The sequence below is a fragment of the Bubalus kerabau genome, chromosome 2 (genome assembly GCF_029407905.1).
Source record: "Bubalus kerabau isolate K-KA32 ecotype Philippines breed swamp buffalo chromosome 2, PCC_UOA_SB_1v2, whole genome shotgun sequence".
NCBI classification, from domain to species: Eukaryota; Metazoa; Chordata; class Mammalia; order Artiodactyla; family Bovidae; genus Bubalus; species Bubalus kerabau.
In genome coordinates, this window is record NC_073625.1 from 155,085,967 (window position 1) to 155,201,310 (window position 115,344).

General features: G+C 41.9%; 3 protein-coding genes and 1 long non-coding RNA gene across 6 annotated transcripts; 2 read left to right on the forward strand and 2 right to left on the reverse strand.

Moving 5' to 3' along the window:
- Positions 1–10,204: 10,204 nt before the first annotated feature.
- Positions 10,205–14,779, reverse strand: LOC129644951 (uncharacterized). 2 transcript variants are annotated; one of them, XR_008711076.1, is made up of 3 exons: positions 14,544–14,779; positions 13,326–13,537; positions 10,205–10,688 (listed from the first exon to the last, which is right to left on the reverse strand). It is a non-coding gene; the product is annotated as an uncharacterized LOC129644951 (long non-coding RNA). The 2 variants fall into 2 exon arrangements; XR_008711075.1 differs by having other exon boundaries at positions 14,450–14,779.
- Positions 14,780–15,062: 283 nt separating this feature from the next.
- Positions 15,063–56,968, forward strand: RARRES1 (retinoic acid receptor responder 1). The gene is made up of 6 exons (XM_055569233.1): positions 15,063–15,389; positions 40,896–40,958; positions 43,293–43,476; positions 46,412–46,548; positions 56,521–56,583; positions 56,663–56,968. Exons 1-6 carry the CDS (start codon positions 15,117–15,119, stop codon positions 56,810–56,812), a joined length of 870 nt encoding a protein of 289 aa, XP_055425208.1. The 5' UTR covers positions 15,063–15,116; the 3' UTR covers positions 56,813–56,968.
- GFM1 (G elongation factor mitochondrial 1) lies at positions 51,788–112,500 on the reverse strand. Of its 2 annotated transcripts, none has more exons than XM_055569232.1 (18): positions 112,270–112,500; positions 109,981–110,133; positions 108,299–108,431; positions 107,653–107,857; positions 105,648–105,764; positions 102,733–102,883; positions 94,119–94,273; positions 93,478–93,562; positions 89,182–89,319; positions 87,639–87,740; positions 86,281–86,337; positions 83,581–83,718; positions 82,433–82,515; positions 70,201–70,363; positions 68,514–68,658; positions 62,085–62,245; positions 61,264–61,317; positions 51,788–51,926 (listed from the first exon to the last, which is right to left on the reverse strand). In XM_055569232.1, the coding sequence occupies exons 1-18, from the start codon at positions 112,357–112,359 to the stop codon at positions 51,918–51,920; spliced, it is 2,139 nt and encodes a 712-aa protein (XP_055425207.1). In that variant the 5' UTR covers positions 112,360–112,500; the 3' UTR covers positions 51,788–51,917. The 2 variants fall into 2 exon arrangements, with proteins under 2 accessions (XP_055425207.1, XP_055425206.1); XM_055569231.1 differs by lacking the exon at positions 51,788–51,926 and adding an exon at positions 59,872–61,105 and having other exon boundaries at positions 112,270–112,497.
- LXN (latexin) lies at positions 74,763–82,403 on the forward strand. Its single transcript, XM_055569235.1, has 6 exons — positions 74,763–75,161; positions 76,395–76,457; positions 77,769–77,946; positions 78,240–78,376; positions 81,733–81,795; positions 82,061–82,403. The coding sequence occupies exons 1-6, from the start codon at positions 75,033–75,035 to the stop codon at positions 82,157–82,159; spliced, it is 669 nt and encodes a 222-aa protein (XP_055425210.1). The 5' UTR covers positions 74,763–75,032; the 3' UTR covers positions 82,160–82,403.
- Positions 112,501–115,344: the final 2,844 nt, after the last annotated feature.

Below are 115,344 nucleotides of genomic sequence, written 5' to 3' on the forward strand. Positions count from 1 at the left end.
AGGTCTGCATGAGGGGGGTTTCATAACCCTGGGGTATGAAAACCCTTTAAACACACACACACACCCCCCCAAGAAAATTCATCACGGCCACAACCTCTGCATTTAGCAATGCTTTTATTATATCAATATATATTATTATATATGTTAACATATACATATACATATATGTATATGTTATAGATAATATATGACATGTTAATATACATTATTTTACATATTAATATATATTATTCTGTTGTCTATGTTGTTTCTTATTATCTATCTATTGGCTGTGCTGGGTCCTCGCTGCTGTGCACAGGCTTTTCTCTAGTTGCAGCAAGCAGGGGCCACTCTTCGTTGCGGTGCCTGTCATGGCTGTGGCTTCTCGTTGTGGAGCAGGGGCTCTGGGGCACACAGACTTCAGTAGTTGTGGCACACAGGCTTTGTTGCTCCACAGCACATGGGATCTTCCTGGCCCAGGGCTCAAACCCATGTCCCCTCATTGGCAGGCAAATTCTCAACCACTGGACCACCAGGGAAGTCCCTATACTATTATATTAATCACAACAGTGTCTTGATACATTTGGAAAGTGGGAGACATGATTTTTCTTTATATACAGAATGCTCGGCTCCAGGCTCCCATGTAAGTTGTCCAACCCCACCCTCCTTCCAAGTCTGGCATCTTCAGGGGAAAGGGTGAGGCTGGATAAAGCTCAAGATTCCTTTCGACTGCATGGTACTCTGTGTCCAGGGCTTGGCATCATGCTTGAGCTATAGTTAGTGCTCAGGAAATGGTGGTCACCACTTCTCATAACTGTGACAGCAGCAGGAGCACACTCCTGTCCTCCTTCAACCACTTCTTTTCCTTCCCAGATACCACACTGCCTGAAGCAGAGCCCTTGTGGGTAACTGAGTAACCAGAAACCTGACGGAGGCCCTGCTGAGCAAGGGGTTTGTTTTCTCACAGAAGAGGAAGTCTGGAGATCAGCAGCTGCACGGAAGTCATTAAAGAGGCAGGTCCCTTCTTTCTTCCTGCTCCAGCTTCCTCATTGTGCAGCTCTTGTAGCAAAGTGGCTGCTACAACTCCAAGTCTTGCATCTGCATTCTAGGAAGGAAAAAAAGGAAGTGGAAAGGGGTAAGAGCACCCCAGCTGAGCCAGACCCATTTAAAAAGCCATTCCCTGGAAGTCCCACACAGAAGCTCCTTGGATGTCATTGGTCAGTACTGGATCACACAGCCACTGTTGGCTTCAAGGGCATTGACATGGTATTTAGGGGACACATTGCCACCCCGAACAATACTGGGGTCCAGTTACTAAGGAAGAAAAGGACAATGGATATTGGGTAGGCAGAGAACAGGCCTGCTTCAGCCACCTGCTCTGGGCATGTACACTTGTCACCTCCCCGGCCGTCACCACTCCTTGGGGAACTAAAACATCACCATTCCTAATGGCAGGGCTGGAGTCTGCAGCCCAACAGAGGGCAAGGATGTCAAGAAGAGAGTGAGTGTCATGTCTTAGCAGGAAGTTCCATGATCCCCCAAAGCAGAACTGGTCACAGTTAACCCTGGGCCCAGGGAATTTTGTTTATGAAAACAGCACCGGTTGGAAATGGAAAAAGGACTGGGTAAGTCTTTCTTTCTTTTTCAAAACTGGTGGAATTAGCATAACTGTTACAAAGAATGTTCTACTAGAACCCTCTGTTCTAAAAACAAAAATAAAGTGACTGAAAAGTGAGCCAAGAGGAGGCAGGCCTGGTGCAGAGTGAGTAATAATAGTACATGGTTTATACAGAGACTAAGAATACAAAAGAGCTTGTCCTGGTCAGATGATTCACAATTCTGACTCGCTTGCCTGCTTGTGCCTAGAAGGTGCCAGCGTGTGTACCTGCATGAACCATACAGGTACCCAGATGAGGAAGCATGTGAAGATGGTGTTTACCATCCCAGCTGCAGATTTCTACACTAGCCTTCCTTGCAGTCTAGTCCCCGGACCTGGAACAGCACCACCTGGGCACTTGTTAGAAATGCAAACCCTCAGGTACATCCCAGACCTCCTGGGATTCTGCTATATGGGCAAGTCTCAGAATCACTAGCCTGGATCAATGGCTAATAGCAGGGAAATATTCAAAAACAGTTAACTGGTCTGTGATTTTCCACCATATAGAGATCACAAGAAAATTACAGTAAAAAATTAAATCAGGACTTCCCTGGTGCTTCCATGGTAAAGAATCTGCCTGCCAATGCAGAGGACACAGGTTCAATCCCTGGTCCAGGAAGATCCCACATGCTGTGAAGCGACTAAACCCGAGCACCATGACTACTGAAGCCTGAGTGCCTAGAGCCCCTGCTCTGCAACAAGAGAAGCCACCACAAGAAGAAGCCTGCATACCACAGCTAGAGAGTAACCCATGTGCAGCAACGAAGATTCAGCACAGTCCAAAAAAAAATAATAAAGGTACATTAAAAAAAGAAAAAGGTATCGAACACTTAAAAAAATTAAATCAGTCTTCTGCACTCTGTACAATCTAAGTTCAGAAAGAATATAGGATATGAGATGAATTAGGAAAGCTTTCGCTATAGGCCTGCCATTGAATTTAAATTTCTTTTAACTTTTAAATCCTAATCACAGCATCTGTGTTAAAGGTCATAGCAAGTAATGACTTCTTTGCAGAAATTTATTTCATTAGGGTTTCGGCACCAAGTATAGGAATACGATGTATCAAAAAGTTTTGCTTCCCTGGTGGCTCAGTGGTAAAGAATCCACCTGCCAATGCAGGAGTCAGGGGCTCGATCCCTGTTCCAGGAAGATCCCACATGCCACAAAGCCACTAAGCCTGTGCACCATGGCTGCTGAGTCTGTGCTCTAAAGCCCGAGAACCAGAAGTACTGAGCCCCTGTGCCACAATTACTGAAGTCCATGTGCTCTAGAGCCCGAGCTCTGCAACGAGAGAAGTCCCTGCAGTGAGAAGCCCTTGGACTGCAACAGAGAGTAGCCTCTGCTCAAAGCAGTGAAGACCCAGCACAACCAAAAATAAAAAAAGTTTTGCATGCTCCTAGTATTGTCATAGCCGCAATGCATGAGATAGGCCCCAGTTTTTACGTATCTGTTAAGGGGTGAATTGTGCTCCCCCAAATAGAGGTAATAAGGTAAAGTGACGTCATTGAGATGGGCCCTAGTCCTATATGACTGGTGTCCTTATAAGAAGAGATTAGGACACCGACGTGCACAGAGGGAAGACCACGTGAGGATACCAGGAGAAGACAGCCGCCCACAAACCAAGAAGAGAGGCATCAGAAGAAGCCAATGCTGCCAAACGTTCATCTCAGACGTCTAGCCTTCAGAAGTGGGAGAAAAATTTTTTTGCTATTTCATCCACCCAGCCTGTGGCACTTTGTTAGGGCAGCATAGCAGACCAATAACGTTACCAAAAGACTTGTGATCAAGCTGGGCCACGCCTGGCATTTCTGTTGTGCCAGGCATTCATGCCGTTCCAAATACTTCAGGCTTCCATGGTGGCTCAGATGGTAAAGAATCCACCTGCAGTGGCAGGATTCCTGAGTTTGATCCCTGGGTTGGGAAGATCCCCTGGAGCAGGTGGACATGGCCACCCACTCCAGTATTCTTGCCTGGAGAATCCCCATGGACAGAGGAGCCTGGAGGGCTACAATCCATGGGGTTGCAAAGAGTTGGACACGACTGAGTGACTAAGCAGGCATGCAAATACTTCTAGCTCCCATCTCCTGGGGAACATAATGGTATTGTACCTTCCCACCCTCTGAAGAAGTTAGGCCCAGCCATCGGATGTGCTTTGGCCCATACAAGGTGAGCAGAAGTGAATGTCACTTCCAGCAGGAACTTCAAGAGCCTGAGGACAGTTGTCCTTGCTCTCTTGCCCCCTCAGCCCCATCCAGAAGCCGGCACCCGAGGAAGCAGATATGGTAGCCCACTCCTGGAACCAGTGATATGGGCTGGGCTCCCAGCTAACCAGTAATGGACTTACATAGTGAGAATAACAAATAAACCTTTGCTATTTTAAGCCCTGAGATTACAGCATATTCATTATTGCAGTGAATCCTAGCCTCTCCTGACTGCTACATCAGCTTATTGACCATTTCAAATCTGAGTCATCTCCATTCAATTGTTTTGTTTAATTCAGATGATAGGAATAGCCATTAAATCATTGATTTGGGGGACATTTGGATTTTTTTCATACCTAAAATATGCATGCTAGTAAGAGGGCACTGAGCTTCTTGTAGAAGGTGGGGAGATGTCACTGAGGTTAGTCCCAGGAAAAGACAATTAGCAAGGCTCCCTGCACTGAGTGGGCACAGCTAGAGTACAACCTCCTGTGTTCCAAACTGGCAGTTCCCTCTGATTATCATCTCCTTCCTCCCACACCAGGCATTTTACATAGAAGAGACTGAAGTCAGTCTGGGTGGTGAAGCTGGGACTAGACCTCCTCCCTCCTCCTCTCAGACCATAGCCCTGTGCACTAGACCCTACTTACTAGTCCTGTAAGAATCAAAAGATAAGAATCTCATGCTAGCCAGCAACAGGACCTCCTAATCCTAAAACCTAGTCATAATTCTGTTACCAATGAAAACCATTTCTGAAAAACATCTGTTTCCAAAACAAATATTCATATGACCCAACTTGTATGCTTTTTTCAGCCTAGGTGTACAGAAGTTCTGAAGAACCTCCAAGAACAAATCCCATTTCCAGGCCACCAGGTCTTCCAGCTGTTTGCTTTACTCCAGGTGGCCCTACTGCTGCCCCTTGTTTGCTGGCTCAGGCCTCCCCTTCTGCCTGGACAGCCTGCCCCTTGATGTTCTCCTAACCTGCCAACTCTTCTAAATCCACCACAGATCCAGCCTGTCTTGAATGGTTTCCTACCTTGAAGATTCACAAACTGCTTCATCACATTCCAAAGAACACCAACCTCTGTATGTATACAGATGGTGTAGGAGACTGTCCTGTACGTATTACTCAGGTGATTTACTTCTTAGCACTTTGTTTTATTAGACTCATGCCCTGTAATGAACTCATGGAAAGAATGGTAAGGAGGGAAAGAAAAGCAGAATGTGAGATTTCTAACACACTGTCCTGTTATCTAGACTGCCATGGCTGGGCAAAGGCCTTCCTCCGTGGTATGCAGAGTTGATTTCCCTGATAACATACTCTGTGCAAGTTTGATTGGTAAACATTAGTGCCATAAACGGAGTTTCATAGGTCACTTGCTCCAGGAAAATTATGGTATACAAATATTAACAACTACTGGGGATTTTTTCTTGGAAGAACATAAAATTCCAAGTATTGCTACCAGAAAAAAAAAAAAAACCCAACTTCCAAATCCTTTATTTCACTCTGTAATTAATACAGCATCATGTAAACTTTACAATTTCAAGCTTTATATATTTTTTGCTTGGAACATCAAAGCAGTCACAATTCATAATTTATTTCACATCACAGTTTACAGATCACCAAATAGAATTTTAATTCATTCTCAGAATGGCAGACATCCTGTTTTAAGTGAGTGATTGGAAAACAAAATGCCATGCCAAGGTCACCAGAATATGTATAATTGGTCTACAATGATGCTGTGTTCTTAACTTGAGTGACATGCCAAAAATGACGGCTTACTTTGGAAAACTGCAACATCCAATACATGCAGTACTGACCATGTTCATTTCATTAAAAAAAATCCATCTGTTGTCAATTACATGTCAAACTCTCGTCAAATCTTTGCAAGAGAAGTTTTTTTTCTCAAAGCTATACAATCTAAATTACTTTTAGTTTCATGGTGGATTTTTAAGGAATTGTTTCCTGCCCACAGTTGAGTGGAGCAGAGAGTTTCCTCACAATTCTATTCATCTGCTGAAGCTTGGCAATAACTCCATATCAAGAGTGGTCGAGCAGAGAGGCTGTGCATGCTGCGTGCTTTTGTTAACATCAGTTTTGAGATCTACAGATGATCTGAATACAGGCTTTAGCTTCAGAAGCCACCAGTTTCTGGTTAGTCTAAATGCTACTCACAGTGCCCCAAGGCTTGAGTTCCTCCTGGACCAGAGTTGGCCCATGGGGACCTGAAGTCCACTCAGGCTCACTGAGATGTGGAAAGAAGTGCCCCCGTGACAGAGGTAAGGCTTTAAAACCTTTTCCTGTGTACTCTTTGTAGCCAGAATTAAGTGCCATTTTCAGTAGTGGTGAGAGAGGCAGCCTGCCATTCTCCTCCAAAAACTAAATCTTTTAATACTAAAGACTGATTGGTTCCCTCAGTATTCTTCTCTTAAGATAATCCCAACTTCCGTAACCACAAAGTTGTGTTTTCTGGCCTTAATTAGCTTTGTTGCTGTAAGATAACCCCCTCCAGTCCATCTTGAGTCTCTCTGATTATAGAGCATACAGGATGGTGCTTGGAGAAAGAATGGACCAGACCCAGGGCTGAACCCTTCCCTTGAGCCCTCTAAGGATGCCACCTTGGGCCAGTCACCTCTCTCTGGCCCCCAGTTTATCCCTCTAAATAATGGGGATTGAATGAGATAATTTTGTTACAGAAACCATCCACCACTGTGTTTGAAATACAACTCTCAAAAATGCTACTTTCTTTCCCCAAATCATTACTGTAGTGAAAGTCAGTTGTCTATAACTGTGTGTCTAAAGTGATCATCACCAGCCACTAGTGACTACGCATATTTAAATCAATCAAAATTAAATATCCTTTAAAATTCAGTTCTTCAACTACACTACCCCCATTTCAAGCACTAAATAGTCACCTGTAGCTTGTGGCTACCATACTGGATTGTGTCAACATAGAACATTTTCATCAGAAAATTCTATTGGATAGTGATGGTTTTATTCATTTGGATTTCAAGGCTTCCAAACATCCACATCAGTCTTTACCTAAACTACATCATGGGAAATCTTTCCTTTGGTAACAGGAATAAATGCAAGCCCTTTGTTTCCTATCACATCTCTTTTGGAAGAAAACTAGTCTCCAGTTGTGTATCTCAAAGAACTCAGCCTCACTGGATTCAGGCTAGAAATGCTCTCTCCTTATCCTCAGAGATTCAGAAAACAACTATTAGCTGTTCCACCACAGCCTAGACCTATATCTAGGGTCATGGGCACTGTAGCCTCTGCCTTGTCCTTGAGAGTCTGGTGGGGTGTGGGTACAACATGGAAAGCTCCAACCCTGCTCTTGTTCCCAAAGCAAAATGCCCTCTCTGGGGACTCACTGAAGCCAGTATGAACCTCAGGTAGCTTATGAGCCCCTGTATAGGACCTGGTGAGTCCCCCACGAGTCCCTGGCACCCTCAAGGGAGAAATGAGGAAGCCACAAGTCTAGGACAGCAGATGGAGTGACCCAAGCCTCTGTTCTTTCCACCACCAGCAAAGCGTCTCCCTCCAGGGGTCTCAGGAGAGACACTGTGGACCACCAACACAGCATGGAAAATGTGGAGGTTTGCAGGATGAACCCAAACAGAAGTGAAGAGGTCACTTGGAGCATACAAGATCGAACCCAAAGAACCAGGTGAGCTGAATTTTCTCCACAAGCGTTCCTAGTTCCAGGGCTGCAGATAGGAGCATCTCAGTCACACCTGAATTGAACTGAACTATGATGAAGCAGCTTTCAGTAGCCAAGGATTGATTATCCATATTCTTCCAATTCCACCAGCATTCACTGATACCAGAGAGAAGAATAAAAAAGGAATATAGACTCAATGCCAGTAGCTCCAATAAAAGATGAGGAAAAGGAGGCCAAAAGTAATAGCTAAAATTTGATTTAATGACCCAGCAGTTTTTAGACCCTGCTATTGCTAAAGCTGAAACTCCAGTACTTTGGCCACCTCATGTGAAGAGTTGACTCATTGGAAAAGACTCTGATGCTGGGAGGGATTGGGGGTAGGAGGAGAAGGGGATGACAGAGCATGAGATGGCTGGATGGCATCACTGACTCGATGGACGTGAGTCTGAGTGAACTCCGGGAGTTGGTGATGGACAGGGAGGCCTGGTGTGCTGCGATTCATGGGTTCGCAAAGAGTCGGACACGACTGAGTGACTGATCTGATCTGATCTGATCTCTCTACATCATTTGTGAAAATTTCACAGCTGATTGCATTAGTTTCAAGATTACACCTCAATTTTTAAAGTAAATAATAATCACAATCACAGCCATTACTGTGAAGTGCCTTATGTGTGCGTAGATATTAGTGCCCAGGAGCCTCACTGACAACCCTGTGAGGAAGGTCGTACCCCCAAGGCCTGGGGTCGGGGTGAAACAATTGGCCTCAGCTCACACTGGTGCAGCTGCTCCTCACACCGGGCAGCCTAGCTCCAAGTCTGAGCTCTGAGCCTCTGTGCTGTCTGCAAATGGAATAGAAACGAACCAAAGATGTACAGTTTGAATAAGCCCCTCTTTCCCCAAGCTCCCTTCCACTGTTAGCAGCTTCTGACTGTCCTAGAGACGGTCTGGGCGAATGTCAGGATCCAGAAGGGAGCAGTTGGGGTTTTACATCATGTGTGTGTGTGAGCTAAGTCGCTTCAGTCGTGTGCAATTCTTTGCGACCCCATAGCTCCCCAAAACCTGCCAGGCTCCTCTGTCCATGGGATTTCCTAGGCAAGAATACTGGAGTGGGTTGCCATTTCCTACTCCAGGGGATTTTCCCAACTCAGGGATCCAACCCGTATATTTACATCTCCTGCATTGGCAGGCGGGTTACTTGTGTATAAATTGGGGGTTTTCATCTTCACTGTCCCTGAAGTCAACTTTGCTCCCCAAGCCTCCATGGGGAAGAAAACATTGTCATTAAGGATACTCGAGATACCCCATCTGCCCCAGCAGTGCTCATGGATCCTACTCTGAGCCACAGCCTGGATTCCAGTCTCTATCTTAGGGGTTCCTTCTCTTCCCCAGGGTCTTTCCTCCCTCGCATTCTTCCTGAGCCTGCTCTTCTTAGAGGAGAGCCTGAGGCAGTGCAGCTGACTGCTGTCCAGCCTGGGAACAGTCACTTCTCCTCCCGGCTCAAAGCCTGGCCTAGCCCCCATAGCCGGAGAGGTAGGGAGTTGTTAGGGGAGAGGGTCTCCCTTCACCACCTCGTTTATCCCAGCGTTGGTGGAATCTGCCAATACTGTCTTCTCAGGTCGGAGGGAGGTCGGGTGTTCCCTGGCCCGGCATGAGCAGACCCCCACGGGGCAGCCTTAGAGCTCTTTGGTTCCTGCCAGTAGTACCTGCCTCAGCAATCCATTAGGAATTTTTCAACTGGGACAGCAAAATCATGCTTCAGTTAGCTTAAACAATAAAGTTGACTCACTGCTTCCTGTAACTGAAAGGTCTGGATAGGGCAGGCTTCAGGAAGATCACAAGCCAGCAGGTCAGTGATGTCTCAAGGACCTGGCTTCTTTCTATGCCTCCTCTCTGCCTTCATCCCAACTCCCACTCTCCTGAGGATGGCAAGATGGCGCCAACAGCTTCCGGGGCCATGGCTTCCTCTCAAAGTCACAACAAGAGAGGGAAGAACATGGTGTCTTAGAAGAGCACAAGAGCCCCTCTCCAAGATCCCATCAGCAGCTCTTCATGATTCACTCTCTGTGTGGTCAGGCTGTTCAAGATGGCTGCTCTCCTACTCTCTGTCCATCCCCTGCTTGACCAGTACCTACTTCTCTCACATGACATTATCTAGTCCCCTTAATCACAAGGCCCAATCAATAACTGTCTGCATGCTTGCCCCTTGTCCCAGCCACTTGTTTCCCTGGTAACTGATGAGCCAACTTGATGCTAATTCCCCATGTAAGCGTCAACCTCTTTTTTTTCCTCTTCCCCATAGCAAAGACTACAGCCGTGTCCTGTCTGCCGTATGGTGTAGGGGGTGTCTCTTCAGGACCTTAAGGCTTCAGACTTAGATAAGCTCTGCTGATAACCCCTGATGTCTTGCTCTCTGTATTCAGGCTCTTTCTTCCATCTCATGGCTGGGCAGCTCCAAGGCTTGCAGGCCTGCAGGATGCAGCCCAGCACATGCCCAAATAGGTCCCCAAGTCTATGCCGAAACCCACACATACCCAGGGGTGTGAAGGTGGAGTGAAGCATGTTCAGCAGCACTAGGGAAGGGCAGGGAATGACAAAGATCAGAGCAGCATCACCCAGAGGAAGAGGAGTCCCTGCTGGGAGATCCCAGCCTTTTTTGTCGTTTTGCTTTTCTTAGCTAGAAAAGATGTTTTCCTCCATTTTATTTGATGACATTTTCACAGAAACATGTTAGTATTTACTAATAAGTCAGTAAGAGACTGCTGGTCAAAAGTCAAACTGAAAATTTCATTAACAATCATTTACATACTCCCCATTGTCCTAGGGATCCCAGGGTGGAGAATCTGGACAGTATTCTGGGCTGGATCTGTAGAGAAACAGAGCTCTTCCAGCTTCTGTAACCTCAGATGACAGGTCCTCTGGCTGAATGCCCACCTGACTCCACCTGTTCTCAGGTGTATTCTTGGGGCTTGGATAAAGAACAGGGGGCCTGTGGCTCGTGGAACTGGCTCCTGAGTCCTCATACACACCCTCTACAAGCCAGGAGAGCTGGGGATGGCCATGGCAGTAGGGTCACCTTGCTCTTCTCTGCACATCACAGCCCAGGCCCCTCAGGCTGCTGTAAAGGCACTTCAGCAAGCCTGTGTTTAGCTACCCGCAGGGAAGGCACATCTCAGCTCCTCCTTCCTGGAAGAGGGGAATCAACAGTTAATGCCTCTCAAAGCCCTCCCACTTAGCTCTCTTGCCTCTTACCACTCAAAGGGACAGGAAGGGGCAGGGTAGGTGCCCAGGGCTGCTGAATACCTCGACTTGGACAATGAACAGCTGCCCATCCTGCAGCCTGTTCAATCAGAACTTGGGTCTCCTGGCTCAAGACTCTGCCCCTATTAAAATGGCAAAACCCCTGAAAGAAGCAAGGCAGTGAACTGTGGCAGTCATTTACACCACAGTATGAATTAGCTCTTTGGCTCCTGTCCTGGATAGTCTAATGAGGGGAAACATGACTAGGCCAAAGACAGAAGAGTGTTGAAAGGTGAGGTGCAGAGGGAGGAAGACAAGTGCAAACTGCATGTATAAGCTGAGGTCATGCTTGCTCTGGCTGTGCTGAGTGATATTAATAGAATTGTAATGTCCCTGTAGGAATGGTGATGAAGGAACTGATAGGAAGGGCACTCATACACAGAATTTCATTTATTTACTTAGAATGGGTAATACATGTTAAAAAACACTGCAAAAGATTATATAGTAAAGAGTTTCTCACACCCCTGTCCCCCATCCCATTATTGCTATTTTCTTATAAACTTGTTCAGACATCTTTGCCTGTCTCCACATTTCTGTATATACTCATATCATGGAAACCCACTCCAGTATTCTTGCTTGGAGAATCTCTTGGACAGAGAAGCCTAGCAGGCTACAGTCCATGGGGTCACAAAGAGTTGGACATGACTGAAGTGACTTAGCAAACATGCATGCTTATGTTTATATAGTTTGTTTCTTTTTAAACAAAGAGTAGCATACAATTTGCCCTACCTACACCTTGCTGACTGTTAACATTATACCTTAGAGATCTACACGCCTGGATCTCATTCCTTAATGGTGGTAGAGTATTCCACTAGATGGAGGTACCATAATTATTCAGCCATGGGACTTAGATTTTTCCAGCTTTTACTCTTCTTTCTTAAAATTTGTACTTATGCCTATGGTATGCCAGACATTGTTCTGGGGTGGAGAGCAGAAAATGAGACATTTGTAAAATGAATTTACAACCCACATAAGAGAGAAACATTCTCATACATCTCTGTGTACAGTGTGGATATATCATTTCTATAAGCTATAGAGGTAGGATTGCTGGGTCAGTGGGTACATGAATTGCTAATTTTGATTGACATTACAAATAGCCTGGAAAAATATTATATCAATTTTCCTTCTGAATCTTTTCATAAAATTATATCTAAGTACATATATAATGATTTATACCAATATATTTCTTAAACACAAGCCAAATTCTTGATGATAAAAATGCTCACAATCACCTGAGCAATGATTAAGGAACTAGAAGAAGGAAATAGCAACCCACTCCAAGATTCTTGCCTGGAGAATTCCATGGACAGAGAAGCCTGGAGGGCTACCGTCCTTAGGGTTGCAAAGAGTTGGCCACGATTGAGCTAACACACACACACACAAACATGACATACAGGACATTCTTGGTGGGGGGGGTGGGGAGGTGGGGTGGCCAGTCCCACTGGCTAAGACTTTCCTCCCTGCCTGCAGGACAGTCCTCCCACAACACCAGGGAGGCCAGGGGGGGATCAGACCTGTGACACAAGTTCAGGCCCTTTGGCACACATAGTGCGCCGTTAACATCGCCCGCGCACATGGCATCTGGCAAGAAGGAACAACACACACACAGTGTAGGAACTGAGGGGAAAAAATATTAGTGATTCTTGTGACACATCTTGGCCTGCAAGTGAAAATCGCTCAATTAAAAAATCGCTCAATTATGTCTGACTCCTTGCAACCCTGTGGACTATAGTCCTCCAGGCTCCTCTGTCCATGAGATTCTCCAGGCAAGACTACTGGAGTGGGTAGCCATTCCTTTCTCCAGGAGATCTTCCCAACCTAGGGATCAAACCTGAGTCTCCTGCATTTCAAGCAGATTCTTTACCATCTGAGCCACCAGGGAAGCCCCATTCCTTAGTGTTTAAAGAACTTCTATAAATCAATTAGAAATTCAACAGTCTCACAGATAAATGGACAAAGGACAAACACACAGTTCTCAATCAAGGGAATCTTCTGTTCTAGAAAATCTGTTAATAAAGTGAATACTGTAATTAACTTTTGAAATGTGTGTTCCTGACCAATCTGGCCCGAGTGTAGTTACTACCACTATTATAAACAGCTGACCTTGGAAGAGTTCTCTGTACTCAGGCAGCTATGCTTGTTCCCTTGTGTGACTATTTCTTCTTAGGCAAGAATACTAGAGTAGGTTGCCATTCCCTTCTCCAGGGGATCTTCCCAGTGCAGGGATCAAGCCTGGAGCTGTGTCTGGAGCTGTGACAGCCATTCTATAATCATGGAGCTACAGGTGAGTCTATGGACAAAAAGCCAAACAGCTGAGGAGAGCTGTGCAGAAGGATGGAGAAAGGCTGAATCCTTCAAACCATCCGGGAGACACCCGACTCCACACCACTGCAGAGTCCACAACGATGAGTTTTCCTGCAGTTGAAAGCTGCCCAGCACCCACTGGGGGTGAAGCACTGAAATAAAATTAGGAAAATTTAGTCTTTATAAAACCTGGAAGTGATAACTTCTCAAGAAACCTACCATGATAACCCCTTGGAGAAGATGCTTGGGTTCTAAGAAGATAATTATTTGTGTTAGGATGCCTCTGAAGGCAAGAAACGGAACCTCCAGCTTCAGTGAACATAAGAAATGAGCTCCAGGATCAGCCGATTTGGGTGCTCAACGTCCTCAAGAACCCGGGTTCCTCATCTCTCCTCTGCTCAGCCATTCTTCAGATGGGCTTCATCGAGAGACTGTTGGGAAGATAGGGGAGCACTTACATGGGGCACACCCAGACACAATATACATGCTCTGCCCGTCTTCCCACTGTCCCTCAGACCCGGCGTTCAGTTGTCTTCTCCTTGTCCGCTCCCTCCAGCTGCACCTGCTCGCACTTCTTCACACATGCCAGTGGACTCTTGCCTCGGGGCCTCTGCACTTGCGGTCCCCCCTACCTACAGTGTCCACCTGGCTCCCTCATCTCTCCTTCAGGTCCTTACTTAAATATCACTTTCTCAGTGAGGTCTGCTTTGACTACGCTATTTTAAATTATAACCAACTCCCCATCCTCCTTCAGGTTTACTTTTTCTCCACAGCGTGTAACTGCACGCAACAAAGGGTTCATTCCTTTGCCTCTTGGTCTCCGCCTGCCTAGAAGGTGTGCTCCAGGAGCATGGAGACTTACCAGATTGCCCCCTCCTCACTTCCCTCAGGCCTAGCAGGATGAGTGTTCCACGAATACCTTGGAGAAAAGACGAGCCCGAGACGGACAACATCCAAACGAAGAAGTCGGGGAGGAAAGATGTTTTCAAAGATGTTGTCCCCATGTCGCGCCCCCCCCCGCCCCCCCCCAAGCCTTCCCCCACGCATATCTTATCCAGATTCTTTTTATGTGGGGCTTCAATCAGTAACCAGCAAGCAGAAGGGACTTTCTTCGGCTCCTCGGTGGGGATGGGGTCAGCGAGTGTTGGGGAGGGGCAGACCCCTGAACAAACTAAAGACAGGTGGGAAAAAGGGTGCTGGGAGTGCCTCTAATTCCGAATTCTCCTGGGCTTTCTGTCTGTGGCTTAAGAACAATGGCCATGTCTTCCTTCACTGCCACGTGTCTAAAAAGAGTCGTCAACCCTTGCTGCCTCCACAGAACTAGAGCCCAATCCATGCCTCACTTCGCCGGACTCTGGTTTCCACGCCCATCTGCGCTCCACCACGGTTATCAACGTTTCCAAGTCCAGTGGGGCCTCTAGGTTCTTATCAGCTTACCACCGCAGCCCCCTCTTCAGCCCCAATTCTCTGGGTATCTGGCTCACTTCAAAGTCATTGGGCTCTAAGGACCCCCATCAATGCCAGCGTCACGTCCTGTTCTCCACCCGTTTCCAATTTCTTCTTCTGGGAAATAAGCTCCAAGCCTTGAACAACTTAAGCAGGTTTGCTGTGAAACCCTGAGGGCTTCGAAATCACAGCAACCGCAGCCAGAAACCAGGTCCCCGAGATAGGTTGTGGGCGCGGGGTGGCGCCGACCTGGCCGCGCTCCCTGGAGAGAGATGTCTCCACTGTCCTTGTCCCCCTGCCCGCGCGGCCCCGGCCAGACATCTCCGCCCCGCGCCGCGGAGGCGCCGCCGCGTCCGGGTACCGAGCCGGGGCAGCTGGACCTCGGGCGGAGTGGGGCGGGGCGGAGGGGCCCAGGGGTTGCGGGAAACGCCGAGAGGGACCCAGACGCCCTCCAGCGGGCCGCCCTGGGGGCGGGGGGAGGGGCCCGCCCGGCCTTATTTCCTCAAGCGCCGGCGCCGCCTACCCGAGGCTCGCACCGGTCGAGCGCCGCGCCAACCCGCGTCCATGCAGCTCCGCAGGCAACCGCTTTACGCTCCCCGGCCGGGGGACACGCGCCCTGCGGCCCAGCGGCTCGCGGTACCGCTGCTACTGCTGCTCGCCCTCCAGGGGGCGGCGGCGTCCGGGGGCCCCGAGGACTCCGGGTGGCTCCAGGACGCGGAGCCCTCGAGCCAGCTCCTCTCGCAGGCGGCGCGCGCGGCGCTGCACTTCTTCAACTTCCGCGCCGCCTCGCCCAGCGCCCTTCAGGTGCTGGCGAATGTGCTGGACGGCCGCTCGTGGGTGAGTACCCGAGCAGCAAGGGGGGCGCGCGCGGGGACCGGCCGCCAGCCGCGTGGGCGGTGACTGCCGTATGCGCGCGCCCGTGCTGGGGCTCCGCCGGCGAGAACAGTATGCGCCAGGTGCGGAGACAGCCCGAACAGCTCCCGCGCTTGGAAGGGCCCGTCCGGGCGCAGAGTCCGCGGAAAGCGGACTTGTTCTTTCTGGCATTTACAAGGCCGTAAAGAATTTTCACAGGGTAGCTCCCATACCTGGGAAACAGGTACATGGGGAAACTGAGGAACAGGCCCTAAAGGCCAGGCTTGATCTTTCCACAGTTGGTTGCTATGAGGTGGTCACCGAGTGCACGACCCACCAGTGGCTTGAGCGTCAGTTCTGAACAGGGTTTTTCAAAATCCAAGCCAGTTCCCACGCCGAACCGTGAACGTTCCCTTGTCAAATGCAGGCCGTCTTGCAAGGGTTTAGGATAATATTGCAGTTTACGCGTTGGCCTGGCCAGGAACCTTCTTAATCCTGGCGTCTGCTTTAATCTAAGAGTGAATGACCCAGGGCTGTTGTGTTTGTAAACGGAATGAATGAGAATTTGGCAGCTCGTTGTGTGGTTGCTGATTTCAAGGCTGTAGGTATCATTTTGTGTCCGTGGAGCTACGTTGCTTTTTCAAGTAGAAGATGACTACGAAAGTTACAGAACTACACTGTTTGTCCCCAAAGTAACGATGCACTTTCCAGCAACCCCCAATATTCCACAAAGCCTGTAGACTCATCATTGAAGAAGCTAGAGTTTAATGAAGAGGATAAAGAGAAAGTTTTAAGGAGTGGCAGTAGAAGTTTTAAGATAGTTCTAGACGTGGTGTTGGGGGTGTGAGAACGCCATCTGGAAGAGAACGCCTTGGTTCTTCAAAGACTTAACCCTGCACCCAGTTTGGCTAGATTTATTGACTGGTGAAAGCATTTTTTTTCCCCCTAGAAAAAGGCAACCTGCGCTTGTCACTTGTAACAGACCTTGCTGTCTCAAGGAGGTTCAGTTTAACTACCCGCCCCCCGCCCCCCACTTCCCCGCAGAGAAGTGAGGAAATAGAACCTGAGAACTTTCTATCAAAGTGGAGAGTAGCCACGTCCCAGAGCCCGAACAGCAACCCCCACCCCACCCCCCCTCCCCGCCTGGAGATTTGCTCCCTACTTATCAGTGGGAAGGATTCTCTACAGAAAGCCAAGCTCAGATTTCTAAAGTGCACCAGGAATTTTTCAGCCTCAGAAATGTTTTTCTTCCTTCTGACCATTAAATAATTGAATAATAAAATAATTTGCATTTTCATGCATTTAGTTATCCCCTTGTTTTTATTTATATAATTTTAATTTTTAAAACCTTTTTATTTTAGATTGGAGTGCTGATTAACAAAGCTATGATAGTTTCAGGTGAACAGCAGAGGGACTCAGCCGTACACGTACATACATGTATGGCATCCATGTACATGTATGGCATCCTCCCATCCAGGATGCCATATAACATTGAGCAGAAATCCCTGTGCTATACAGTAGGACCTTGCTGGATACCCCCTTTTTAAAAAAATAAAATTTGTGGCATCTTTCACAAAATAAACTAGCTCTCAAAATCCAAGTGAGTGAAGAAAATTTTTCCTTTCTTATCCAGAGAGCTCAGTTACTCTTTTCATCTGTAATAATATAGTCCTGAATTTTAAAGGGATGCCCCTTTTTGGCCTAAAAAAATCCCAGGGGATAATCAATAAATTAGAGACAGATATGCATGAAAGGGAGGAGGAGTTAAGTAGAAGAACACAGAGCATTGACCCTAAGAAAGGATACATTCCTGTGATCTTCTGGTTTACCTTTACATTTCCTCCCAAAATGATTATAAATGTTTTAACATCAGGGAGCCAAGGAAGAGAGCTTAGTGACTTTCAGGGCCAAGACTCACAAGAGACTAAAGTGGTTTCAGTTTCTATGGAAATTCAATGAAATTGCTTGATTGAAATCACTTGATTGAAACTACTTGAATGAGAAGAGACCTTTAATGCAAAGAATTTCTGCTTCAATTACATGAGCAGTTGTATCATCGACAAGAGGTGGAAAATGATAGACTCTCAACTACTTTATCCAGTCAATGCATTGGTAGAGTAAGTGCTGAGTTCCTCCAGGACTGACTCTGGGTTTAGCAGGTGGCTGGGTGGGTGAAAGAAGTGTCGCTGGTAGCATCCTTCTCCATCCTCTGGGTTATTGTGTCCCTTAGTAGATGAGAGACGGGGACCAAATCAGGGTTTTTCAAGCTAATGGCACACTGGTGGGTTATGACATCTGTTTAGTGGTTTCAGTTGTTTTTGTTTGTGTTTAATGAAACAATTTGGAATACAAATTGTTTAGTGTGCATTGCAGAGTAAAGGTAAGTAGTGCCTCAAAAGATTGCGAACATACATGTAGGAAATGGTTCATTATGAAGTATGCAGTTCTTGTGCATTTCGGTTGAAAAAAAATTGAAAGCCTGTGAACCAGCTGATTTTTAAGACCTCTTCCAGCTCTGAAATTTCTTACTTCTAAGTGATTTTTCGGTTCTGGATGAATCCCTTATTTTAGGAACACTATTGCCCTCTAGTGGAAAAATGCAGTAACAGCTATGGTAGTGAAAGTATTAGTCACCAGTCTGTCCCACTCTTTGCCTCCACATGGCTGTCCGTGGAATTCTCCAGGTAAGAATAATGAGTGGGTTGCCATTCCCTTCTCCAGGGGATCTTCCTGACCCAGGGATCAAACTTGGGTCTCTTGCATTGCAGGCAGATTCTTTACTGTCTGCCCACCCGCGATGGTAGTAAATGCAAAGAAGTATTGAGATTCTCAAGTCAGAACTAGCTGGTGAAACCACTTGAGAGTATTCTGTTTTGTTTACTGATCATAAGGAGAGATTGTAAGGAGAGAGTCATAGTGAGGGACACAGGCATCCCTCAGTGCCCCTGTCTGATGACCTCTCTTTCCCGACTGTACACTACCCTTCCATGACCAGAAGGCTCCTGTTTCTCTGATGCTGCAGGCCCCAGAGCATGGAAGGTTGTGGTGTTGAGAGCTCCTCTGCTACCCAGGGTACCCTGGATAAGCCTGCTTCCGACCACCTGGGGCTGTCCCCTACAGTGAGGCAAGTACGCTCAGGACACTTGTAAGACCTATGACCACTAGTCCCTGCCCCAGGCAGCTGGTGAGAAGCCAGCCTTTCCCTGGCATTTAGAAAGACTGGTGAGATCTTTGTGTGCACAGACTTAAGAACAAAGGCAACCCATTTGAAATCAGCCCTTATTTGAGGATTGCTCAGAGGACCAGGCCACGACCTGATTGGAAACATTAATTAAAACAGTTGACCAAAGGTAAGGTGGGGGAAGGAGAAGGCAATGGCACCCCACTCCAGTACTCTTGCCTGGAAAATCCCATGGATGGAGGAGCCTGGTGGGCTGCAGTCCATGGGGTCGCTAAGAGTCGGACATGACTGAGAGACTTCACTTTCACTCCTCACTTTCATGCATTGGAGAAGGAAATGGCAACCCACTCCAGTATTCTTGCCTGGAGAATCCCAAGGACAGGGGAGCCTGGTGGGCTACCGTCTATGGGGTCGCACAGAGTCGGACACGACTGAAGCGACTTAGCAGCAGCAGCAGCAGCAGCAAGGCGGGGGGAATTATGCCCAAACCTTAACTGCTTCAATTTAAATGAAAATCAGCAAATATAAAACTATCATCTGTCTTTTGGTGCACCGTGAAGGACATTAATGGGCACTCCTTGCAGTCTTTCAAGCAAGAAGATCCACCCATAATGGGCATCTGTGACTTTCACTTTTGTTTACGTACGATGGCAGAAGCATTTGCAAAGAATACAGTTCACAATCCTCTCCTTTTACTTCTGACTTTTCTTGCCTAACCCTGATTCACTCATACCCAGTTAACCAGCAAGAGTTTTTAGAGACTATCAATTCTTTTTACAGTATTTAACTTGGATTTTGTGGACTTGCGTTGTTTCCTGCCTACTCTTCACCAGTTTACTTAACAATTTTGCAGCTAGGTAATGGGTACACCTGACACAGGCAAGTTTCAGAGCAAACCAGCTGACTTCTGTTGATCATCCCTCCCTCTCCCCACAGGTGGACTAGCTGCTGTGTGCCCCCTCACCCCCCACCAACCCCAGTGTCTATGGGCAGAACAAAGCCTGTCCATTGAGCCGACAAGGCAGCTGGGAGAGCGCCTAGTATACTAAGAAAAAGCTTCTTCATTTATCCCTTTTCAATCTATAAAGCACTTTAATACAGCATAATTCATCTAATTACTGCTCTCCTTGAAGTCTTCTCTCCATTAATGTCAATAATTCAGAGGTGATGGTTCACAAGAATAGAAAAGCAATGCATCAAGCAGACCATAGAAAAGAAAAACTGGAGAATGAAGAAGGCTGCAATGAATATGGAGGGGAAGGATATGTAATAAAACCCTAAAGTGAAAAAATCTCTACTTTCACACAAGGAAGGCTTCTCAGTGCTTTTACAGCCCCCATGAAAGAACCACAGGGGGATAGCTATTGGCAGGATGAAGGTGGTGCTCCTCAGCGCCCTCTGCTGTGTTAATGAAACAACAATCCAGAAAGCACAGAACAGAGACCTTCCAGGGCACTGCACCTGCTGAGATGGCACCAGTGCCCCCCATGTCTCTGCCCTCCTTCCCCCACCCCCCGCCCGCAGTGCCCACCTAGCCTGCAGGCTCTGACTGCAGAGTTTGGGTCCAACACTGAAGTGAAAAAGGCCCTGAGGTTAAATCTAGCCTTGGCCTTCCCGGCCTCGTCCTTCAGTCATCCGAGCCAGCTACAAGTGAGCTGGCAAGTAGGAATGCTTTTAACCAACTTGTAAGAAGTTGCTTTTGAATAACACACTTTTTTTTTTTACCAGCCCACAGCATTTCCACTCGTCTTGCCACACAGGGTGTCAGAGCCAAGGATGCATGAGATCACAGAGAGTTAGTCTTGGCCCCAAATAAAGATCACTGTCATGAATGTAACCACCAGGAGTCTGGCTTGGTGGCATGCTCTTCTTGAACAACCTAGGTGGTTCTGCTGGAGACAGAATGTCAATAGCCCTAAAATGACTGATCTTAAAGAGACACAGAATGTTGACTACACACCCACACAGTCTCCCAAATCCCACCCGACCCTTGATCTCAGAGCATCAGCATGAATCACCTAGAAATTCTTTCACACTTCTGCAGGCTTGGCGTTTATTCGCCTTTGTGATGGTCCCCAGTTTAAGAGGTTTGCACAGAGTTAGTCCCATAGTAGCAGTAGCACTTCTCCACCTTGGGTTACTTCTTAGAATCATTCAGGACGTCTCTGACCAGTCAAGTTGAGTTAGAAAAGAGTCTTGTACCACAGTTGTGTAGGAGATGATGTGTCTCAATCCGGATGGCCCCAAGGGAGGTGCCCACACAGAACACTAGGAAGGATCCAAGTAATTTTGTATCTGTACTGATTTCACTGCTGTGACAAATGACCACAATCTTTGTAGGAAAAAACAACTCCCACAAATTCATTCTCTTACGATTCTGGAGGTCAGAAGACTGAAATCAGTCTTCTGGGCTAAGATCTAGGTGTTGAAAGGGCTGTGTTTCCCCTGGAAATTCTAGGGAAGAATCCATTTCCTTGCCTTTTCCAGCTTCTGAAGGTTGCCTTCACTCTTTGGCTTGCTCTCCATCCTCCATCTTCATAGCCAGCAGGCAGCAGCTGATGATAACACTTGTAAGGACCCATGTGAGTACACTGGGCCCACCTGGATCAGCCAGGATACCCTGTCCAGCTCAGGGTCCTTAACCTGATCGTACTGGCCACGTCCCCTCTGCCTTGTAACATGTTCAGAGGTTCAAGAGATTAGGATGTGGACCTCTTTGGGGGCCACTCCTCAGCCCACCACACCCAGCTTCCGGGTGACTGTGAGCTGATGCAAGTACTTGCCACACTGCCAGACACGTGACTCTGCTCAAGAAAGGGCAGGTCTGGCTGATCTCTGCAGCCCCAGTAACAACCTCACCCCCCAGCACGCCTGCCCTTCATACTCTGTCTTGACTGGCACCTGACTGTAGGCTGCTTTGTGCTCCTGCCCTGCACATGTGTCAGCTTCTACAGGTGGAGGGCATCCCTTCTCTTTATCTCTTCCACTGTACTGACAACGGGACCTGCTAAAGACAATAGGAAGAAGTGCCTTGCTGCTGCTAAGTCACTTCAGTCATGTCTGACTCTGTGCGACCCCATAGACGGCAGCCCACCAGGCTCCCCCGTCCCTGGGATTCTCCAGGCAAGAACACTGGAGTGGGTTGCCATTTCCTTCTCCAATGCATGAAAGTGAAAAGTGAAAGTGAAGTCGCTCAGTCGTGTCCAACTCTTAGCGACCCCATGGACTGCAGCCTACCAGGCTCCTCCATCCATGGGATTTTCCAGGCAAGAGGACTGGAGTGGGATGCTATTGCCTTCTCTGAAGAAGTGCCTTAGGAGGTGCTGATTTCCCCATCTTCAGCCAAATGCTGAATAATCAAGTGTTAGTCAATTCTGTGTTGGCAAGAAGTTGAAAGTCTCCAAGTCTAATATTTAATGATTCTATATCCTTGAAGTTTTCTGATTACAAACCCCAAAAGAAAAATATTTAAATACGTAAAGCATAGTGATTAAGATATTAAAATTAGATGAAAACAAAGGCAGGTGGAAGGGTGTTGGGACCACTGGGCACCTGGAACAGGAGGCCAGGCCAGGTCCCAACCCATTCCCAACCTGCCTACAACAACTCGAATCCCTCTCACAATCAGCCTTTCCTGAGGAGCCCCATCCTGGGCCAGAAGGGAACACTGCCTCTGACCACTCCCCAGCTCTTTGAGGAGGGTCAAGGACTCATCCCCAGAGCTGACCAAACAGATTAACACAACAGTAGTCTTCCTGTCTCTCTCCACTACTCCTTAGCCTGATAGTGTCCAAGGCAGAGATCTCCTTCATCCTCACGGGATAGGGCCTGATCTGAAGGTCACTGACTTTTGCTCCATACGTTGCATTCACCTTATCTGGCATTGCCTGAGAGAAGGAAAATGCAATGAAATAACTCCAGGCTATAATGTAATACACTAATGTTCTCCCTGTCCAGAACATAAGTGCAGTGCAGCAATTTTTATCCACAAATGAGTTGTTTACTTGTCTCCAACTAAGCCTGACTCATAAAACTAACCTTATAAAATGAAGAAGTTTGCTTTTCCTGGAATGGCATGACATTTATGTTTTCTTACCAAACGTGAAGGCTGGAGGGGACATTTAGAAGCTGAGTCTGTTAGGTCAGTGAAGCTCACTGTGCTCCGGAGGGGAGATCAGCATCAGCTTTGAGCTCTCGACAACTGGCCTATCCCCGCTGCCCACCCCCTCAGTGTGGGAACATGAAGTTTAAGGCTATCACTGCCGGCTCTAAGGCCACATGAAGGGACTGTGCCTGGAAACCAACGGCAGAGGGGAAAAATATGAGACAGTCTTTCCCTAAAACGTAGAGTTTTCTTTTTCTTTCTTCTTTTTTTTGGCCACACCGCATGGCATGTAGGATCTTAGTTCCCCAACCAGGGGTCGAACCCACACTCCCTTCAGTGGAAGTGGGGATTCCTAACCATTGGACTGCCTGGCAATTCCTAAGGGTTTTCTTTGTAGAGATGAGTTTGGGGCAGAATCGTGTCTATGGAGACTCCCCGAGTCACGGCATTTTTGCAGCCCCTACAGCAGCTGGCAGCAAGATTTCTCTGGGTACCTGCCTTGCTCCTCCATTTGCCCAGGTTTTTGTTGGATTTGATTGAGTTTAAAGGGGATGTTAGGTTTTTAAAATATGCTCTTAGAATAATAAACACCTATTCTCCATCCCTTATTAGGTTCCTCAGTTTTACATTCAATACTCACATCCCATATTTCAGTGACTTTTAAGCAAGCAAGCATTGTATAGTATCTAATATAATGATAGTGTGGACATGTGCCGGAGGAAACATCTTTGATCCCACTGACATGAAAACAAAAGCTTTGTGTTTTACAGAAACAGCTTTTTACTGAAAAATGAGACACAACTTAGTGGAGTCGCTTTTGGAATGTGTGATTTTTAACTTCTGAATATAAATTGTATTACATGGCCAAGTAGCTACCCATGCAGCAGGAAGCAAAGGAGTGAATTTTCTTCAAAAATAATTTTAGGGACTTGCCTGGTGGTCTAGGGACTCCTCAGGTGGTGCTAGTGGTAAAGAACCCACCTGCCAATGCAGGAGATGTAAGAGACTTGGGTTTGATCCTGTGTTAGAAAGAAAATCGCAACCCACTCCAGTATTCTTGCCTGGAGAATCCCGTGGATAGAGGAGCCTGGTGGGCTGCCGTCCTTAGGGAGGCAAAGAGTCGGACACGACTGAAGTGACTTAGCACACATGCATGCACTGGTGGTCCAATGGGGAAGACTCTGAGTTTCCAGTGTAGGGGACCCAGATTCAAGCCTTGGTCAGGGAACTAGACTACATACCACAGCAAAGGTTGAAGATCCTACATGCTGCGACTAAAACCCAGTGCAGCCTAAATAAATAAATATATCAATAATAAAATAAACTTATCTCCTTTAACCCTTAAGACAACCATAATCCATTCATTTCTTTTTAATCCAGACTACCTACTCCAAACATCCCTGTTTGAAAAACAGCACATCCTATGTCATCATGGAGTTTATCAGTTGCATCCCCTGAAAGAGAGGGTATACCTGTCCCCTGAACTTTGTAAGGCATCATGACCTGATTTGCCAGAGACCCCAGGTGGATCAGAATTTACGATTTCATTCAGTCTCATGATAGGAGACTCCTCAGGCCTTTGGAGAGAAATGATGGTCATGTCCTTCATCCCCTGGTCAGCTGTCTTCTAGTGACCACCTCTGGTGTTTACTTCCTGTCCCTCCTTCTGAACTTCAGTGCCAGAGAGTTCTCAAAGTGTGGTCCCTGGACCAGCAGCCACAGCATCCCCTGGAACTGGTGAAAATGCAGGGGCTTCGGCCCCACCCCTGGTTTACTGAATCAGAACTGGAGTGAGGCCAGCCCCATAAGACACTGGTAGGGCCAGTGTCTTCCTTAGCACGCCCTCCAGGAGATTCTGTTCCAGCTCAAGTTTGAGACCCATTGCTCTAAAATAAAGTCCCTGAAGACACCTTCTCTAATCTGGCCCCACCCATCATGGTAACCTCCACTCCAAGTATCCCCGTCACTAACTTGCTGATCTCCCCAGCCTGGCTGCTCACCTCTCTTCCTGTCCCGAGGGCCCTCACCCTCTCTCTCCCAGGTCGTCTCCATTCCCTCCTCCTCCTGGAGATTCCTGTTCATGCGCCGCACTGACCCAGGTGCCCACTTCAGCCTTGCCTGAAAGGGTGTATCCAGGGCCTCCTTCCAGAGTCCTGGATGATCTTCACTTTCATACTTCTGTGGGTTATTGTGCCCACAAAAAAGCTGTGTTGAAGTCCTAACCCCTCTATCTGTGATTACGACCTTACTTGGAAATAACAAAGTCTTTGCAGATGTAATTAAGATAAGGCTATATTGGGTTAGCATGGGCCCTAAACCCAGTGACTGATGACCTTATCAAAAGGTCATGTGAAGATACAGAGAGAAGAACACCATTTAAAGACAGAGGCAGAGACTGGAGTGATACAGCTGCAAGCCAAGAACACCAAGGTTTGCCTGCCACCACCAGAAACTCAGAGAGGCAAGAGGGGATTCTGTCCAGAGCCTCAAAGGGACTAGACAACACCTTGATTTTGGACTTGTAGCCTTCAGAGCTGTGAAAGAGTTCACGTCTGTCCTGTTAAGGCACACAGTTTGTGGCATTTCATTACAGCAGCCGTAGGAAACAGAAATACCCTGCCTGGCCGTCTCCCTTGCAGAAGGTCTTCACTGTCTTGTCTACAGGAAGCATGATTATTGACAGTCCAACTCTGTCAATCTCTCTGTCCCTCCCTGCCTTTCTCATACCTCATGCACACACACTTCCCACACATACCCAGGCAGTTTTCCTTCTGTCCTCTCTTAGAGGGAGTGACTGGGTCTGTATGTGTGACCTCTGTGTTATTCAAGGCAAGAACAGGGGTCTGGAGCCAGGCTTCACTACTTAGTACCTCTGGGACTTGGTGTAATTCCTTAACTTTGGGCAAGTGTGTCCGTCTTCATCCTTAAATGGGGATAAGATCAGTATTTCCCTGAAAGGACTCTTGTGCTGTGTTAAGTACTTCCTGGGCACTGTGTTGAGCCACATGAAGCATGTAGTGAGAGTTCGGGATATTTGACATGTATTTTGTAGCTTTTATCATGATGCTGCCCAGTGGCTAGCAGGATGCTTTATACACAATCCCTGAATAAATGTTCGACATTTTGATAGATATTTGAGGAGCATTTTTTTGTTTATAAAAAAATACCTAGTGAGATGAGTTGTACTTTGAAGGCATTCTCTGGTACACTTTATTAAACAGGACTTTTAAAGTGGCCTGTTTCCCTCCCAGATGACTCCAAGTGAAGAGAAGTGTTAGTCTCTCAATCGTGTCTCATGTCTGACTCTTTGCCATCCCGTGGACTGCAGCCCCCCAGGCTCCTCTGTCCATGGAATTCTCCAGGCCAGAATACTGGAGTGGGTTGCCATTCCCTTCTTCAGGGCATCTTCCCAACCCAGAGATCGAATCTTCATCTTCCGCATTGCAGGCAGATATTTTACCATCTGAGCCACCAGGATTGCCCCAAATCAAAGTGCTAGTCACTTTTCTAAAGAGCCTGTCCTGAGAGAGGGCGGCTGCGGGGGACTATCCTTGTTCATGGCCTTTGGGGACAAAAACCAAGAAACCAAGAAAAATTGACAGAACACACAAAAAAACTGGTTAGAACATGAACCACATCATTGGTGGTCCTTGACTACAATGCATTTACTTCTAGGCTATAGTAAATAAGTCCTCTTTTATATGTAATTAGAAATCTGTAGCAAAGAGTTGCTAATTCATTCCTTCAGGTTATACAGCCACACGGTCAATTGCTTTGTTTACTGATTTGTTGTTGATATAAAAAGCCTCATTCTGGAAAAGATTAGAACGAGGTGCTGTGCCCCGGGCCATGCTTTAAGAGAGGGTTGTGGAGCTTCCTAATCTGTTTGCAGATGGGCAGTTTTGGCAGCGTGAGGATGGGAGGAACAGAGCCCTGTGATCCTCTCTGTGGGAACACGCCTCACATCAGGGAAGCCAGACCTGCCTGTCCCCTTCCCGACAGACCTGGCTCTTAAAAAAGGTTCAGCTTTAAAAAAAAAAAAACATCTTTTAATGAATGGATTAGCTTTGAACCACGTACCACGTGTAGCAACACGTGTTCTAAGTGCAGGGAGGACCACCTGAACTTGAGACCTCGGCTTCATCCCAGGTGCAGAGCTTCTAGATTCAAAATCACTACAGTGAGCAGTTTATTGCATGCACAGATCTGATCACACCAATATGCAGGTCAAAAGCAGAAGTTTAAGATCCAGGGTGGAGACATCCATACCAAGTTACTTTGGACTTAACTTCTTGCACTTGTTGGTCCCAGGCACAAAGCTGAGGGAGTAATACCCTCATTACCTTTGCTCCCTGGAGACCCCTCTCTGATGATTGGTTATTCTCTTTTATCCCCTTTCCCATTGTCAACTGAAAAAACAAACAAACAAACAAAAGCAGAACCTGGAAGTTGAGAGGTTTGTTTTATTCGGTGGACTTACTGAGGACTGTAGCCCAGATACAGCTTCTCAGATTGCTCTGAGAGACTGTTCCAAAGATGTAAGGGAAGAGCTAGGAGATGTAGGAGTTTTTGCTGGAAAAGAACAAACAAATATTTGGTTGAACATCCAAAGATTACTGCTGATCACTAAAACAGAGACCTCAAGTTAATGATTTTAGTGCTTTTCTATGTATGGGAAGATGCAGGAGTCTGGGATCATTGAAATCATTCCTTTGATAAACATCTTAACTATCTAGGAGCAATATTCTGTTTTTTCCCCTTCTGGTTTCCTCTCAGGATCCACTTTTGGGGTCTTAAGGCTGCAGTATTCTTTGTTTACTGAAATGGCAGGCAGCATTCTTTGTCCATAGTGCCTGTTCTTGGTCCTAAGTTGACCAACAGCTGGGAGGCATTTCATGACCAGTTTTGTCCCATGGCTCTAGGAAAGCTCATTCCTAGATCAGATGAGGATTCTGTTGATAGGCTACTCAGTGTGCTAAATTTTTTGGATGAGGCCCTGTTGATTATCTAAAATCCTCAGAATTGCCCATTTTACTAGTCAGTTATCATCCAGGAAATGTTTTCCCTTGTTGCTTCTTCCCATATCTAGAATTTTACTGTTACAGTTATTTTATATAGAGTTACATATGTGATCAATTGCCTCAAGACATTTAGCCATCATTAATTTTTTTCAGTGGCCTGGTTATGCATTGGGTAATGAAAGAGACAATAGTCTTGTGAAATAGAATATAGGTAATACAGCTAGTAACACTAATAAAATACAGCAGAGAAAGACACAAGGCATAAATAATTTGAAAACAGCAAGAGAAAAAATTAAAACAGTGATTAGTGTAACTAGTTGTAATCTGATCGCAATAAGCCATCAAGTTCACAGGGGAGCCAGCTGGATAAGCCAAATTTTGGAAGGATCATGTAGAGAGAAAAAGATAAATATTTCACCTTTGTTTACAAAGGTATATTTTATCAGCTTGTTGTAGATCAAAAAGAGTATAAGAGGAAAGATTTTCTGGAAAACAAACATTAAAAATCAGAATATTTCAGAAGTCATAAAATTGTAAATCATATTTATCAATTTGTTCAGTTCTGTGTAATTCCAGTTGATTTGTATGAAAACCTGATGAGGTTTTCCATTAGAGTTTTGTAATTTCTTACTGAGTTCAGTGGTATGATCTCAAAGTTATCAGAAACAAATTTGTCAAAAAGCTGTTTTTATGAATCCTCTTGAAAATCCTCATTTTGTAAAAGCATGAAAGTAAAACAATGATTGTCTATAAATGACAAAAGACTTAAAATGGCATGGTTAAAGATCTGTTCACAATATAATTGACAAGAAACTTATTTTTGTGGTGAACAACCTTTTAAAGATAATGACTAGAATTATAACTGATAACAGTGTATTAGGACACATCAGATTTTTAGGAATTCTGTATAACTTTTGAAATGACTACATTAATGACTTTTACCCATAAAATAAGAAGGTTTTGCTACACTTAGTTGATAGTGCTACCCATGTAATATAACATGCCAGATAAACCTAATTAATCTCTCCGGGACGCTTCAGGGGTCGTCTGAAACATCCCAAAGTTAGCTGGGGGTCAAAAGAATCTTAATTAGAATTTGATATTTGGGAAGTTTGTTCTTTTTTTTAAAGATGTCAAGTTTTTAAACACTTGATCATATAGGATCATAGGTCACTGAAGCAATGCTTATTCACTCAATGAAAGAGACAATGAAAGATATTTAAGGCAAATGACAGGTCATGTAGAAGGCAGAGCAACTCACAATCTGTTACCAAAAATAGTTCATAAGAAAACTCTGTTCTCATAAAAGAGAGAGAAAACCAAACTCCAGTCTTGCACCAGCCCACCCTCAACAACAAAATTTACTTACCTAATTAAATTCAATCCAAATGGAACCATGCACAGAATAACTTTGTCAGAGCAGCCTTTCTACAATTCTTCTACAGCTTTCTATATCCATTTTAGTTTGTCCCTATAGACTACCTGGGTCAGGAAGCTCCCCCTGGAGAAGGGAATGACAACCCACTCCAGTATTGTCTGGAGAATTCCACAGACAGAGGAGCCTGGTGGGCTACAGTCCATGGATGGCAAAGAGTCAGACACAACTGAATGATTAGCACGCTCCCCACAATAGTTGAAGAAAGTAAAGATCTTTGATGTACAGGTAGATGCAACAAAGGTTAGGGTGACAAAAGCCCCTGAGAGTTGCCTCAGCCAGACGAAGTCTCCTCAGAATCCCAGTCTAGTCCGTGGGTTGCCAGTTGTGCACCGTATGTGTACCTTCCAGATGGTAGAGACCAAACTGTCAACACACACACACACACACACACACACACACACACACACACGCGCGCGCTTAAGAAAATCAGGTAGAGCATTTACATCTTAAAGACACAGGGAGAGAAATGCAAGTTTCTTCTAGAAGGGCTTTTGTTTCTGAATTCTGAAAAGATATTTTATCGAGTAGGCTCTTTCTACTGCATACACACTTAAAAACGAGTTTCAGAATGTTAAAAGAGCCCCAATTTGGCCATTTTGGGTTGAGAGCTCCTAGTATAGTTCTTCCAGTCAAGTGAGTATTTGCAAGTATAAATTTCCATATGTGTTGTACATGAACCTGGCTGGGGTGTTAGTTGGAGGCTGGCCATCTATTGCTCTTTTGTTTTGAAAGCTTTGGTCCCCATTGTAAAGTCAGTGTGTCGAGATAAAATGCTAGTGGCAATCCTGTCGCGGACCTGTGTGCCGTTTGCAAGCTTAACTCCGCTAGATGTCACCCTAGAGTCGATCCAGCTCTCACGTGTCTCAGTTTCTCCTTCTGGTAGTGTAAGACCACTCTGAGTGCTCCGATCACTGAATGGCCAGCTTTTAGGCTCATCCCTGGCAGAGCAAGTTTTTAATTAAAATGTGTGGGTTTCCCTATAGGGACAGCTGCATGGTATTAGGACGTGCTTCCAGCACTCCCACAAGTTTCTCAATTGCCTGAGAAAGCCCACTGGGAGATCTCCTTCCTTGGAGCTGAAAGCTCTCATGAGAGATCTTCAATTTTATTCTGAAAAACTCTATTAAAATAGCCAATCCAAGTTAAAACAACAGGCGAGCTTCCCACCTAATTACACAGTCCAACCCTACTGAGTGTCTTTCAACTGAGGATAACCCAGGTACCTCTTCTTGAAACTAAGTTTTCAGGATAATCTTGGAGGCAAGAGGAGGTTAACACCACCGAGTAAAACTTAGGACCCTCAGCCACTGCTGGGAGAGGTACAAGCCAGGAGAGATTCACCCACATTTGTCTGTACTCTTGTTGCCAGCCAGAATCTTAGCTTTCTCTGCCCACTGAAGCCAAACAAAAGATACAGAGACAGAGCTTCGAGGAAATGGAAAGGTGGCTTTAATTCTCAGCTGGTGGAGAGGGGAACGCAGTAGGCTTATGCCTTAAGATCTGCGCGCCCCCTCCCCTCACCCTGCGCTATGAGGAGTCTAGGGGCTTATGTAAGATGAGGGCTCGCAGTCAGGAGTCGGGGATGAGGAACAAAAGGGTTAGCATCTTGATTGTTTCCTCTTGCATTGTTTCAAAGACAGTCATAGTCTGCGTCAGTAACCCAGTCACTGAGTCTGGCAGTTGGCTGGCCCTGTGGCCTTCCGTAAAAAGAGGAACTATAAGGGGAAGAGGGTTGTAGGGGTAAACACCAGGTCCAGGATGCATTTAGCATAGAGCCAAAGGAAAATAGGTGTGAAGTATAGCTCCTGCAGGGGCTTCCCTGGTAGCTCAACTTGTAAAGAATCCACCTGCAATGAGGGAAACCCCGATTCGATTCCTGGGTCAGGAAGATCCCCTGGAGAAGGGATAGGCTACCCATGCCAGTATTATTGGGCTTCCCTGGTGGTTCAGATGGCAAAGAATCTGCCAGCAATGCAGAAGACCTGAGTTTGATCCCTGGGTTGGGAAGATCCCTGGAGGAGGCATGGCAGCCCATTCCAGTATTCTTGCCTTGTTCAAAATTCCCATGGACAGAGGAGCCTGGAGGACTGCAGTCCATGGAGTCACAGAGAGTTGGACACGACTGAGTGACTAAGCACAGTCACAGCACAGTGACTAAGCACAGTTGACACAGCACAACTGCAGAGTTAGAAGGCAGAAAAGCAAACTTATTTGCAGACCCGCAGAGTTAGCAGTTAAAGTAAAAAAAAAAAAAAAAAGCTAGGGGATGTTCAGGCCTGCTCACAGTTGTGTTTAATCTTCTTTGTTAGGAAAGGGAAAGAAAAAAAACTCACTCCTCTTCTTGTCGTTTTCACTGCAACTCTCTCTGAGGAGGCAGGCTGGGCTAAGAGGCGGCTGCTGCTACCTCGGCTCCGGATCCTGGTGAAGCAGAGAAGCCTGCCCTGGGTCCCTTCATTGGCCACCAGATCTGTCAACTGAAGAAATACATAACCTAAGAGTTGAGAAGTTTGTTTTCTTTGGTGGACTCACTGAGGACTATAGCCCAGGATACAGCCTCTCAGATTGTGCTGAGGGGCTGTTTCAGAGAGATGAGGGAGGAGCCTCTAGATGTAGGAGTTTTTTCTGGGGGAAAAAATGTCAAATATCCAAAGATTACAAGATTACTGTTATTCACAAATGCAGACATTTCAAGTTAGAGTTTAGAGCTTGTGTATGTATGGGAAAATGCAGGAGTCTGGGCTCATTGAAATCATTCCTTAGACACCTCAACTATTTAGGGCCAGTGTCCTGCTTTTCTCCTTCCTGAATCCCCCTCAGGGCGCACTGTAGGGGCTTTATGGCTGCAGTATTTTTTGTTTACTGATATGGTAGGCGACTTTCTTTGTCTACACCATTCATCCCACCTCCCTTGGGGAACTTTGAGAAGGGCTGATGTATCTTCTTCTGTCTATGTTTTCTTCTTTGTAATTTGATTGCGTCAGGTCTTCATTGCAGCCTGTGGGATCTAGTTCCCTGACCACGGATCAAACCGCATGCCCCCTGCATTGGGAACACTGAGTCTTAGTCACTGGACTACCAGGGAAGTCCCTGTAAGTGTTCTTATGAGAGATATTGTTGCTGTGTGCGCAAATTTTTATTTAAAACATTTTCTTAAGTGGTATGCTCTGCATTTTCCTGTGTCTGCTGTTTTCACTTCCTGCCTTGAGGGTCTCTCTTAGTTGCTCTAAGTATGGCTAGTTGGCTACCTCTCCCCGCTGTGATCTGTGGTGGTTGTTCAGTCACTAAGTTGTGTCCAGTTTTTGTGACCCCATGGACTGCAGCATGCCAGGCTTCCCTGTCCTTCACTATCTCCTGGAGTTTGCTCAAACTCATGTCCAATAGAGTCGGTGATGCCACCCAACTAGCTCATCCTCTGTCTCCCTCTTCTCCTCCTTCCCTTCTGCATAGTACCCCCATTCTACCTGCCTACCCCCCAGGGAGGCACAGCAGATTGTCTTCAACTTCCTACCACACACAGAATGCCTCAAGGAACATCCTCCCATAAGTCCCCTGTTACAGTATCACCGTTTCTCTGGGATACACACCTGGAAGTAGTTATTGGATCATAAAAGCATGTATAATCTTGATTTGACTGAGTCATTCAGACTGCCCCCCAGCCAGGCTGCACCAGGCTACCTCCCACCAGCCATGAACCCCCAGCCCTGGCCAACAGGTTGGCCTTATGCACTTTCTCATTTATTGCCAATGTCACAGTTGCGCAGTGGTCCCTCCCTGCTTCTTTAGCTGCGTCTCCTAATTACTCACGTGTTCAGGCCTTCAGAGCTCTGTTAACCCAGGTAAGACATGTGATATGCTTAGAGCCATACCCAGCACAGGCCCTAGAGGGTATATGTTATTGTTCTATAAATATAAGCATCCTTTAAATGATGGTAGATTTAATAACGTTGTCCTAACACAAAATATGAATTCTAGTGATTATTTCTGACCTTGAATAATGTATTTAGCTGACTATGTTGGCCTGCGAGTTCACATCCACGTCTGCCCACCATACACTTCCCTGCATTTCTGCCATCCCCACCTTGGTTCATCCCACATCCTTCCCTGTGGAATGTTTGCCAGCCACTCACAGTCATCCTGCTTCCCAGATGGCACAGATGGTAAAGAATCTGCTTTACAACATGGCAGGTTTGATCCCTGGGTCAGGAAGGTCCCCTGGAGAAGGGAATGGCTATCCAGTATTCTTGCCTGGGAAATCTCATGGACAGAGGAGCCTGGTGAGCTACAACCCATGGGGTCTCAAAGAGTCAGACACGAATGAACATGTCCACACATACCATCATCCTGACATCCCCAAAATTAATTCCTTCCTAACTTCAGAGTTCAGCTTAAATGTCACTTTTCTGGCCCCCAGACTAGCTCACTTCTCCAGTTATCCTTTCATAGCTCCTAAGTCATCCATGACCACATCATCAGCTGTACCATGAACTATTTGAAGTCCTTCTCCTGTGCCCTGACTGCCCTGAGGGCAGCCGTGACAGTCTCTTCCCTGTCCTCCTGCTCCCAGCCGTTTCACGTTCAGAACTCCTGGGGTGCATGTTGAACTACAGAGACCTCTTCATCACAGGATAGTTTAATCAGAGACAGCCAAGGGAACACACGGCCCTAAAGTGGCCTGAGGAGCGTGAGACACTCATCCCAGACGGCCCTGACTGGTCTTCCAAGGCTGCCACCTTATTATCTCTGGAGAAGCAGCAACGTGGCCTCAAAAGAACTGATGACTCAGAGGAAGGGAGCCGGGAGAGGCCTTTAGGGGAGATAAAGGGACTGAGTCTTGATAAATGATAAAGTACAACCACAAATATAAAAATCCTGTTTGGGACAAAATGAAGATGTTCTTGCTGATGTTCTTAAGAGTGCCTGATTAGCAAATCGGGAAGGAAAATTACTCTTCAAAAGGACGGCTCCATCCTGACTCAGCTCACAGCCTTGGTTACTCCAGGTGTTTCTTTCCCCACAAAGAGTAGGTACTGATGCTGTAACTGGGAAGGGTTAATTTTGAATTTACTCTGGATCTGCTCGTTCGACTTTAACCTTTATTTTGCAGCTTTTATTGTTATAAGCATACATGGTGGTCTGCCTCAGGGAGGTAACCTGAGCCGCCCACCTGTGAAGGAAGTGAGGCAAAAACATCGCCCTGCTTGAGGCTTGCCATTCCAGGGCACATTTACAAGGATTGAATAACTTTTTACTTTGTTTCCTCATCTCCCCCCGCCCCCCATCTCTGATCCATAAAAGAACCTGCCAGCCAGGCCCCAAAAGATGGTTATTTCGAGATGCTAGCCTGCCATCTTCTCAGTCAGCCGGCTCCTGAATAAAATCCCTTCCTGATCCCAACACCTCGTCTAGGATTCACTGACTCATCTTATGGCGAGCAGAGCGAGCTTGGACTCGGTAACAGCTCCTCATTTAGCCTCCATGTGTTTTCAAAAAAAATTACAGAGTCAAATAATATCTTAAGTACTCTATTTGAAATATGCGCAATTATATCAAGGTTATAGCAGGCTTTTGTGAATTTCTGTGGATAGCAAATAAGTGTGTCCAGTTTATTAGTTATGGAAAGGTGGGTGGTCCTTAAGATTATTCTCAGTATTACCTTCCCGGGGGTATGACAGGAAATGCCACGGCTTCAGCCACCACCGCCACTGAATCTCCTTTTATGACATCCAGCTGCTTCCTGGCCTTCTTCCATGTCCTGGAGCATGAAGGTGGTACCACCAACTCTGCTGACCTCTCCTCTTAGCACCTGTGGGGCTGACCCCCAGATAGCAGCCTGAGGGTCATCCTGCCTCCTGTGAAGGGGGCTGACCCCAGGCCCCTAAGTGGAGGTGAAGGGCAGACTCCTAGGTCATGCGTGGAGCAGGTGGGAGGTATACAGGGCTGGTGCAGCAAGCAGTTCAAGCCTTAAACCTGCCAGCACACGGAACTACTGCCTCTGTGAGTCTCAGCTGTTGGTGTCCGCGTGGCTTAGGGGAGTGTTCTATGTGTTCTTCTAACTTGGGTCAGGTGTTGAGGAGACTTGGAGATAGATGTATGGGGCACCTTGTTCATCTACCTTCATGCAGGTCCCATTTACTCTCTTTAACGGTTCTCTGTGAGCTCCAGGCAGGAGAAAACCAAAGTAAAAACAAGCTGTTGTTTTTCAGTCGCTCAGTCGTGTCTGACTCTTTGTGACCCCATGAACTGCAGCACTCCAGGCTTCCCTGTCCTTCACTATCTCCCAGATAGTGGACAAACTATTGTCCATTGAGTCGATGATGCCATCCAACCACCTCATCCTCTGTAGTCCCCTTTTCTTCCTGCCCTCGATCTTTCCCAGCATCAGGGTCTTTTCCAGTGAGCCAGCTCTTTGCATGAGGTGGTCAAAGTATTGTAGCATCAGTCCTTCCAATGAATATTCAGGACTGATTTCCTTTAGGATGGACTGGTTGGATCTCCTTGCAGTCCAAGGGACTCTCAAGAGTCTTCTTCGACACCACAGTTTGAAAGCATCAATTCTTCGCCACTCAGCCTTCTTTATGGTCCAACTTTTCCATACATGACTTCTGGAAAAACCATAGCTTTGACTGCAGACTTTTGTTGGCAAAATAATGTCTCTGCTTTTTAATACACTATCTAGGTTTGTCATAGCTTTTCTTCCAGGGAGCCAGTGTCTTAGTTTCATGGCTGTAGTCACCATCTGCAGTGATTTTGGAGTCCAAGTTCTTGTCACTGTTTCCATTTTTTCCCCTACCTATTTGTCATGAAGTGATGGGACTGGTTGCCATAATCTTAGTTTTTTGAATGTTGAGTTTTAAGCCATCTTTTTCACTCTCCTCTTTCACTTTCATCAAGAAGCTCTTTAGATCCTCTTTGCTTTCTGCCATAAGCATGGTGTCATCTGCATATCTCAGGTTATTGATATTTCTCCCGGCAGTCTTGATTCCAGCTTGTGCTTCATTCAGCCCAGCATTTCTCATGATGTACTCTGCATATAAGTTAAATAAACAGGGTGAAAATATACAGCCTTGCTGGTTCTCTGCAAGCTCCAGACAGGAGAAAACCAAAGTAAAAACAAGCTGTTGTTTTTCAGTCGCTTGGTCATGGCTGACTCTGTGACCCCATGAACCATAGCATGCTAGGCTGATGTTTGAAGCAGTCTGTTGTTCCATATCCAGTTCTAACTGTTACTTCTTGACCTGCATACAGCTTTCTCAGGAGACAGGTAAGGTGGTGTGGTATTCTCATCTCTGTTAAGAATTTTCCATAGTTTGTCCTGATCCACAGAGTCAAAGGCTTTACCATAGTCAATAAAGCAGAAGTAGATGTTTTTCTGGAATTCCCTTGCCTTTTCTATGATTCGGAATGTTGGCAATTTGATCTCTGGTTCTTCTGCCTTGTCTAAACCCAGCTTGCACATCTGGATGTTCTCAGTTCACATACTGTTGAAGAGTAGCTTGAAGGATTTTGAGCATTACCTTGCTAGCATGTGAAATGAGTGCAGTTGTGGGGTAGTTTGAACATTCTTTGGGATTGGAATGAAAACTGACCTTTCGCAGTCCTGTGGCCAATGCTGAGTTTTCCAAATTTGCTGGCATATTGAGTGCAGCACAAGCTAGATAGTCTGGATCTCAGCCTTCCGTAGTCTCATCCTTGGGCCAGACCCTACTTCCCAGCACAGTTCTTTCTCTCCCTGATATGATTTTTTTCAGTTAGTTTTTATTGGAGTATAGTTGATTTACAGTGTTGTGTTAGCTTCTGCTATACGGCACAGTAAATCAGTTATACATATGCATATATCCACTCTTTTTAAACTTCCTTTCTCCTGTAGGTGATTATAGAGTATTGGGAAGAATTCCATGTGCTGCACAGTAGTTTCTTATTAGTTATATACAGTAGTATGAATATGTCAGTCTCAGTCTCCCAGATTATCTCTCTCTCCTCATTTCCCCTTTGGTGACCATATGCTTGTTGTCTACATCTGTGACTCTATTTCTGTTTTGTAAATTTTGTAAATTTCATTTTGTAAAAAATGTAAATCATTTTTTAGATTCCACATACAAGCAATATCGTATGATATTTGTTTTTCCCTGACTTACTGCACTCAGTATGGCAATCTCTAGGTCCATCCCCGTTGCAGTAAATGATAGTATTTCATTCTTTTCATGGCTGAGTAGTAGTCCATTGTGCGTATGTGCCACGTCTTTTCCGTTCCTCTGTTGATGGACATTGAGGTCGCCTTGTAAACAGTGCTGCAGTGGACACTGGGGTGCAGGTATCTTTTTGGATTATGGTTTTCTCTGGGTATATGCCCAGGAGTGGCATTGCTGGGTCATATGGCAGTTCTGTTTTTGGTTTTTAAAGGAATCCCTATACTGTTCTCCATAGTGGCTGCACCAGTTTATATTCCCACCAACATTTACAGGTAGGTTTCCTTTTCTCCATACCCTCTCCAGCATTTATTGTTTGTAGACTTTTTGATGATGGCCATTCCGACCAGTGTGAGGTGAACACTCATTTGCGTGTCTCTAATAATTAACAACATTGAGCATCTTTTCATGTGCTTTTTGGCCATCTGTATGTCTTCTTTGGAGAAATGTCTATTTAGATCTTCTGCCCAGTTTTTGGTTGAGCTGTTTGTTTTTTGGATATTGAGCTATATGAGCTGCTTATGCATTTTGAAGATTAATTCTCTTAATTCTGTGTGGGCTTTTCGAGCTGTGGCATGCGGGATCAGTAGTTGCAGGGCATAGGCTTAGTTGCTCCACGGCATGTGGGATCCCAGTTTCCCGACCAGCAATCGAACGCTTGTCCCCTGCCCTGGAAGGTGGATTCCTAACCACTGGACCACCAGGAAGGTACCTGTAGTGTAGTTTCAGGTAAGAGAGCCTGATTCCTCCAGCTCCATTTTCCTTTCTCAGGATTGCTTTGCTATTCAAGGTCATTTATGTTTCCCTACAAATTACAAAAATTTTTGTTCTATGAAAAATGTCATTGGTAATTGATAGGGATTGCATTGATGCAGCTGTGATTAGGATAGTTTCCTTATTTTTTCTGATCTTTCGTTGTTAGTGTGTAGAAATGCAACAGATTTCTGTGTATTGTATACTGCAGCTTTGCGGGGAGGGATGGTGTGCCACCGTTTGTGACTTGTAGGATCTTAGTTCCCCAACCAGGGATTGAACCTGGGCCCTCTGCAGTGAAGGCACAAATCCTTACCACTGGACCGTCAGAGAATTTCCATGTATCCTGCAACTTTACCAAATTCACTGATGAGCTCTAGTCATTTTCTGGTGGCGTCTTTAGGATTTTCTGTGTATAGTATCATGTCATCACAAACAGTGACAGTTTTACTTCTTTTCCAGTTTGGATTCCTCTAATTTTTTTTCTTCTCAGATTGCTGTGGCTAGGACTTCCGAAACTATGTTGAATAAACTTGGCGAGAGTGGACAGCTTTGTCTTGTTCCTGATCTTAGAGGAAATGCTTTTAGCTTTTCACTATTGAGTATGATGTTAACTGTGGGTTTGAATAGGTTTTAATAACAATACAAATAGGGAGCACTGGACTTTTACCCTGACCAAGGCACCATCTAAACTCTGTTGCGCTTTACTCTGCACAGAGTGCTGCAATATGTTTACTTTACTGGGGTTCCCACAGACTTTGGGATCAAGTTCCAAGTCCTCTTTACAAAAAATGCTTTCGTGACCTTGCGTTGACCTTGCGCCAGCCTCCCCGGACAGCCTTTTCCCTAGCTTTGCAGCCTTCCCTGAAACGCCAGCCCCTGCCCTCCCTTCCCACGTCTTTGCCTGGCTCCCCTTTGCTCTAGAAAGCCTCCCTAGAGCAAGCGCCCAGCACACATGCTGCTCTGGCCGCATAGGAGAGCTGCACTGCGTGGCTGTTGATGTACCCTTTCCACACAGGGCACAGGTTTCCGGTCAGGCTGGACAGGACATTTAATTTCCTTGTATCTCCCTGGTGCCTGGCATACCAGGTGGCCAACAGTGAATGGTTGAGAAGATAGACACGTGTGTATGAATTTTGTAATTCGTATGAATATCTAATGAAATCAGTGTTTCAGCTTCCACCAGAACTTATTTCGAGATTGAAAATGAGCCCTAAGCAAACAGCTCTCATGCATGGGCTCTGGGTGCCCCTTGACCCCAGCAATATTCTTAAATCCACACATTTAAATATTCCTTATATAAACAATTGCCATAGAATCCTCACTCTCCATTCTCCAGTTTCCCAGAATTTATTTTTTCTTAAACTCTGTGATAGAAATGGATGATATCTGGTCTACTTAAAATAACCATGCTTGGTTGTTGTGTTCCTGGACTGAAGTTCACAGGAAACGGAGGGAATTCCCTGGTTGTCCAGTGGTTAAGACTCTGTGCTTCCACTGCAGGGGGGACCTGAGTTCGATCCCTGGTTGGGGAACTAAGATCCTGTGTGGCTGTGTTTCCGCCTCACTCCCCCCTCCCTCAAAAGGGAAATGGCTGTTTCCAGAATAACTTAACACTGTGTGGAATAACTTCAGCTCCAGGTGGCAGAAGCTCCCTTTCTTCTCTAGAAAACATTCCTTTTACTGAATGATCATTGTGCTCTTTAGAAAAAAATGATGGCCAATAACAAAGTTCTTCTGAACAGTCTAATGGGCTTCAGTGATGTGCATATGTATTCTCTAAAGCTCTGCATTGGAATCAGTTCAAAGGTTTGAAAAGGCTAAACAAGCATTTCCAAAGTTTAGAAGCCTGCCTACTTGTGAAAGCTCCAAAGTGGAGACCATGATCGCTGTGGTAACTCACCCTGCCCCAGGCTCAGCCCATCACAGAGCTCCCCCACCTCAGGCCTCCTGTGTGGGTCCACTGTGCCCACCCTGCGTCTGGGTGCCGCTTCCGCACTGTCCCTTTGACCTCAGCTGAGGGCTCCTCCCCCAGACGCCTTCCTTAACTACCATTCTTTCTTCACTTAGCACCATTTGAAAACCCATCATTTATTACTGGGTGCATCTTTGTCGCCAGATCCTGTTTTCAACTGTGAGCGGCAGGAGGGGGAGCTGCTGAGGCCCGGTGCCCAGCACAGGGCATGGAGGGGCACGGATGGTTGGGGAAGGAAGGAACCCTCTCCTCAACCTTGTGTGCTCACATGTTTCTCATCTAGCTGCTCCCACAAAGCCAACTTCTAGCATCAGGACTAGTTTCCCCCTCTCAACCTTCCTGTTTGTGAGCAGCTGTCAAATCAGCAAGCAGAGTGGCATAACCAGACCAAAATTTGAGATCTTTTCTCCTGGTTAAAAAAAAATTCAATTTTATTCAGGTATAAGTGCTACAGCTTCCATTTGCTTGTCATGTTATCCAAAGAGAGTAAGTGGTTGTTGTTGTTCCGTTGCTGAGTCTTGTCTGATTGTTCGTGATTCCATGGACTGCAGCACGCCAGGCTTCCCTGTCCTTCACCTCTCCAGGAGCTTGCTCAAACTCGTGTCCATTGAGTTGGTGATGCCATCCAACCATCTTGTCCTCTGTTGTCTCCTTCTCCTCCTGCCTTCAATCTTTCCCAGCATCAGGGACTTTATCAATGAGTTGACTTTTTGCATCAGGTGGCCAAAGTATTGACGCTTCAACTTCATAATCAGTCCTTCCAATGAATATTCATGTTTGATTTCCGTTAACAGAACTTCCACTTGGCTAAAATTCCATTTATGTGTTTCAGGTTAATCAGAAGAAGGAATATAAATTTGACCTGGTGTTTACCACAGAATTCTACAGCGCAGAGGTAAGCTGCCATGGTTCGTGAAGTGTCCCATTAGCAACTTTTATGGATTTTTTTTTTAACTGAGAATCTTAATATTGGATTGGCCAAGAAGTTCATTTGGAGTTTTCCATAATAGACGAACAGACTTTTTGATCAAACCTGTATATAGAGGCCTGGAGATTTACCTGTGTGTGTGTGTTTTCCCGTCCTGCTTCATTTTCTATTTGTTCTCAAGAATTGAAGACTAGAGCTTGGCAGGACAACTTCATGACCTTAAACAGGGTTGCTTTTAACAGTCCACACAGCCATCTTTGTCGCTAGGCGGGTGTTTCGCACCCTAGCATCTGCTGCGCCTCCCTCACATCTCGGAATCCCTGGAGGGACTCACTTCTAAATGCCAGCCTGCTCTTTTCCTGTCAGCTGGTGACATTTCTCATTAGTGGGCTGGCGTAGCAGGAGACCATCTCCGGGAGCTGCCCTGAACAGAGGTATTCTGTAACCCAGAGCAGCCTGTCACGCTGCAGGCACCTTCAGCCTCTCCACTTGTGACCCAGCAGGCCATGATTCTGCAAGTTTCCTTTCCCCTGCTGTCAAGACGAGAGTAAACAGGAGATTCAGACAGAAATCAGAGCCGGATGAACTTCCCAGGGCTGGGCCGAGCTGGGAGGCATCAACCAGAACCTGGGTGGAGGGAGCAGCCAAATCCCTCTCTGTGGCTCTGAGTCAGGGCGGCAGGGGTGGGCAGGCAGCACCAAGGTGTCTCAGGGAGGCAGTGCTTCAGAGAAGGCAGGGCCCCTCCAGTGGAGGCTTCTGGAAGAAAGCTTACCAGTATTCAGAACTGACCGGACAACAGTACGCCAACTTTGCTTATTAACCTAAGAACTAACATTTTCTTAAAGCATAAGGAGGGTGCTTTTGGTTTCTGTGTTGCCAGTGGAGGTGTTCAGTTAAAGCAAAGGGAAAATGACTACTAGATTATTTTGACCTGCTGTGCCTCTCCGAGGGGCATGGGGAGCTGATGAGGGGCTGAGGAGAGTTCTTTCATCTTCAGGCAACTGCTTTGATTCTGTGGGGCCAACTGGGTGGGAGGGGAGAAAAATAAAAGAGGACAACACCCATTTCATTTCCGCTGCCTTGGAAATAGCTTTGACATCAAAAGAGCCCACGTGCCAGCCCTGTCTTTTGCCCTTGATAAGCCTCTTCTGGAATGTTCCCTTCACCATTTCGCTGCATGGCACTGATGATTAGGAAAGCCTATTGCAGTTTTTGTGGGGTTTTTGGCTTTAGTTCTAGGAGGGGGAGCTTATTAGGTAAATCCAATCTTGATTACAATTTGTTTGTGGGTTTGGTTTTTTTTTTTGGTTGTTTTAACTGGGACTCCGCCCAGTTCAAATGACTGTAAAAGGGAAAAGAACTTGGTCAACTGACCAAGTTGTTACAGGAATTAACTCGGGCCATGAACTTCCTCAAATCAAAGGCCCAGTGGATGGTTTGAATGAACATGCATTTTTCTGGGAAGCAGTTCCTTGGCTTTTATTGTTAGATTAAGGAATCAGTGACCTAAAAGGGTAAAGAACTGTCCCAGAAATGAGTCGTGCACTTGATGTCTACTTAAAGCATCCAGCTACCCAGCTCCACATGTCTCTGGGTTGGAAAGTAAGTGAGGGAGATCCCAGAACACTCAGTGTGTCCAGGTTTCAATGTGAGTATAAGCCGACAGCCCTCAGTCACGTGGGTAGTTGGAGCAGCACCACTGGGGTGGTTTGTGCTTTTACTTCTTCCAGATTAGATCTCGGGGCTCTCACAGAGCTAGGGCCCCGGCATCAGATACAGCTCAGGTCCTGGCTGACCACTTACCTACTAGCTGTGACACATGGAGGAGGTTCCTCTTTAAACGTCAGTCTTAATCTGTAAAATTGGAGTAAGAGGACCAGATTCATCAGGCAGCATGATGGTATTGTCACTTGTGTTCATGGACATCAGCTTCCTCTTGGTCCAAGTTTGCAAGCTTGAGCTCCAACTGAGCATTACATTGGTCCCAGAGAGCAAAGTACCTGTCCTAGAGTTTTGAGTTGAGCAGCACTCACAGCTGTCAGTGAGTATTTCTTTGGAAAAGGCCCAGCCTTCTTTCCTAAGGGCACCATCAGAAAGCAGGAATTTAAAAGACAGCAAAGGCTGATGACTGTTGTATTCAGTGTGAGCCCCCAAATCACACTCTACAAAGCAGACCATTACATATGCAGGCCAGGGCATACCTGCCATGTACGGGGAGCTCCCCAGTCTTGTGTTTGTATGTTGGGGTCGGTGCGAAGTGATGAGGAGCCATCCTTTTTAATTCCAAAATCTTTATTTCAGGAAGGTGAGAAACGTCTGGGAAAATGTTCTGCTCAAGTATTTTTCAGGAATGAGAAACCCAGACCAGCCATTAATGTGACATGTACTCAGCTCGTTAAGAAGGAGAAGAGACAGGAAGAGGATTACCAGCTCTACAAGCTCATGAAGCAACTTAAAAGCCCCTTGAACGCAGTCAGCATTCCTGGTATATACCCATCTCTGGAATTTCTATATTCAGGAATGAGTGTCATTACTAAATCTCAAGAAGAATGATTATCTGAAAATTTATTTCCCAAATGGCACTTTAACGACAGAAGGTGGTTTACCTCATTATTTAAACAAAATTCAGAAGTATCCTTTTCCGGTTCTCCTCCTCCAGTACAAGATAGTGACTCTATCAGGAACTATCTGTGCCCCTTTCACCTGCCCACTTCCATCCCAGATGTGGGCAGGGCAAGAGCTCGACTCCAAAAGAGGTGGAGGTCTTTGTAACAGGACCCACACACAGAGGTGCAGTTTTCAGGATTGAGTCCAGGAGCCGAGGAGACGTTTCTAGAGGTTTCTGGTGGTGGCTTTGGGAACTTATAGTGATGAGACCCCATCCAGGGCCTTGGCTATGCCCAGCATCGTGTTCTGCACCAGGGCTGGGCGAGCCGGCTGTCTTGGGGCCTTGCTGGGAGGCTGTAATGGAGTCGAGCTGATCTCATTTTGTCCAGAGCTAATGGGCAGTGGTGCCGTCTCTTCTGAGAAATGAACCTTGCTTCTCCAGTGACTCAGCTGAAGTGAAGCAGAGCGCATTTGCTCTGGCACTCAGAGACTCAGCACTTACTGGCAAATCCAATTTCCAAAACCGCAAAGTCATCTCTGCACCTGCACTTAGGCATTAGACCTGACATCTGACTGCCACAATGCTCCCTGTGTCACTCTCTCTCTCAGCCTGCTCATTTGCCCGGAGGCTGTGAGAGACCCGTTTCAGCGTGGAGGCCCTGCGGTCTCCATTCATTACTGCGTATGTGTCCCTCCATTATAGGGGCCGAGTGTTCTGACAGACCTGGAGGTAGGATCCTGCTCTTTGTGCTTCTCAAATGCAGAGCTTGGATCATTCTCATTATAGGTCTCTGACAACTTGGATTAAATCCTGTTCCAAAGAATCAGAATCTCATACTGTAGTAGAATTTGCTTATATTTAACTGCCTGCAATAAGGGGGCCACTGACTAATACTTACAATCTAGTATTTTAGGGATTGATCCCCTGCTTACCTAAGTGCAAATGGGAAGAAAGAGGGCTTCCTAAGTGATGCTAGTGGTAAAGAACCCACCTGCCAATGCAGGAGACATAAGAGACGCAGGTTCGACCCCTGGGTCAGGAAGATCCCCTGGAGAAGGAAATGGCAACTCACTCCAGGCTTCTTGCCTGGAGAATCCCATGGACAGAGGAGCCTGGCGGGCTACAGTCCCTAGGGTCTGTAGTCCCAGGCGAGAGTACTGGAGTGGGTTGCCATTGCCTTCTCCACGTGTTGCTATGAAGATTCAAATAATTTAATAGCATGCATGTTTTCATCAATGAAATCTCCAAGTTCTCTTGTCACTTTAAATTCAGCAGAGACATTTAATGGCGCTATTTATAGCCTGTATATATAAAATTATCTACTTATAACTGAAAAGGTTTGGTTCTGGATAAAGTGAATCAAAATCCATGTTGGAGTAGGCAATTCAACTCTCAGCAGATCCCATTATTTAATTAACCCAGGGTTTTTGACTGTTGAGCAGTTTTCTCTACAATTGGTGGGTGAGAAGATCTAATCGATTTTATGATATCCTTGCTCTGCACTGTTTTTCCCCTAAAAAGTAATTGTCTAGTTTTCATTATGAGTAAAACTTTCACCTTTTCTGATAAGTTCATAAACTTCCTATAGCTGAGCCCAATGTGTTACATATAAAAGACTGGGGAATAACCAGCTAAAGTCCAAAGTGACTCTGCATCAGTGCTACTGAATTCACGCTGGACACAAATTCGGTTGCTCTCACTATTCGCAGTATTTTGTATAACTGATTTTTCTTCTGTGGTTAATTTGTTTTATCTCAAGATTTAAACTCAGAGTGGCACTGTAAGATGAAGGAAGTCTGTCACTCTTTCTCACATGTGTGTGCGCGCACACACACACAACAAGAATTCAAGGCTTAGCTCAAATCTCATCTCTGTGACATTTTCCCCAACTTCTTCAGCCCAAAGAAATCTCCCCGTTCCCTGTGCCCTCCTCTCCTCTCTAATCTTCCCTCTCTTAAGAAAGGTGTCAGCTGCCTTTCTACACTGTCAACAAGAGGAGGTAGGGTCTCTCTCTGTATTGCCCACAGCACCCAAGCAATCAGTGAATGCCTTCTGAACTGATACTGTTGTAAATCAATCAAGTTCTACCAACACAGAGCAGAGTTTATGCTAAAGATTATTTTACAAGAAGGGTTCATTTCCTAAGTGAGCTGTTAGTATTCCTCACATATTAAACTATTATTGGGCTTTAATACAGACCAGGAATACTCTTCCAAACTACATAAAGGATGGTCCATGAACAGCTCATAAATAACCTGCTAAAATTAGAGTTCCTAAAAGTCACAAAAGATAATTAGTCATTATTTCCCTACCTATCCCAGTATCTGATATTAAGTAATTTTTAAAAAATAAATGTTGAATTTAAAAGATTACAGTTCCAAAAACAATACCACAGGAAAAACCCACTTGATTTTTTTCATTTGGTCAAAAAAAGTGACAGATGCTGCCACTGATTGGCTTTAACGCCTAGGATCAGAGAAGGACAAAGACATTCACTAGATTGGGGAAGACCAGCACACTCACTGTAGAACCAAAGTAGAAAGTGATGTGGAGAATATAACTGATAGATATTCCCATCTAATTAAGAGATTGAAGATTTTTAGATTAATCATTACAGCTCTTAGTTTGCATTTATGTAATACAGCAAGTAGCCCTTAAACTGTTTTATAGTAGCTTTACTTACCAGGCAAGCTGAAGCATGTAAACCTCTATACACTGTAGACACAGATACGAGTCCTGTTTGACTACTGGAACTTCTAAACTTTTGTCCTATAAATGTCTTAACACGAATGCACTTTTTTTGTTCCTTCAGACAGTCATGGATATATTGCTCCATCTCTGAGACCCATCTGGGACCTAGCTTTTCTGGGCAGCTCTTATGTGATGTGGCAGAAGACAACACCATTTCTACACTACTACATGTCACAGATTAGCAGTGTCAAGCAGTGGGTAAGAAAAACAAAAAATTAACTTGTAACCCAAGGGGTACAACCAGTGCAATGTTCTTAGAAAAAATTAATATGAATTTCTAGATTTGTGGCAAGAGTTTTAACTGCATTTCATTCACTCAATAAATCTGCGAATGTCAGGTACTGTTTTGGGGACTGAGGATATAGCAGTGAACAGAAGACTCAAATGTAGCTGTCTGTATTGGGACTAATTCTAGTGAGAGCAGACAGTGAACTGATAGATAAGAAAATGTATATCAAATGGTGATAAGGGCTATGGAGAAAAATAAAGTAGGGAGAAGTGAATGTGGGGCATTGAGAGAATTATACTTTGGTCTAAAGTAAGGCCCCTCTAATTTGAGCAGAGGTCCAAGAGAAGTGAGAGCGAGCCATGCCTCCAGATGAGAAGGGGTTTCAGGCAGAGGGACCCGAGGCAGCAGTGTGGCTGATGGGCTGGATGAGTCCACACAAGGCCTGGGAGGCCATCAGAAGGACCTTGTCATTTACTTACTATAGGACTTTTTAAGCAGAAGAGTGACAATCTGACTTCCAGATTGGATCATTTTGGCTGCTGTGTTGAGAACCGACTAGACAGACAAGGGTGGAAGCAGGCAGAACAAGAGAGTATTGCAGTGACCTAGGCAAAGTCTGCTGGTAACTTGCACCAGGGCGGCAGCTGTGGAGGTGGTGAGAAGCGTTTGGATTTTGAAGACAGACTAACAGTATTTGCTGATGGGCTGAATGTGGAATGTACGACAATGAGAAGAGTTGAGGATGATTCTTAGGATTTGGCATGAATAACTGGAAGGCTACTTTTCATTTACAGAGGAACAGATTTGGGTAGAAATTAGCTTGATTTGGGGCATTCTAAATTCCAAGTAGAAAAAGAGACACTGATGTATAGAACAGTCTTATGGACTCTGTGGGAGAGGGAGAGGGTGGGAAGATTTGGGAGAATGGCATTGAAACATGTAAAATATCATGTATGAAACGAGTTACCAGTCCAGGTTCGATGCACGATACCGGATGCTTGGGGCTGGTGCACTGGGACGACCCAGAGGGATGGTATGGGGAGGGAGGAGGGAGGAGGGTTCAGGATGGGGAACACATGTATACCTGTGGCAGATTCCTTTTGATATTTGGCAAAACTAATACAATTTTGTAAAGTTTAAAAATAAAATAAAATAATAAAAAAAAAATTCCAAGTAGAGAATTTGGATAGTCCTCTGAACATAAGAGTCTGAAGTTCAGGGGAGAGGTCTGGGTTGGTGTCAACAACAACGTTGCTGTTTAGTCACTCAGTTGTGTCTGATTCTGCGACCCCATGGACTGCAGAACACCAAAAGAAAAGACTCAGCATGAGTCTTGCTCAAGCATGAGTCTTATTTGAGCTTGCTCAAACTCATGTTCTCATCTTCAGATGGTGAAGGACAGGGAAGCCTGGAGTGCTGCAGTCTATGGGGTCGCAGAATCAGACACAACTGAGCGACTAAACAGCAGCGTTGTTGTTGACATCAACCCAGACCTCTCCCCTGAACTTCAGACTCTTATGTTCAGAGGACTATCCAAATTCTCTATTTGGAATTTAGAATGCCCCAAATCAAGCTAATTTCTACCCAAACTTGTACCCAAATTTATAACCCTGGTGCAAGTTACCAGCAGACTTTGCCTAGACTTTGACTAGATGGAACTTTGTCAGCAAAGTAATGTCTCTGCTTTTTAATATGCTGTCTAGGTTTGTCATAGCTTTTCTTCCCAGGAGCCAGTGTCTTTTAATTTCATGGCTGCAGTCACCATCTGCAGTGATTTTGGAGCCTTAGAAAATAAAGTCTGTCACTGTTTCCATTGTTTCTCCATCTATTTGCCATGAAGTGATGGAACCAAATGCCATGATTTTCATTTTTTGAATGTTGAGTTTTAATTTTTCCACTCTCCTCTTTCACCTTCATCAAGAGGCTCTTTAGTTCCTCTTCACTTTCTTCCATAAGAGTGGTATCATCTGTGTATCTGAGGTTGTTGATATTTCTCTCAGCAATCTTGATTCCAGCTTGTGCTTCATTCATCCCGACATTTCGATGTATTCTGCATATAAGTTACATAAGCAGGGTGACAAGATACAGCCTTGATGTACTCCTTTCCCAATTTGGAACCGGTCCATTGTTCCATGTCTGGTTCTAACTGTTGCTTCTTGGCCTGCATACAGATTTCTCAGGAGGCAGGTAAGGTGGTCTGGTATTTCCATCTTGTTAAGAATTTTCTAGTTTGTTGTTGTGATCCACATAAAGACTTCAGCGTAGTCAGTGAAGCAGTAGTAGATGTTTTTCTGAAATCCTCTTGCTTTTTCTATGATGCAATGAATGTTGGCGATTTGATTTCTTGGTCCTCTGCCTTTTCTAAATCCAGCTTGAACATCTGGAAGTTCTCAGTTCACGTACTATTGAAGCCTGGCTTGGAGAATTTTGAGCATTACTTTGCTAGCCTGTGAAGTGAGGGCAATTGTGTGGTAGTTTGAACATTCTTTGGCATTGTCCTTCTTTGGTATTGGAATGAAAACTGACCTTTTCCAGTCCTATGGCCACTGCTGAGTTTTTCAAATTTGCTGGCATACTGAGGGCAGCATTTTAACACCATCATCTTTTAGGATCTGAAATAGCTCAGCTGGAATTCCATCACCTCCACTAGCTTTGTTTGTAGTGATGCTTCCTAAGGCCCACTTGACTTCACATTCCAGGATGTCTGGCTCTAGATGAGTGATCACACCACGGTGATTATCTGGGTCATTAAGATCTTTTTTTTGTATAGTTCTGTGTATTCTTGCCACCTCTTCTTAATATCTGCTTCTGTTAGGTCCATACCATTTCATTCCTTTATTGTGCCCATCTTTGCAGGAACTATTCTCTTGGTATCTCACATTTTCTTGAAGAGATCTTTAGTCTCCTATTCTATTGTTTTCCTCTATTTCTTTGCATTGTTCACTTAGGATGCCTTTCTTATCTCTCCTTGCTATTCTTTGGAACTCTGCATTCAGATGGATGTATCTTTCCTTTTCTCATTTGTCTTTTGCTTCTCTTCTTTTCTCAGCTATTTGTAAGCCCTCCTCAGGCAACCCTTTTGCCTTTTTGCATTTCTTTTTCTTGGGGATGGTTTTGATCACTGCCTCCTGTACAGTGTTATGAACCTCCATCCATAGTTCTTCAGGCACTCTGTCTAGCAGGTCTAATACTTTGAATCTATTTGTCACTTGTACTGTATAATCATAAGGATTTGATGTAGGTCATATCTGAATGGCCTAGTAGTTTTCCCTAATTTCTTCAATTGAAGTTTGAATTTTGCAATAAGGAGTTAATGATCTGAGCCACAGTCAGCTCCTGGTCTTGTTTTTGCTGACTGTATAGAGCTTCTCCATCTTTGGCTGCAAAGAATATAATCAGTCTGATTTTGGTATTGACCATCTGGTGATGTCCATGTGTAGAGTCTTCTCATGTTGTTGGAAGAGGGTGTTTCCTATGACCAGTGCGTTCTCTTGGCAACACTGTTAGCCTTTGCCCTGCTTCATTTTACACTCCAAGGCCAAACACAACACAGAAGGCTTTTAAAGCCACAAGAGTGGATGAGATCAGAAAATGGATGTAGACAAAGGTCATGTAAGGACTCAGTCCTGGAACACTTCTAACTTTAGAAGTTGGAGACAATAGAAAAGAAAGTCTTTCAAGGATGAGGGCTGATTGTTTCAAATGTTCCTGGGAAGTCAAGGAAGATGAGGACCAAGAATTGGCCATTTGATATAGGCAGTTGGCAAGCTTATCAAGAGTTGTCTCACTGGCACAGTGTGGGTGAAATGTTGACTGGAGCAGGGTAAGGAAAGAATGGGAATGGAAATGGACACTCCTTGTCTCAAGGAATTTAGCTATAAAGGGGAATTTTATAAAAAAGAGACAAGCACTGGAGGGTGGGTCATATGGGTTTTCTGTTGTATTTTCAGGTGGGGAGATTTAGCAACATATTTGTATGTTGATGAGAAAAATCCAGTAGAGAGGGGTGAAGTAGAACTTGTAGGGAAGAGAAGGAAGACTTGATGGAGTTAGTATCTTTGGAGAGATATAGAGAGGATAAGGTCAATCCAGGAGAAGACCTTGGTCAAGGGCACAGGGTTCACCTGGAGAAATGCAGACAGGTGTGGCACAGATGCTGCTGGGAGGGCTGATGTCATGGGGCAGCTTGTGGAAGTTCTATTCTGTCTCTTCTCAGTGAAAAATAAGGGAAAGTCACAAGCTGAGAGCAAGGATGAGACAGGAGGTGATGGGGGGTGTGTGTGTGTGTTGGTGGGGGGCGAGGGGGAGTCGTGGATTTGAGCATCACACAGCTCTGCAGGCCCTAGGTCTGTGGTCATGAACTGAAAGTAGGGCCAGTCTTCCTCAGCTGGTTGGGTGTTCTCTGGTGGCTCAGATGGTAAAGAATCTGCCTGTAATGCAAGAGATCCGGGTTTGATCCCTGAGGAGGAAATGGCAACCACTCCAGTACTCTTGCCTGGAGAATCCCATGGACAGAGCCTGGTGGGCTACAGTCCTTGGGTTCGCAGAGTTGGATACGACTGAACGATTACTGGGTGTGGACATGGAGAAGGCTGAGGTGGGGTTTTCTCAGCCAATTATGATGTGCAGGGAGGGGAGGGGCATTTCCAGAGTAAACAATATCAACTATTCTGCAAGAGGCAACTGAGCCAACTTTAAGTACAGATTTCTAAAAATCATTTTCTTCTCGGGTGGGTGAAGCAGTAGATTCACTGTGGATTGCTCAGTGAGTATCTTCTGAGGACAAGGATTTGCCCAGCATCCGGTCAGCATTATTAATGCCAGTAAGAGCTTGGCGTGCCTTTCAAAGGTCACTTGTAAAGTGGACAACTGTTTGAAATGTATTTTCTTTACTTATTGAAATGAACACATTTCTTTCCCCTATAGAGCACTTTTCAATAAAGATGACCATTTAACTGAGAGTTGTTACATTAGGGGTCTGGATACAGCAGTAGATCTTTTGTTAGGTCACTTTCTCTCATCTATCAAGACAGTCATATCCTCAACACAAGACTTTAACTGAGAAGTTAGGGGGAATTTTTTGTTTAGTGTAGAAAATGGTGTCAAAGTAATAGAAATAATTTTAATGAGTGTCAGAGGAAACCTCAATAGGAAGAGAGTAACAGAGACAAAACAGAAAAATTAATATCTTTTAATGGCAGTGTTTTCCATTTTTTGCATTTGTATATCTCACATCACCAAAGTCACCACCAGTTTTTGCTGTGGTTCAAAAACAGCAGCTCCATTTCTGGCTCATTCTAGCCAGTCTTGATGTCTATCATCTGTCCATCAATATCCTTCAACCAGCCTGCAAAGTGGCAAAGTGGGGACAAATGTTAACTGTAGGGTTAGGAAAGTCAAACGCAGGGGGAGAATGGTCACTGGGTAGTTTTAGATTTTTACTCTGTCGTATTTTAGATAAAAACTGAATGTGCAACTGCTTGCTGGGTCACCTGAGGCAAATCACTTCTCTTAAGACTATGAAATGAAGATTAACAAACTTATTTGGATTTATGTTAGCTTCAATACTGAAGCAACTTGGAAATTTGGTTTAAGGTTGATAGCATTTCAGATTGTTGCTGCTTCGTTGAGTTATGTCTGACTCTTTTGTGACTCTATGGACTGCAGCTTGCCAGGTGCCTCTGTCCATGGAATTCTCCAGGGAAGAATACTGGAGTGAGTTGTCATTAATTTCTTTAGGGGAATCTTCCTAACCCAGGGATTGAACTCATGTCTCTTGCATTGGCAGGTGGATTCTTTACCATTGAGTCACCTGGGAAGCCCATATTTCAGATCAGAGCTATCTTATTTTTACAGGCAGTCTCCCATCCAAGTACTAACTGGGCCAGACCCTTGTTAGCTTAGCTTCCAAGATTAGAGTTCTCTTAAAGAAAAGTATGCACGAACCCTCATAGATTTTCAAATTCTATTTGGTAGCCACTAAAGATTTTTGTGATCTTTCAGAAAAAAGAAAAAAAAAAAACAGCAAGAAGCAAAACAAGAAACATTTTTTTTTTAAAGTCACCAAGATCAGAAAGTCTTGGGACTGTCCCTAGGAGACTAGAGCCAGGAAGGCAGGGCTGACAAAGCCAAGACAGAGAAGCAAGGAGTGACTGGAGGGGCCCCGTGGCCCAAGGTAGCTCAGGAAACTACAAGGGTTATAGTTTTACTGAAAGCTTTCTGGGTGGGAATTACTATCTGTATACTCAGGGATGAACTCACCTTTTAATCCAATTGTGTAAGGAAGTGCAGCTTTAGAAACTCACAGCCTCAAGCGAACACAGCCTGAGAGAAGAGTGAGCTAAGAAAGCTGAACTACAAATATAAGACCCATCTTCCTGGCAGTTACTGCCTTACAACTGAAGAAGAGACGTCATTCTCAGACCATGAGGACTAAACTGAGGGCAGGGGAAATATCTGTTGACTAGGGAGAAAGGAAAGATACAGACCTACTGACATCCTTAGCTTTACTTTTCTCAATTCACATTAAAGGCTGTTACTTTTCTAGCATTGTTCCAAATGATATTAGTACTAGCTATTGTCAGCACCTCAGACTACCTAACCAGTAGCAGTCAGTCAGTCAGTACAGGTCTTCACCCTAACTAGAGGCCCCCATTGGCCAACAACAGTATATTACAGAAACCATCTTACTTACCTTTTTTATTCCGCTAAGAAAACCACTATTGACCTAAATGTAAAACATGACACCATAAAATTCCTTGAAAAGAATGCAGGCAAAACATCCTCTGATAAAAGTTGTAGCAAAAATTTCTTCAGTCAGTCTCCCAAGGCAACAGAAATAAAAGCAAAAATAAACAATTGGGACCTAATCAAACTTAAAAGCTTTGCATAGCAAAGGAAACCATAAACAAAATGACAACCTATGGAATGGGAGAAAATATTTGCAAATAATGCAACTGACAAGGGCTTCATTTCTAAAATGTACAAACAGTTCATATAACTCAATATAAAAAAAAAAAACAACAGCCCAAACAAGAAATAAGCAAAAGAGCTAAATAGACATTTCTCCAAGGAGGACATGCAGATGGCCAAGAGGCACATGAAGAGATGCTCAATCAGTTCAGTTCCGTTCAGTTGCTCAGTCATGTCCGACTCTTTGCAACCCCATGAATTGCAGCATGCCAGGCCTCCCTGTCCATCACCAACTCCGAGTTCACCCAAACCCATGTCCATCGAGTCGGTGATGCCATCCAGCCATCTCATCCTCTGTCGTCCCCTTCTCCTCTTGCCCCTAATCACTCCCAGCATCAGGGTCTTTTCAAATGAGTCAGCTCTTCTCATGAGGTGGCCAAAGTACTGGAGTTTCAGCTTCAGCATCAGTCCTTTCAATGAACACCCAAGACTGATCTCCTTGCTAGTTTATTATAGAAATGCAAATTAAAACTACAGTGAGGTACCACCACACACTGCTCAGAATGGCCATCACATTTTAAATGTCTACAAATAGAAATTCTGGAGATTTGGAGAAAAGGAAACCTCCTAAAACTGTTGGTGGGAATGTAAGTTGATTCAGCCACTATGGAAAACAGTATGGAGGTTCCTTAGAAAACTAAGGAGTAGAAAACTAAAAATAGAGTTACCATGTGATCCAGCAGTTCCACCCCTGGACATATTCCTGAGAAAACCATCATCCAAAAAGATACTCATGCTCACAGCAGCATTATTTACAATATAGCCAAGACACGGAAGCAACCTAAGATGTCCATCAACAGATGAATAGATAAAGAGGATGTAGTACAGATACACAGTATTACTCAGTCATAAAAAAGAAATGAAATTGTGCCATTGGCAGCTTCATGGATGGACCCAGAGATTATCATACTGAGTGAAGTCAGTCAAATACCGTACAATATCACTTGTATGTCGAATCTAAAATACGATACAAATGAACTTATTTATGAAACAGAAAGACTCACAAACATAGAAAACAAATTTATGGTTACCAAAGGGGAAAGGGGTAGGAGAGGGGTAAATTAGCAAATACAAACTACTATATATAAAATAACCAACAAGGACCTACTGCAACATAGGAAGAAGAATATGTATATATATGTATAACTCAGTCACCTGGCTGTACACAGAAACTAGCAACACTGTACATCAACTACACTCAATTAAAAAAACTTCATAGCATATACTAATAACCTAAGCCTACTTATTCTCTACTAAAACCACCCTGGTTCTGCCAGGGATCATTCCTTTTTTAGAGGTGAGCGGGGCAGTAGCGGGTAGGGTGGGTCATGAGTAAGGAAACTAAACACTTCAGTCTGTCTCTAGGAAGATCACAGCGCTGAATTATCAGGAAAATGTGACAGTAGGTCAGTTTGGACTAAGGTTTTGACATGTGTGATGATTTGAACAAAACTAAGGGATTATTTCTGAATATTATTAAAAATGATGGCTTCCTAGCAGGCACAGCCCTACTTGGTGTGGGCCGTGCACCCTGGATACTTTGCCAGGTTCATGGATGTGCCTTGTCTGGGCTGCAGTTCTTTAATAAGCCTAGTTTCAATAACTTTATTAAGGAAAGTCTTAATTAAATGTAGAGAGTGTCCAAGCATTACAGTAACTCAAATTTTTATTTGGATTATTAATTGGAATGCCGTCATTTATTTCAGGCCTTTTCCTGTTTTGCCATAAATCTGGAGATTGCTAGTTTCCTTCAGAAATGCTGTTTTCAAAAACAAAGAGGCACTGCCCTGAAAACATACATATAAGACGAGGTTTTTTTCTTTTTTTAATTAATTTATTTAAATTGGAGGCTAATTACAATATCATAGTGGTTCTTGCCATACACTGATATGAATCAGCTATGGGTGTACACGTGTTCTGTGATTGATCTAGGCCCACTCTTTTTACCTTATCCCTCCCTCCCTTTCTCGACCTGATGGAAATTTCATGGCTTGTAAAAAACCTTCAACAGTGTAAGCAAAGGGAAGACAGAATGTAGTATCAAGTCCTTTTTGTTTTGTTTTTGCTTTTTCATATTTTTAATTAGTCTCAATGAAAGCCTGGTGGATTAAAACCACAATCCAAATTAATTTAAATATTTCTTCCATTTTTTTTTTTTTAACTAAAGGTATAAGCTCTTTTGCAGCCCAAGCAATTACTGTCAAAAAACAGGAAATTGATTTAGTCACTCATAACATTTATAAAAATCAAATAAAAGAGATGTGGGAGACTGCCTGCTTACCTGGAAAATGTGCTGGGTTTTAGAAGCAGTGTGGTAAAACATGAAGGATGTGGGTGGTGGAGTCCATAGATTTATCTGAGTTTGAATCCCCATTTATCACCTACTAGCTGTAACCTCCACCCCACTCCAGTATTCTTGCCTGGAAAATCCTATGGACAGAGGAGCCTGGTGGGCTACAGTCCATGGGATTGCAAAGAGTCGGACACTACTGAGCGACTACCACTACCATAATACATGTTCTTGCAGGACAGGAGAATTCCATGAGAAAATGTATGAAATGCCTAGCACAGGACTTGGCCACAGTGGCCTTCGAGAAATCCTGGTTGCCCTGCCCTTGTCTTAACTGCCTGGCATAGCAGGTCTACATATCAGCTTGAGGTGCATATATGAGTATCAACAGATTCTCCCTATCCTCATAGACCTTAGTCTCCATGAAAACCTGTAAGTATTAGAGAGAAAAAGTGATAGAAAGATCTTACTAGATTTTCCTGACTTGGTGGCAAAACAGTAAGAATCCATGACTTCTACATCTTGATGTAGGATAGCACCAAAGGAGATGAGGCTAGACTCAAAGATGCGGCAGGTGATTCACGGCACCCACTGAAGTTATGTAAGACGAGCCTTCCAAATTCTGAGCTAATATAAACCTATCCTATCTGTTGCACTAATTCTTTTTTTCTTCTTCTAGAAAACAAATGATGATGCAATTGATTTTGATTATACTGTTCTACTCCATGAATTCTCCACACAGGTAAAACATAATGGTACATAGAATTGCTTAAACCAGAAGTTTTGGCAGATCATAATCTTTTAGAACTCTTGTTCCCCAGGAAATTATTCCCTGCCGTATTCACTTGGTCTGGTACCCCAGCAAACCACTGAAAGTGAAGTACCACTGCCAAGAGCGAGAGACACCAGAAGAGGCCTCTGGAACTGAAGAAGGCTCGGCTGTGGCACTGACGGAGCTTAGTAATTTCTGAAAAGCAAGAAAAATCTGTCTAGACCACATTCTAAACAAAATGACTGTACTCGGCATTAAATAGCCTAAATCATTATTCTGGTAAAACAGCCAAGTATAAGGCAATCTAATAATTTAGGAAAGCCTGTGATTACAAATAAATATTCAAACATTAAAAGATATTGGGATTTTTGTTTCTTGATGGGTATGGTTTAGTTTTTAACTCTGGGAATAGGTGCATACTGAACTCTGCTCAGTGACCCCACAGGTTCCTCAGGGTTTCAGCCTCGAAGTATAAAATCTAGTTAATTAGTATATACCACAGCTGGACTAATAAGTATTTATAACAAAACTGATGGTTGCCTCTCTAAATCTGCATTTCTCAGTAGTTTAACATATTGCAGGCAACTACTGTGTATTGTTAAATTGCTTCTATCTAGTATGTAAAGACATGGACTCTTACAAAAGAAAAGATGAATTATACTATTGTTTTTTAGCAGGTATAGTTTATGTACTGCTCCATTTAAAACCCCAACCCCTTGCATTCATCTTCTCAACATCCACTGGATTTAAGAATGATAAGTTTTCCAAAGCATTGGAAACAGTCATTTAAAGAAAATATCAGATCCCCAACATACATGATAATGCAGAGAAGATACTTTAAGATTTCAAATGCAGAGAAAATACTTTGATTTCAAACAGTCTAGTGATAGATAAAGTAGTAAGCTCCTCTAACTGAAGTTTCCTAAATATTTACCAAAAAAAAAAAAAAATGCCAAGAGCATTGTGAGCACATTCAGTGTCCTGTGATTTCTAAACTTTCAGTGTCATGTTAAGAAAGGGGTTTCATCTTTCTTGTCTCAACTTTCTGAGTCCTCTCATCCTTGTAAAGGCATTTTTAACTAGTGAGATTAGACTCACAAATGTAACCTTTAATCCAACCAGGTAAGGACTCTAAGGTAACCTTTTGACAGATTTCAGGGACTTCAGCGTGGCTCACTGTGGTTGCAGAAGGCACTGGGGCGAGGTCTGTGAGTGGACTTCCCTATGGCTCAGATGGTAAAGAATCTGCCTGCAATGCAGGAGATCTGGGTTTGATCCCTGGGTCAGGAAGAGGCCCTGGAGAAGGAAATAGCAATCCACTCCAGTATTCTTGCCTGGAGAATCCCATGGACAGAGGGGTCTGGTGGGCTACAGTCCATAGGATCACAAAGAGTTGGACATGACTAAGTGACTAACATACACACACATATAAAATAGATTATAAAGGTGAATTCTACCCTTACAACATACAAAAAAATTACCTAATTTATAGATTTACACAATCCACAAAAGTTAAGCCTACTAAAATTTTCTCAATATCACCATTAGAACATCTTTTCTAGTACAAACTCTAAAATTGCTGACTTGATTTTGCTAGCTAACAATGGAGAAAAATTACTTCATCTGCCTTGACATAAAATGAAAACCTCTAAATTCCCTAAGCCCTCTTTTCATGTAGAGTCCAAAGAATTCTGAGTCACTGACACAATGACAGTTATAGGCAGCATCACATTCATCTTCCTAATCTCTTTCCAATTTTCAAAAATTTTAAGACATACAAGATAACACCAGGATTTTGCCTGTATTCCATTTGATTCTACTCATAGTTTTGTTTTGAGCTATGAATAGTTAGAAGTTAATAAGTTCTTCTGAAAGTCATTTGGAAGTTTCTATGTTGGCCCTCAAATGAGAGTCCTTCATGACAATAATGAGTTTATTACACTAATTTCTCTCAACTTAGGAAATTCTATGACCTGTTCTGTAACCTTTCCTAACTTTCAAAGTGCTACAACCACATAACATGCTGCCTGGCACTTATGGATAAATGAATGAATGCTCACAATAAACTGCCTGTGAAAACATTAACTATTTCAATGATGCATTAGTTTTATTTGAAGACATTTTAAGCAGCAATTAAAGCTCAAATTCAAAAATTCATACTTTTGGCAATGCAAGTAGATGTTTTCTACAAAGGGATTTATTCCTATATGTCACAATTTACTACTTAACCTGGAGGCTGCCTTGGTTAACTGGCATCAACTTTAAGACCCATCCATATTTCAAAAGTATTAAAATATGAAAAACTCTATAACTTCAGTATTAGATTTTAGTGGGACTTGCCTGGTGGTCCAGTGGCTAAGACTCTGTGCTCCCAATGCAAGGGGCCTGGGTTTGATCCCTGGCCAGACAACTGATCCCATGTGCTGCAGCTAAAAGTTTGCAAGCCACAACAAAGACCAAAGATCCTGAGTGCCGTAACTAAGACCCGGCTGTCACAGCGACAGTGTAGTGACTTAACCTAAATGTAAGAGTGAGCAAGGAGGAAAGGGATAGAAAATCGACTGTGTATCTTTACAGATAAAGTTACCAAGCTAAGAACTAACAGCCCAAAATCTACCACCACACACAAGAGTATTAACAATATGACACGTGAACGTTTCACGTTTCACAGGTACAGGTGATACTGCAGGGTCTTTAACCGTGCCTGTATGTTAGAATACGCTGGAAAACCTTTGCTCTTGATCCAAAGAAGCTGCAGTACCTAAGGGTAGGCCTGGATATTTTTTAAAGCTCCACAGGTAACTTTTAAATTCCCAGCCCTGCTGCCAGGGTTGGGAATCACGGTGATTCTACTGTCTAGCGCTGCTACCATTCTCCAACGCAAACAATAGTCTTTCTTTAAATTAGCCAACAATTATCCTAAGGGCAGGATAAAAGAAACCCTTATTTATAAATGCTGTCATTAATTTTTTCCTTCTGCAGACTTTGGCTGGTAATGTGGTCTTTACCAACTATAACCAAACTGAGTCAACAAAAGATGTTGGTTCTGGTCTTGGATGGGTTCCTATGAGATCTTATTCTTGTTTTTTGGATGAGCCAATTCTGAACAATATGGCAGAACTTCCTGGCAAAGTCCAATATACCCTAGAAACAAAAGCTTAGCATTTGTCTTTCATAATCTCAACACAGTATGTGATACATTCCAACAGACTCAAATTCAACTAACATTTACTGCGTGGATGAAACAGACTACCCAACAACCCTGTAAGTAGTATTTTATTATTTCCAAACTGTAGAAACATTAAAATGAACTCAGACAAGCATATACAAGGGTCTGTTTTTTGCCTCACAGGTCTGCAAAAAAGTAACATTTATACCCCTGAAAACAAGCAGTTACAAATGTGTATAAGCCACAAACTGAAGCCATCAGCTTTATATAAAACAGCTAGAAATTTAGCTAGCATTTTAATACCCCAATGAAGAATCTGAAAAACATTCTCCATTAAGATCATATGGAATCCTTTTTTGTTTAAAAAAAAAAAAAATTTATCCCCATGACTCATTTATTTTAGAACTGGAAGTCTGTGCCTTTTAACCTCAGTCAGCTATTTCACTGCCCCCCCTCCCCCCGCCCCTTTTAACCACCACCTACTTCTCTGCTCTCTGTGTCTATGAGACTTAGTTTTGTCATGTTTGTTCATTTGTTTTGATTTTTAGATCCACATATAAGTAAAATCATTATAGTATCTGTCTTTAACCTATTTCACCTGGCATAATACCATCTAGGGCCATCCAGGTTGTCGCAAAGGAACCCCACTCTTAAACAAAAAAAAGTGACACTCGAAGAAGTATCATGATCTATGCAATTCACTTTCAAGTATTCAGCAAAACAATATTTTTTTAAAGAATGGATGTGACACAAATGGACAACAAACTGCAAATATGACAAATTATTATCTGATAAACACTCTTTAACAAAACTTCACTATTCAGTCTAGACGGATGGTATATGGCTGTTCTTTCTACTGTGTTTTCAGCTTTTCTGTATACTGAAAATTCTTATGCTGAAAAATCTGCAAGTTTATATATGTTCTAAGCTTATAAGTAGAACAGAAATAAGTCTCCTCTCTCAAATAAATATTAAATATATTTTGATAATAACCATATTTTATTTGCGGTATAAAACCAATTAACAGAGTTGAGATATACACAGAATTAACCTTTACATAATAGAAACTCCTGAATATATAGGAAGGGCTTCTAAAGTTACTTGTTTTCAGCCTGAATTTATTCCACTGGAATCCATTAAAGTATCCAAACTTGCAGATACAGTTAAAGTTCGTCAACAAAGTGAGAAAAATTAGTTCTTGGCTTTTCCTTTTTTTACAGGAAGTTGACCTGTAGCTTCCAAATACTTATTAATGAGTTCTTCTTGTGTAGCTGGTGAACATGGCTGATATCTGCAATACTCCATTGTATATTCTCCCTTCCCCTGGGGGTTCAAAACAAAATCAAAAAGATTTTAAAAAACCAGACCTCCAAAAACTATCAAGTAAAGAAATTCATGTAAAGCCAAGATTTCACAAAAATGATCGTTTTGTAGGATGACCTCTTGAAGAGCATTGAAGTAAAATTTAAACACCTGCTTACCTCTGTGCATGACCTAAGTTCCGTAGAATAACCAAACATATTATTCAGAGGGACCTGAAAACAAGCAGTAAATACTTCAGCATTGCTTATTGGAAAATATTTGAGAAAAACACAGAAGCCTTAGCCATTTAACTCCTTTAGACTCAGGTATCTACTAGTAACTCTTGGTTTAAAAGAATTAGAAGCCAAAGAAAAACTTATTTTTGTTTTATTGCGAATAGAAACCCAATTTGAAGATCATTTCATTTGACAGTCACAACTAACAAATTGATCTTTCAGTTTCACGGAATGGACACCACTGACAGCCTTCCCCCTCATCCCCACTCCACACGGCTGCAGCTCAAGTGCTCAGAGTGTTTCTTCTGTGAAAAGGTGAATATTAATACAGCTTTTCTCTGGACTCCTCAATGATATGCCTACAGTAATGTCTTCTAGGAGACCTTAGGTAATATGACTAAACCCTTTCTCCCATGAACTTTAAGTCAAGTAAGGCAAAGGAGATAAATATCCTAGTAAATGAGAACATAAGAAAACAGCTATGTAAATAAAGCTATCATGAGGAAGAAGGGTAATTGTACATCTAAGAAAATGACATACAAAAGGCCTACATGAAATGAATCTCATTTTTACCTTTTACACTTAAAGAGATGCTCTAACAGCAAAATATAGAAATTGACACACACATATACAATCACAAATTCAAAACTTGAATAGCCAGGGAAATGTGCCAATTTGCTCTACAATTTCCAAACACAAAAGCTAATCCTGATTTTCTCCTGTGGATAATAAAGGCAAGGTTGTCAGTGACTAGCAGTACTTACGTCTGCATACAGTGTAAAATAGTCCTCAATTCCATCTTGTCCTGTGATTACCCCGTGGCGTCGGTTAATTCCTGCAATCACTGGTCCCTGAAATTCATTTGGGGCTATAACTTCCACCGACATAATAGGCTCAAGAATACATAATGCTGTATTTGCCAGGGCTGGAGTTTAAAAAAATAAATAATACATCGCTTTATTAATCTTTAAACAAACTGGAACTCTTTCCTTACCCAGATGTACAAAAGGGAGATGGAAAGTACTCTCCCAAAGGTACACACAAAAATGATAAGATTAAAATATTTGATCTGGACTCATTTTTCTAGCAGCAGTAGCAGCCACTCTTAAATAGAATTTCCAGAAAGACAACACTTAATTCTAATATTAGTATTTCCATTACCATATTTTTATCCTTAAAAATCATGAGGTTGCAGAGAATAAGATAAAAGGGGTCTTAGAACAACATTCAATACAGTCCTTTCCCACTTAAATTATGCAGTTAACGGTCCCTAATTCTTTCTGAGATCCTCACTAGCTGTTGAGTCTCTGACCTAGGCAAATCAACCCTTTCCTGTTGGTCCCTGGCAGACATTTATACTTGGAGACAATAATCAAGTCAGGCCTGAGATCTGTCTAGGCTAAACAATTTCAATACCTGATTGAGAGCTAGAAATACAAGTTTCTGCTTTCTACTCTGCCTCTAATAAGTGACATGCCTTTTGGAAAAACACAATCAATCCAGGTATTGAGCTTCTTCACCAACAAAATAAAGACACTGGCTGAGATGCTAATGGTCATTTAAGCACTATACCCCAATGTGTATGCCCACACTTATTTTTTTTTAGTCCCACTTAGTACATAACCAGAATACTTCTTACTGTAACAGATGCTTAAGGGACAAATGTAACAATGTGGAGAGAATGTAACTTCCAACACTCAAATTTAATATGGACATGACAGTGTGGAATAATACTTCAGCCTCAGACTGGATGGATTATCTTTAAAGACTTGAAGCAGGATGTCCCTGGTGGTACAGTGGGTAAGAATCTGCCTGCCAATGCAGGGGATGCAGGTTTGATCTGATCTGGGAAGATTCCAAATGCCACGGAACAACTAGGCCCGTGGGCCACAACTACTGAGAACACACGCTGCCCTACTGCAGCTGCTGAGCCTGGAGCCGCGCTCCGCAAGAGAAGCTCCGCAGTGAGAAGCCTGTGCACACACGAACAGCAGCCCCCTCGGTGCAACCAGAGAAAGCCCGCACAGCAACGGAGAGCCAGCACGGCCCCAGATAAATAACATATAAAAGACTTTCAACAAAGCACGAAAAGGTGACAAAGAAATATGTAATTTTTCAAAAAATTATTAATTTCCCAAGCATCAATTCTGTTTATAATAAACTAGTCAGCAATTATTCTTGTATATTCCCTAAACCACTTGTTCTAAAGATACTACTAACTTAAGTGCAATACTTAGAAGAACAGCCATTTAATATACTTGCATTTCTTTGAAATATTTTCTAGTTCAAATCATATCTTAGCTCAGACCTACCTCTGACTCATTAGACCTAATTAGTGAGCTTTGATTTCAAAAGAGGGATAAGTGAGCTCTGCAGATTCCTCAGCGTCATTAGTGAGGCCCTGCAGAATTCTATGTAGACATCTAAAGCAGTTTAGACTAAAAATTCTAGACTATGGAAGCAGCTCTATTTCTTGTAACTTCTTGGGTTACCACAATGGCTGGGCTTTCTTGGCTCTGCTGCTGCTAAGTCGCTTCAGTCGTGTCTGACTCTGTGCGACCCCATAGATGGCAGCCCACCAGGCTCCCCCGTTCCTGGGATTCTCCAGGCAAGACCACTGGAAATGGGTTGCCATTTCCTTCTCCAATGCATGAAAGAGAAAAGTGAAAGTGAAGTCACTCAGTCGTGTCCGACTCTTCGTGACCCCCTGGACTGCAGCCCATTAGGCTCCTCCATCCATGGGATTTTCCAGGCAAGAGTACTGGAGTGGGGTGCCATCGCTTTCTCCGTCCTTGGCTTTAAATAAATGTAATTAATGCAGAACCCAGGTGGTGCTAGTGGTAAAGAACCCACCTGTCAATGCAAGAGACAGGAGATGCAGGTTTGATCCCTGGGCTGAGAACATCCCCTGGAGGGCATGGCAACTGACTCCAGTATTCTTGCCTGGAGAATCCCATGGACAGAGGAGCCTGGTGGACTATACAGTCCATGGGGTTGCAAAGACTCAGACATGACTGAGCACACACACACAGAGGTACCCAGAAAGAGGGATGTGAACAGACATATTTAGTTACATATTATCTAGTGTTTTCAAAAGGTCAGTAACATAAAAGAGCTAAAGTGTGAAAGAGTCATCATATCCTAAAGGGAAAGAAGGGGCCAAGTATACAGTGTCCATCCTTTAACTGTTGAGGGCGACCTGTCCAGTTCTGTTTCATATTCCCCCACCCTCCTTTTAATTCCTTCTTTCTTCCCAAATCCACCTTCTGATTCACTTGCCTTTCTTCATGCTTTCTCTGTCCCATTCCGTAATGACAAGACTCCAGAGCTAATTCATCCTGCCATTTTTCAATAGTCACATGGCAGCCAAGTCCTAAAAGCAATTTTTCCTGAAGGAGAATAGCAGGAAGTGAAATTATCCACACCATCCATCACAAGACCTTTAAGTCTCAAGTGGTGGGCAGAGGTGGTAATGTTTCTATTTCAGTCCACTAGGGATAAAGCTGAAAACACCATGCTGGGTGCCAAAGAGTTTTGAGAGGAGGTGGTCAAGGGCTAGAACCCTGGTGAGGGTTTAACTCTCAGTTCCACCACTAACAAGTAGCCTTGGGTCATTCGATTAACTACTCTTGAGTCTCAGTTTTCTTAACTATCAGGTCACTGTGGAAGATATGATAATTCATGTACTTAGCATAATATTAATACACAGCACAAAAGTCATCAATAAATGTTACTGTGACTTCTCTGAGACAAAAATCTGGGAATGGGTGGCATGGAACATGTCAAAGGTAATATGAAGGGAAGAGGGATAAGCTTTCACTATGCCCAAACACATATGTGCAAGTGTGTTGTGTGCTAAGTCACTTCAGTCGTGTCTGACTCTTTGTGACCCTATGGACTATAGCCCGACAGGTTCCTCTGTCCATGGAATTCTCCAGACAAGAATACTGGAGTGGGCTGTCGTGCCATCCCCCAGGGGATCTTCCTGACCCAGGGATCGAACCTGTGTCTCTTATGTCTCCTGCATTGACAGTCAGCTTCTTTACCACTAGCACCACCTGGGAAGCCTGTGCAATGTTTAAGTACATTCTGATTTAACAGTGTGGAATTACTATCTGCAAGCAGCTGGACATGCCCATTTCCACAGAGTTAAGTATGAAGAACAGCCACGATTCAAACTCAGCCCAGGAGATCAAAAAAGGGACAATGATGAGTAAAATGAGCGAATGTAATCCTGGGTAGGCCTTTATTTCTCCTGCAGAGTAACTACAAATTAAATGTCTGTGGAGAGACCAAGCACAGTGGTCTAAATACTGGCCAAAGAAAATGATGGTGGGACTTCCCTGGTGGTCCAGTGGCTAAGACTCTGCGCTCCCAATGCAGGAGTCTGGCTTCAATCCCTGATCAGGGAACTAGATCCCACATCCTGCAACTAAGAATTTGAATGCTACAATTAAGAGTTTGAATGTCGCAACTAAAGATCCCACATGCCACAACTAAAAATACCCTGCAGCTACAAAGAAGATCAAAGAGCCTGCATGCTGCAACTAAGACCAGGGCAGAACATGAAAAGTTAAGAAAAGAAAAGAAAATGATGGTAACGGTTAACATCCATGGGGTGAACCAATCCCTGAAAGAACATTTAATTTCACGTTTCAGTTTTAGTTATATCACTGATTAATTTCAGGGATAAAGTTTAAATTGTGACTGAATATAGTTCCAGTTTTCACTTTTTTAAATTAAAAACATATGAGCACATGAACTATTTTTCTTCCAATTTTGATAATAGAATAGTTCAAAAGTATAAGTTAATCTGATATTAAGCTCAATTATCAACATTTACCACCTTAAAAGTCTTATATGATAATCAGTGGAGGTATGTGTATGAAAAGCTGATTTTCTTAAGAGCCCAGCAATTTTTTTTTTTATTCTTTTACACTTTTATCTTTTAATCATGGAGAAAAAAGAATCAGATGATGAAACAGCAAAGTAACTCGTTTTTCATGCTAGCACCCTGTTCATTTGCACATATTTTTCTGGCGAAAACCCCACAATACGCCTCAGTTCTACTATCATCTAGTGCTTTTCCTTTGCCTCCCTATCAGGCAATTAATCACACATACGAATATCTGCACACTTAAGTCTTTAAAAAATAAATGGTACATATCTGTTTAATTAATATTCATAGACATACAGATTGTTTTCATGGATATACGTATGTGTATATTATGGACATCTAATCTACATTTATTTATATTTCATATGGGTACAACTGAAAAGCATGACGCTCTTTATTGATTTTACCAATTATCTTGCTTTATGTAACCCCTACCCAGGAAAGCTACCTATTTCCAGGATAGAATAGTTGGTGATTTCTAATTTGTCTTAACTATACTAAAAAAAAATCACAATGCATACATTTATCAAATTATCACTTAAAATATTTCAGTTTTGTCAACTGCACCTTAATAAAGCTGAGAAAAATATAAAGTGATTACAACTAAATTATCAATTTAAGACTTATTAAAGTAGTAAACACCCTTGAAGGCAAAAGGCAGGTGTTATAATCTGCTGCTGCTGCTGCTAAGTCCCTTCAGTCATGTCTGACTCCGTGTGACCCGACAGACGGCAGACCACCAGGCTCCTCTGTCCACAGGATTCTCTAGGCAAAAATAATGGAGTGGGTTGCCATTTCCATCTCCGTCATGCCTAATGAAATCTTACTTTGTGACTTTATTTCCTTTTTCCTATTAACACAATTGTCAGATTGTGACAAAGTTTCTAGATCATAGATTTCAACTGCATTTTTAATAGACAGCTAGCTGGCATAAAGAAAATGAAGGATTCTTTTACTCTTTCACAGCTAGGAAATGAAATAACAAATAATTAATGGCTCCCATTAAGTAAAATAAAGAATTAGCGGCTTGGTCAAGAAATAAGCAACCTTCTCCAGCCACTGCCCCACACCTGATCACAGATGCAGACAGACTAAGAACAACCACGTCCAAAATTCAAACAAAATCAATAAAATCCTGATTCTCTGAATGCCTGGAAATGAAGTGTTAGAATTTTCTGCTGTCCATTTTGAACCTCTTTGATAAAAATATTTATGAAATGTTTTATGAATTATAATGTCATTTTCTGTGAAAAGACACTTATGGACATAACTAATGAATCATCATATAATGGATATGGAAGAAATGACAAACAGAATGAATTTTCTGACTTTCAGTTATAACTTAAAATTTTTTTGTTGAATAACCCTGATATCAAACTGCTCTGTCATTTGCTTTTCCCTCTTAAAAGCAATCAATCAGATATACCTGCAATTGTTTATGGTTCTGGTATCATCAGGGTTATAATACACAGTATCCTTGGAGAAGGCAATGGCACCCCACTCCAGTACTCTTGCCTGGAAAATCCCATGGACGGAGGAGCCTGGTAGGCTGCAGTCCATGGGGTCGCTAGGAGTCAGACACGACTGAGCGACTTCACTCTCACTTTTCATTTTCATGCATTGGAGAAGGAAATGGCAACCCGCTCCGGTGTTATTGCCTAGAGAATCCCAGGGACAGGGGAGCCTGGTGGGCTGCCGTCCATGGGGTCGCACAGAGTTGGACACAACTGAAGTGACTTAGCAATGACTTAGCAATCCTTGTGAGAAAGGTTGACAATTTTAGCAGTTTAGTAAGAAATCTGCACTGAGAATAAGGTTTACTGAATTCTTTCAAATGCCTAAAAGCCTACAATGTCATATGTGAAAAAACTGTTTACAAATTTATAGATCTTCTGACATCTGAATAAATCACTAAAAACAGCATGACTATAGTTAATGTTTCTTTAAAATATTTCTAAAAATTCTAAGCATTTGTCTTCTCTATCAAAAATACAACTTACAGATTATCTATGAATTTAAACATATGAAAAATACCAGATAACTGAAGAGAACAAAGTAGGATCTGAGTTTTGTAAAAAAGAAAACATAGTAATCTTTCCTCACACTGATTCTATGAACACCTGTCCAGAAGCTATCTTGTCCCCTGGTGTGCTGCCTACTGCCCCAGGGGAAGTGGGTAGAAGGAGTGGGGGGTGTTGGGAGGAAGACCTAAGCAACCTAGTGCCGCCTTCTGTGGCTCTGATGGTCCACTAGGGAAGCAGACTCATCGATGTGGCAGGTGCCAGGCGCAGCATACCTTGTTTAAGAGCACCTTCTCCTGCACGGATGAAAGAGATTTCATTGGAATCCACCATGTGATGTGCTCCATCTTGCAGAACAAACCGGAGCCCTGAGAGCTTGTGACCAGACAAAGGGCCCTTCTCGCAGGCATCCAAAAATCCCTGTTAATGAATAAGCTTCTTGAGTATCTCTTCACTTGAAGATACATTAAGAAAAACCCTCAAACATTTTAGTATTCAAAAGTTTAACATTTTCATGTATATTTCATTTTTTTTTTTTAATTTCTTTAAAGTTGAACAGCCTTAAGCTTTATTATTGTGGAATGTAGATGAGCAATCCTTTGGAACAGTCTATTACTTAAAGGTATGAAATGGTTTGAAAATGATGCTGAGTGTTAGCAATCACTTTCTCATAACCTAATATTCAAGAATTACTAAACTCTCATGATACATTATAGATTCAGCATGATCTTAATTTTACAAGGCGTAAACAGAGGAAAGGCAAATCTAAGAAATTCCCTAAAGTAAAACTTTAATCAAAACTGACATCTTATCAACAGCTGTGTCTTAAGCTCCTACTCTATACCTATTACTGCTCTCACTGGCAGACCACTACATAATTTTTGTGCTACACAATGTAAGAACTAAAATTAAAAACTAATTTCATTTTTCCAAAGCAATTCTTTTAAGACACAGCTTTACTGAGATATAACTGATATACAATAAACTATACATATTTCAAGAGTGCAATTTGCTATGTGTGCAGTTCTTTTTCATTCATTAAATACTTGTAGAGCTGCTGCAATTCTAGTTAGTTTACACAGTTGCACATGTAGTACGATATATTTCTGACACTTCAAAATTGTAAACTCTGAATGCTGTAAAATATCTAAGCTTTCCTTCACCTATGTTAATCTTGGATAATAAAAGATCATTTAAATTTGTGTGAATGACAAAATACTGTTTTGAAATTAAGTATAATGGATGATCACAAAAACTGCTACCACAATTAATGCTAAAACCAAAATCATGATCTGTTAATAAAGACTTCTAAGTTAAAAGTTTTTAAAAAATAACCTCAGTCTTTATGAATAGACAGTTGCTAAAGGTTTACAGCAGTCTTAAAGCTAGTGATGTAGAAAGTTGGCAAAACACAAATAACCCCTTATATGTGCAAAGCACCTCACAATTCCCAAAGAAATCTTATCCAGAGTCTTATCCAATCCTCCATTTTGTGAGGGGTTCGGGATTAAGTATTGTATGCTCAATTTACAAAAGAAAGTGGCTCTGAACACTGATTTACCCAAGGACATATTAATCGTTAGCAGAGATAACAACACACGCAGGTGCTGGGAATCTTAACGCATGACCATTCTACTACAAGGGTACTACATGTAAAACTTTCACAAACCCCTAACGACTACTGAAAATTTCAATTGCTAATTATAATCAATCAAGTAGTTTCAATTTATCAAGAGAAATGTAATAACTATGATTCAGAGACAGAATGATTTCCTCTCATTGTCATAGCCTATATTTATAGCTCTTGAACTTAATGATTCTAAACCAGATGGAGAGCTTAATCAGATAAAGAAGCAGGACTGGAACAAAAATGAACCACAGAATACATGACAGCAATATGATTTGATATCTAATACACTTTTTAATTTTTTTCAATGCAATAAAGGCTTTGTTTGTTTTTACCTTTTCCACAGCAGGCACAAACTGCTTTGGTACATTTGACCCAAATGTTTCATCCGAAAACACCAACTTAGTGTAGTTCTCTGGGTCCAGAGGCTCCAGTACACCTATCACTTTTCCAAACTGGCCTGCACCACCTGATTGTTTTTTATGTGTAAAGTCAAACCTGAAAGTAATATGAGAAGAAAAAGAAAATCAACATAGTGCAATTACCAAAATGAAATAAACTCCTACTAACTGAAATGAAAAACCACCTCTCATCAATTTTACTTCTTCCTTCAAATAGGATGGCCTTGCTATAAAATTTTATTATAGAAGCTATTTAAAAAGGAATTCGCTCCTTTCTGTTCTTACTTAGAGGTGGGGTACTCCATCAAGTAATCCATGGTTTTAATTCTGCTAATTTATCTGAATTTCACAAGTAGAAAGTAAAAGCGTTAAAACAAAAAGTCAGTGAAAGGTTCTTATTCTAACCTACATTCCAAAAAGCTTACCCATTTTCTTTTGGAAACAGGGTTCTGTTTCCCTAGGACACAGGGTTCTGTCCTAAATCTCTCTGAGGCCAGTTATCTGAAAATAGGAGTTATACAAGTAATTCATTCAGATAATTATTGATTTTACAACTTGGACACTATGGACTGCTGCTGCTGCTAAGTTGCTTCAGTCATGTCCAACTCTGTGTGACCCCATAGACGGCAGCTCACCAGGCTCCCCCGTCCCTGGGATCCTTCAGGCAAGAACACTGGAGTGGGTTGCCATTTCCTTCTCCAATGCATGAAAGTGAAAAGTGAAAGTGAAGTCGCTCAGTCGTGTCCGACTCCTAGCGACCCCATGGACTGCAGCCTACCAGGCTCCCCCATCCATGGGATTTTCCAGGCAAGAGTACTGGAGTGGGGCGCCACTGCCTTCTCCGTGGACACTATGCACTAAGAAAATACAAAAAGGGGCGTTTCAGGAAGGATAACTAACACCTGAAAATGATTAATGGCAAAATCATCACAATTAACATAAGTCAAGTCCTCCAAATAGACACACACATATATAGACACAGGTCAGTGTTTACTTCAAATTATTAAAGACAACATTAATAAGATGGCATAAGCATCTTGCATGCATATTAAATATATGTAAATATAGGCTACTATATCACTTAAAAAACATTTCATGAGTTTCTACTGTTTGCAAGGCATTTTTCTTTTAAACTGCAACCTTCCTCAAGACCATAAGATGGAAGAAGCTGGCTGCTTTCAAAGTTGTCTACAGATAACTGCAGGTAAGTGGACATTAATGAACATCTGTTCCTGCATAGAAATCTGTGAATGGTTTGGCAGAAGTAAATAGCAATTTCAGTAAGAGATGTCAGCTTGGAATGAGTTTTCATAGAGAGCCTAAGTGTGAATGTGCCTGATGAATGGCCTTTAAATAATGTTGCAGTTGCCAAGAGCTTCAGGATGGGCTGGTGAAAACAATGCTGAAAGGTAAACAGATATCAGAACCAAAAGAAGGACAGCAGAAGAGAAATAACTGCCAAATCACCACAGAATTACTAAGGGATTTCAAAACGGGTCTACTGACATATTCTTAGGTGTTCTCACGTTCTCCAAGACAATGTCAATTTTGTTTTCAATTTAATAATAATATCCATACAACATACTCTAGATCTGTGCTGTTTATATGCTAATCACTAACCATGGATATTTAATTGAAGTTAATTAAAATTAAATAAAATTTAAAATTCAGTTCCTTAGTTGCACCAGTCACACTGCAAACGACCAACAGGCCAGTGTGGAGTGGCTGCTGTCCGGGACAGCGCGCCGCCAGAACATTCCCACTGCTGCACGAAGTTCCAATGGACAGCAGTGCCCTGGAAGACCAGCTCACAAACGAGTTACCCATGCAGTTCCAGGGATCCTGGCTGAGTTTATAATCGAGGGGATGCCAAGTAAGAGGATGCAAGTGCCAGGCTTGTGCTAAGCGCTTTTTATGGACTGTAGTACTTATTCTTCATCACAGACCCATGGAGTAGGCACTATTTTCTTATCATTATTTTACAGGTGACAAACCTGAGGGTCAGAGAAGCTAAGTAACTTGCCAAATGTGACACAACTCTTAAGTGGCAGAGCCAGAATTTGCACCAAGACCAACAATCAAACATGCTTCTAGAAGGACAGTAAGAATGTAAACAGATTTACACATGATGCATTCAACTCAAAAGCCTTGTAAGGACACTGCACGAAGAGATTTTCCTGGAGCTTAGAGAAGCGGAAGAACTAAGACACCACTTGGTAGGCAGTGAATACACATGCTGAAGGTAAAAGAATCCATGCTCTTGTGGTCAGACCACTGACATTCTGTGAAAGAGTTTCATTTTGGCAAAACATCATTTCTCACATAAAAGTTAATGTTAATTAGAATTGTGTTGGTTTTACTGTATATCTTATTTTGTAGATTTATTTTGACTTTACAGTGTTACCCAAGTTGCAAGCCATAGGTGTTTTTACTTATTTTCATATAGTTATTTAAAACAATAATTTAATTAGCACGATTCCAGAGACTTATAATTGGAGAAGGAAATGACAACCCACTCCAGTGTTCTTGCCTGGAGAATCCCAGGGACAGGGGAGCCTGGTGGGCCGCCGTCTCTGGGGTGCACAGAGTCGGACACGACTGAAGCAACTTAGCAGCAGCAGAAACTTATAATAATTTTGCTACTTTCAAGGTAACTCATAAATTATTCAACTTTGAGGATAATGATCTCTTGATTAACCATTAATGAAATTTTATGAAGAAACTAAGATCTCAAGGACTCTATAGGGATAAGATTCTCTTAATGCAGTTTATTTAACATCTACACAGGCAGCTTCAAGTTTTTACTATGTGCTTCCCTGGTGGCTCAGTCTGCAATGTGGGAGACCTAGGTTCGATCCCTGAGTAGGGAAGATCCCCTGGAGAAAGAAACCGCTACCCACTCTAGTATTCTTGCCTGGAGAATTCCATAGACAGAGGAGCCTGACACTTTACAGCCCATGCAGTTCAGAGAGTCAGACATGACTGAGCAATAATATAATAATTATATTTTTAAAAGAACCTAAATTGGTATGTGTGTTTTTAGCAAATAAACGCCTGATATTGTCTGTCATCCAGTACCTCTATTTCTAGCCTTGATCTACAGAGATGGTAATTACATTCTTAAAGCTTCAAACTGATGACTTTGGAGGGCTCATATACTGTATTTCTCACAACTCTAACTGGTAATAACACAGGAGATGTTAACTAGCTGCATGTGAAACTTTAAAATTTCATTTTCAGCAAAAAGATCTATGTAATCAGAATGTATTTGACCACTCTTTCTTGGGCACTATCAAAGGAGCACATAATTCACACAACTATTAAGCACACACACAAACAACTATCTAAGAGGTTGGCTGTTAGATGAATGAGTCACTGGCCCCTCCATCAAAAGAAGAAAAACAGCTTTCAATTTTTCAGAAAAAGCCTGAAGAGAAGAAACAAAACTCTTTCTCTAGTTACTTGACAGCTGTTGGCTAATATAACTAGAAAGGATGGGAATGCTTTACTACTTACTATTCTTAAAAAAAAAAATCTATTTACTCCAAAGACTTTATTAATAAATAAATTTAAAAGGGTATTTGAAGAAGAGAACACATTACAAATACATTTTTAACTTTTTTTTTTTTTTTTTTAAAGCAACACAACATATATATCTACCCAAAGAACCTTCAACACCCATTTTGGGAAAAATACCTAAGAATCTTTATTTCTAAGCCAACAAGCTGCAGTGTCAGTTTGGTTACATATCTGAAGAAAACAGATCTTAGCTGCCAGTTCAATAACATTTCTTAAGAACAGTCTAGACTACAGTGCCTTTAAAGGTGACAGAAAAAGGTAATTAAGAGATCTGGAGAGTAAGAACGCACTGACTACTAAGTTTGTGCTTCCTTAAGGAGCTTTTTAAAACTGCTTTTGTCAGAAGTACTTACATGCAGTGCCTTGTATAAACTTGGTTTTAAACTACGTTTTAATCCTCTTTCAAAGTGATCCAGAAAGTTGGAAGCATGGTGTGATCAAAAGCTTGTCTTTCTAAGATTAGCAAAGGAAGAGAAGGGTCCAAGTATCTTTTAAAATCCCCTTGCCCTAAATTACATAATCCTCCAAATTAATGCTATCGTTTGCAGTCTTTCAAACCCTGATTTGGGCAGAACCAGTCCAACATCACAGAAAGCTGGGGATGAGCAAGATTGTTCCTGGAAAGGAGAGGGAAAAGAAGGAATCACAATCACTCACTACCAGGAGCTCCTCTGGACTTTGCCCCGAGCCTGACACTGTGGATGGTGGATAAAGAAGTTGCTCCAGTCTGCAAGTGAAGCAACCAGACTTTTTTCACGGAGAGGGAAACTCGAAGCCCCAGAGGCGACGCTGCAGTAAGGCAAAAGCCAGAAATCCCCTCCCCGCACTTCTGTTAAGGTTGGTAAAAGGCAGGATGTAGTCCCGGACAACCCACCCCCAACCCCCGATTCCCTCCCTACCCCCACTTAAAGGTGGAGGGGGCTCTCAGTGCAGGAACAGGAGAGTAGTTGCAGGCGGCAGCAGGGCGGGGCTCCACAAGGGGCCCTGGCTTGGAGCCAGCTCCCAGGCAGCTGCTTTCAGAATCGGAAGGAGGGAAGGAGGGAGAGCGGGAAGGAGCTGGTGACCCCGCCCCGGCCCACGCCCAGCCCCGAGACGGCGGGAGGACTTTTCCGGCTGGGGTACCCAGCAGCAGGCAGGACGGGGACGGGGACGCGGACGCTCGCAAGCCCAGCCAACACTCAGCAAGAATGGAAATCCCTCCGACCCACTACCCTGCCGCAAGGGCGGCCTCGGTGGTAGAGAGTTGCATCAACTACCAGCAGGGGACTCCCCACAAGGTGTTTCTGGTGCAGACAGTCGAACAAGCCAGCCTGGAGGTGAGTCAGGCAGAGGGCGGTGGGGGCACCGGCGAGCGTTCCCTCCATTCCCTCCGCTCCCTGCTCGTCTGCTCCCAACTCCCCCAGACACCATGCCTGTTTCGGGTCTCACTGCTGCCGTCTCTCTAAAGAAGCTGGTATTTCTGGCATTTCTCTAGTCTCTGGGGGCAGCTCCGGGGCTGTTTATTGTTTTCACAGGGAAACACACACTGATACAGTTTTTATGGGCACTATTATAAGGAAATGGATAAATGTTCTCAGTTTGCGGCGGCTTCTGCCCTTTTCCCAAGTGAAACCTATAGGAACCGTTTTCAAAAGTTTCTTAAAACTGGTACCACGTTTCTCATCTACTGCTCCAATCTGGACCAACAAAAGCTCTGATCTTGCCTAAGATTCTTCATTGCCTAAAATTTAAGACCAATTGTTCATTTGACCAAAACGAAGTCAGAGTGAAGGAACTGTGGGCTGAAGCTTCACTTCCACCACCCCAAACACTACTGCTGTTGACTGCTGTGGGTGATGGGCTCTCTCTGGCTAACGGGTTAAATTAAGTGCTATGCTTAAGACCTTAGCAACCACTAAGCTTGTTTCCATTTTACTGAAATCTAATGGATCTGACAGAAGTTTAACTGCTAACAGTCTGTAAGAGCTGACAGGGAGTACATATTTCAAAACCACACCAGGTAACATAATTAGGTATAAACTTTCAATTGTATCTTGATTCAAAAGTGAAGTACTGAAATGTTTGTCTTACTGTTATAAAATTTATTCAAGTCTCATTCTGCAGGTCCACTAATACACAAGTAAAAGCAGTATAACATCCCTAATCACTTTGCAGTAATCTGACTCAAAGTGGAATTGTTTGGAGGCTTTATGAAAAATCTTTTCAGTGGGTATCCTATTTGTCATCTTTAGAATTAAAAATGTTAAAATTTCTTATGTGGAACTCAGGGTCCCGGATCCAGATGTCAGCGTTCTCTGATGATTGAAAGTGAATTATAACCGATTATATATGCTTTTATCCCACTCTTGTTCTCATTCAAAATAACCCTGCTTAGAAGACCTGCTAAATTAGACATCACACACACAGTGACATGCCTTGCTCAAGGTCTAAGGCTTTAGTCATTTACCTCCAACAGTCAGCTTCCCCTGGCCCCATCAAAAGAGAATGGATTCCTCTAACAATATAAAGACTTTATTTGTTGTTATAAAAACACATTTTCTTAATTTTAGGATATTCCAGGAAGAGGCCATAAGTACCGCCTTAAATTTTCTGTGGAAGAAATTATCCAAAAAGTAAGTGAAATATCCTTTATTATGAAATAAAATTTGATTCCTTACATTCCAGGTCACCTCTGCTGATCAAATCATAGGATTGATTTGGTTTTGGGGGTTGTTTTTTTTTTTTGAGAAAAAGTTGTGAAATTCCTGCCTCAAAAAAAAAAAAAAGATCACCATACAAGTGTTAGTTTTTACTTTTTGTGTATTCTGAGATACACTTAGTTTTCTATTGAGCTATTTAGAAGAGGCTCTAGATACTTCAATATGAATAAATTTCCTTTGAAAATGTTATATATGCATAGGTCAGTGTGAATTTATGCGAATAATATGAAGAAGTGAAATAATTAACTCTCTAATCATCATTAGGTGTTTTTTATTTCTGTCTCATTCTGTTTCTTTTATTTAAAGAAAGCAAGTGCTTTTAGTTATTTATCAGCAACAGAAAGGCCAACTGATACCACTGTGTTCAGATTAGAATCCTTCAGCAACGGGGCAGGGACAATTTTAAAAATTATACACCTATCAAATTATTAACAAGACAAACTTAAAAGGAAGGAACTGCCACTTGTACAATAACCATCTTGAAATTTTAAAAAGCTTGCCCATTTGTTAAGCATAACTAAGAGATACAGGCTAACAGAGAGAGATCCACTAAAAGGCATCTGAGCTGCTGGACGAATGTTCATCTTGATAAAGCAGAACCAATGCTACAATCTTCTCATTTTACATCTGGATACAGATGGAAGAATCTGAGTTTGAGAAAATTTCTGTTATTTCAGGAGGAGAGAAGAATAGAATGACTTAATATAGTCAGAATAAAATCTGCCTTAGAGATGGACTTCCCATTACTACTAAAATACAGTCAAAGTTTTCAACGAATTTACAAGATTATGAGACTTTATAAGTTATAAACTAAGTTACCTATTTTAGGTACCTCTAAGAAAATTGACTTCCCTAGTGGCTCAGATGGTAAAGCGTCTGCCTACAATGCAGGAGACCTGGGTTCGATCCCTCGGTTGGGAAGATCCCCTGGAGAAGGAAATGGCAACCCACTCCAGTACTCTTGCTTGGAAAATCCCATAGACGGAAAAGCCTGGAAGGCTACAGTCCACAGGGTCGCAAAGAGTCGGACACGACTGAGTGAGTTCACTTCAAGAAAATTACTGGGCAACCATGAATTAGATACCTCTGAAATAGGCACATTCAAGTCCAGTCTGAAGTAATACCACAGGGGGACAATGCTTTAAAGGTTCTATCTCAAAGAATAATAATTAGTAATGGATGTCCATCTACATGTAAAGATCTTTTGCAAAATGTTTCAAACAGGAAGTCACAGTGAACTGCACAGCTGAAGTACTGTACCCTCCAACGGGACAAGATACTGCACCGGAAGTCAACTTCACATTTGAAGGAGAAATTGGAAAAAACCCAGATGAAGAAGATAACACATTTTATCAAAGACTCAAGTCCATGAAGGAACCACTAGATGCACAAAATATTCCAGGTATATAAATATATAGCAGAGGAAAATATTTTTTCAATTTTAAAAACAGTATCAACTTACCTGTGCTCAAAATTGTTAAGATGTTTACATTATGCTGGAAATAAACTGACTTTCACAAAAATATTCATTACTAATCTAGCAACAATAAAGGCCTTAGGACTTTATAGACAGCTTAATTCCTTTCTGCACACATTTGAAGAAATGTAAGAAATGACTTAGAATTTATATTTTAAAAGGTTAATACTCTCTATGTAAAATAATTCCATTTATCATATAAATATTTCCTTCACCAGACAGTTTTGGAAATGTACCTCCAGAAATGAAGCCAGTTCGACATTTAGCCTGGGTTGCCAGTGGTTATATAATATGGCAAAATTCTACTGAAAATACATGGTATAAAATGGCAAAAATTCAAACTGTCAAGCAAGTGGTAAGTAATTTCTATAAAATACACTCTAAATAGGTTCAATATTTACAAAAGGTGTCATAATTCATGATGGGGTAACTAGTGCCCCTTCAGTCATTCTGTATTTATAGTAGTGAACTCAGTATTTGAAGGAGAGGTCAGTTATCAAGGCTGGAGAAGGTGAAGCTGCAGTTTCAAGAGTGAAGTCTTCACTTATAATTTGGCAATGGTTTTTGTATGCAGCTTAATACAGATCATTTCCTTTGGCAACCTAAGTTTTGTGTTCTGATTACTATAATCATTGATACTGAAACTACCTCTGCTTTTTTTCCTCTCCTCAAATGTTAGTGCCAGAGCTAGACAGAGGGTTGACCTTTTCCCCACCTGGATCCGCCAAAATAAAATATTAGCATCTCAGTCTCTATGAAGCTTGCTGCCAACAACTGTCTTTGATAACCCATCCAGTCATAACTGCCCACCTCCTATCTTGTTTGTTGCTAGCATGTACTTTAAGTCTGATAGAACTACTCCAAACTGCCTCTTTCTAGATGTTAAAGAGATTAAAACAAATTGAGTTTAGCTTTATTAAGAGGTTTAAAAGAAAAAAAAAAATCCACTAGTAGTATTCAATGGAATGCAAGAAAAAAGATTCTGTAAGAGAAAAGCACTTTCCATTGGATTATCTCAGTTTGTTGATAACAAAATGCAAGAAAGCTGGAGCACCTTTACTCCACAAACTTGCAACTACCTATCAGATACCTTTGGGCTAGATCACACATAAGTAACCTTCCTGTCTTTCAGTTCAGTTCAGTTGCTCAGTCGTGTCTGACTCTTTGTGACCCCATGAACTGCAGCACGCCAGGCCTCCCTGTCCATCACCAACTCCTGTAGTTCACTCAAACTCATGTCCATCGAGTCAGTGATGCCATCCAGCCATCTCATCCTCTGTCATCCCCTTCCCCTCCTGCCCCCAATCCCTCCCAGCATCAGGGTCTTTTCCAATGAGTCAACTCTTTGCATGAGGTGGCCAAAGTACTGGAGTTTCAGCTTTAGCATCATTCCCTCCAAAGAACACCCAGGGCTGATCTCCCTTAGAATGGACTGGTTGGATCTCCTTGCAGTCCAAGGGACTCTCAAGAGTCTTCTCCAACACTACAGTTCAAAAGCATCAATTCTTCAGTGCTCAGCTTTCTTCACAGTCCAACTCTCACATCCATACATGACCACAGGAAAAACCATAGCCTTGAGTAGACGGACCTTTGTTGACAAAGTAATGTCTCTGCTTTTCAACATGCTATCTAGGTTGGTCATAACTTTCCTTCCAAGGAGTTAAGTGTCATTTAATTTCATGGCTGCAATCACCATCTGCAGAGATTTTGGAGCCCCCCAAAATAAAGTCTGACACTGTTTCCACTGTTTCCCCATCTATTTCCTATGAAGTGATGGGACCAGATGCCATGATCTTCGTTTTCTGAATGTTGAGCTTTAAGCCAACTTTTTCACTCACCTCTTTCACTTTCATCAAGAGGCTTTTTAGTTCCTCTTCACTTTCTGCCATAAGCATGGTGTCATCTGCATATCTGAGGTTATTGATATTTCTCCCGGCAATCTTGATTCCAGCTTGTGTTTCTTCCAGGCCAGTGTTTCTCATGATGTACTCTGCATAGAAGTTAAATAAGCAGGGTGACAATATACAGCCTTGACGTACTCCTCTTCCCACTTGGAACCAGTCTGTTGTTCCATGTCCAGTTCTAACTGTTGCTTCCTGACCTGCATATAGGTTTCTCAAGAGGCAGGTCAGATGGTCTGGTATTCCCATGTCTTGCAGAATTTTCCACAGTTTATTGTGATCCACACAGTCAAAGGCTTTGGCATAGTCAATAAAGCAGAAATAGATGTTCTTCTGGAACTCTCTTGCTTTTTCCATGATCCAGCGGATGTTGGCAATTTGATGTCTGGTTCCTTTGCGTTTTCTAAAACCAGCTTGAACATCTGGAAGTTCACGGTTCACGTATTGCTGAAGCCTGGCTTGGAGAATTTTGAGCATTAGCGTGTGAGAATTTTGAGCACTAGCGTGTGAGATGAGTGCAATTGTGCGGTAGTTTGAGCATTCTTTGGCATTGCCTTTCTTTGGGATTGGAATGAAAACTGACCTTTTCCAGTCCTGTGGCCACTGCTGAGTTTTCCAAATTTGCTGGCATATTGAGTGCAGCACTTTCACAGCATCATCTTTCAGGATTTGAAATAGCTCAACTGGAATTCCATCACCTCCACTAGCTTTGTTCGTAGTGATGCTTTCTAAGGCCCACTTGACCTCACATTCCAGGATGTCTGGCTCTAGGTCAGTGATTACACCATTGTGATTATCTGGGTCATGAAGATCTTTTTTGTACAGTTCTTCTATGTATTCTTGCCACCTCTTCTTAATATCTTCTGCTTCTGTTAGGTCCATACCATTTCTGTCCTTTATCGAGCCTATCTTACCTTATCCTTAAAGGACCTTCTTTATTGATATAGTCAATAGGGATTGTTTCAAGAGACTATAAAGAGAGAATAGTTTTATTCGATCCTGGGGCCATCTTTATAATTACCGTTAACCAAAGGAGCCACAGGATTTTTCAATGCCTCATTATAAGTGTTTAAGAGCCTTGTTTAAGTACAGCAAATTTCTGATGATCAAGGTTTGAAACTATGTAGATATGATATTTCCGTGTAGTTGATGGTGTACTTTAGATGTCCAAAGCAGTAGACAGCATAGAGCAAAGCTTTAGTTACAAAATCAAGTATTACATATTATTATTTTCAGTTTTTTAAATCAGAATTTCTATTATAAAATTGGTTTTCTTTAGTGTAAACACTCATTTCAGCTGTTTATCCCTTAAACGATGCTTTTTTGAGCAATGGAAATATTAAGGAATTTAAATGACAAATTATCGACTGTAATGTTTTAAAATGTTCAAATTATAGACTATAAATGTTATGAGTTCCACAACTCAGAAACTAAAAACAGAAAGGGTAAATGATTTAGAGAGTAAGGAATGGAAAAAAAAAAGATTTTAAACATAGTTTGAAACAAATCTTATTTCTAAGAGAATAGTTTTTCTGCCAGGCCAAATAAATTATGACATTCAGTTTGTAATTTTTTGGCTGTGCTGTGTGGCACGTAGAATCTTAGTTCCCCGACCAGGGATTGAACCCATGCGCCCTGCAGTGAATGCATGGAGTCCTCAATACTGGACTGCAGGGAATTCCACAGCATTCAATTTTTAATTTTACTTAAGTATTATCATCTACTAATGAAAACTGATTTTTAAAATTAAAATATACTTTCTGCCAATGATACTAAGTTTAAAATGCCAGGTTTTTATTTTTTATTATAGCAAAGAAATGATGACTTCATTGAGTTAGACTACACTATTCTCCTTCATGACATTGCATCTCAGGTATAGTATCATTTACCATTATTTAATGTCACTTTGGAAATTGAGACTCACTTTGTGCTCAGTGTATGCCTTGTTAATTTTGACTCTAAATCAGAATTCATGTAAATTCAAATAGGCACCAGGTTGAAGTATATTACCACTTGTAGCAATTTAACTTTTCTTGTGCTATCCTTATGAGGACTGTTTGTCTCCAATAGAATATAAATCCAACTGTTTTCCTAAACGTTTTTAATTTTATCACAGCATTAGTTTCTTTTACTTGCAGGAGATTATTCCTTGGCAAATGCAAGTTCTCTGGCATCCACAATATGGTACTAAAGTAAAACATAATAGCCGTCTGCCAAAGGAAGCACAATTGGAATAAACGAAGACCATAACATTGGATTAAGTGTAAACATGCTTGTTAATGATGACCTGTGTACCAGTCTTCATTGATATCTAGCTTAAGGGGTTAGACAAATCCCAAAAGTGTCATTAGCTATAAATGGCCTGATTACAGTACAGAACTACATAGCTTCCATAATAAAGAGCATCACAGTGTACAAGTGTCTTATCAACAGTAGCGGTGCCATGTATACCCCTAATAAAACCTTTTAATTCCAGCCTCATCGCTTGTTTCATCGTGTTGGATACTTACGGAACAGGGGCCATAATAGTCTCTCTGAAAGCAACTTTCGGCTTTCCTGTGATACAAGGACAGCCATATTCTCTTTCCATTCGCTAAAAAGAACAAGAGAGATCTTTTTTGATATATTTAAATTAAAAAATAATAAACTAAAAGAAGAAAAATCCTAAGAGTCTTAATTACCTCAGAAGGATTCATTTAAAAGTGAAACTGTCACTCAGTCATGTCCGACTCTTTGTGACCCCACAGACTGTAGCCCATCAGGCTCCTCTGTCCATGGGATTCTCCAGGCAAGAATACTGGAGTGGGTTGCCATCCCCTTCTTCAGGGAATTTTCCCAACCCAGGGGTTTCCTGCATTGCAGGCAGATGCTTTACCATCTGAGGCACCAGGGAAGGTTATGATGAGCAAATAATAAATCTAAAATAACTTAAGTACCTTATGAGGATAAATACATTACAAACTTTTACAGATTTTATATAAACAAATTCTAATTTAGACTGATTAACTTACACTTACCTTCGGTTAATCTACTAAAACCTTACCTTTGCTCCATTTTATTACATATTTATTGGAATGGTATATGGATCTATTGTCAGAATTTTCTACTATCTCAACTTCAGAGATATAATTACAACCAGAATTTTTATCATAAGTCAGTTATATTAAAAAAATAAGTCATATATATTTTGATCTCATTCATATACACATAAGACCTTTCCTAGGAAAGTAGGGTCTCACATCTACCCATTTGTTTATCTATATTATATTGATCTTCAAGTACTGACTTGAGAAGAAAACAGGTAAGAAACGGTCTGGAGAGTGAGTACTGGTGGGCTGACTTTCTCAGCCGGTTTCTCCCTGAGGTTGTCCCCCTAAGGCTGAGATCTTAGAGATATACTTGACCCAAAGAACCATGACCTAGGTATGGATGGATGGTCTGACTGCAATGGTTTACAAATAAAAAGATTCAGAGATCAAAAGTAATTAATTAGTAACAGACAGTAGAAAATGCAGTATTCCACATCTGGATAAAAAACCAGAGTGAAGACTGAAGAACCACTATTAGTTTATGACCATTAGACTGAGAATTCTTGACTTTTACACTCTTAAAACACAGACATAAATGACGTGACTGTAACTTCTTTGTTATTTACTACCTGAGCATAGATTTCCAGGTGTAATTCTCCCATTCCAGATACAATTGTCTCTTTGCTCTCAGTGTCAAAGTGGACTTTAAATGTGGGATCTTCTCTTGTAAACCTGCCAATACCTTTGGAAAATTTTTCCAGATCATTCTTAAAAAAAAACAAACAACAACAACAAAAAACATTATACATTGTACTAAGCATGATAAGCAATGAAACTGTTAAAAGAATCTGACTGAATGAAATCAAATACATGGGCAGTTAAATAAAAATGATCTACCATTTAAGTTCTTCACGCTATTTTAATATATGAGCTTGGATACCACACAAGAGAGCAAGGAACAGCTAACTTACACAATTTTCTTTTCACACCAAGATTCAAGAGTCTAAGGCTTAACTCTGCCCTTTCCTATTGACAAAATCTCTCCATTTGTGGAAAACTCCCCATAAAACAGAAAGTAGAATCTGTGTTACAGTTTAGAAATCCTAAACCAAAGGATTGGTTGAGGCTGTAATCAACTAACTGTGTTACAGTTTAGAAATCCTAAATCAAAGAAATCAGCATGGTCGCCAAGACTCTAGGTTCGAGAGGACAGTTAAGACCAGCAAATGCACACTGAGACATCTCCACTTCCAAATAATCTACCTGGATGTAGTCTGATGTACCTCTATCCTCTATTAATTAGATGTTAATTCCTTATGTGGTAAGCAGAATGGTGTTGTTCTTTAAAGACAAGCCCCATTCCCCCCAAATCTCTTACCTTACCTGATAAAAGGGACTCTGTGGATATGATTAAGGTTACAGACTCTTCAGATGGGGAGATTATCATGAATAATCTGGACAGGTCCAGTGTAATTGCATGAGACTTTAAAAATGGAAGAGGAATGAAGAAGGGCAGTTGAGAGATAAGCGGGAAATAACAGGAGATATCTGAAGCATGACAGGGGCTCATTTCACTGTTGCTGGCACTGAAGACAGGAGAAAGGGGGCTACGAGCAGCCTCTAGAAGCTAGGGATGGCCCTCAGATGACAGCACGGAAATCTCAAGTCCTACAACGAGGAGCTGAATTCTGCCAACAATCTAAGCAAGCAAGGAACCAAACTGTCCCCCAGAGCCTCCAAGAAAGGAACACAATCTTGCCAATACTTCATTTTATCCCATTAAGAACTGTGAATTGTGACCTATACAACTGTAAAGTAATACATTTGTACTGTTTTTAAGCCACTAAGTTTTTGCTAATTTCTTATGGCAGCAATAGAAAATTAACAAGCCCTGAATCACCAGTGTTAACAGCCACATATGTAGCTAAAGAGGTGTTACTGTGTTTTGTTTATGTTATCTGGAATTCTAACCACAAGGCTGCAAGGTAGAATTATCCCCATTTTACAGGTGAGGAAGCTAGGTACAGAGAAGTCAAGTGACTTGCTCAAGGCCACACAGCTAACTAGGAGTGAATCTTAAGTTAGTCTACCTCCAAAGTCTTTTCCCTTTTCCCTGCATTGGCCAGGGTCTCAACTTACAAGCTGCCCCACTACTGAGATTCAGGGTTTTATGCAGGGTTTCATTATTTGATTTGTATTAACTCCAGCAAGCAGACAACCCTGAGACACCAAAAAGCTTTTTGAATATTGATCCATTTGATTTCCATCCATTATTGTGAACTATCAACAGTAAAATGTCTACATAAACTCTGAATTTAGGAATAAAGAATATTTTTAACTTCTAGTCCTTTGTCTTCCAAAGGGAAAAGCAACCAATTTGGCAAAGAACTTTGAACAAACTGGCGTATCACTGTGGTAAGATATAAGGTTCGACTTGCTTCAAATTTCTGAGATGGAGTGACTGAATGTTTCTTGCCACCTTGACATTCTCTTTTCTGTAACTTGAGAAGGAAAATCTCAAGTTCCTCAAAACAGGTGAAGCAGTAGCCATTAATATATCCATAAGACAATAAATCAGAACATGTTCTATAATGATAGTACCTAGATGACAAGAGATCATAAAATGTTCACTCAATGCATAAATGAATTAATTTCAATACAGTGCATTAACATGACAGTTATGAATATAACCAACTTAAGAACTAAACAATTATGGTTCAAGATCAGGACTAATTTCAGTGACAAGTTATGCAAATACAGAACCTATTCAAGCAGTTTTGACTAAAAAGCTAAATGACATGAAATACAATCATAAAACTGTTATATCTGAAAGTGAGTCAAAACAGTCTTATTTGCAGGCCTTCCATGTTATAATCAGACGTTTACCACGTAACTACCATAGATGTGGAGATATACTATAATCCATGAGGCAATTACTTGATGCAATATTCTAATGTTCTTTACAGTGAGGTTTTTCTGCAATTTAAGACAAATGCCCCAGTTTCCTCTTTTCTATCTCTTATGATCTGCATCTAGGAAGTTACTTACACTTACCATTCTGGAGCCAATGACATACCTTTACTATGGTAAGAGTTATAAAGCACAGTCTCATGAATTATGTTAAAACCATCAACTTCTTCAAATATTCTGAGGAGTACTTACTAGTAATAGACTGGTAAATTTTAAAAGATGATTTGAATACCAGAAAAGGAAACAGAGTCCATAAGAGTGCTTATGGTCAACCCAAGACACCATATGCATTGTGGAGACAGGTGAAAATGAGCTCAAGGTTTTACTGTGATTTACTAAGTGCTAAATCAGACTCCTACCTTGTTAGACGGCTTCATTGCTATTGAAATGACAGGATCAGGAACATGAATTGACTCCTAAAACATTTTTAAAAGAACAGACAAGAATTCAAATACAGTACTGTATATGTCAGAGATGGATTAATTTTAATGTTCTTTACAGCAGAAAAAACACTATAGTCAACATCTTTAAGGCAGACAAAATATATCTTGCTCTACTTTTCATCAAATGATGAATATATTAATATATAAATAAAGGTTATACTGCAGTCATTGATAAGAGAAGCAGAGAAAGGGACTAGATTCTTTATACATACCATATCTCATTCAACCAGTCACAACTCTAAGAGGTAGATGGATTTTATTATCCCCATTTTACAAATAAAATAATTAAAGGGTTGGCAAGAAAAATGAATAACTTGGTCAAGGGCCAGCAGTAGCACAGGGCAGAAGTAAGGCTCTGACCAAGGTCTATTTGCTTCAAAGCTCGAGCACTTCCCACAACCTCCAGTCCCTTCATACTGCTAATGACAAGTTTAGAGAAAGTCTCATCACTAATACTTATTAAAAAGTCCACTTATTGAAACTGATTTTTGTAGTGTCCTAACTCCACATGTAAAACCACAGACATCAGAGAATACTTTAAACAAAAAAGCTAAATTATAAAATTAAGAATTCATCATATGATATAGGAGCTACTACAGAGATCATCTATTAGGTCTGGACAAGTTCTTATATATAAACAACCTCCTGTAAGCGCCTATCCCCTTGGTACTCATATTCTTCCTTTACTGAATTCAGGAGAGGAAGCACCCTCATGAACACATGGTCATACTGTAGAAGAGCCGCCCTCCTGTGGGGGCAAAAAGGGGGCGGGCGTGAAGGGGACTGAAAGGCAGGAAGTCTTCTAGTTGCATCCTGCCTGCAGAGCACAGTTCTGATCTGTTATGCAATTCCCCGGAGTCCAGCCTAAATGTTACAGTCTGCTCTTATGGTTCTCTAGGAGACTGAGGGAGGCAGCCTCTCTCCAGCTGCCGAGTTACTAAGGAAGGAGCACTTGGCTGGGACCAGCCTGATGGTGGTGACAACAATCAGGGATGCACCACAGTGCGGAGGCAGGTCTCAGGGAGGAGTCACCGCCACACAGGCCAGGCTACCTAGGGGATTTTCCCTCCATGCTAAACCTTGGAGGAGGGTGGAATGATTTCACTAAGAAAAATCAGGTAAGTTAGCTAACACAGGGCACTTGTTCAGTTGACATGAAAAGAGCCACAACCAATCTACACTTGATACCTGTGGCACTCAGTGAACACTTCTGTGATTGTTTTTCTGAAGCACTAAAACATACATTCTTGAAATGCAAGTGATAAACAGCTTACCATAGAAAGGCCGCTGTTATCTTTGTTTGTGAATGTGTCTCCACTGGCACAGTCAATGCCAAACAATGCACAGATGTCTCCAGCAAACACTTCCTCAACATCCTAAAGAAAGAAATAATGCAAAATGATACTTGCAAGTAATTCAAATCTGTACATAATCACTAAAAAGTAACTGCATAATAATCACACTGTGCACAAACAAACATGCCCGAATCTCACCAAGAATTCCACAAAGAATTAGACAGAACCAATGCAATACCAACAATCAACCGTGGCAAGATACACCTTCAATAGGGCTCTTATTTAAACCACATCTCAACTGGCAAGATCCTACTGTAAATGGAAACTCAGAACACGGCATCTGTGCTTGGAGGATCTGCAGTACCAACAGAACACAGAGCCTCATGGTTCTACAGTTATTCCTATAGAATTAAAAAGTATGTAGTACAGTATGTGCTGCCATTGTCTAACAAGGAAATGTGTATGACAAAGGCATACACGGAAAACTTGCAAAGGAGGTTTTGAAAACAAAGGCAGGAGATGTAAGCAGTTAAGAAAACACAGGAAATCTAAGAATAAAGCACTGGGGCCTCTAAACTTCCTAGTCTTTGTCCTTTAACAGTTCATTCATAACAGCTGTGGCTGTGAATGAGCAAGTGTGCGTGTCTTGCTTTAATGGTTACACAGCTATAGGGAGCCTTCTGGCCCATGAAACAGCTGTGACAAGCACTAATCCCTCCAGCCTGCCCCCTGCTGCCTATTTCAAAAAACAACGATGTCTAATTTTGAAAGACTGTCTATTCATTTTCCAGGAGATACAACAGTTATGGACGCCAAAAATGTCCACCATAAGATTTTGCTTAGACTAATAAATTTCTCTAGGAATAACAGAGCTGAACTGGGAAAGGGTGCAAGGAGAGGACAATCTCCTGTACTTGGTATTCCTGCCAATGCTTAACCCTGTGGACCACAGAAGATGGGACAGGTTCAGAGCCAATTCAAGGAGTCAAATCATAAGCCAAAGTGTATCTCCCAGACTAGGCCTTCAGAGGTTTTAAATCTTTAGATGAGTTCTAGCACCCATAAAGCCCTTCTAGGGGTTGATTCTATTTCCATATTTCAGGAAGTAAATCCACTGAGCAATATGGGAAGTTACGTGTAAATTTATTATTCTCATTTACTTTTGAGAACCGCAGTTCCACTGAACTAAAAACCTACTATACTCTTTCCAAGGCTAGCTCTTGAGGAAAGTGCTGTCCCTTCTCCCTAACCCTGGCCACTGAACAAAGACAGCTAATCACAAATGGTGGTAGTTTTATACCACCATTATTAGAACATATTAAGTGTTCTTAATATGTGCTAATTTAGCCTACACCACAGTGCTACATGAGACATGGAGCCCACCTAACTAAAAAGGAAGAAGCTAGGAAAACACATTCAACTAAAAGTGATTTTCTTGTGGAGCTCAGGATACCAAAAAAGTAGACCTATTTCAACTGCATGAGAGAGATTTCTGACTGTGCAGTGACGCGCAGGCACCCACCTCCATCATGTCGGCATGCATGCGAACCAGGCGCTGCACCCGCACTTTCTTTCTCGTCCTCGTATTATAGATGTTATCACCTTTCTTCAGCTCTCCTTGATAATTGCGAACGTAAGTTAACTGGCCAAATCGACCTGCCTAGAAGTCAAGATTAGGTAAGGACAGAAAGAGTAAAAAAGAGACAGGAATCAAAAATAAGAGGAAAATTTCACAATCACCTTCAAATACTTGCTCTCAGTTTTAGTAGTACAACTTAAATATATATGTTTCAGCTTATTGTCATAAACTACTTTGATGCTAGTTTTGAATAAAGTTAAATGGTTCTTGTTCTTTCTGATATCAAAATCCAAGACACTACTTGTTTGCTCTGAAAAAAGTTATTAGAAAAAGTTTTAAAATTATATAATAAGCCAGTTATTTCATAAGTTCAGTTTAATACAGTAAGATATAAAAATAAGGTAAAATTGTATTAGAAAGACAACGAAAATATCATTAGAAAGGAAAGACTATACATGTTATAAAAACTGATAATCACCTGGAAAGCTATACAAATATGAATTCTGTAAAGTAACTGAATAAAAAATGAATAATCAGGATCATTTCCTCCTGAATATTTAAAAGTTGCCATTTCTTCCCATATTAATATTTAGGTTTAACAAAATAGCAATAAAATTCCAAAGATGACTTTTTAAATATATTATTAGTGATTTTTAATATTTAGAAGAAAAGCTAAAAAAAGAAAATAACTCTGATATAAGAACACGTTAAATACTTCAAAATATTAAAAGCAATAGCCCTTATAGAATAAATATCTAAAATGTTTAATTCATTAGTCAATAGATAAAAAAGGAGACATGACAATCAATGAAAAAATTTAACACTATTCAAAAACTGGTAACTGGACAATTGGTCTTTTATTTGGAGGCAGAGGAAATACACTTAGATCTGAACACCACATTCAGCAAAACAAAATCCAATAGGATTAACAATGAAAAAAACAAAAAAACCCCACAAGAAAGCAGAAGAGACAAAAGTAAGTATTTATAGAATATAATCGAGGAAGATTGAGAAAATGACAAAAGACAAAGATTGATGTATTTGACTATGTAAATTTTAAACTGTTTTTTTTATTTTATTTTATTAGAGAAAGGTTCATACAAGTAAGTCAAACACTTTGACTCTAATTTTAAAAAGGGAAGGACAAAAAAATAAAGAGGGAATTACAAAAGAGGACACAGAATTGCATAATGATTATATAGAAAAATGTTTTCTATTATTAAGAATTAAGGCAAGATATGGGGAAAAAGATTGGGGGGAGGGATGGTTAAGGAGTTTGGGATGGATATATACACACTGCTACATTTAAAATGGATAACCAATAAAGACCTACTGTTTAGCACAGGGAACTCTGCTCTATGTTATGTGGCAGCCTGCATGGGAGGGGAGTTTGGGGAAGAATGGATACATGAATATGTATGGCTGAGTCTCTTCCCTGTTCACCTGAAACTAAAAATATGAAAGCAATCTGGCAATATATACCATTAAACATTTAAAATATTTTATATCTTTTACTCAAGAAACACACTCTGGGTATCCTAAGAACAAATGGGACCTAATTAACCTTAAAAGCTTCTGCACATCAAAGGAAACTATTAGCAAGGTGAAAAGACAGCCTTCAGAATGGGAGAAGATAATAGCAAATGAAGCAACTGACAAACAACTAATCTCGAGGATATACAAGCAACTCCTACAGCTCAACTTCAGAAAAATAAATGACCCAATCAAAAAATGGGCCAAAGAACTAAATAGACATTTCTCCAAAGAAGACATCCAGATGGCTAACAAACACATGAAAAGATGCTCAACATCACTCATTATCAGAGAAATGCAAATCAAAACCACTATGAGGTACCATTTCACACCAGTCAGAATGGCTGCGATCCAAAAGTCTACAAGTAATAAATGCTGGAGAGGGTGTGGAGAAAAGGGAACCCTCTTACACTGTTGGTGGGAATGCAAACTAGTACAGCCACTATGGAGAACAGTGTGGAGATTCCTTAAAAATCTGGAAATAGACCTGCCTTATGATCCAGCAATCCCACTGCTGGGCATACACACTGAGGAAACCAGAAGGGAAAGAGACACGAGTACCCCAATGTTCATCGCAGCACTGTTTATAATAGCCAGGACATGGAAGCAACCTAGATGTCCATCAGCAGATGAATGGATAAGAAAGCTGTGGTACATATACACAATGGAGTATTATTCAGCCATTAAAAAGAATACATTTGAATCAGTTCTAATGAGGTGGATGAAACTGGAGCCTATTATACAGAGTGAAGTAAGCCAGAAAGAAAAACACCAATACACTATACTAACGCATATATATGGAATTTAGAAAGATGGTAACAATAACCCTGTGTACGAGACAGCAAAAGAGACACTGATGTATAGAACAGTTTTATGGACTCTGTGGGAGAGGGAGAGGGTGGGAAGATTTGGGAGAATAGCATTGAAACATGTAAAATATCATGTATGAAATGAGTTGCCAGTCCAGGTTCGATGCACGATACTGGATGCTTGGGGCTGGTGCACTGGGACGACCCAGAGGGATGGAATGGGGAGGGAGGAGGGAGGAGGGTTCAGGATGGGGAACACATGTATACCTGTGGCGGATTCATTTTGATATTTGGCAAATCTAATACAGTTATGTAAAGTTTAAAAATAAAATAAAATTAAAAAAAAAAAAAAAGAATAAACAGTTTGTTTTGACACTAAAAAAAAAAAAAATAAATAAAGAGGGAATTACAAAAGAGGACACAGAATTGCATAATGATTATATAGAAAAATGTTTTCTATTATTAAGAATTAAGGCAAGATATGGGGAAAAAGATTGGGGGGAGGGATGGTTAAGGAGTTTGGGATGGATATATACACACTGCTACATTTAAAATGGATAACCAATAAAGACCTACTGTTTAGCACAGGGAACTCTGCTCTATGTTATGTGGCAGCCTGCATGGGAGGGGAGTTTGGGGAAGAATGGATACATGAATATGTATGGCTGAGTCTCTTCCCTGTTCACCTGAAACTAAAAATATGAAAGCAATCTGGCAATATATACCATTAAACATTTAAAATATTTTATATCTTTTACTCAAGAAACACACTCTGGGTATCCTAAGAAAAATATTCCAAGGACTTCCCTGGTGGCACAGCGGTTGGGAATTGGCCTGCCAATGCAGGGGACATAGGATTCATCCCTAGTCCAGGAAGATTCCACATGCTGTGGAGCAACTAAGCCGTGCACTGCACCTACTGACGGTGTGCCTAGAGCCCGGGCTCTGCAGCAAGAGAAGCCCCAGAAGTGAGGAGCCCAGGTACTGCAACAGAGAGTAGCCCTGCTCACCGTAACTAGAGAAAGCTCGCACACAGCCAACAAAGACCCAGCGCAGCCAAAATAACTAATAAACAAACACTGTCACTGCAATGTTATTTCTACTTTTTAACTTAAAATTACTTTTTCTGGATTTAGAATAAAAATCATACTGTAAAAATTTAAAAATAAAAACTAGGAGAAAGCACCCCCCCCCAGTATAATTCCATCCCAGAAATAACCACACTTGAACACTTCCGACTTATCTACCTTTTTCCTCCTTAAAATATTATACACAGAAGCAACACCACCACAACAAAAAGTATACCCAGTCCCCAAATCTTGGTTCCTAATACCATTCACAATTAAAAGGAACCAGGACTCTTAGACAAATGGCTGATTCTTGGGCTGCGGCAGGAAATATACAACGTAAGCCCGGAAGGTAAGGAACTGCTCACAGAAGCAAAATACTAGGGAACGTCTAAGGGACACAAAAGCCACCTGAAAGAGCACCAACCGCGAAAACTGGTCAGTCTGGCAATAAAATAAATAACATAGTACTGGGTTTTAACTCAAAGTATGAAACAAATATATGTAAGTCCAGACTGATAAAAACAAATGACTGTATAAATAAATATGGGGGAGAAAGGACAACTCTTCCTTACAGAAGAATCCCACGTAACTCAGAGACACTGCCCCCTCATGGAGGAAGAATGTAATTCCCTACCCCTTAAGTGCGGGCTGGGCATAGAAACCTTCTTCTAGAGTCAGTATGGAACAGGGTGGGGGACAAAGTAACTTTACAGTGGAGAAATGTGTAACTAAATCTTTCCTAAGAGTCACTTTGTAATAGGAATAAAAGCCTAAAAGAAAAGAAAAATTCTATATACATCAGTTAAATACATTAGAAAGCAACTTACCTCCAGTTTAAAAGCCAGGCCAACAAATGGATGGGAACTGTCTCTTTTGGGGTTCATTAAGATTTTGGTTTTCTCTTGGGAGTCACTTAAAATAAAAGACATACACATTTGTGAGATGCAACATTTGATATTTCTTTTATAACAATTGGCTTCATCAGAATATTACCTGAGGAAAAGCACAGTGCACTCAACATTTCTGAGCTTATTAAGTGAAATTTCACTGAATGGGATCAACAAGAATAACTTCTGGCCAATACTGCACTGTGACAGGACCAGAGTAGAATAATAAACACAAAATGCATCTCAGAAAAAAATAATGAAAGCTTAAAAAATTGTTGTTTCTTAAATAACATTAAAAAAAAAATTGGTTCCAAATGAGAAAATCTTCTAATGATGTAAATCTTGATAATGAAACAAACCATATTCTAACTTACAAATAGAATATGATATGGGAAGGTATAATAAATATTTTTCTTTATGCCAAAATTGTTACCCAAACACAAATAAAGATTAGTTTTTATAAATTATTGGAAAAAACCCACAAATGCAACATAATTTCAAAAACCATTCTTAAATTCTTTTCCAGTGCACAGATGTCAGATTCTCTGTGCGTAGACTAAGAATCAATTTCCAAAACTTACTCCTGATTGAGAATAGCATAATTCTGGACTTCAGATGGATTTGGGAGGTATTCTAAAACAGCATCTAAAAGAGGCTGAACTCCTTTGTTTTTCAAGGCACTTCCCAAAAAGACAGGAGTAAATGACCTGTTTAGAGTAGCTCTTCGAATGGCAAGCTACAAAAGAAAAAAAAAAAATAATGATTAGTTCATCTTAAAGTTACATTTTGTGTTTCAGATCAATTACAAAGAAACAAATGACTGAAATAAATTGATACTCTTTGGAGTACTGGCTTTAGTGGAGACTGGAATGGGGTTCTCTACAACTTAAGGTCAAAATACCCTCCCCCCCCAAAAAAAAAATTGAAAGAAAAAGGCTATTTAACTTTCAACACTGTAACTGCTTTCAACCCTTAGAATGTCACTAACTTTCAATTTGGAGAAAAAACTATATACATACACACCGGACAGTGTAAATGGTATGTTAACAATTGTGTAAAATAGAGGAAAAAGCAACATATATGCAAACAAAACAAAACAAAAATCTATGGAAAGAAACACCAGAAACTATTAACTGGCAACCCAGTTTAGGAATGGGGCCCAGAGTGGCTCAGACAAAAGAATCTGCCTGCAATGTGGGAGACCTGGGTTTGATCCCTGGGTTGGGAAGACTCCCTGCAGGAGGGCATGGCAATCCACTCCAGTATTCTTGCCTGGAGAATCCCCATGGACAGAGGAGCCTGGCAGGGTCCATGGGGTCATAAAGAGTTGGACACGACTGTGCAGCTAAGCACAGCACAGAGCGCAGGGCAGATGAGAGCCAGGTAACAGACTTCTTACTGTGTAACTTCATATAGTTTTTAAATGTTTAAACCATATGAAAGTATCACCTATTAAAAAAACAATTAACCAATTTGTTTTCTTTTTTTAAAGGATATACATACGGGAAGCCAAACCGGTACAAGTTGCTCATAAATTAAGGGTCCTGATAGAAACAGGCTGTAAATAACGACCTCCTGGTCCTGTACCAACCTCTCGTGCAAGCACCATCCACGTGCCCCAGGCTTGCTCCTCAGGGGCTACAGGCTACAGGCCTCAGAGGGGGCAGCAGAGCTTTAGCTCTGGCGGCTGGAAGAGGCCAAGAGCAGTCTGTGCTGTGGCCACAGCCCACCACAGTTGTTGGTGCCGCAGAAATATGGAGCAGAATAGTTATTTCTCAGTCCTCAAAAAAAATAGAAGCCTAGATATTCCACAAAGCTTAAAGCAACACATTTATAACCACAATTTCTAAACATCACAATGAAAACTAGGATAACAACTGAGCACAATAAAAGGAGTATAAAAAGAAGAAAATAAGCATGTTAAGAAAGCAATTACTATTTGAAACTCTCTTAAAAACTTGCTTTTCCTAGGAACCAGAAACGGCTCGGTCACTAACCACTGAGGCTACCTTAGGCCACAAAGTCACATTTTTGACATTCCAACCCTCCAATATATACAAAAGCAGGAACGAATGAATCTTACCACACCTTCTTTACTTCCACTGAATAGAGAAACACATGAGTGTGGTTGATGAATAGAAAAAAGGAGAAATTAAAGCTAAACCTATACCAGCCTAACAAAAGCTATGTTCTTACCCCAAATTTCCCTTACTTTTGTAAGAATCACATTCACACTTGGAAAGTGCTGCCTTCCCACTGTGCCTGATACATCCAACGACAACACAGAAGCTAAAGTACACTGCAGCCTGGAAGAAAGCAGGAAACAGCAGGACTGAAAGTGCTCTCGCTGAAAGCCCCCTGCGAGGCTGGCCCCTGGCTGGCGTCTGGGAATCTGGGTGTCAGGGGATTCCCAGCAGCTGGGAAGACTGGCTCGCTGTGCCTATACTGCTGCAAAAACAATGGGATGTGTGCTAGATACCTGCTTTCCTTCTGGAAGTCTGGAAACTGGTACGTGCTAGGCAGGGTGCGTCTATGTGAGTGTGTCGCTCAGTCATGCCTGACTCTGACCCCATGGATCGTAGCTGCCAGGCTCCTCTGTCCATGGAATTCTCCATACAAAAATACTGGAGTGGGTAGCCATTCCTTTCTCCAGGGGGATCTTCCCAACCCAGGGATTGATCCCAGCTCTCCTGCATTGCAGTTTAATTCTTTACCATCTAACCTACCAGGGAAGCCTTATGTGACCAGCCTCCAGTGAAACCAGCACCGAGTCTCTAATGACCTTCTCTGGTAGACATTTCACAGGTACAGTCACGACTTGCTGCTCGAGGACACAGGCATGCACGGCAAGACTCCACTTGAGAGAGTGCCTGGAAGCTTACACCTGGTTTCTTCTGGACGTTACCTCACACGCCTTTTCCCTTTGCTGATTCTGCTTTGTACTCTCTCACTGTAATGCACCAGAGCCATGAGTGTGACTACATGCTGAGTCCTGACTCCCAGTGAATCACAGAATCTGGAGTGGTCTTGGGGAGTCCTGACACATTCCTTTTAATAGATCAAGACCTCTCTTTGGTGGTTCTTAGGATACACTGCTCGACTTTATTTAAGGCCCAGACCTATACTTTCCTGTATGGAGTTCTTTAGTCATTAGAGAGCTGAGGTGATAAGGCCTTTGTGAATGGTACAGAACTCAAGCTGAGATATGTTAGTAAGCATCTCTTTCCTTGTGCACCTGATCTATAAACTCCCTGAGTGCACTTATTACACACAATGTTTATTTACCTGATCTCCGCTAAGTGCATGAAGTGGTTTGGCAAAATAAGTGTCAGTCTTTTTTTATTATGATAATGTAAACACCACAAAATTGCCTGTTTTAACCATTAAGTGGGCAGTTCAGTAGCATTAAGTACATTCACATTGCTGTCAGCACTATCTGTCTCCAAACCTTTTCATCCCCAAACTCAAACTCTGGATCCATTAAACTTCCCATTCTCCCCTCCCCCAGCCCCTGGTAACCACTGTCCTACTAGAAACTTGACTGTTCCGGCTATCCCACAGAAGTGTAGTCGTACAATACTTGTCCTTTTATGTCTGGCTTATTCCACTTAACCTGATATCCTTAAGACTCACCCATATTGTAGCATGTATTAGAATCTGGTTCCTTTTTAAAGCTGAGTAATACCCCATTGTATGAACACGCCAACGTTATTTGTCCTTCATTCACTGATTGGCACTGAGTTGTTTCCAACTCTGAGCTACTGTGAATCATGCTGCTGTCAACATTGGTGTGCAAATATCTGATCCTTGCTTTCAATTCTCTTGCGTATACAAAAATGGAATTGCTGGACCGTATGGTAGTTCTTGGATATGAATCTGAGCAAACTCTGGGAGATAGCGGAGGACACAGGAGCCTGGTGTGCTGCAGTGTCCGTGCAAAGAATCGGACACAACTTAGCAACTGAATGAAACAATGTGGTAGTTCTGGGTTTAATTTTTTTTTTGAGAAATCACTACTGTTTTCCACAGAAGCATCATTTTACATTCCCACCAGCGATGCACAAGGATTTCAATTTCTCTCAATCCTCACCAACACTTGTTACTTTGCTTTTTAAGTAACAGTCATCCTATTGAATAAAGTGGTATCTCACTGTGGTTTTGATTTGCTTCCCTAATGACTAGTGATGTTGAGCATCTTATTGAGCCATTTGTTCTCTGTTATGGAGAACTGTCTATTTAAAAACTGAATACCAGTCTTAAGCAGGTGATTTCTCTTCATTTTAAAGAGCTGAACAATCAAGTAAAGAAATCTATATGGCCTTCCAAATAGTCAGCAGTGTACATTTCTAGATTATCTTCTTTCTTTTTAATAAGGATATGTCCAAGAGGTTGGCTGTTTTAAGTATCCCCTTCATGGCTCACTACCTTGGTGGCGAAGGGGCTTGAATAACTCAATGAAGCTATGAGCCACGCCGTGCAGGGCCACCCAAGATGGATGGGTCATAGCAGAGAGTTCTGACAAAACGTGATCCACTGGAGGAGGGAACGGCAAACCACCCCAGGATACTTGCTGTGAGAATGTCATGAACTGTATAAAAGGCCAAAAAGATATGACACCGAAGGTGAGTCCCCCAGGTGTGAAGGTGTCCAAGATACTACTGGGGAGAGTGGAGGAGAATTACCAATAGCCTCAGAATGAATGAAGCAGCTGGGCCAAAGCAAAAATGACACTCAGTTGTGGATGTGTCTGGTGATGAAAGTAAAATCCCATGCTGCAAAGAACAGTATTGCATAGGAATGTGGAATGTTAGGTCCATGAATCAAGGAAAATTGGACATGGTCAAGCAGAAGATGGTGAATAAACAATGACATCTTAGGAATCAGCGAACTAAAATGGACAGGAATGGGAGAATTTAATTCAGATGACCATTATATCTACTACTGTGGGCAAGAATCCCATAGAAGAAGCGGAGTAGTCTTCATAATCAACCAAAGAGTAGAAATACAGTACTTGGCTACAGCCCCAAAAAAGACAGAATTATCTCAATTCGTTTCCAAGGCAAACCGTTCAACATCACAGTAATCCAAGTCTATGCCCCTACTACCAATGCAGAAGAAGCTGAAGCTGATCAATTCTACAAAGACCTAGAAGATCTTCTAGAACTAACACCTAAAACAGATGTTCTATTCACCATCGGGGATTGAAATGCAAAAGCAGGAAGTCAAAATATACCTGGAGTAACAGGCAAGTTTGGCCTTGGAGAACAAAATGAAGCAGGGCAAAGGTTAACTGAATTCTGCCAAGAGAATGCACTAGTCATAGCAAATACCCTTTTTCAACAACACAAGAGATGACTTTACACATGGACATCACCAAATTAGTCAATACTGAAATCAAACTGATTATATTCTTTATAACTGAAGATGAAGAAGCTGTATACAGTCAGCAAAAACAAGACGTGGAACTAACTGTGGCTCAGATCATCAGTGTCTCATAGCAAAATTCAGGCGTAAACCAAAGAAAACCAGGAAAAACAACAGGCCAGCCAGGTATGACTTAAATCAAATGCTGTACGAATTCACAGCAGAGGTAACAAACAGGTTCAAGCAACTAGATCTAATTAACAGTATGCCTAAAGAACCACTGACAGAGGTCCCTACTGCACAGGAAGTGGCAAACAAAATCATCCCAAAGAAAAAGAAAAGCAAGAAGGAAAAGTGGTTGTCTGAGGAGGCCTTATAAATAGTGGAAGAACAAGTGAAAAATGAAAAGCAAGGGAATGAGGGAAAGGTACATCCAGTTAAACGCAGAGTTCCAAAAATAGCTAGAAGAGGCAAAAAGGCCTTCTTCAATGAACCATGCTTAATAATAGAAGAAACAACAAATGGGGAAAGGCTAGAGATCTCTTCAGAAAAACTGGAAACATCAAGGGAGCATTCCGCCCAAAGATGGGTACAATAAAGGATAAAAATGGTACAGACCTAGTAGATGCTGAAGATCAAGGAGAGATGAAAAGAATACACCAAAGAACTATATAAAGAAGATCTTAATGAACCAGATTATTACAATGGTGTGGTTAGTCACCCAGAACCAGACGTTCTGGAGTGCGAATCAAGTGGGCCTTAAGAAGCCCTGCTGTTAATAAAGCTAGTGAATGCAATGAAATTCCAGCAGAACTATTCAAATCCCTAAAGGATTGCCGGGAGTCGGCATATTGCATATTGAGTGCAGCACTTTCACAGCATAATCTTTCAGGATCTGGAATAGCTCAACTGGAAGTCTATCACTGCCAGGAGCCAGCGTGAGGAACTCCGCCCGTGGCAAAGGTCATGAGGAAGGAGGCTCGGCATACGCAAAGGCGGGATCGAGCCTCAGGAGTCCCTCTGGAAATTCTCGAGCATCTACCCCCCAAATCAGAGTCTGCCTACTTTCTGCTTTGTGCTCTCACCTACACCTCTGACTTTACGGGGGGCTGTCCCCCACTACCTCTCTCTGAAAAAAGAGTTAGCTTACAGCTCCAGTTAATAATTCCTGGGTGTGACAGTGTTTCAACCTACAAACTCCTTTGGAAGTCCTCTAGCCTGCCTGAATAGGTTTTTCCGGCCACATGTGATTGTTCAGAGCCTCCCAACTGTGAGAGGCAGGAGATGTTCTAAACTGTCTAAACACAGATTCCTTTGAGTAGTTAAAAGATTGATTAGAAATTGTATTGGTGAAGGGTTTTTCACTTGTTGGGCCAATGTTTGCTGCTAAGTCTCCATATCCCTTACCTGCTGTGTCCCTGGCAGTGTACTGAGTAATATAATTGGTGTAAGTAGTAGCTTTAATGTTTGTAACCTTAGACCCTTGAGTTAATTCTTTTTTATTGTAGCCCACCACACCTTTGCCCTATAGGAATGCAACTTTAATGCTTTTGGAGGGTGGTGCCTGACTAATCACCTTTAGAGAAAAATAAGTTTTCTGAAGAAAGGGTCTTAAAATGTTAACAGGCCTCTGGGCCAGAAGATGATGCAAATCACCTAAACTTTTGCATATGATAAGTTTGCAGGAAGAAAGCCTGGCTTACTGCATGACTCTACCTCTTCCCTCATTATCCTCTATGCATAACTTAAGGTATAAAAACTACTTTGGAAAATAAAGTGCGGGCCTTGTTCACTGAAACTTGGTCTCCCCATGTCGTTCTTTCTCTCACCTTCTGGCTGAATTACTCAGCCTCTCTTCTCCACTGAATTTCCTCACTGAGCTATCCTTATTTAACCACTCTTTATATCTTTAATTAACGCTTAATTGATCTATTGTTTCCTGATGATCGCTGATGCCGTCTCTCCTTCGAATACCCTGGATCAGCCGGGGCTAGACCCCGGCAAAGGATGACACCATCAAGGTTTTTATGGCAGCAAGTCTGGACGATCCAGTAGTAGCCACAGGACTGGAAAATCCTCATCCCAATTCCCAAGAAAGGTAGTACCAAAGAATGTGCTAACCATTGGACAATTGCACTCATCTCCCATGCTAGTAAGGTCATGCTTAAAATCTTGCATGCCAGGCTTCAGCATTATGTGAGCGAAGAACTTCTTGATGTCCAAGCTGGGTTTAGAAAAGGAAGAGGAACTAGAGATCAAATTGCCAACATTCTCTAGATTATAGAGAAAGCAAGGGAGTTTCAGAAAAACATCTATCTCTGTTTCATTGACTACGTTATAACCTTTGACTGTGTGGATCATGACAAACCGTGGAAATTTCTTAGAGTGACGGGAACACCAGACCATCTTATCTGTCTCCTGAGAAACCTGTATGTGGGTCAAGAAGCAACAGTTAGAACCCTGTATGGAACAACTGATTGGTTCAAGATGGAGAAAAGAGTATGACAGGGCTGTCACCCTGTTTGTTTAATCAACACACTGAGCACATCATGAGAAATGCTGGGCTGGATGAGTTACAAGCCGGAATCAAGATAGGTGGGAGAAACATCAACAACCTCAAATACGGGTATGATACCACTCCAATGGCAGAAAGCAAAGAAGAACTAAAGAGCCTCTTGATGAGGGTGAAGGAGGAGAGTGAAAGAGCCAACTTAAGACTAAATAAAAAACTAAGATAATGGCATCTGGCCCCATACTGCATGGCAACTAGAAGTAGTGACAGTTTTCCTCTTCTTGGGCTCCAAAATCACCGCACACAGTGACTGCAGCCATGAAATCATAGGACAATTGCTTCTTGGCAGGAAATCGATGACAAACCTAGACAGCGTGTTGAAAGCAGAGACATTACTCTGCCGACAGAGGACCGTATAGTTAAGTCTATGGTCTTCCCAGTGGTTCTGAGAGCTGAATGGCAAAGAACACAGAATGCCCAAAAATTTATGCCTTCGAACTGTGGGGCTGGAGAAGACTTGTGAAAGTCCTCTGGACAGCAAGGAGATCACACCAGTCAATGTTAAGGGAGATCAACCCTGAAAATTCACTGGAATGACTGATGCTGAAGCTGAAGCTAAAGTATTTTGGTCACTTGATGCAGACAGACATCTCACTGGAAAAGTCCCTGATGCAGGGAAAGATTGAGGGCAGAAGACGGCATCAGAGGATGAGATGGCTAGATGGCATCACCGATGCACTGAACATGAACTTGGGCAAACTCTGGGAGATGGTGAGGGACAGGGAGGCCTGGCGTGCTGTAGTCCACGGGGTTGCAGAGAGTCAGACTTCGCAACTTTGCAACATGACTGGGTGACCGAGCAACAACAGTGGAGAACTGTCTATTTAAAACTGAATAGCAGTCTTAGGCAGGTGATCCGTTCATTTTAAAGAGCTGAACAACTAAGTAAAGGAACCTATGGCCTTCCAAATAGTCAACAGCGTGCATTTATAGTTTATCTTTGTTTGCTTTTTGATATAGATAGGTTCAAGAGGTTTGCTGTTTAAATATCTTTTTTCTTAGAACAAACTGATTCCTTTTCCATTTTATATAATTTTATATAATTCCTTTCCCATTTTATATTACTACTTAAAAAGACTAATATGCCATGTCACACTTTTTTTTGAAGGAACCAATTATGTTAAACAACTTTGCTCAGATTTCATTAATAAAGCCCCTACATAAAAGCGTCATGTCCCTTCCCTACAAAAAAACAAAAACAAAACCCGAAAAAACCCTCTTTTTCTTGTTAATATAAGACATATTTTGAGAGCACCTGCCTTTAAATCTGAGATTGAGGGAGTTTTTTCTTCCAGAAACATCTCTCCAAGTTGCTCATCTGAATTAGCAACACATTCAATCAGCTCCTGCCGGTGGTCTGCTGCCGCCGCCCTGAATTCTGCTGGAATTTCCCCGTATCGAACAATCTGACTAAGAGAAGAAATGTTTTATTTTGGTGCTTTAAGAATATTCAATTAAGTTGTAATTAACTTTACTCCAATAAAAATTAATTTGAAAAAAGAATATTCAGTTAAACATATAAGTTATCAATGAAAAAGATAAACTAATGGCCAAAATGTTTTTTGAGATAAGAGCTCTTGATATTTTTGCATTAAAATCACAAATAAGAAAAATATGTATCTGTAAAATTCAGACGGAATAGTGGACAAAATAGTTTAAAACAGGCAAAGCAAATCGCTCAAGGCTGTACTACCAGTAAATGTATGAGCCACATACAATTCAAAGCCAAACTGACTCCAAAGCCCATGAGTACAGCTGACCCGTGAACAAAACAAGTTTGAACTGTGCAGGTCCACTTATACAAAGATATTTTTCAATACATACAAAAATACATGTATTACATTGTCTGCAAGACTTGTATTGAAGTGTATCATTATATAGGAATAAGTAAGTGATATTTAATATGAAATTAAAAATGTGTTAGTTTAATTACTGTTTTATAACTTTGCTTTCAAAGAATTACATCCATACAGTATGCTTCTCACAGAATTAGAGAAACTGCATACCATCACAGGTAATTTTTTTAAGTCACAATATTTCCAATACTGTATTAGGAATATGATTATAATATCATATGCCATAAATAATTTTATAATGACTAGGCTAGGCTACTGCTTTACACCAATTATACTAGGCTACCATAAAGCAATATATTACTGCTTCTTTCTTATCAATGCATGAACTTTTATACCTTTAAATAAATATGAATTTATTTTCACGTTATCTTTTCATTTTTGATAGCGTCCAGTCAACAGTAGGTTATTAGTAGATAAGTTTTGGGGGGAGTCAACAGTTATACTTGAACTTTTGACTGGATGAGGGATCGACACCTCTAATCTCTACACCGTTCAAGGGGCAACTGTACTGGAAAATTCTATTAATCAAATTAATCAGAATATCACAGTCTTTGACAAGCAAGATAGAGACTTGACTCATCTGGGTCGTTAATAACAAATCCAATTACACAATTTTTTTTTAATACAGAATACTCCATTTTGTAGTTAAAAAAAAAAAGTTTACTAATTATGACAGACTCTTCAAACTTTACCTCCATTCTCCATTCCTTCAGGGGCCAGATAGCTAAAAGTCACAAATAAATACACACAACAGAGAAATGGATGTACTTGATATTTACAAACATCAGTCTGAACACGTTAAAAGTAGTTCTTTAAAAATGGAATCTAATGTCAAGCAATAACAAGCTTTTCAGAAAAAAATTCCTGAAAAAAAAAAGGGGGTGGGGAAGGGAGAAGCAAATCGCAAACAGTCAGAAAATAATTCTTATTATGCTAAAGAATGGCTCTTCACAGCCTTCAGAATCTAATTTCTTCCTTCCTGGCAAGGTCCCTGGTTGTCTTTCATTTCGGAAACTTCCTTTCAAAATATACATACCCAGTGGTCTAGGGCTGGGAAAAGGCGCAGGTATATTAAGAAGTTCCACCTGTGGTTCTGATGCACAACAAAGTTAAAAAACCTCTACTTTAGAAGACAGAAACATGTGCACTGGTAATTCTGGGCAAGCGAAGTAATCATTTACTTAAAAATATTTTTTGAGTCCCTATTTTGTACCAGACAGTTCTAGGGCTGGGGACATAGCAGCAAATAAACCTGATAAAAATTCTTGTCCCTTACATTCTAAGGAGTGAGAGGTAAACTCGGTTGTCATCACTTAGCTGTGGAACAAAAAGTGAGAGAAACGCCTTGTCCACTGAATAGGCTTGATCTTCTCCTTACGGAAAAGATGGTCAATAAAGATAAACTCTATAGTTATCTGATCACAATGGCCTTCATCCACCTGCCAGACTAGTAATCTCAGTTCCAAAACAGAGGACGGGACCCCTTAGAAAGGACCTTTGGAGAAACTGCCAGGCTCCGGAGCGACTCTTCAGAACAAAGGATCACTTACAACTCCCCACACTGTCTATTTAGTGCCACTCAAACTCTGGCATTCAGACCTGAAACATCAGCACCACTTGGGAGCATTCCAGAAATGCAAATACCAGGCCCCACTCTATAGCTACTGAGTTAGAATCCCTGTTAGTGGATCCGGATATGTGCATTTTTCCAGGTGATTTTTCTGAATGCCACAGTTTGATAACCACTGGGATTTGTATGCAAAGGTCTCTCAAAACTTGGTTGATGGACCAAATACCATGTCAAAAGTTACCAATTTGCTTTTTGTATTGCCCAAACATTCTTTTATTTACATAAAAGAATAGGTAACTTCTTTTATACATTAATCTTTTTATCTTTATAATCCTATGAAGTAAGTAGAGAAGTATTTATAATCCCTTCTTTCTTCCCAGCTTTTATAACAATACTCATGACACAGTAGTTGTTCCAACAAAATCTACAGAATGAATGAACACATCAGTGAATAAAAGTAGAAAAAGAGATATTACATCATTAGTTTAAACTGAAGGCCTTTCACCATACCATGTATATTAGTACGTAATATACACATATCATCCAAAGAGTAACATACTCCCCCTTGGACTGAATGCTAAGCCAAATGGGAAGTAACCAGAATTAAATGCATTAAAAGAAAATCATCTTAGATGACATTTTTTCAGTCTCAGTTCAAAAAAGTTTATATTTAAAGCACTCATCCATATCCTTCTCTTTGATACTTTTTTAAAATATAAGATTTGAATAGTATATTTTTAACACTTACCCAAAGTCTCCATCAAAATAGATGGCTCGTTCCTCAATGAGATCTATGATACCTTTAAAATCACTCTCTAAACCAATGGGCAATTGTACAAACGCTGCATTATGACTTAGTTTAGACCTGAAAAATAAAAATACATGTTTACCCCTTTTTCTCTTCATCAAATTTCTTTGAACTGACAAAATAAATTAAAAAAAGAAATCAATGGCAGATCTTTGGAACTGATTAGCAGGTCAGAGCCAAAGGTACAAAGCAGCTGGGAATAGACTGACAAATTCATTGTGCTCAGGAAGCACAACCTTATTTAGGCAACAAAAATAACTGTAAGATAAGTGTTTTTCCCATTAGATCCCCGGAATACCCTGAATCAGACACAGAAGGGAGAGGACAGGCCACTAAGTGGTTGGCCAGGAAATTAAAGGATGGTGGGATAATTGTGCCCACGTCTCCTTCTTGGATCAGCTAATACAAGTGAAGCCAAGTACAGCTTTCTGAAAAGGAAGTTCCTTAGAGGGAAAATCCATACGGTGGTTATTAGACACTCATCATCAGCCTGTGCACCCAATCAGGCACAACCACAGAACGGAAATTACACTCATTGGCAGGAATTCACATTCAAGTATACATATGCTGTTTAGTCTGTAACTTTGACCAGATAACTAAGAACTACCAAATACCTGAAGGAAACAAACAGCTTGAAAGAGATGGGAGTTCAAGAAACAGTACTAACTTCCAAGGAAAGAGTTACTAGAGAAAATAAAATGTAAAGATCCAAGAAGTAATCACCTCTATTAATATGAAACTGAACTACATAATTGCTGGGATTAAAAAGAACAAAAAACATGCTAAATAACAGAAGGGAAGCAGATGAATACCAGAGAAGTGAATTGGAAGACTAACCTCAAAAATTTTCTCATAACCCAGTGAAAAATGAGAAGGAAACAGAAAGTATGAGAAAGTATGGTAGAAAAAGCAAGACAGAGAGGTCAGATTCAGAAGTTTCAAAAGCTATTTAATGGGAATCATAGGATGAGGTAACAGATTAAGGGGAGTGGAGCAAAGCAGTATTTGACTACCAAAATAGTCAAATAAATGCTGAAAGAGAATCTGCCTGGAATTCAGAAGAAGACTTGGTAGAAAGAGCCCGTCTACTGCCAACCACAAGTAAAATATAATTAGAACAAAAAGTGAAAACATTTCATTTTACCAAGAAAGTATTACAAACACCCAGTAAAGAAAAGGTTCACTCGCATATTCTCAAATACGTCACCTCCATCAGAGAGCACACAGCAATACCGTCGCTTCAAGTCCCCTAACACGCATCTCTTGTCATGAGACACATTAGTCTCTCCAGTGCCTCAGACTTTACTGCCTACATCCAAGAGCTCAGTCACGGGAGACTTGAGTAGGAACTCTATGGCTCCATCTACAGATCTACAAAAGGTAAAAAGTGCAATCGACTCTTCTCAAAGGCTGTGTGAAGTACATCGTACTGTGAAAAATGTAAAATCATGTGAAGACCACTGGGTTATGTCTAGAAAGGAAGGACTGCTGCTATCCTAACAAATACATTAACTGATGAAAAGAAAATAGCATACTATTGACAATTTAAGACATTAAATTAAAATTCCGCAAATAAAGGTTAAAACTGAAGGCAATCCTTTATGTTTGTCTAAATAAACATGAGGTACTTTTACAACCTATCCTAGATTATAACTTCTCTAATTATAACACTACAAATTACCAGATGAGTTCTGAATTCACCTTCAACTTCTCTAAAAATTTAAGTCATATTTCTATTATACAGAGAAAGTAGTTGATAAAATCATATCACAAACTAAACTATGGACATCAGGGTTCCATTTACTAAGATAAGTAATTCACGTATGTGAATTTTAAAAAGGAAAAACAAATTCAGGATAAAGCTAATGACACTGAATTAACAGTGCTTCTAGATGGACGGCCTGTTAGCTAGACCGTAACTCCGCTCTGCTCTAAGGTGCGGTACCTCATTTGCTGCAGGGCCCTGGCTGGGTTGGAGCCCACCCGGTCCAGTTTGTTAACGAAAGTTAGAAATGGAACATTGTAGCGCTTCATCTGGCGGTTAACAGTCATGGTCTGGCACTGCACCCCTCCGACTGCACAGAGAACCAGGACTGCGCCATCCAGCACTCTCAGGGCTCTCTCAACTTCTATGGTGAAGTCCACGTGCCCTGAGCGAGACAGAGAAGTGTGTGAGGGTCTTAAAAAGCAGTCTGAATTTTTACAACGTGCACAAGTAAAAGTCTACCTCTGATCATTATGGAAGTCTTCTAATTAGAATGTGGATTCTTTAAACCACCAATATCGTTCACCAACCATAAGGTCCAGGGGCCCAACAAAATCAAACTAGATACTAGGGCATGGGCACCTCTGGAATCAGCAGCAACATGTAAAAGGTAGGAATCTTGCTAGTCACTATTGATTTGCACTGTTTTTCAAAGAAACCACTTAAAGATGAAGTATTTTAGGTCCCATTCAGATTTCTCTAATAGGGAATTCACAGTCACACTTTTGGAGTTTTATTTGTTATTAAAAAATGAGCTAGGTCACAGGAGAGGAAAGAACTGTGTTGCTGCCCAAAAGGCTGCAACAAAACCAAGAACCCAACTCACCAGGAGTATCTATGATGTTGATATTGACATCTTTCCACATGGTATACGTGGCGGCTGACTGAATAGTGATTCCTCTTTGTCTCTCTAGTTCCATGGAATCCATGACAGCACCAACTCCATCTTTACCTTTCACCTAAACACAAGCAGAGCGATTCAGATTTCTCTGTCCCTGCCTTCCAAGAAGGGAAGACATCTTTACAGAAGGAACCAGAACACAGAGAAACTTAACTGTCAAACCACATCTCAGGAAATTTCAATTGAAAACTGATTCCAGTATTTGGCCTCTATTAACAGTAACCCTTTTTTTCACTGCTGTTGTCAGCAGCTGCTACCACTGAGCGTCACCTGGTCTTAAAAGCCACCCTGGCTCCCTCTGCCGCGTTTCTTCTACCTGCCTTGTCAGTCTGTGAGCAGGTGTGCAGGGAACAGGTATTTCCCTTCTATGCTACTCGTGGACTTTGAGGGCTGGGTGGGAAGGATTCAGCTTCTAAAGTCTGTGATTTAACAAGATGGTCTTCATCTGAAGTAACACTTTTAAGTGGAAAGTTGAGTTACTGGATATGTTATGCCTTCAGGAGAGTTCCAAGATTTTCTAAAATAATTTTTTCCTGATAACTGTAATTTTTAACTAGTAGGCTAATACATCATCAGTTTAAACCCTTTCCCCACTTAACATTATAAACATCTCTCCAAAACATATGTAAACATTATGTTTATGGCTGCTTAGGGGTATATCGTATTGACTTAACATTCCTTTTTTTAATTGGAGGAAAATTGCTCTACAATGTTGCATTTGTTTGTCATAGATCAACATGAATCAGTCATAATTGTACATACACCCACTCCTTCTGAAGCCTCCCTTCCCTTTCTCATCACACCCCCTGAGGTCACAGATCACCAGCCTGGGGTCCCTGGTTACACAGCAACTTTTCACCAGCTATGTATTTTGCACCTGGCAGGGCATATACGTCTATGCTACTTTCTCCATTCATCCCATTCTCTTCGTCCCCGACTGTGTCCACAAATCCATTCTCTACGTCTGCGTTTCCATTCCTTCCCTGCAAATAGGTTCATCAAAACCATTTTTCTAGATTCTATATATATACGTTAATATACAATATTTGCTTTTCTCTTTCTGACTTACTTCACTCTATGTAACAGATTCCATCTCACTAAAACATTCTTTTTTATGCCTGGGTAATATTCGTGTGTGTGTGTGTGTGTGTGTGTGTCTCTCTCTCTCTACTCATCTGTTGATAGACATATCAAGGTTGCTTCCAAGACCTAGCTGTTGTGTGTGTGTGTGTGTGTGTGTGTGTCTCTCTCTCTCTCTCTCTCTACTCATTTGTTGATAGACATATCAAGGTTGCTTCCAAGTCCTAGCTGTTGTAAATAGCACTGTGATGAACTCTAGGGTACACGTGTCTTTTTCAATTGTGGTTTTCCCAGATTTACCTAAAATTCTTAAAAAAGCAACCTACTCAGGATACCCAGAGTGATGGTTTTTAGAGAAACTCCTCAGAGCAACATGTCAAGCCAACCTGAGCTATCCACTTTGTGACTGATTAAATTTCCAGGGTTACCATCCTTTTAATCTTTCAGGATTGTGAAGTTTATTAAATCCTTACAAAACAATCAAAACCAAGGTCAAACTAATCTGAAGTCAACCATGAACCCCATACCTCATGCATTTTTGCGATTCTGCCAGTGTAGTAAAGCACTCGTTCTGTTAATGTAGTTTTCCCAGAATCAATGTGAGCTGAGATCCCGATATTTCGTATCTTTTCATTAGGAATCACCCCTGATGAACACCATCGGCAGATCTTCCAATTAGCCTGAAAACATAAGAGCTCAATTCAGTACACTTTTTATGAGATAACAGTGGACAATTAGAAAGAGCTGAATGGACATCTCTCCTCTAAGAAATCTCAATGAACACAAAACGGCATAGGAGATAGGCTGAAAGGGCAAAACAGTGAATGTCTCAACTGCCAACTCCTATAACCAAAGAAGACACTGCAAAGGAGAACAGGAAAAGCATACTCGTAAAAAAAAAAAAAAAAAAAAAAACTCAGAAAAAATACATTCAAATTAATTAAATATAAATGGACAGATATTTTTTACTAAATGGCACAGGTTTTAAAACATACACTGGGGCTGATACAATCAGAAAGACAGTTCCCAACAGCTGCTTTAATAGGAAATAGTGTTCACCCTAAATTTTACTTTGATTTTCCCCTGTTCCTTCTTACTATAGATTCACAGCTAGCAAGGATTTTTGAGGATTTTTAAGCTGTATGCGGAAGTGCCAATATGTTCAAGGTAGTGTACAAAAGGCTGCCAATTCCTTCTACCCTGAAACAATAACTTTTAAACAGCAACTACAACTTTATTTTACTCCAATGGTGATGGGGAATTCTGCATTTTTGCAATCAAGACATAATATAAATCTCTCCCTACAGGACTGCACATCCAAAATGCACTGCAGCCACTTCTAGATAAGGGGAAGTAGAAGATGTAAAATGGAATCTGGGTGATCAGCACTTAGTTGATTAAACTCCTGGGATATCAGCAAGCAAAGCAAAGTTCTGCATGACAGGAAAGGATCAACTCCTACCTAATGCAGGTCAGGAAGCAACAATCAGAACTGGACATAGAACAACAGACTGGTTCCAAATAGGAAAAGGAGTATGTCAAGGCTGTATATTGTCACCCTGCTTATTTAACTTATATGCAGAGTACATCATGAGAAACGCTGGGCTGGAGGAAGTACAAGCTGGAATCAAGATTGCCGGGAGAAACATCAATAACCTCAGATATACAGATGACACCATCCTTTTGGCAGAAGGTGAAGAAGAACTAAAAAGCCTCTTCATAAAAGTGAAAGAGGAGAGTGAAAAACTTGGCTTAAAGCTCAACATTCAGAAAACTAAGATCATGGCATCTGGTCCCATCAATTCATGGCAAATAGATGGGGAAACAGTGGAAACAGTGGCTGACTTTATTTTGGGGGGCTCCAAAATCACTGCAGATGGTGACTGCAGCCATGAAATTAAAAGACGCTTACTCCTTGGAAGGAAAGTTATGACCAACCTAGACAGCATATTAAAAAGCAGAGACATTACTTTGTCAACAAAATTCAAGGCTATGGTTTTTCCAGTAGTGAGGTATGGATGTGAGAGTTGGACTGTGAAGAAAGCTGAGCGCCGAAGAATTGATGCTTTTGAACTGTGGTGTTGGAGAAGACTCTTGAGAGTCCCTTGGACTGCAAGGAAATCCAACCAGTCTATCCTTAAGGAGATCAGTCCTGGGTGTTCATTGGAAGGACTGATGTTGAAGTTGAAACTCCAATACTTTGGCCACCTGATGTGAAGAGCTGACTCATTTGAAAAGACTCTGATGCTGGGAAAGATTGAGGGCAGGAGAAGAAGGGGATGACAAAGGATGAGATGGCTGGATAGCATCACCGACTCAATGGACATGAGTTTGGCTGGCTCCGAGAGTTGGTGATGTACAGGGAGGTGTGGCGTGCCGCAGTTCATGGGGTCGCGAAGAGTCAGACACGACTGAGCGACTGAACTGAATGCTAGTCCACTCTGCGACCTCTCCCCGCGTCCCGCAAAAGGCAGACAGAACACAGGAAAGGTACGGGGAAGGTAAGGCTACAAATCAAATAAACCAGGTCAGCTAAAAGAGATGGCACTCAGCCCAATGACACTCTGTACTGAAAAGAGCACTGGATAATGAGCCAGAAGCCCTGGGTTCGAGCCCTGAACACACTAATTTTTCAGTTGTCTTGATTTTCACTCCAGTTACCTCTTGTCTTTAAGGTATACCAAAAATACAAGGCTTAACCGGAGGCCGCCCAACCTCCCAGGGCACAGAGACGCTGCTCATTAATAACCAGCAGCTGTGCAGATACCCAAGCTGTGCAGACCGTAGTGCGGTCTCGCCCCGCCGGACTCCACTACCTGCTTCCCCTGCCAGCCCAGGGCTGCGGGGACCCGCGGGAGCGGCCCGCGGCCCACAGCCGCGGCGGCGGCAGCTCCCAGCAACCTCATGGCGAACGCAGCTCAGGACAGAAAGTCCCTCGATTCCGGCTCTGTCCAGCAACCAGCACTACTACTGGAAGCGGTCAAAGTCACGCCGGCAATCAGTGCCGAAGAGCACTTCCGGGGCGAAGGATACGAGGGAGGAGAGAAGAAAAGAGAGAGGGAGAAGCTTCCGGATCTCAGAGTAGAGCGGCGTCCTCCGCTGCCCGGATGCCCTCTACCGACTGGGAAGAGAAAGTGCAGGCGCTTTGCGTAGCTAATCAGGCTTTTTATGCATGCTGCCAGAAAGATGCAGCCTTTATTTGCTTTGCCTATATAGCAAAGTGGAAATATGTTTATAATAGTATTTAAAATTAAAATTCAAAGTTATTTATGCTACTACAAAATATGAAAAAATAATCTACAGGATATGATCTGTAAAAAACTTGGGAAAATAATAAAATATCTACAAGTGATTTTTCTCAAGACGTTCCATCGTTGTTCGATGTTAAACATTATGTGACGTCCATATAGAAGATAGCATCCTTGAAATTCCACTTCGATTTCTTGGAGGCATAGGAGCTAATGATCTTCCCCTTAAAACCTTCTTCCGCAGTCTTCCTTTCAACGGAAACTCCATTCCTCGAGTTGCCGGGACCAAAAAATGTCACTTTAAACCCTTCTTTGACTTTGCTGCTCTAGTCAGTCGGCATGTACTATGAGCACTACGTTAAAAAAAATGGATCCAGAATCTGCACCTTCTCCCCACCTCTCAAAGCACTGCTATCTCTACGGACTTACTGTCATAGCCTACCTGACCTTACTGCTTCTGCCCTGCAGCTGCTCGGTCTATTCCTTCACACGCACTAAAAGGGATCCTTTTAAGCGTGAGGGTGTCATGTTTCTGCTGAAAACACCCATTCAGCGAATCAGTCACTGTCATCTCTACTTCAGCGTAGGCTTGAAATTTTTTATAACTAATTTTTTAATCTGAAAGCTTTTCATTACCTTAAAAATTTAAATAACTAAATTAAAAAAACACAAAACCTTCAGAATAAGCACCTACAAAGCCTTGCTTGAGCAGCCACGCCAGCATAGCCCTACTTCGCTTGCTTTTTCCTCTCCGCCTCCTTGCTGACCCTCAGAACCAGAGCCAGCGCTCTCCTCCTGATACAGGCTTGGCTCTTTCCCTTTCTTCTCTGTTCAAATATCCTCTATCAATTAGCTGTTCCCTGACCAACTCTTCTAAAACAGCAAGCTCTTCCCTATGTTTGTGCACTGCTTCGTTTTCCTTCAGAGCTCTTCTTAGATCCAGACACACTTTACACAACTGTCTATTGTCTGACTCTCCCAATGAGGACTGCTCCAAAAGGACAGTGATTTGATTTTGTTAATTGCTGTACTCCTTGCTGTGCTCAATAAATACTTGTTAAATGAGTAAGTGCAAATAAATAGAAATCAGAGTAAATTACAAGAGACAGGAAAAATCATAGATTCAATGATGAATTTTGGACTTATTTTTTGTCTATCAACCATGTGTTAATTTGTAGTAAAGGACTGACTTTGATGAATAAATCCATTAATGTTGAATACACTTTTAAGCAAACTTTATTTGTAGGCTTTCAAAAATTGAGTCTTTATAAACCTTTGTATTTGTTTAAAATATACAAATTAACTAATAGTTATGTAAATGGTAATAAAATTAAGGTTTTAATTTTAAGATATAATTTAAGTAAAAAAGTGTGTTACTTTTGAAATTGCTTTTTGAAATTACCATTTTAACAAACTAAATTTCCTAGAGTAAAAATTCATACTCTGTGTGTATATTTATATTCATATTTTTCTGTAATTATTATACCAAGTATATTCTTAATTTTTTTTTATTAATCACCACTTTTAACCAAAGTAATAAACTTTTGTTTGTTCCACAGAAAGAACTGGAAGACAAAAACCAAAAACCGTCTAGCTAGGTTTCACACTTTATACTTAAGTTTTAAAATGGCAAAAAATACACATACATTTAAAGTAGTTGCACATAGAATAAAGATAAATTCAATGAAGGTCCTGATTCAATGCAGTGAGGGTCTAGTCAAACCTCAGTAGATTCTAGAAAATATCCTAGCCTGACTAGCTGAATACTACCATCTTAGTCCATTCAGTCTGCTATAACAAAAGCACCATAGACTGGGTGACTTGTAAACAACTGAAATTTATTTCACACAGTTCTTCAGGGTGGGAAGCCTGAGATCAAGGCTCCAGGAGATTCAGTGACAGTGTGTGGAACTTGCTGGTTCATGGCAGCCAACTTCTCACTGTGTGCGCACAAGGCAGAAAGAACAGGTGAGCTGTCTAGGGTCTCGTTTGTTGTTTTTGTTGTTTAGTCGCTCAGTCATGTCTGACCCTTCACAACCCCATGGACTGTAGCCCACCAGGCTCCTCTGTCCATTGGATTTTCCCAGGTAAGAATACTGGAGTGGGAAATACTCCAGGAAAATACATTTCCTCCCCCAGGGGATCTTCCCAACCCAAGGATCAGACCCACATCTCATGCATTGGTAGGCAGATTCTTTACCGCCAAAACCACCAGGGAAACCCAGGGTCTCTTTTTTGTTGTTGTTGAGTTGCTAAGTCATGTCCCACTCTTTGCAATCCCATGGACTGTAGCATGCCAGTCCGTCCTCCACTATCTCCCAGAGTTTGATCAAATTCAAGTCCACAAAGTCGGTCTCGTTTACAAAGGCTTTAATTGTATTCAGGAGGGCTCCACCCTCATAACCTTACAAAGGCCCCACATCCAAATACCATCACGTTGCCATGAGCAAGTCACCATTTGCTACTAATGTGCTCCTGCCACTGCTTTGTGACAGTAATGGATAATGAAATCATAAAGGTAAGTAATGGAGATCTATCACTGGGACTGAGTTACCAGGAAAATCGCTAAAGTAGCAAGGAACCTAAGTACTCAACTTGACCTTACTGTCAAGGCCACATTGACCAAATAGCTAATATGCTTAC

Bases quoted from the DNA above. Each gene is read 5' to 3' on its own strand.
- RARRES1 (XM_055569233.1), top strand. From the start codon at position 15,117: ATGCAGCTCCGCAGGCAACCGCTTTACGCTCCCCGGCCGGGGGACACG. The intron at 15,390-40,895 runs GTGAGTACCCGA...TATGTGTTTCAG, and splicing joins TGCTGGACGGCCGCTCGTGG to GTTAATCAGAAGAAGGAATA. The intron at 56,584-56,662 runs GTAAAACATAAT...CTTGTTCCCCAG, and splicing joins TCCATGAATTCTCCACACAG to GAAATTATTCCCTGCCGTAT.
- LXN (XM_055569235.1), top strand. From the start codon at position 75,033: ATGGAAATCCCTCCGACCCACTACCCTGCCGCAAGGGCGGCCTCGGTG. The intron at 75,162-76,394 runs GTGAGTCAGGCA...TCTTAATTTTAG, and splicing joins TCGAACAAGCCAGCCTGGAG to GATATTCCAGGAAGAGGCCA. The intron at 77,947-78,239 runs GTATATAAATAT...TTCCTTCACCAG, and splicing joins AGATGCACAAAATATTCCAG to ACAGTTTTGGAAATGTACCT.
- GFM1 (XM_055569231.1), bottom strand. From the start codon at position 112,359: ATGAGGTTGCTGGGAGCTGCCGCCGCCGCGGCTGTGGGCCGCGGGCCG. The intron at 89,320-93,477 runs GTAAGTTGCTTT...CTTGACTTCTAG, and splicing joins GCCTGGCTTTTAAACTGGAG to GCAGGTCGATTTGGCCAGTT. The intron at 82,516-83,580 runs GTAGTAAATAAC...TGTTCTTTTTAG, and splicing joins ACCTGGAAATCTATGCTCAG to CGAATGGAAAGAGAATATGG.